At 42.5% G+C, this 144,179-nt stretch overlaps 3 protein-coding genes and 4 non-coding genes across 7 annotated transcripts; 5 read left to right on the top strand and 2 right to left on the bottom strand.

Moving 5' to 3' along the window:
• The first annotated feature begins 20,135 nt into the window (after positions 1-20,135).
• dkc1 (dyskeratosis congenita 1, dyskerin) lies at positions 20,136-40,512 on the top strand. The gene is made up of 16 exons (XM_073058328.1): positions 20,136-20,226; positions 22,423-22,475; positions 24,524-24,610; positions 25,048-25,139; positions 25,790-25,974; positions 26,285-26,349; positions 27,151-27,277; positions 30,573-30,703; positions 31,010-31,153; positions 31,546-31,666; positions 31,875-31,993; positions 32,759-32,862; positions 34,485-34,548; positions 36,838-36,978; positions 37,901-38,017; positions 39,413-40,512. Exons 1-16 carry the CDS (start codon positions 20,211-20,213, stop codon positions 39,473-39,475), a joined length of 1,629 nt encoding a protein of 542 aa, XP_072914429.1. The 5' UTR covers positions 20,136-20,210; the 3' UTR covers positions 39,476-40,512.
• On the top strand, positions 26,605-26,839 carry LOC140735053 (small nucleolar RNA SNORD17). The gene has a single exon (XR_012100673.1). It is a non-coding gene; the product is annotated as a small nucleolar RNA SNORD17 (small nucleolar RNA).
• On the top strand, positions 29,289-29,364 carry LOC140735048 (small nucleolar RNA SNORD83). The gene has a single exon (XR_012100668.1). It is a non-coding gene; the product is annotated as a small nucleolar RNA SNORD83 (small nucleolar RNA).
• On the top strand, positions 30,817-30,951 carry LOC140735052 (small nucleolar RNA SNORA36 family). Its single transcript, XR_012100672.1, has one exon. It is a non-coding gene; the product is annotated as a small nucleolar RNA SNORA36 family (small nucleolar RNA).
• Positions 32,035-32,109, top strand: LOC140735049 (small nucleolar RNA SNORD83). The gene has a single exon (XR_012100669.1). It is a non-coding gene; the product is annotated as a small nucleolar RNA SNORD83 (small nucleolar RNA).
• Positions 40,513-42,812: 2,300 nt separating the features above from the next.
• On the bottom strand, positions 42,813-93,714 carry mpp1 (MAGUK p55 scaffold protein 1). The gene is made up of 12 exons (XM_073058329.1): positions 93,331-93,714; positions 72,463-72,621; positions 69,995-70,073; positions 68,396-68,481; positions 67,408-67,476; positions 61,003-61,196; positions 54,860-54,969; positions 47,968-48,048; positions 47,556-47,636; positions 46,254-46,459; positions 45,200-45,283; positions 42,813-43,736 (listed from the first exon to the last, which is right to left on the bottom strand). The coding sequence occupies exons 1-12, from the start codon at positions 93,457-93,459 to the stop codon at positions 43,560-43,562; spliced, it is 1,455 nt and encodes a 484-aa protein (XP_072914430.1). The 5' UTR covers positions 93,460-93,714; the 3' UTR covers positions 42,813-43,559.
• Positions 93,715-130,845: 37,131 nt separating this feature from the next.
• Positions 130,846-138,037, bottom strand: LOC140734070 (lectin-like). Its single transcript, XM_073057648.1, has 5 exons — positions 137,929-138,037; positions 136,595-136,767; positions 134,333-134,470; positions 133,993-134,110; positions 130,846-131,665 (listed from the first exon to the last, which is right to left on the bottom strand). Exons 1-5 carry the CDS (start codon positions 138,002-138,004, stop codon positions 131,589-131,591), a joined length of 582 nt encoding a protein of 193 aa, XP_072913749.1. The 5' UTR covers positions 138,005-138,037; the 3' UTR covers positions 130,846-131,588.
• Positions 138,038-144,179: the final 6,142 nt, after the last annotated feature.

A 144,179-nucleotide genomic window follows, 5' to 3' on the forward strand; every position in this document is an offset into this window, starting at 1 on the left:
ATCAGTTTTATACTTTCCTTTCCTTTTTACCTCTAACAAATGCCAGTCTACGTCAGGCCATACCAGCTTCCATGGAGCTACAACCAGATAAACTACTCCACATGATCTAGCAATATCATTCCCTACCCGACTAAAGTTTTCCCTCTGAAACCTCCCATTTTCCCAGGACTCCTGCAACACTCCTTTAGCAGGGTGAGAATCATTGTGTCCCTGCAAATTAACCCAGTAGTTTGCCATCAATTGCATCCTTCTTAATTCCAAAGGCATTATTCCCATTTCTACCTGCAGGGCTGATACTGGTGATGTTTTAAAAGCCCCACTGCACACTCTCAGAACCTGAGCCTGAATCACATCCAGTTTCCTTATAAGAGACCTAGCTGTTGATCCATATGCTACACTTCCATAATCCAACACAGATCTTACTAAAGCCACATACATTCTCTTTAATGCTGAACAACTTGCTCCCCATTCCCTACCAGTCAAACATGTCATCACATTTATTGCTTTTTTACATTTCTCCTCAACTTTCCTGATATGGTCTGCCCATGTTAATCGTGAATCAAATATAACTCCCAGAAATTTAAATGATCCAACCCTTTCTAATTCAATCCCATACATCCTTAACTTCTTCCCTACTTCAATTCTTTTCCTAGTGAAAAATACAGTTTGAGTTTTTTCCACTGAAAATCTACATCCCCAATCATAACCCCACTCTACCACTTCATCAATTGCTCCTTGTAGTTTCCTGCTTATATGCTCCGTGTTCCTGCCTCTTTTCTACAAGGCCCCATCATAATCCAATAGCAGTGGGGCCAAATCATCGGGAACATTTGAAGCAGAGGTTGATAGGTTCTTAAATAGTAAGGGTATCTAAGGTTATGGGGAGAAGGCAAGAAAATGGGGTTGAGAAGGATATTCAGCTATGATGGAATGGCAGAGCAGACTCGATGGACTGAACAGCCTCATTGTGCCACTATGTATTATGTTGAATTGATTATTCACTTACTTGCTTGCTTAGACCCCATGTATAAACCAGCTATTGTTTGTTCATAATGCACTCATCAGTATGTTTCAAAGCATAGCACCCAAAATGCTGGAGAAACTCAGCGAGTCAGGCAGCATCTATGTTGGAGAATAAAGAGTCAACTTTTTGGGCTGAGACCCTTCATCAGTACTTGAAAAGAAGCCAAAGGATCTTTGATTAAAAGCCTTCGAAGCACTTGCATATCCAAGTTGTGGAAGGCTACCCAGATCAAATGCTGATAACTGGGGCTAGTATAGATATTCAACTTTTAGATTATGGGCTGAATGGTCTGTATCTATGCTGCCTGTCTCTACGACACTTGATGGCTTGGCAGATCATTTGATTACATGCAGCCTTCCACGAGCATGAATTATTTAACCGCCCCTTGACACCAGTACAGCACAAGAGAGTAGCAGTTAGTGCAACACTCTTTAGCGCTAGAGATCACCGATCGATTTCCAATTCCACCGCTCTCTATAAGGAGTTTCTTCGTTCTTCCGCATCCGCATCCTATTACTGCAATTTTCGGTTTACCAATGGTGGATAATAGTTGTTTATCCCCCTCAGCTCGGCGGATGATTGCATTTGTTACATGAATGGCTAGAAGATCTATCCTATTGAACTGGAAAGAAATTAATCCTCCAACTATATTTCAGTGGTTTTCTCAAACTATTTCTTGTTTGAGTTTAGAAAAAATTAGAAGTGTTGTCTTTGACCCTTCAGTTAAATTTGAAGAAACTTGGAGACCATTTATTCAACATTTTCATATGAGCTAAACTGACTTTTCCTAAACCTTACTTTTATTATCCTTAATTATTTGGATGGAGGTACGGAGTTATTGACGCTACTGTGTATATTTGACATAATGCAATGGCCCATGTTGGTTAGGTTTTTTTTTCTTTTTTGGGGTTTTTTTTTTCTTATTTACTCCATTTTTCGTAATTACTATGAGTTTGGGAGGTTATTATATATGGATTATCATCTATTTGTATTTATAATTTAACCTATTAATTATGTACTCTCAAACTCTCTATTCATGTTTCATTTATGTTTGTTTAAAATTAATAAAAAGATTTAAAAAGAAAAAGATTGATTAAGCATTCTTTATCATTTAAATAATTAATTATGAGTTATATGTATAAATATATGAATTGCATATATCATCACTACCATGTGATATGTGCACACCTCTGTTGCTTAAAGTAAACTCGAAGTTAGACCTGCATTTCGGACTCCTGTGATTTTCTTTGAGTTAGTTGAATGTTTTGAAGTTACAAAACCTAACACCATCTGCCACACTTCAACCCATTTTTGTAGTACTTTCATGCCGAGCCATGGTGCATCTAGATAGGATGTTGCATCAATAAAATTCTTTAGCCTGCTGGGGAAGTAAAGGGGTTGGTGGTCGCATCTATGTGGTTGGACCAAGACAGGCTATTAATTGCTAGGCAATGACCATCTCCAAGAAATATCACTTCTGATATTTAAATGCATGATTAGCTGAATCGTCCAAGATGGACAACTTGTTGCTCACTATTGTTTAGAAAATAAGCTAGATGATGCACCATCAATAACTCTAGGAGACTGGAAGTGAACAATAGGCTTTTATTAAAAGCGAAAAGGGAGCACGACATGTTGAAGACTGAGGGAGGAGCAGTGCCCCAATCACCTTTATACAGGGGTCTGTGGGAGGACCCACAGGAGCAGTCAGCAGAGGGGCGTGTCCAGACAGGTATACATAGTTTACCACACTAGAGGAACTAGATTAGTAATGCTGTGGTATGAGCATGTCAAATCCTGGATATCCTATGTTGTATGTTTCATCATTTGATACCCCAGTGTTTTTCTGACATCCAGGGGGCTTGAGACAGGAGCATGGTGGAAAATTTACATTTGCACGATCCAAGATGGCGGCGTGACGCAGCTTGCAGCGGCCACTCCGGAGCTGATTATCTGTTATTTGTGAAGTGGGGTGACGTGCGCAATCATTATCGATTGAAAACGGACGTGGGAGCACGGAGGAACATCTGGAAATCTCCAGGAAGACCTTCTTCGTTGCTGCTGCTGCTGTGAGGTCCGGGACTCTGCTGGAAAGAACAGGCCCCCAGTCCTCAGGGTCGTGTTGCCGATGGCCGTTGGCGGGGCTGTCTTAATACGCTCGGCAGAGGATGGTGCTCGGAGAAGCTGTGCCGGAGGGGATGGTTGTCGGCTCGGAGGTTCGACGGACTCGGAGTCCGCTGCGGTCAAGTTGCTTTCGGTGTGTGCTGCGTCTGTGAGGTTGGGTTCGACAGAGCTTTCATTGTCTGCTGCGTCTGCAAGGCTGAGTCGGGTGGCGCCGTGGAAGTCCATTGCGGGGGTATTCCCTTCTGCCGCCGGTGTGGGATGGCGAATCTGTCGGGACCCTGGGGACTTGTGGAAACTGTGTGGTGATTTCTTTTGAACTTATAGTCCTTTAACATCTTTGGACTATTTTTACTGTGCCCATGGTCTGTTTTTTTATCAATTATGCTATTGTTTGCACTGTTGTAACTATGTGGTTTTGTGCAGGTCTTGTAGCTTTAGTATTTGGTCTTGTTTGTCTGGTGGATTTGGAGCTCCTTTCTGGGGAACACACTAAGACGGTAGCGTGATATTAATACGCAGCAGCCTCTCTAGACTCTGGATTGGGGATTGCCAAACGTTATGTGGATTTTCTAGTGTAGTCTGTTTTGTCATATGCTTTTGTGATACCATTCTGGAGGAACGTTGTCTCATTTTTTAACTGCTTTGCATTTGTGGTTTCTAAATGACAATAAACTGAATCTGAATGACTGCATCCAACGTTATCAGGCACTCTATGTTCTTAAACATTCACTCTGTTCACCGCCATGACAACAGTGTGTGCCATTGCACTTAGTGCTTAGGCTACTCACTCTGACAGCACTGCTCAAACCTCTACAACCAAGAAAGGAAAGGGCAGTGGATATGTAGGACAACACCATCTACAGTTCCACTCCAAGAACTAGATGAGTCTGACTTAAAGTTACATTGCTTTTCTTCTCTGTTGTTGCTGGGTTTAAATCTTGGAACTCTCAAATCAATAACATTGTAGTTCACAGTCATCTCAAGAATAGTTATGCTTGGGCAATAAATGCTGACCTTTCTATCAAGGCTGGAATTTAGAACAAATGAATAAATTTAGAAGCAACAGCTGGCTTTGACTCTCATATTGACATGGCCCACCTTTCAATATTAACGTAATTTCATAATTTCAATATTATCAATACGGGGAAACCTGGCTGTGCCGTCTTGCATTGAGCAGGTGATTGATTACTTTAGCAGCTTCTAGCAGAACAAAATATGCAACTCAGGGTTGTACTTCTGATGGAAAAATTTCCTTGATGCACCATCAATAACTCTCGGAGACGTGAGACGAGAGATAGGCTTTTATTAGCTGGAAGAGAGCACTATCAGCAGCAAGAGACCATCACACAACATCCTGGAGACTGAGGGGGGAGCAGTGCCTCCAATCACCTTTATACAGGTGTCTGTGGGAGGAGCCACAGGAGCAGTCAGCGGGGGTGGGGGGGGGGGGCGTGTCCAGACAGGTATATGTAGTTCACCACATTCCTAAAGGCCTCGTTTGTGATATCTTGTGTTTATGACCCCCCCTAATGTGGCATCACCCTCACGTAGAAACACATGCTCTACAGAAACTCTATCAAAGCTTTTTATAATCTTTAACATCTTGGTCAGGTCACTCTTCAGCTGTGGAAAGTCAAGGTAGCTCAAATACATATCATCTTATACTCTCTTTTTCCCTAATCTGGTGCTCTTATGAGGTGTCTGCAGCACGTGAGTCAGAGTCTGCTGATTGTCTACAAAGATAGGAAAAGACTAGTGAAGCTCTGGCTTAAAAAGTCTTAGTTACAGGCATCTGTATTACTGGAATTCTCTGGCATCCACTCAGATGGGGAGCTGGCATGTGGCCAATGTGATAAAGGACAAAGACTACCTCTCCCGATTAATTGAGGCTACCCTCATGGGGGACACCTCCTCGCATCCTCTGCCCTGCATTGAAACAGTGCCATTTGTTATTTGTGCTTTGAAAGCCAGCTGTGCTGGTCCGCAGAAGTGTCAAGAGTCTGAGTTTATACTGAAACTGTCACCAGATGCTTGCAACTTGGACCACAACTCAAACTCTCCTTAGCAATCTCATACTCAGCAAAAATACTCTTCACACCAGCTGGACCTGAATTCTGTACTCTCCACCACTTTGCACAGTCCTTTGTTGGTCTGCCATCTGTAGTGGAATCCCACCATCACTCATTTCTTTCCATCACCCTATCCCCATCCTTCTGCTTTCAAAAAGAGCTCGATGAGAGTTGTAGCACATGTTCCTTCAGCTCCTCCCCCGCCACCATCCAGAGGCCTAATGGGCCCTCCTAGGTGAGACAGAGAGAGGACTGTCCTCATATTCTTTGGGTGTTCTAGATCTGAAGGATCTGGGAAAGCAGGAGAGGGACAAGGGTTAAATGCTAATGGTGTGAACCACCATGGACAAGTAAGTGGCAGCTTAAAGCAGAATCATGTTATCATGGAACACATGCAAAATGCTGGAGGAACTCAGCAGGCTAGGCAGCTTCTTTGGAAAAGAGTGAACAGTCAAATTTTCAGGCCGAGAAAAAAAGATGAGGAGTCAGAGTAAGAAGGTGGGGGAGGGGAGGAAGAAGCACTACGTAGCAGGTGATAGGTGAAACCAGGAGAGGGGGAGGAGTGAGGTAAAGAGCTGGGAAGTGGATTGATAAATAAGATAAAGGGCTGGAGAAGGGGAAATCGCGTAGGAGAGGGGAGAAAGCCATGGAAGAAAGGGAAAGGGGGGAGCATCAGAGGGAGGCGATGAGCAGGTAAGGAGGAAAGATGGGAGAGAGAAATGGGAATGGGGAATGGTGAAGGAGAGGTGGGGGGCATTACCTGAAGTTTGAGAAATCGATGTCCATGCCATCAGGTTGGAGGCTACCCGGATGAAACATAAGGTATTGCTCCTCCAACCTGAGTGTGGCCTCAGAGGAGGTTGTGGGCTGACATCAGTATGGCAATGATAAGTGGAATTAAAATGGGTGGCCGCCAAGAAATCCTGCCTTTTCCGGTGGACGGAGCACAGGTGCTCGGCAAAGCAGTTTCCCAATCTATGTTGGGTCTCACGGACATATAAGAGGCCATATCGGGAGTACTGGATACAGTAGATGATGCTAACGGACTCACAGACGAAGTGTTGCCTCACCTGGAAGGACAGTTTGGAGCCCTGGATGGTAGTGAGGGAGGAGGTGTAGGGGCACATGAGGCACTTGTTACATTTGCAAGGATAAATACCAGGAGGGAGGTATGGACAAGGGAGTTGCTTAGGGAGCAGTCCCTGCAGAAAGCAGAAAGTTGGGGGGAGGGAAAGATGTGCTGTGTTGAGAGATCCCAATGGGGAATTATGTGCTGAACTCAGAGGCCGGTGAGATGGTAAAAGAGGACAAGAGATGGGGTGGTGGGTGGATGGGGTGAGGACATCTCATTAGTTCTGGAATGAAAAGCCTCACCTTGAGTGCAGATGTGGCAGAGAGGGAGGAATTGAATGAAGGGGGTGACAGGGTGGGAAGAGATATAGTCCAGGTAGCTGTGGGAATCAATGGGTTTATAAAAGATATCAGTAGATAAGCTGCCTCCAGTGATAGAGACAGAGAGATCGAGAAAAGGGAGAGATGTTGGAAATGAACTGGGTAAGTTTGAGGGTAGGGTTGAAGTTGGAGGCAAAGTTGATGAAGTCAATGACTGAATTGATGTTGCTTCCTACACTCATCATGAGCCTGTTGACTCCATCAACTTCGCCTCCCTTTCTTAATCTCTCTGTCTCTATTTCGGAGACAGCTTATTTACTGATATCTTTTATCTCTCAATTCCTCTGTTTCCACTACACCTGCTCTCCAGATGAGGCTTTTCATTCCAGAACTAATGAGATATCCTCCTTCTTCAAAGAAAAAGGCTTTCCTTCCTCCACCATCAACACAGCCCTTACCCCATCTACCCATCACCCCACCATAAGATACTTCTCGTCCTCATCTTCCACCCCACCAGCCTCCATATCCAGTACATAATTCCCCATAACTTCCATAATCTCCTACAGGATCCCACCAGCAAGCACATCTTTCCCACCCTGCCACCACTTTCCGCTTTCCTTACGTGACTTACATGATCGCTCCTTATGTGACTCCCTTGTCCATTCATCCCTCCCCACTGATCTCCCTCCTGGTACTTATCCTTGCCAAACCTGCCCCTTACTACCATTCAGGGATGCAAACAGTCCTTCCAGAGGACGTGACACTTCACCTGTGAGTCTGTTGGGGTAATTTACTATATCTGGTGCTCCTGGTGTGACCTCCTGTATATTGGTGAGACCTGACATAGATAGGGTCAGCTTTGCTGACCATCTATACTCCAGCCACCAGATAAAGTGGAATCTCCCAGTGGCCACCCATTTTAATTCTATTTCCTATTCTGTCGTGTCAGTCCATGGCTTCCTCTACTGCTATGATGAGGCCACATTCAGGTTGGAGGAACAACACCTTCTATTCCATCTGGATAGCTTCCAGCCTAATGGCATGGACATCAATTTCTCAAACTTCCGATAATTGCCCCCCACCTCTCCTTCACCATTCACTATTCCCATTTCTCTCACTCGTCTTACCTCCTCACCTGCCCATTGCCTCCCTCTGGTGCTCCTCCCCCTTCCCTTTCTTCCATGGCTTTCTCCCCTCTCCTATAAGATTCCCCCTTCTCCAGCCCTTTATCTCGCTCACCACTAGACTTCCCAGCTCTTTATGTCACTCCCTCCCCTCTCCCAGTTTCACCTAGCACCTTGTGTTTCTTCCTCCCCTTCCCCCACCTTCTTATCTTTTCTCCCCAGTCCTGATGAAGGGTCCTGGCCCGAAAAGTCGACAGTTTACTCTGTTCCATAGATGCTGCCTGGCCTGCAGAGTTCCTTCAGCTTTCTGTGTGTGTTGCTTGGATTTCCAGCGTCTGCAGATTTTCTCATGTTATCATACCACTTGTGTGAGAGAAATTTCTGTGAAAAGTGAAAATCTGTTAAAGTAGCCCTATAGTAATGGAAAGATTGTCCTCTAGTAGTGTTGATAGTTTAATTCCATCATCTTTCTTCTCTCACAGTTTTCCTTTTTTTATCTCTCAGAATTGAAAATGCCTACTGGTGCTACTAATTTATTCATTCACAAACCCAACACCCACCATTTCCAGTGAACTGCATAAAGAAGGGGAAATCATTACTGTGTGGTCTGTTGAAAGGCTGTGAAGATGTCATGGTAAGGTTTGAATAGTTGTAGAAGTGAGAATGATGGCCTAGGCATGCTAAGGAGAATGTGTAATTGAGAGTGCCACAGGTAGAGTAGGCAAGAAGTAGAAACTTTGGACAAGTGTAATTGGGCATTTACCCAAAGCTGAAGAGAATGTTGGAATTCCAGGACTAAGACAGGAATGAGTTGTGTCCCTTACAATAGTAGTCCTGCCAGGTTTATTATTCTTAATCTAGCACTAGACATAGATCTAGGGTAAAATTCTGCATAATTGTTGACTGTTTGCCTATCCACGCTGACTGAAGTGGGGAAGCTTCTTCGACATCTCTCTGTCTCCTTTGAAATTGAAGCCTCCATCATCTTTCTTGACCCTTCAGACAGAAACCTACAGCAGCAACTGAAAATCAGTGGCAGTGACTTACTGCATCTAGGCTAGCTGCCTTCTGTACTGTAAAGCATGTATGTTATTGAGACAAAGTACAACTCACCTTAAAAGTTCATCTATTTTTAACTGGTGTCACTCATGTCTGATTTCCTGAATCATAATGAAGAGTTGCACTCAAGCTCCAAGAAACTATGCAGACGAAATATAACTGAACATCTACTTTATTGCTTTCACCAATGTCTTTAAACCATTTTCCTTGTGTTTGTGGTGTGTTAAACTTTCTCCCCAGTAAGTTTTATAAAGTTATGTCTACCCTTGTCAAGTTCCATTTTATTGCAGTTCTGACAAGAATGCTCAATTGCAATTGTCAAACTAATTTAAATTCTATTAGTTAATGTAGTATAAGAATTTTTTCAAACATAACCATATTCTTTTCCAGCAACACACATAAAATGCTGGAGAAACTCAACAGGTCAGGCAGCAAATATGGAGGGGAATAAACAATCAATGTTTTAGGCTGAGACCCTTTGTCAGGACTGGAAAGGAAGGAGAGAGAAGCCAGAATAGAAGGTGCTGGGGGTGAGGTGGGGGGGGGGGGGAAAGGAGTACAAGCTGGCAGCTGGTAGGTATCCAGGTGAGGGAGAAAGTGGGTGGGCAGGGAAGGGTGATGGTAAGAGGCTGGAGATGAAAGGTGAAAGGCATAAAGCCCTGAAGGAAGAATTTATGGACCATGAAAGAAAGAAAAAGGAGAAGAGGTGAGGGGGAATCAGAATGGGGAATGGAAAATCATACTTCACTTGCTGAATTCTTTCAGAATTTTGCGTGTGTTCCTCAAGATTTTTAGCATCTCAGAATCTTTTGTGTTTATAATATTCTTGTTAGCAATAGAGCTAGAGACTCAGGCTGACCACCAGGCTATAAGTTGATGGTGAGAATTCGTTTGTTGCCTAACCTTACTACTTGGTCTTGAGCTTTGTGTCTGTGGACCATCTGCCTAGCTTATTGAAGAATCTTGTTCTACTGAATAGCTAGGGACTTGTTCTAGAGTTCAGAGTCCACTTTATGCAACTGCTTTCCTGGTTGATTTGGAGAATGTTTCAGAGGCAAGAGTACTGCTTTGTTACTGATAAGGTGTGTACTGAGCTACTGCCACCAGTTACTTCTGATCTGTCCTTTACAGGCAGATTTAATATCCTTCAAAGAGTTAAGCAGATTTGCAAATAATGGTTGCATATTACTGAAAGCAAAATAATGGCGTGAAACGTCATTTGTGCCAATTTTAAGAATTCGGCGATGTGATTTCCAAAAATTATTTCAGAAGACTGCACAATAACAAATACACAAGGACTTTATATTGATTTGCCAGTTAATCATATCCCTGAACAATCCATTAAGGGAAAATGTCCACAAATTAGTATTTCAGATTACCAATCTTCCCAATAATTTCCATCACTTGAGCATGATAATTATGCACTCCTGTTTTTCTCTTGCTGCATTTTAAGGTAATAGTGATCATATAGTGAACAAGTCATATTGTGATATTACCACATGGACATCAAAGGATTATTAGCATGACAAAAGGGATTGAGTTTGATGCCTACAAGTAAAAACTAAATTATTTCTGTTTAATTTTTGCCTTGCAAAGATTGGGGCTGATATTTTCTATAGCAAAGATTCAAATATTCAAAGTACATTTATGATGAAAGCATGTATAAATTATAGACCCTTGAGATTTGTTTGCTTACAGGTAGCCACAAAGCAAGAAACCCAAAAGAACCCAATTAAAGAAAAACAATACCTGATGAGTCAGAGAAAGAGGAAAAACAAATCATGCAAACAATTGAAGTGAAGAATAACATACTGAATCCAATTGAGGCCTCATATCTGAATCCTTTAACAGCCCAGAGTAGGCCCGAAGACTCACTATTTAGTTCATCATATTATCGGGCACGGAGCACAGTGTCAGCGCCACGGAGAGAGGAGTGAACGTCACGGAGATCAAGTGAAACTGGCTTTTATTGTTTGAGAGTTTATTGTATGAGGAGTGTTTTTATGGCTCTAGGCCTGTACTCGCTGGAACCTCGATGAATGACGGGAGGGGAATCATTGAAACCTATTGAATATTGAAAGGGCTAGATAGAGTGGACATGGGATGTTTCCAATAGTCATGGAGCCTAGGATCAGAGGACACAGACTCAGAATAGGTTGTCCCTTTAAAGCAGAGTTGAAGAGGAATTTCTTTAGCCAGAGGGTGGTGAATCTGTGAAGCTCAATTCCACATATGGCTGTGAAGGTCAAGTCATTGGGTATATTGGAGGTTGATAAGTTCTTCATTAGTAAGAGTGTCAAAAGTTGCTGAATGTCAAAGCTGACATGATGTGCTGAGGGGCCTAATTCTGCTCTTACAGTATCACATCTGCATGCCCATAAAATTCCTGCATGAGCAATTGCTGCTCTGCCTATGACCAGGTTAACAAATGTATTCTAACATAGAGATATGAAATTTCTTTGTCTGCAGCCTTCAGACCTTCCTACATTACTTTACATTCTCCATTTGTACTAAATTGAAAGCGACACTATTCTCTCTGTCTAGTTGCAGTGATAATGACAAGATTGTCTATATTAAGGTTTTTGGTTGAATGTGATTTTTTACTGTTTATATATTTGAAAAACAGCCAAACACCAGGTTTTGCTCATACTGCTTTTTTAAATGTATCACAATAAATGAGAAACATACTCAATTAAGTACCTTCAAAATAGTTTATTGAATTTATCATCTACAATCAATTTAAATATGACAGTAATGTTTGTGACAACATTTTTAAAGTTCAAAATCCACATGGCTGTTTCCATGATTTTGAATCAATTGAAATTTTTTGTTGTTAATGTAGTTAACAAGATTACATTATCGAGAAATCATCAAGAACATTTTTGGTTTAACTTGTTCTTTTCTTTGTACATTGCAAGGCCTCTTTCACCTCAGGGTAATGTTTCCAATGTTGCCCAAGGTGTAAGAGTAAATGCTGTTTATAATGGGTAGTTTCTCCACAGAATCACCAATAATTTTCTTTATTGTACAATAACTTTGATAATCTAGTATGCTGACTTGGGTTAATGTTTCCCTTGTTTTACTCTTTTCTTCCCTGCCACAAAAAATGGGCACTTTTAATGCGGCACCATTCTCATTACTTAGCGTTGGCAACATTCATATATAATTAAATATTTTTTCAAAAAACTGCTCAGTTCTTTTTTTCCAGCTCTGTACCAGTACAGACTTTATTTGCAAATATGTTCTGTTCACTTTTCACCTGTACGTCTCGCTACGTTAACTGTAAAACCCGGGCAGCCTGACCCACACAATCATTAATCCTTGTAAATGGTAGAATACAAGTGCTAATGAACAGATTTAGGAAACAAAGGATGGATTTCCAAGAAAATACAAACCAGAAAATTACACCTTAAGAGGCCATTTCTAGTAAATAAAGATCAAAAAATATAAAACAAACCAGCGTTTAAAATATAATGCTAGTGTTAAAATGTTAAGTTAATGAGGAAAATACATGATACAGAAACATACTAACATACAAATTCACAGTTAAATGCCAAATATATTTCTTAGAATCACATAAAAAAAAACTATACAACCTGAAAATAAAAAAATATTTCATCTAGTGAGTGCTATTTTTTAATCTCATTTAGAAAAGAATTGAATGTTCAGTTTTTGAAAATTATCAGATATCTTTATGTAAAATAGGCATACTCTGAAACCAAAGGGTTATACTATCTGTAGAATTATTACAAAAAATCATTTTTGCACTGTGCATTAGCCTGATTATGAATATGTACTACAACTTATTGACTACTTCAAATAAAATAAAACAAAATATCAGTCCCTGCAATAAAGTTAATAGTTTGGAATGAGCTGGAGTTCTGCAATTTTTGTTGGCTTCTGACTAGTAAAAGCATCAACTAAACTGAACCATGGTAAGGTGTATTTCACAGTTCAAAAATGTTCAATTTGCAACAAAAAGATGAAGAAATATCAAAAGACAGGATTGCTGGTTTCCAGTAAAGCTTAGCAAAATGCAGGAAATAAGCAAGCATCTATTGTGGGACTACAACATTGCAGTAAAAAAGATTTCTTTTTAAAAAGAGTTCAGATCTTTTGTACTAGTAATTTTTAATGACATTAATGTGATTTCTTTTGAAAGATTGCTACCTGATATCCTTGGTAGGAGCAGTGTCTTCTAACCACCATTGCACTTATTACTCCGTCAGAAAGGAATTCCTGAAGGCACACACTCTCTGATTTAGGAACAGCTTCCTCCCCTCTGTCATTTGATTTCTAAATGGACAGTGAACCCATGAACACTACCTCACTACTTTATATTTGTAACCCCTGGGTCGCCTCAGGCATCGCTCAAACTCGTTCTAGTCTAGGGGGAGCAGCCTTCGGCCCCGCCAAACTGGGTAATCAGCTGGTGTGGATGCTGTGTGATGTCCCCGCCTCGCCCAAAAAACACATACAGTACACCTTATGCGATTAAATGAGTACAATTTATAAAGATTACTATAACTAAGCGATTACTAACGATACAGTATATATGTATAAGAGAAAAAAAGAAAAGGCGCCAAACTTATCAAAGTCCAAACCACTTCGTGCACAATCGTTGGAGCTCAATTACTGAAGTCTCATGGCCACCATTCGATCCCCTCCGACTTCCTCGACCCGCCTCCTGGGACCCCCACGGTGGTCAACCAGATGCTCCACACTCCTCTGTCTCCATCTCCTCTCATCCCCGAAACCCTTGGGCCGGGGACCGTCGCCCAGCTTCCAGCATCCCGTCCTCTCTCTCTCACTCCATTGCCCCGACTCCCCAAAATCCCCGCCAACAATCAGTTTACAGTCCCAAACAAGCTTCCAGCACTTATCATAACAAAGACGCTAGCATTCCTACTATTAACACAGGCGCCAGCATTCCTACTTTTAACAAAACAAAGACGCCATTTTGATTACATACACAGTAACAAAGAAAAAGAAAAAAAAACCCCGTTACACTCTCCCCCCACCAAATAAAAGTCATGTCCTCATGACTATTAGATAACTCGTCACCTTTCCTGCCAACACACCGTAACCCAAGCACAAGCAGTGACATCTCCTCCCCACAGTAAACCTCACGCCCTGTTCCTTAGGCGCTATATAGGCCAACTATCTGGGCGTTCCCTAACCCTTCTGAGACCTCCGTACCCCCCTCACCTAAATCCTTAGGCTAGGACACAGCTGGGGATACCTTGGGTCCACTACCAACTCCTCTTTCAACCTCTCACTCATGCCCCACACTGCACACAGCTAACCCTCCCCACTACACCTGACTCAGTGGAAGAAGGGCCAAAGGTCTCTTCCTCAATCGAGGGAAAGTCAGCAAAAGGCAGCATGTACCACACATCCAGCACATCAGCCTTTGAATCCGTATTCTTCCTCATTTCTTTGATCGGTAGCTGCTGTTTGATCTTCTCCAAACGGAAACATGTGACCTGCACTGCTCCTGCAGACTCTTCAGCCTTCTTTTTTTCTCCTCATGACTTCTTCCAGATCAACCTTTAGGTTTTGCACTTCATTTGAACTGTCGATGGTCATCTTCAGGTTCTCTTCAAGCTACCGCTTCCCCCTTCCAAGATTTGTCCGCAATTTCTTCACCTCCGCAAGCTCCCTTCTCCAGGCTCTCAGTTTGCTGTGGCCCACAGTCAAACAACTTTCTTCATTCTCTCCAACTTGTAAGTCTTTCAAATGGTTCCAGATCACTCTCTCCGGTCTCTCAGTCTTCATTTCAAACTTGATTCCGTAGAGACAGTCACTCACGAGCTGCGACCTTCGCCAGCCCTGGCACGTGTCCAGAAAACACTTTAACTCTGTAGTTCTCAGCCGCTCCTGCAACGACCTCACTTCATATTCTCCTGAGGCAAATCCAAATACCAGGAGATCATCCACATACGTCAAAATTCCAAACGCCTCCACACCCCCATGGTCTTCCACATGCCCTGCAGGAAGGTTGCAAGGGCTCCAGAGATACCCTGTGGTATCTTTTCGGACCGGAAATACTCCTAGGAAACTTTTAACCGCCGTCTTCTCCTTGGCGGCCTCACTCATCGGGATCTGACAACATCCACTCCTCAGATCCAGCACCTTAAACCTCTTCGCACCACTCAGATAGGCCATCGCCTCTACGGCCCAATATAATCCACACACACGCTGCCTACGTCTGCCACGCTGTAGGGGCCAGTCGCCGCAACCTCTGCCTCACCGAGGTGTCTTCAGCAGTCAACTCCCCTCCCTGGTGGTATTTCGCAGCATCCACTAAGAGGGTCTCACCCTCAGATACTCCTCCAGGCCATACCACCACCGGCTATTGTTTAAATTCGGTATCGGCCCAATGCTGCTACACACGTCCGCACAAGCAGCTCGAAACTCTGGGTGCATCGATAATGCCTCCAAACAGCTCTCACCCGCCTCCTCCGGGCAGGCCCCCAAGTGCACCAGCAGGATATTGGTTCTCTCCAGAACCGAAACGCTACCCGTCTCAACAGTGTCCAGACGCATCAGCATTAACGATTCACGAACCTCAGTCACCTCCACATTTGCCTCTAAGAACTCCATTTTCACTGACCAACAACCGCCGTCTTTATAATCACCGGCACTGGTACCCCAAATCTCCAGTGCCGTCAATGTCGTCAAGGGTAAAGGCTTCCAAAAACGGTTATAAAACAAACTATACAGCAACTTAACCGGCGCCTCGGTGCCGAGGATGGCTTTAACTTGACCTCTATCCATCCGTAACAACACCTGAGTGCGTGGTCCCTCTAAGTCTTCAGGAATAGGGTCTGTTCCTTGCGGGAGTTCCTTGGTATATTGCTGGGAACGTGCTCCCCCAGAGACCCCAAGCCGATCCCCCACTGGGCCTCCTCTAAGTTTCCCGACACCTCTCGGATCAACGGAACAACTGATCCCCTTGACAAATCCCCCTGTCTCCGCAAGCAATTTATCTGCCCTCCTAACCAAAAGGGATACCCTAAAAACTTCCCACCAATCTCCTGCCACGGATATGATAAGCCCCCCAGCTGCGGTATTTGACTTCCAGTCGAACCCCACGCATTTTCCCACACTTTCCCAGAACTGGCAGCTGTCACTTCGAGATAATTGCGCCCAACAGTTCTAACAACGCTACCAGCCCGCCTACTCAAACTTTTAACCAATCCCTGTCGCTTTCCCTCAGCCAAGCACTGCTACTCACCCAACAACTGAGAGGTCCGCTCCGCCCACGTCTCCGACCCTTTAGGGCTGGACATTATTCCAACAACCGGGCGGAGCCCACCACTGCTGAAACATTCCAACCAGACCTTCCTCGCACTCTTAACAGCGTGGACAGCCCATGGCCCCACCACCTTTTCGTCAGCGCTAGTCGGAACTCGAACAATGACCCCCGGGCTACCAACAGCAGCCACCCCACCCAACACACATGCAAAGACAACCAGCAATCACACACCCACAAAGGCACACCAGCTCTTCGCCGCAGACACAATTCAAAGAGGGCGATCACACAGCTTCCACAGAAATCAATCCCGGACGAGCCCCCACAATGTAACCCCTGGGTCGCCTCAGGCATCGCTCAAACTCGTTCTAGTCTAGGGGGAGCAGCCTTCGGCCCCGCCAAACTGGGTAATCAGCTGGTGTGGATGCTGTGTGATGTCCCCGCCTCACCCAAAAAGCACATACAGTACACCTTATGCGATTAAATGAGTACAATTTATAAAGATTACTATAACTAAGCGATTACTAACGATACAGTATATATGTATAAGAGAAAAAAAGAAAAGGCGCCAAACTTATCAAAGTCCAAACCACTTCGTGCACAATCGTTGGAGCTCAATTACTGAAGTCTCATGGCCACCATTCGATCCCCTCCGACTTCCTCGACCCGCCTCCTGGGACCCCCACGGTGGTCGACCAGATGCTCCACACTCCTCTGTCTCCGTCTCCTCTCATCACCGAAAACCTTGGGCCGGGGACCGTCGCCCAGCTTCCAGCATCCCGTCCTCTCTCTCTCACTCCATCGCCCCGACTCCCCAAAATCCCCGCCAACAATCAGTTTACAGTCCCAAACAAGCTTCCAGCACTTATCATAACAAAGACGCTAGCATTCCTACTATTAACACAGGCGCCAGCATTCCTACTTTTAACAAAACAAAGACGCCATTTTGATTACATACACAGTAACAAAGAAAAAGAAAAAAAACCCCGTTACATATTAAAAAAAATTTCTGTTTTTGCACTACTTACTTTCAGTGGAACTGTTTTTTATATATGTACAGTAATTTAGGGTTTTTATATATGTATCATGTATTGCATTATACTTTTGTTGCAAAATTAACAAATTTCATGACATATGGTTCAAAGATTCAACTACATTTATTATCAAAGAATGTATGAATTATACAAGCTTGAAATTTGCTTGCTCACAGGTAGTCACAAAGCAAGAAGCCTGAAAGAACCCAATTAAAGTAAAAAAAGAATTAAAATAAAAATAAAAGACCATCACTCAATGCACAAGAGAAAAAAAATACAATTCATGCAAACAATTGAAGTGAACAACAACATTCCAAACCAAAATTGAGTTCTCAGATTCAAACCCTGGTACAGCCCAGAGTAGGCCCAAAGCCTCGCTTATCAGTTCATCATATTAGCGGGTATGGAGCACAGCAGCCAGGGCAATCCTCATAGCTTCAGTGCCATGGAGACAGAAGATGACATCATGGAAAATGAGCAAATTCAGCTCTCGTCCCAAATCCTGACACCATGTCTTTACAGTCTCTCTGGGCTGGCATTTAAATTAACCAAACAACGGAGCAGAAATAGACTTCAATCTCTTAGAGAGAGGAGTTAAGGGTGTGGAGAATTAGTGAATTTGGCTCTTGTCTCTGGTCTGGGTTATGTTTAAATTGTCAAAACAGCGAATCGTACCTCAGACTAGGAACAGGCCCAGATTTTGTCACCAAGCCTGAAGCTTCTCTCAAGCTCTGTAAATCAGCTCGGTGCCCACAGTAATCCAACCACACATCCAGGCCAGTTACACAGGAACCTAATCTCTTTTACCTGGGCCCCAACTTCTCCCTTTGGCACTCAAAGTGATCGAACCTCGCTCCTGGGCCAGCTGTACAGACATTGGAACTCCATCTGCAACGATTCTGCAACACATCATCTTGGCTCATCCCCCAAACTCGCCTTGCCATCACTCACCCTTCACTGTTGGCGGCAGTAATTTAACACAATTTACCACAGAAAAGGTAATTTTAGTGATGTTTTTAGTTGGATTTCTTAGACTTTTGATGACCAGAAAGCTGTCACACATGTTCAGTTGTGTCACCTTAATTAAACCTGATTCTGATTCTGATTCTGACAAAACTTTTATTTTGGTATTCTTATTTGTTTCATTTTGTCACTCATTTGCTCGCAGAAGAAGCAATGGCAGTGATTTGAATATTCCCATTCCTTTTTTGTTACATTTTTATTTAATCAGAATAACAAATTCTCAATGAACAATGAGGTTAAAAGAAAAACTAACTTTCTTTTCAACTTGCTGCCACACTACACAAAACAATGTCTGCTTCATAGGAAATATTTCCTTGGCATCTACAAAAGCAGTGATGTAACTACACAAAGATTACAGACACAAGTAAATAATCATTATGTTCCTTAAAGCTTCACAAAAAAATTGAAAAGGATCCTATTCACAAAAAAATCTTTAAATTTACTTTATTTTCTTTCTTCTATAAGACTAAAGCAAACCTCCTTCAGAGATGAAGGCAAGCATCAAGGAAGGTGTCAAGGTTGGAAGGGGAAGGTGGGAAAGGAAGGAACGTGACAGAAAAGCATAGACCAGTAACTTGACTCAATCTACCCCGCAGGAATGATCAAAAGAACATTAAAATTAAGGGCTTTCTGTTCGACAATGCAAAAGCTAATGCACTCAAAGGTTTTCAATCTACCATACTGTTTAGGTGCTGCCCAAAGCAACAAAATACTCAACACCATAATGTTCACATCTATCATAAATACAGAAAGATTTTTTTTAACCTCATTGTTTTCTCAGTTACAAGTCCTTGATACTCCTGTGTTTTGGTGTCAATGGGAGTGATCCCTCATACGGTACAGCAGAAGAACTATACTTTGTAAATCGTCAGTTAAGATGTGTTTCTGATTTTAACTCTTTGAATACTTCCTGCCAATTTAGAAAAGTATCTTCTGTTTTGGTTAATTCTTTGGTGGATTTGTGTGGGGAAGCAGTTAGTTGTGGGGTGGAGACTTGGCTTGATTTAGGCTGCTGTTCCTGCAGCTGCTATTGCTTGAGGGCATCTAGCAGACTTTACTGATATTGTTGCAACTAAGAACTGGGTGACAGCTTTAGAGCTTGGAACAAAACTGGGTTGTAAGGAAACAGAGCCTCCATCCCATACATCAATTGTAGGTATCTTTCTTGAAGGGCTTCAGGAATTTGTGGCCATAATTTTGAGAATCAGGTGGCATGATGGAGATACATTTCTACTAAAGGAGTTGTAAGGTGCTCCTTCCCTCTGCTAGAATGCAGGTCACCCTTGGGCAAGGTTCCCCCCCCCCCCCCCATCCCATCAGCATCACAGAAGCAGATGGTCCTATGAGCAGTTTGTGCACTTCACAAGTCCTGGTTATGCAACCACTGACCCCAGGCAGACAATTCCTGAAGAGGATTGATAATGGCTGGGGTCACCAGTCTTGTAAAGACACTGCACAGAAGAAGGAAATGGCAAACCACTTCTATAGAAAGGCAACATGAGTGAATCTGCAGATGCTGGAAATAAATAAAAACACAAATTGCTGGCAGAACTCAGCAGGCCAGACAGCATCTATGGGAGGAGGTAGTGACGACGTTCTTCATCAGGAGTTTCGGCCCAAAACATCGTCACTACCTCCTCCCATAGATGCTGTCTGGCCTGCTGAGTTCTGCCAGCATTTTGTGTTTTTATTCACTTCTATACAAAAATTGTCAATTAAAATTATGATCATGGAATAACTGGCTGGTGAGCAAGGCAGTCTGGAGAGTCTGAAAATGAGTTGGGTCTAAATAACTGTCTGTTATTTAGTGATAACAGGCAGCTCGTAAATGTTGGAAGCTGAAGCAAGCAACAAATGTCTGGAGGAACGTAGCACCACCTTGCGATTGATTGACAGGAGCAGGGGATGAGCCCGCCTCGGGATTGATTGACAGGTACAAGGTAAATGAGCCCGCCTCGGGATTGGTTGACAGGCGAGGGGAAAGTGCCCGCCTCCGCTTGGAGTGATTGGCAAGCAGTTGCAGGAGCATTGTGGGACAGTGCTCTGGAAGAGACATGCGCAGACTGAGTCATTTCTCGTTCATTTGTCCAGAGGAGCAGGAAGATGGCGGATGGTGATGGTGAGTAGGCTCACGAGTCGGGAGAGTAAAAATGTCGTACTCAATATTTGCAGCAAAGCAAGAATACTGCGCGTAGAGTTTGTGTAGCCGCTATAAATGGCGGTGTGAGCAGCTGCAGCCTGATAATCTCAAAGGGGTACGATTGGTGGATACGAGCTGGCGGCTGCAAGTCACCGTGCTGGGGCTCATCGAGGGCTCTGCAGCATTTATGTAGTCCTCATTTCGGTTGCATACCGGGTCCTGGCCGTCTCTTGTAGTTGGAAGGAGTTTCGGTGCATCTTTAGGCTTCCTGTGCTCTGTGAGCCAGGCGGAGATGTTGAGCACGTGGCGGGCACCTCGTGGCCGCGGCTCGAATCACCAGGCCTGACTTTATCTCCACCCCCTCTCCCACACATCCACTTTAAAATGTGCAGCTTACTCTCAGTTTAGGAAGTTATTCTGTCATTCCTTTCCCCCCGATTGTAGGCAGTTACTCTTTGTTAATTGATGTTGGGGCTGTAGAGTAGGGTAGGTATTAGGTAGATCATGACCATAGATACAGGGCATGATTTAGCCATTTCGCCCATCGAGCCTGCTTTGCTATTTCATCGTGGCTAATGCATTTCCCTCTTAGTCGCAATCTGCTGCCTTCTCCCTGTAACCCTTCGTTCCCTGACTGATCAATAACTTACCAGCCTCTGCCTTAAAATGTCACAGATTATCCACTCCCTGGCTGAAGAAAGTCCTCCCAACCTCCGTTCTGAATGGTCATCTCTCTATTCTGAGGCTGTGCCCTCTGGTTTTTGACTCCACAGGAAACTCCCTCTCCCCATACACTCTCGATGCCTTTCAACATTCGATGGTTTCAATGATATCCCCTTCATTCTTCTGAGTACGAGGTATGCAGGCCCAGAGCCATCAATCGATCCTCGTGTGGTAAGCCTTCCATTCCTGAAATACTTCCATTAAACCCTCTTCAATGTCAGCACACCCTTACTTTGATAAGGCGCCCAAAACTGCTCACAATACTCCAAGTAAGGCTTTACCAGAGGCTTATAAAGCCTCAACATTACATGCAAGAGAAACTCTGCAGATGCTGCAAATTTACATTATATTACATCTTGCTTTTATATATTCTCTCAAAATGAAAGCTAACATTGCATTTGCCTCCCTCACCACTGACTCAAACTGTAGGGAATCTGCACGAGGACTCCGTTTGTACCTTGGAGTTTTGAATTTTTCTCTCCATTTTGAAAATAGTTTGCACCTTTATTTCTTCTTTCAAAGTGCATGACTATACACTTTCTGACACTTCCATCTGTCACTTCTTTGCTCATTCTTCTAATCTGTTTAAACTCTGCAGCATGCCTGTATCCTCAACACTTCTTCGAACCGTGCTATCCAGCAACCCCCGATTTAACTCCAGCCCAATCAAGTGACAATTTACATTGGACAATTCACCTACTAACTGGTATTCCTTTGACTGTAGGAGGAAATAGCATCTGGAGAAAACCCACTGATTCCGCAGGGAGGGTGTACAGTGGATGGGTGGATTGAACTCGGGCAGTCTGATCTGGAATAGTATTGTGCTAACTGCTACGCACACTGCTTTGCACCCATAACCTCGTTCAGATGAATTGAGATGGGACAGTTGTCTTTTAACTCAACCCATTACAGGCTTCTGAGTTCAGTCTTGAAATAGAGTGCTTAATGTAGTCAGCCATTCCAGCCTATTTCTGACATTTTATTTGCCAAAATCAGATTTCATTAATTTCCAATTTGTATCACTCGGGTAAGCCCCTGATTATTTACTAGTGTTGCCACTGGTACGTAAAGCTTGGAGAAATAGAGGGCTAGGCAGTTTCTAGGGTAGGTTACAACATTCTGGGCCGAAGGGCCTCTGCTGTGGATTTCTATGTTCTGTGTCACTAGTTGTCAATTTTCTTTGGTCTCTTCGGCTACCCTTCCTCCCAACACTTCTGCTTCCACCCCTCATTTTTCTCCAGTGAAAGTGGAAGTTGGCCTGCAGTTGACTCCTCCTGTCTCTGCAGGTGCATCTGTTCTGTTGTGTATTTGCAGTATTTAATGTTTTTGTTGCTAGCACATTTTCTCTAGTTGGCATTGTAACTCCATTAGATTTTACTGAAATACTCTGAAAGACATTCACGGTAAAGAATGTATAACATGTTTCCTAAATAATTTTTTTTCTTCTTGCAGCATCTGTTAAGAAACAAAAGAAACACAAAAAGAAATCTGAACAAAGTATTGGGGTACGTTTCCATGTTAATTTTTTGGTCTTTCCACACGAGTTGAAAGTCAATATTTCACTGCAGTTTTATATAGAAAATTGCAGTTTACAATAATACTGTAATCCTGGCTCGGCATAAATTTCTTCTTGTGCTATATCGCTAAGAGTAGCTGCAGCAGTCTAATCTCAAAATCCTGTGAAGGCAAGTTGACTCATAATTGGGGTATTGCCGGAAATGAAGTGATTTAGTTTCAATGTCAAATGGTCTCTACTGCTTGCTGTCAGCTGCTGTAGTGGTTACCACGGCTTTGACCTTGTACTTGGCTCAGTTTGACACCTTCATCTTCAGGCATTCTTTTTTCTCATATGGCTGAAGGCTTGTTGGTACACTGATTTCATTGTCAAATTCCAAGATATTAAAAGTGGTCTGTGCACTTAATCCGTATCTTGCTATGGAACTTCATTGACGGGGGTGGTGGTGTAGATTAGAAGTGTAAATCTGTTTGCCCTTTTAAATATAATCGCATCTGTGTTCCCTGATGAATGATGGTAATTTTGAGCTCAGCCTTCAAATGTGTACCTTCTCAAGTGCCATTGCATATTGCAATCACCTGTCTGATGTTGAAGTATCCTTGGTTTGAGATGGAGTGAATCAAGCTTGAATGAGTTCTATTGGACATGAGATATAGCAAGGAAGAGAAATACCGTAGATTCCGGACTACAGAGCGCACCTGATTAAAAGCCGCTGGCTCTAATTTTAGAAATAAAATCAATTTTTTAATTATACAGGCCGCATCGGATTTTAGGCCGCACCGAATTTCCGGCGGACCGGATTTTCGGCGCACTGGATTTCCGGCGGACCGGATTTTCGGCCGCTTGTAATATGAGATATTTACACAGAAAGATATTACACGTGTTGGGCTTCAAATTCTGCCCTGTGTTCGTTTTGGAAGAGAGACAACCAACACCGGATTACAGTGCAGCGTGGCTTTATTGCAGAACGCGTTTTGCCTTCCCCTTACATTCTGCTCTTATTTATACTCCTTTTTCCCCCAAACCAAACCCTCGCTACACATATTTGGTAAGGCTAAACTTTGTTATACCTACCGGTATTTGGTAACATCGGACACTTGTGTCCTTATTGGCCCAATACCATTCACACACGAGTTTTACTGTTTTTTTGTTTACTGAATCGCTAGCAGTTTCGGTGCAGCGGAATCCTCAGTTTCGCTCCCTCCCTCCCTTGTACTGCTGTCTAATATCAAGTGAGCCATTCCTGACCTGAAGCGGCAGTCCCAAATTAAATCTCCACCGTCTCACCATCGATTCATGTATGCCAAGATTACGCGCAGCAGCTCGATTTCCTTGTTCAACCGCCAGATTGATTGCCTTTAACTTAAAAGCTGCATCATATGCTTTTCTTCGAGTGTTTTCCATGTTGATGAGGGTGAGTACAAATGGCTGATTTACAATAATTTGTGAAGTGCGCTTGATTTATCGTACAATTTCATTGGACCTCTGTGAACTACTCATCAATTTTATTGGTCTACTGTTACGAGGCAAAATGTTTTGGCGGCATGGGAAAAAACCTTCTATTAGCCGCACCTTATTATAAGCCGCTATGTTCAATGCTGTTCAAAGCATGGGAAAAAAGTAGCGGCTTATAATCCGACATCTACGGTATGTTGTGGTGATGATGTAGCCTGCTCTACGATTGTCTTGTAGAATTGAAGTTCACAACCTGCTGTAGTGAAGCAGATTTAAGATGGACATTTCTGCGGGCAGTCAAACACCGGAAGAATGTGCCACAGTTTTTCTCAGTTGACATAAGTGTAATGATTTTGTGAGTTGAAGGCAACGGCTGGTTCGTGCTGCTTCCTTCACTTCTTAATGTTGACCTGTGGCAAAATTCTCTTTATGGATGGAATCCACACTGTAGATTGAAGAGAAGTTGCGACTAAGAGGAGGGCTGATGTAGTTTTGGATGTAGTCTTTGTAATGTCCCAATGCATAGTATGACGGTGTCTTATTGTCTGCTACAAAATTAATTCAAAGTTCTTATATTTGCAGGACATCCAGCAGGAGACTGATTTTCTGATCGCACCAGAATCAAAGGTGGTGAAGTTAGATACGTCTCATTGGCCTTTGTTGCTGAAGGTAATCTCATCTGCATATGAGGGTAATATGCAACAAAAGAATTGTTAATACTTTTAAAAATCAGCTTGCTTAATATTAATTCACAATAAAGTTGCCATCTGGTCTTGAGCAAATGGAGATCCTGATTCCACTCAGATACAGGTCTTGGGATGTAAGCTAGTGTCAGTCTCAGTGAGGAGCAGTCCGCGATGTGATCAAAGTAATGAAGCAGATGGGCACGTGGGACTGCAGACAATTAAAACACACTCTATGACAATGAAATGTTTCTGATGGCCTGGTTAAATCTCAAGGTACATCATTGGAGCATTACCTAGTGAAATACTAAACTCCAGTTAGTGTGTAAATTGGGTGCTCCGTTCACTTGTGTGTTTATTGCTTCTGAAGGGATTTGGTAAACCCTGAGGGCAGTTTTCTTCAATATACTCATTGTTTTGCAGAATTTTGACAAGCTTAATGTAAGGACAGCTCACTACACGCCTATTCCAAGTGGCGCTTCGCCTCTCAAGAGGGAAATCACTGAATATATACGGTAAGTTTGTACATTCGAGCAAGCCATCCAATACGTGAGGTGCTTGATGTTAGTCCGTGAGGGCCAGGAAACACCTCATTTCTTTCCATCTTCAGAGCTACATTTCACCACTTGAATCAAGTTTCTGCTGTTGTATTTCAACTCTGACCTAAGTAACTAATATTCAGTTCCATTTTTTATTCAGCAGTAATTTCTTTTATCATTCATTTGACATTCCTGCAGAATTTGAAACCATTCGATCCATAATTCTTTAATAGGATCTATCCACTTCCACCCGTGCGTGTGCACTTGCTTCTGACTGGGCAAGTCATGCAGTGCAAACATTCTCTACCATAACCTCCAACTCATTCATTAGAATCTATAGGTCTACTGCTATTCCTCATCCACAACATTGTTTCAAAGTCCCGTGTTTTTTGCCCTGAGTTTTCATTTTCTTACACTGATTCTCATTTACTTCTCATCTTAATTGTTTAAAAGCCAATTTTCTTCTCAAAACAAACTGTCCCCTAAAACTGAACCATGTTATTTATAAATAGAGCATTGTATTTAGCCTTCCTGACCTTCAAACCTTATTGTTATATTGAAGGTATTGTATAAATGGGAGTTAATCGTTCTATGAAAACATGTCAATATCAGAGATGTCTTTGTAGGTCTGGATTCATTAACCTCGATAAGCCAGCAAACCCATCCTCACATGAAGTGGTGGCATGGATACGCAGGATTCTGCGGGTGGAAAAGACCGGTCACAGTGGAACGCTGGATCCTAAAGTTACGGGCTGTCTAATTGTGTGCATAGAACGAGCAACTCGACTAGTTAAATCCCAACAGAGTGCTGGTGAGTGGATTCCTTTGCTGGTCTGTATAATGTTGTATTAGCATTTGAGATGGGTGCTTATAATTTTTCATTTACTTTAGTAACGTGAAAACCTGATACACACAAACTGAAGTTTCAGCCTTTTGATAAAGATTTGGACGTTTGTTTCAATGGGTTTTAATGTCTGGGTTATTTTTGCCTTTAGTCATCCCTCTCTTGGCTTGGAATGTGTAAGGGATCTTACAAGTAATCTTGAGCTTCTCAAACTCTTAATTTGAGATACAGTACCTGACGTGGCCTTTCCTGACAACTCTTTTGCTGTCAATTGTAGGCAAAGAGTATGTGGGAATAGTTCGGCTGCACAATGCTATTGAAAGTGAACTCCAGCTTAGTCGGGTGAGTAGGAATGTATTGTTGATCGGAAATGTTAAGATGTGTACTGTAAGTGTCCAGGTATATAATGTGTGCTATAGGTGCTGTGCTCATAACTGATTCCATAAATTTCCCAAAACTCAGCTAATTTTGGAAGTAAATGCAAAATATGCTGCAGTGTCAAAATAGAAATCCCTAAGTCAATTTCTGTGCTAAAGGTTTAAGTTGGCACACATATCCTAATGTTACGTAATTGTTCAGTAGTCTGATATTATGTACGTGAAATGATGAACAAGTTTATCCATTCTCTGAGAAATGCAAACCACTTGTTTCACTGCATGCTGATTCCTGTTCTAGGTTCAGTGTGTATTTCATCTATCTTGTGCCATATCTTCTCAGTGTTTTGCTGACAAGTTATTGGTACCTGCTTAGGTGTATGTGATGCAAGATGGTTTGTCAGGGTTGGGACTATTTTGTACTCCTGCCCATAAAGATGAGTGATGCATCTGATCACGTACATGAGTGATTCTAATTTTAATTTGACTAGCCAGAGAGGTTTCTGATTGAAATTCCACTGCTATGATTCTATGAAGTTAATTAGTTTGTAAATGATCACAGGCGTTTGTTACCTTGCTCCCAGCCTGTCTGAGAAATTTCTGCCATGCCTGTCAAATGCTCCAGCTTTATTCTTGGATCTATGAAGTTGAAGCTTCCAAGTCTTAGCTATACTGCGAAACTTGGTTAAAGTGTAGGATTACAAAACATCCCAAGAACAAGTAGTAATGTTCTGCTTAATACTAAATGAGTTTTCCTTTTTGCATTAAGGGCTTGGAGATGCTGACAGGAGCTTTATTCCAACGTCCTCCCTTGATTGCTGCTGTTAAAAGACAGTTAAGAGTCCGGACCATCTATGACAGCAAATTAATCGAGTATGATCCAGAGAGGCGGCTGGGTGAGTATTAACTGTTCCAATTTGCTGATCAGTAATCTGTAAAAGACTTGTATGCATTTCCAGGATACATTTTAGGATCTTAATCCTGATTTTAGGAATTGTTATTGGCTATATAGAAGCTTGTTTGTAGCAGTGCATAGAATTAGTAATGTATGTTTTGTAACACATGGTGCTGCAACTGTGAAGTGTTAATTTTCATGGCATTTATACTCTGGGTATGTGTGCCCATGATAACTGGAATTTGAGAAATTGCACTCAAATATGTGCTTGGCTTTGGTTCTAGATTACACTTTTGCTGCTATCTAGTTCCCAGTGTCCTGGAGCACTGGTATAAATCTATGAAGTTCATTAGTTTGCAAATGAGCACAGGCGTTTGTTGCCTTGCTCCCAAGTCTGTCCTAGCAATTTGCTTTTTCTAACAGTTCGTGCCATGATTTATGAATGTCCAGTGATTACAGATGTGAACACGTTTGCAGATACAGTAGTGGAGGTGGGATGTGTGAACGCTTTTTCATCCACAACACTCTGATTGAGCTCGGGTTGTTGGAGCTGCGAGGCAGTCATTCTAGTTGATCCACTGAGTCACTTTGAGAAGAGATGGTAAGAGGCGGGAACACGGTTGAAAAGAATGTCAATCTGTGGAGCCAAATGGGAACCATGATTCAGGTGGTGGGGGTTTCGGTAATCATTTGCCAAAGGTGTGTATGTTTCCTTTAGGCAAAGTGCAATTGATTCACTTGGTGACTTGTTAGAATACATGCACTGTAGTTTGGGGTGAGTTTCAGAATCGGGTTTATTAGCACTGACGTCATGAAATCCGTTTTGTGATAATACACAAAATTACTTTAAGTTGAAATGAGAAATATTTTTAAAAAGATAAGTAAAAGAGCAGAAGAGGTAGTGTTTGTTTATGGACAATTCAGGAATCTGCTGCTAAAGTGTGTCCCCTCAGAGGGCATGTCCTGGGTAGTTGGGGTGGAGTGGTTTTGGGGCATTGCCCTCTGAAGACATCTTTGATGTGAAGGCTAGTGCCAGTGATGGAGCTAGCTAAATTTACAATCCTCTGCAACTTTTTCTGATCCTGTCCAGTGCCTTCCTTATACCTGATGGTTTTGCAGCTAGTTAGAATGCTCTCCACGGTAAATCAGTAGAAATTTGCTAGTGACGTACCAATTCTCCTCAACCCCTTAATGCTGTATAGTTGCTGCCATGCCCTCACAGTTTCATTATTATGTTGTGTCCAGGATAAATCCACAGACATGTTGACACCCAGGAATTTGAAAGAGCTCACCTTTTCCACTGCTGACCTCTTGCGGACTAGTGCGTGTGGCCTTGACTTTCCTCTTTCTGAAATACGTGATCAAATCCTTTAGTGACATTAACTGGTGGTTGTTGCAATGCCACTCTTATCAGCCGTCTGATCTTTCTGACTCCTTTATACCATCTGAGATTCTGTCTTCGGTGAATTTGTAGGTGGCACTTGTTCTGCGCTGAGCCACATAATCATAGGTGTAGAGCGTAAAGCAAGCATCCTTGTGGTGTGCCTCTCGATTCTGAACACTGACAGGTCTCCCGATGAGGAAGTCAGGGATCCAGTTGCAGAGGAAAGCACAGAAGCCCAGGTTTTGAGGCTTATGGTGTTGAATGCTGATTTGTAATAAAATGAAGCAGCCAGGTGTAGATATTGCTGTATTGTTCATGTGTTCCAAGGCCAAGTGGGGAGCCGGTGAAATTGTGTTTCCTGTAGTCCTATTGTGGCAGGCGAGTTGTAGTGGATCCAGGCCCTTTTTTAGGCAGGAGTTAGTTAATTCTGGCCGATATCGTGGATGGCAGCCGGTGCACTGGTGATGAATAAGGTGTACCTGCGTCTAGAAGTAACAGGTGAATATTTTTTAGGTGGTGTTGATGATGGTAAAGGGGTTTAAGCGACTGAAGATATTTACATGGCCCAGTGGAAGTCTGACAAAGGTGAATTGTTAGAATTGACATAAACGATATGAGCTGCTTTCTGGCCACGTGATGTTAACTGGATGGATTGAGCACATTGTGCCAAGATGACTCTTATCTATCACCCTTGACTGATGGCTGTAACCTCGTTTACTTCATTGTGAACGTTTAAACGTGGACATATTAAGCAGCTGCAAAATAACAGGTTTTTGATTATTAGCACTCCCGTCTCATTTCATTTGGGAGGTGCTATGGGAGCAAATTGTAACCGTATTGTACTGAGATTTTGGCCTGCATATCAATGTTCTATGAAATGCCAGTTTATCCTTCATGATGCTCTTATTCAAAGTAGTGTTGTCTAATGTTCCGTATCAATGTGGGATAAGTGTATCCATCCATACTTCAGGATCTTGTGCTGTTGCATCAAAGCTTACTCTTTATCCACCTTACTAATGTATGCCTTTCTTGCCATATCTACATATTTATCTTGTGTCAAAGTATTCGAGTATCCCACTGTGTGCAACCATTCTGCAGCTTCAGTAGGTGATTAACTTGTACTTTTCCCCATTGTAATTCTTTGCATTCCCACTCACAGCTTTTCTCAGCAAATTAGAATTCAAAGTTATAGTGAATTTATCAAAACAGGTACATGGTACCATATGCCACCTTGCGATTCTTTTTCTTGCAGGCATTTACAGACGAAAATACAGTAGTTTTACAAAACTGCGCATGGGCAGACTGACAAGCGGTCACTGCAAAAGCAGACAAAGTGTACAATTAAAATAATACTGAGACATCAGTTGTAAAGAGTCCTTAAGTGAGTTTGTAGGTCATTGAGTCAGTAAAGAGTAGTGGTGAATGAAGTTAGCCATGCTGATTCAGGAGTCTGGTGCTGTAGTTTAAAAGGTCTGCATGACATTGTATGACCCAAGGCCTGCTCTTCACTGCGCTGCTGTGTTTGTTTTATGGTGACACTGTGCTGGTCCCAAGCTGAGATGCTGACCCTCTGCACCTCCATTCCCCTCATGAGTTTTTGGCTCATGGTCTTCTGGCATCTTCCTCTCGTAGTCGATAATCAGCTTTTTAGTTTTTGTTGGCACTGAGTGAGAGGTCATTTTTGAGGCCCCACTCAACAGAATTTTCATATGAAAGGACAGGGTCATAAATAGCTCATACTCTTAAACATTTGCCAATTGAAAATGACAGTTTCTCTTTTTTGCCCTTTGACTAATAACTTTAAAGATAATATACAGGCTTCATGTGGCACCTAATGAAATGCTTTTTATTTTCATGATGCATTTGAGAAAATGTTTTTGTACTGTCTAACCAGTAACATTTCTGTATTTAGGAGTCTTCTGGGTGAGCTGTGAAGCAGGAACGTATATCCGAACATTGTGTGTACATATTGGACTGTTACTTGGTGTTGGTGGTCAGATGCAGGAGCTGCGACGGGTACGATCAGGAGTAAATGGAGAGAAGGTAGGAATAACTCTTTAAATCTTGTTAATTTAAGAGATTTAAATGAGTTTTGAGAGCCAGCCGATACCCGGAGGAGCAGATATTTCTAATGTTTACTTTTATGTTCTGATTTGGCCCAAAGTGTTGAGTTCAGTGCAGGTTACTTTCTCCTGTTCTGGTAATTAAACTTTGGGAAAGTGAAAGGCAAGGGGTCTCTGACATGGTGGCCATTGTGTGTGTGTCCATCAGGAGACTCCGGGCTGACAGTTGTATTTGGGAAATTTCATAGTTTTTGTGTTGGTAATTATTGTTCTTTATAAATGACAGGATAACATGGTAACAATGCATGACGTGTTGGATGCCCAGTGGCAATATGACCACAACAAGGACGAGACCTATTTACGTCGAGTCATCATGCCCCTTGAAAAGTTGATGGTGACCCACAAGCGTTTAGTTATGAAGGATAGTGCGGTAAGTAGAGAAGAAAAATGTATTACTCGCCCCAAGTCAAAATTTGAGTTACAGATGCATATTGGGCCCATTGGTAAAGTCAGGCTTTTAACAATGAGCTGCAGTTTAAAATGGCAATTAGTGTGGCATTTTCTTAGTGGTCCCTATGTTTGAGCGAGTCATGATTATTTGAGAGTGATGTTAGCACAATGAACACATCTTTGTTTCGAAGAGTTAAAGAAAGTTAATAGTGAAGTATTTTTACTTGGTGTGAAGTTGTTTTTAGTATTTTTGTGTATATATTTCGGATCCAAGTAAATGAGATGAGGTTTTGAGAATGGCTTGAAGTCTGAATCTTGTCGAATACTTTTATAGTCTTGGGTGGTCAAATGTTATTTTTCTTGCCCTCTCAGGTAAATGCTATCTGTTACGGTGCTAAGATCATGCTCCCTGGTCTGCTAAGGTATGAAGATGGGATTGAGGTGAACCAGGAAATCGTTGTTATTACGACAAAGGGAGAAGCAATTTGCATGGGTAATAAGTTAAGGTTTTTTTTTAAGGCATAATTGGGTGTAATTTAACATTGTATAATTTATGCATTTAGGAAATTAATTCAGTTGCTTTAGACTTTGACCTTACTGTTACTCAAATACTTGGAGCATTAGTCTGCATGTGTAATTATGAACAGAACACATTTTTAGTTTCTTAATGCTTAAACCTCTGATGTCTGTTTGGGTGGCAGCTATTGCTTTAATGACAACGGCGGTGATATCTACATGTGACCATGGTGTGGTGGCAAAGATAAAGCGTGTTATCATGGAGCGGGACACGTACCCACGTAAGTGGGGCCTGGGGCCGAAGGTAAGCCAAGTTTGGACAGCGGATAGGAACCATTTGGTCTAGCCACATGATGATATTGATGAGCATTAGCACATTGTGCAAAGATGACTTTCATCTATCACCCATAACTGATGGCTAGTACTTGGATAATATATTTTATGTTCGACTTTCAGCTTTACATTTTTTATGTTGCTGGCTAGTGAATATTCTTGATTCCTTTTAGAATATGGTGGGAGGTGTCCTCGGCAAAGTAGTAGGCCAAAGCTAGCAAAAGAGAAGCTTACCAATTTTAGCAGTTTAAATGTACTAAATTTGCTTCCCATTTAATAGCGGGAGCTACAGGATTGCTCTATTGAATTACATACAACGGAAGTTCAAATTCTTTGTATTTCCTTTGACAGTGGGAGTCCTTACTGAAGATATTTCCAAACTTGGATGTTCTATGATATACAGACAAGTTTATAAATTAATGTTTTAATTGTACAGTGAAACTGTTAAAAGGGGTGTGGGAACAGGGGCCTTGATCAGTTTAAAGACTGGGAAATTGAGCCTCAGGAAGTGAGAACTAGGCATCCAACGACTGGAATGTAAAAAGGAAAAATGGGATCTGTGGTCCCAACTATTAGAGAATAGCAAATATTACATAGTGAACCACATGCTGAACTGTTGGAACTGAATGATCGGATGAGAGTTTTACTTGGATGTTTCAGAATGTGAGAAAGTCAGAGATTTGGAGATTCGGATCAGCATCTAAAACTTCTAATGTAATTTTATTTTTATTAAAAGGCATGTGAAAAGAAAATGATGATCAAACAGGGTTTGCTAGATAAGCACGGCAAGCCAAATGGAAGTACTCCTGAGTTGTGGAAGAAGAGCTATGTAGATTACATGTAAGAATTTTACCTTACTTATCTATAGTTAATTGTAAGTTCTGCCACTTGGTGGCGCACTGGTATCATTGCTGCATAATGAACAATATTGCATTGAGCCACTGTGTGGTGCACATTAGTCACATGCAGTGCTATACAATAGATTCTGGTTAATCGGGGCAGCTGCTTATTTGGGGCATCTCTTACAGAACAAACACTAATTAAGAAAACAGCCTGGGTTTTCTTTGTTTAATTGGGACAGGAGACTGTTCCCAAACGGTTTCTAACCAGTGTCGGTCAGATGCACTTGTGGCCATTATAGCGAACAGTTTTTAAATGGCACCAGTTGCATGTGTGTCTGTTCAAAAAGCAGTGTTTTTTGTTGCTGATGTTTGGCAAGGAATAAGCAATAAGACAATTCAGAACTGTTTCGCTAACTACGTTTCCAAGCATTCGGGCCATTATTTCAGCAAGCATTGCCAGTCATTTTGAATGTTACAATGAAAATGAACGTTTCAAGGATGCAGGCAGCAAAAGCATTGTTTAAAGGCAGTACGTTGTCTGCACTGGGTGTCCGCTAATTTTGTTCATTTATTCAGCTTACATTTCAGTTCCTCCATAGATAACCATTGGGAACTAATGTTGTTTCATCGTAGTGTAGTAGCATTGGTAGTGTTCTAATTTGTTCTGTGTTTCATTTAAGTACATGATTAGTTACTCGGTTAAATGGTAGTTCATGTTTTTTAAAAATTTATTTATTGAAATACCGTATGGAATAGGCTGTTGGAGCTGCATTGTCCAGCTGCCCCTGGTTTAACCCTAATCATGGATGGATTTACAATGATCATTTAAACAGTATGTCTTTGGACTGTAGGAGGATACTCCCGGAGCACCCAAAGAAAACCCATGCAGTCACAGAGAATGTACAAATACCTTACAGACAGCAGCTGGTTCTTCACATGATTTTAACTATTTGTATGAAAGTTCAGCTAATTGGGACAGCTGGTCAATTAGGGTAAAATATACTGGTCCTGCTGATGGGTCTCATCCTGAAACGACAGTATTTTTTCTCATAGATGCTGTCTGGCCTGCTGAGGTCCTCCAGCATTTTGTGTGTTAACCAGAATCCACTGTATTTTGTGCTTTTGCTTGTTCATTGGTACTGCATTGGGTGCACTGTTTGTATCCCCTAATGTTGAATTTTCTCTAGTGCAGGGGTTCCCAACCTTTTTTATGCCATGGACCAATAGCATTAAGCAAAGGGTCTGTGCACCTCAGGTAAGGAACCCCTGCTGTATGGTAAAGTGGATTGATGAATCACTTCAATTTCTATATGGGGGGGGGGGGGGGGGAAAATCCTAAATCTGATTACTAGCAGATTGTTATCCCTTTCCAGTCTGGTGTGGCTTCAGAGGGAGTTAGTCTGCAAGAGAAAATGGAATTGCGAGACAGCTGCAGTTCATTGTGAGATTGTTGGATTCCGCATTTCCTAACATGTTAACATTAATACTTTATTTTCGTATGACTGTAAAATGGAGATAGAGATAAGGCACACAAAAGCAGTCTGTTAGTATCTATTTGAAGGTGACACCTTCTTGCACACACCTCTTTTAATGTGTGTTTTTATCATATTATTTTTCTAGTACTGGAAATCAAGCACCTAGCAGTGTAGAAGCTAGCAATGTGACACAAAGTCAGGCAGTGAAGGTAAGTATTATATTTGGGGCTTGGGTTAATTTAAGCTTAATGGAATATTTTGATTACTGAAGCTAATTTAGTTCAATTTCACTTGAATTGAATTGACTTTATATCTTACATCCTGCACATACATGAGTAAAAATCTTAACGTTAAGTCTCTGTCTAAATATGTAATGTATAATAAATTGAACAGTCACCCAGATCAGTGTGAGTTAATCAGTCTGATGGCCTGGTGGAAGAAGCTGTCCCAGAGTCTGTAGGTCCTGGCTTTTATGTTGTGGTACTCTTTCCCACATGGTAGCAGCTGGAATAGACTGTGGTTGGGGTGGCTCAGGTCCCCAATGATTCTTTGGGCCCTTTTTTTCACACCTGTCTGTGTAAATGTCCTGGATCACAGGACGTTCACAACTGCAGATGCACTGGGCTGTCTGCACCACTCTCTGCAGAGACCTGCGATTAAGGGAGGTACAGTTCCCATACCAGGCAGTGATGCAGCCAGTCCGGATTCTCTCAATTGTGCCCCTGTAGAAAGTTCTTGGGATTTGGGGACCATACAGCTAGTATGTACAGCCCACATGAGGTCCTCGGTGATGTTTATGTCGAGGAACTTAAAGCTGTTTACTCTCTCAACCCCAGATGCACTGATGTGAATAGGGGTTAGCCCATCTCCATTCCTCCTGTAATCCACAACCAGCTCCTTTGTTTTTGTGACATTGAGGGAGAGGTTGTTTTCTTGACACCACTGTGTCAGAGAGATGACTTCTTCCCTGTAGGCCACCTCGTTATTGTTTGAGATTAGGCCAATCAATGTAGTGTTGTTGGCAAATTTAATTAGCAAATTAAAGCTGTGGGTGGCGAGGGGCTCCTGTGTTGAGAGTCAGAAGGGTGGATGTGTGGGAGCTCTTAGCTCCTGCCGGTGATCTGACAGGAAGTCCAGGATCCAGCTGCACAAGGCAGGATGAAGGCCGAGGTCTCGGAGCTTCTTGTCGAGCCTGGAGGGAATTATGGTGTTGAATGCTGAATTTAGTCCAAGAACAGTATTCTCACATAAGCATCTTTATTATGCAGAAGTTGTTTTATTTGTGTGTCCTTATGATTGTCGATTTGCTCATTCAAGAACCTGAGCAGGAGAAAGATGGACATTGACTAGTTGGCCCTCCTTATCTACGAGTTCCGCATGCGCAGATTCAACCAACTGTGGATCGGGAAAACCGGGAAGTTGAGCATTGTTCGCCCCGTGTCTTGTTCGTTTGCTACTTGTGAGTTAGGGGAAGGAGTTTAAGGCTAGTAAGGGACGGCTGGCTAGCTATGCAAAGCGCTACAGCCTCAAGAACTTAAAGATCACGGGAGAATCGGGATTGGCTGGTGCCGAGGCAGCATCAGCGTTCCCAGAAGAGCTACGATGGTTGCGTCTGTACTGAATATGTACGGACTTTTTTCTTGTCATTATTTCCTAAACAATATAACAACTATTTACATTGTATTAGGCATTAGAAGTAATCTAGAGATGATTTAAAGTACACGGGAGGATGTGCGTAGGTTATACGCAAATACTACACCATTTTATATAAGGGACTTGAGCATCTGCGTTTTTTGGTATCCGCGGGAGGTCCCGGAGCCAATCCCTCGTGGATAAGGAGGGCCGACTATATAATTGAATGCAGGACTAAGGGGCTAAAAAGCACATTAGGCAATGCATGGAACAGAAAATAACTTCATTATCTGATCTGAACAGTTACTGCCTCAGCAATCTTTGATTACTTCTGCATTCTGTCTTGGTCTTATATACCCGAACATTCAAATCGGATGATTCATTTGAGGTGGTGGAAGGGCACTTAGATGCTGTACAATGATAGAGCATTTGTAACTGTAGTAAACTTTTGGCATACATATGAGGCCACTTGTTACAGTGGTCCAGTGTGAAAACAGGCCACGTCAAGCCCTTATTTATGTTATCCCTTTTTATTTCCACGTTCCCATCAATTCATCAGATTCTGACAATCTACTAACCAGACAATTTAGTGTCCAGTTAACTTACTAGTGCTTATCTTTGGGATGCGGGAAGAAAGCAGAGTATCTGGGGGAACCAATCCATTCACAGAGGAAACATGCAAATACCACACCTAGCACCCAAGGGGTGAAATTGAAATTGACAGCAGATCTATTTGCTGTGCTGTTGTGTTGCAAACGTGTGTAAGATCTTTCTCTCCTGATTCTGAAAATTAAGTTGGGTATTTGTTGTGAGGAGCTCTGCTTTAATGTTGAGTCTTCATTGTTCACTTTGCATGTATTCTGCAGCGAAAGAGAGAGAGTGAAAGTGAGAGTGATGAATCAGTGCCGTCTACCCCTGCGAAGCCAAAATCCCCAACAGAGCTAAGTAAGAAAGAAAAAAAGAAAAAGAAGAAAGAGAAGAAGCAAAAGTTACTTGAGGAAGCAGAGGTAAGTGTGTGTACTATGTTGCAAAATGAACATGTTCCCTTTGAGACTTGGTGCGGTTGCTGGAACAGTGATGTGAGCTGGGGAACTTCTAGATGTCTCCGGATAACAAGCTTGGTTGAGTTTGTAGTTCACAATTTGTGCAGCACTGCCTCTGCTTGAGTTAATAAATACATGTATTTTTTAAAAAGTAGAGTTTAAGCTGCCCTAAAATGGAGAGGTGGGTGTTCAAATAGAATTGGAAAAGTGAGTATTGTGGTCAGGTTGGAGTGATGGGCATGGAGTCTGGTACACAAGATATTTCTCAAACTATAGTTGTAAAATCTTTTTAGATTTTGATGGAATTTTTTTAGATAGAATTTGGGGGGGTGGTGAAGAGTGAGGTTGGTGCAAAATGTGGTCAGAGAAGCTGCCAGATAAGTATAACATGGGAGAAGTGAGGATTCACACAAGTGTTGATGCACAGAAGTCCGCTGTGTATTCCTGATGGGGGAAAGTAAACACGTAGCATGAAATTCAGTCCGGCATGTGTGTCAAAGCAAGGTAGTGTTGCTGAAAACGCATAGGTTTTCAGTGAAACCACATTGGAAGCACTGTAGGCAGTTTTACTTTAAATGTCCAAGGGTGGGTCCTTTGGAACATTAAATTACAAGGTGTCCGTGTTTAAAGTGCATTTTCTTTGAAGAAATAAAGGATGAAGCAATTTAATTAAGGAACTCCTGCAAACCAAAGGAATTAATTTTCAACGAGCTAAGTGGGTTTTCACCAGTGCAGTGATGGGGGAATGCCTGGTGGCTGTTAGAAAGGCAAGCCAGTTATGGAATAGCCCTACTATCACTGCATTATGAGGGTGCACTTTTAATAAGAATATTGCTGAGAGTAAATTTTATATTCAATATTCTCAGTGAATCTTTCCTTTGTATAGATAAAAACTGAAAAAATTGATCCAGTACCTACATCAGAGGCACAAGAGTTCATTCCAGAGGTCAAGAAAGAAAAGAAAAAGAAGAAAGAAATGGAAATTGGAGAGCCTGTCACTGAAGTAAGTGCCATTTAAAGCCACTAATAATTAGTTTATTGATGCTGAATAACAATAGCTTTTTCCTGTCAGGTAACAAGATACTTGATCGTTATAAAGAATCAACTGTAGTAATTAAAATGCCAAGATGTGATTGTATTACAAATGGGGTTGCTTTTTGAGAAAATTACGGGGCTAGGATATTATTGAGGTGAGAGTTAATATCCAAAATATTTTTGAAGACAAATAAAAACTTGTCCTGTAGAGGGCTCAAGTACCAGAGGGAAAACGCCTGGGATGTTTGACAGGAGTGAGCATTGGTTTGAAAGGGAGAATGGATAACAGTAAATTTATTTTAAACTGCTGGGGTTCTGTGGCTGTATGTGGAAAAATGGACTGTGATAGGTCTGAGAAGTAGTACTGTGGTGCTTTAAGACAGCAGAATTGGGCTGTTCAGTCCATCAAGTCTCTACTACTCTTCTATCTATTAAGAGCCTTTCAACCTCCGCTTTAAATGTATTCAATTACTTGGCCTCCACGGCTGTCTAGCAATGAATTCAACAGATTCACCACCCTCTGGCTAAAGAAATTCCTCCACCTCCAACCTAAATGGACATCCATTTATTCTAAAGGCTCTGCCCTGTGGTCCTAGACTTGCCTACTATTAGGAAGCATCCTCTTCACGCCCACTCTATCTAGGCCTTTCAATGAGATCTCCCCCTGCTCCTTGTTCTTCTGAATTCCCAGCAAGTACAGGCTCCACCCATCTTCATATGATCTGCAGACTTTGCCACAAAGTCATCAATTCCAGCATCCAAATCATTGATGTGTAACATAAAAAGCAGCCCCAGTACTGGCTAGAGTCTGGCAGCCAACCAGAAAAGGTCTTCCTTCTGCCAATCAGCCAATCTTCTGTCCATTCTGGTATCTTTCCTGTTAGTACCATGGGCTCTCATCTTGTTTAATGGCCTGATGTGTGGCACCTTGTAAAAGACATTCTGAAAATCCAAGTAAACAATATCCACTAGCTGTTATTTCCTCAAAGAATTCCAGCACATCTGTCAGACAAGATTTCTCCTTAAACTATGCTGATTTCAGCATATTCTACTATGTGCTTCCAAGTACCCTGAAACCTCATCCAATGTATTTAAGTGGATTATTTGCTGTTTTCATGGAATTATCAGCTGGTATGGTTCGTTTTACTGAACAGAGTAAAATGTAAAGGTATATTGTCTTTAAATTGTTGCTGTTATTACAGTAGTTATGTCTATAACTGGCTGCAAGAATATTATTGCTGACTTCTGAGGTTTTTGTGACTAATTTAGGATATGAGGTAAATAACTAGTTGTGACGCAGCAGTTAATTTGTTAAGTAGTGCGGCCATTTTGTCCATTTACCAATTTGATTAATTGTCCACAGGAGACTGAAAGCTCCAAAAAGAAGAAAAAGAAAAAAGAAAAAGCTGCAACATGCGATTACTGACAAAGTTTGGACTCACTTAGCAGGGAAGGAGGTGGCCTTTGCAGGGCCAGTCTGACAAGTATTGCATTACTTTCCTTCTCAACCATTAGAGGTCTTCAGTTCATACTGTTTAAATGGCCTTCATGCTTAAACTTTGCAGTTCTGTGACTAGGATTTGTTGCCTCATTCAATACACTATCCTGTTTTAAGGATAATCAAAGTTCATTGATGCACTTTTGTGCAATATGTTAATGGATAATGCTGTAAGAATGGCATTGTACTTTGTGGAAAGAGTATCTGGGCAATCTTTCAGTGACTGCGTAGCAGTGAATGTTTCCTCTTGGGAATATTTTGTATGTACCATCCCCTTTGCAAAGGGGGGGGGGGTGCTTTTCTGCAGTGAGAGTACCTGGGCAGTCTTGATTTTCAGTGACTGCAGAGCGGTGAAATTTCCTACTGGGAATTTTTTGTATTTCCTTTGCAAAGGGGATTTTTTTTAAATTTCTAAAGCAGCAGTGGGCACAACATGGAACCTGACTTCTGCAGAACACTTGCAAACCAGCTTAAGATTTTGGTGAAGTTTGGGGAAAGTCACGGTTGGTGTTATTTGGCTTATAACACCAAATAAGGAGGAAGTGAATCTGTTGCTTGGGTATATTTGCTTTGATGCCAGATGCTTTCCTATTTGTGTTCATTTGGTTTTTGTGAAGTTCAAATCCTTTAAAGATTGTAAGGGGCTGCTATCTCTGCATATGCTCAGGGCACGTTCACCAAATAATAGAAACTACAACATGATGCTTCAGGAATGTGTTGCCTAGAGTGGAATGAATTTGCAAAGTACTACCAATGTGAATATTTCAATTATTTTTATATTGGAAATCTAGGTTCCTGTATTAGTTATGTACATTGTAATAAATCTAAATACATCTTTGGGGGCATCCAGTAAACTTGTCTTGATTTCCATGTTTATGGGGTTTGCCCTCGTTTAACTGTACATATTTGTTTGATTATTGTAACAAGCCTGGTCATTTTTAAAATAAATGACTCCTTTCTACTTACTGGGCTCATTTCTGTCAGTGATACCTCTGTGAAACGACTTTATTTATGCATTTGGGATTTAGGGTTCATGCATATTTTAAATAAGAGTATTTTTAAAGTGTCCACATTTTTCTATGAAAGGGCATGTAAGATGCTAGAATGGCCACCTACATGCTAGAACAAATTTGGGAATTCTGTTGAAATGAACATGAAAAATATTTGAATTGTGGAAATCTGAAGTAAAAATTCTGCAAAAAAATGCTGAAATTGCAATGGTTTCCATTGAACTAAATATCCATAATATGTAATAGAGCCTGTAGACCTATTTAAGTCTTCTAGTTATGTTACAGGAAAAAGGTGTTTAATAAGATGCAGAAGGAATTCACCAGGTTTTTGTCTAGAATCGGGAATGGGATTCAGTATTTTTCTCTGGAGATAGATTTCCGGAGTACAGATGGGGTATGGGGTAGACTGCAGGAAATGTGAAGTATAATACAGATAAAATAGAGATTCTGGTGGTTAAGATGTATGTGCCTTTGGAAAGAAAAGTTGATAATGAATTGTCAGCATGACTGGGAGATCATGCCTCAAATTTTTTTTCAGAGTAATGAAGAATGGGGATAAGTTTTATTATGAACCACTAAGGCATATGATTTCACATGTTAGACTGCTACGGGAAGTTACTTGTGAGATCCAGGAAGAGTAGGATAATGGAAGTTTGTTTATTGGATTGGAAGCCTGTGACTAGTGGTGTGCCTGAGCAGTCAGTGCTAGGCCTGTTGCTATCTATATTAATCTGGATGACAATACAGTTAACTCACGCTATCTGAAGGTAGAGTGTTCTTGTGAAACCGTTTGTGAGCCGAAATGTCGTAAAACAAAAAAGCAATTACCATTAATTTATATGGGAACAATTTTTGAGCGTTCCCAGACCTAAAGAATAACCTACCAAATCATACCAAATAACACATAAAACCTAAAATAATACATATAGTAAAAGCAAGAATTATATGATAAATATACAGCATATATAAAGTAGAAATATTGTATGTATGGTGTAGTTTCACTTATCAAAATCGAGAAGACAGCCAAAATTGATTTGGGGAAAAATAATTGGCATGTACGTACACGCATGCGCACACAACTGCCTGCACAAGGCTTCAAGGTCATGGTAATCTTTCTCGGGGTAAACACACGTATAAAGCAGGTGTCTTTTTTTCGTAAAAGCCAAAATCCTCTGGCGAAATCAGGTATTAATGTAGGTCTTTCGTAACAGTGAGCTGTCGTAAAGCATGTTGAAAAAATGGGGGCCACCTGTATACAAGTCTTGGGAAGTTAGATGACTTTTGGTGGTGTTAATATTGGGAATTGAAGGGATCTTAGTCACAGTGTTGCAGGTAAGCTCAATGGTGAATAATGCCTTTAGCATGCTGACCTTCAGACGGCACTGAGTATAGAAGTTAGAATTATGTTTTTTTGTGTTGCAGTTGTACATGATCTAAGGCAGCATTTGGATTGATGTTTTCAGTTTTTGGCACCTTGCTAAAGGAATGATGTAATTAAACTGGAAAATTGGGGAGATCTGTGAGAATGTTGCTAGGATCTTTGAGCAAGTAGAGACTATTCATTGGAGACTAGGTGAATGAAGGGTGATCTTAGAGGTGTAAAAAAAAAACAAGGACATGGGTAAAGTGAATGCAGTTTGTTTTTTGCTCGGGGTGGGGGGAGAATTGAAATTTAATAGGAAAATGGGGACAACCTTCTCACTCAGTATCTTGTATATCAAATGAGCTGAGGACAAGTGGTTTGAGGCAAGTATGTTAACATTTAAAAGGATGGCTACGAGGACAAGAAAAAGTTAAGGGATTTTGGCCAAATGCAGGCAAATGACTAGGTTGATGTCTTGGTCAATATGAGCTGTTCTGGCCCAGGGACCTGTTTCCATGTTGCCAGACTCCAGAGGGTGAAGATCTGGAGGGATTTTGAGGAAATGTTTCACCCAGAGAGGCAAGTACTTGGAATACACTGCTTGAGAATGGTGGAAACAGTATTCAAATGTCTAGAAAGCACTTGGAATCACCTAGACTTGAGAGGTATTGGGACAACTGCTAGAAGATCAGCTTAATCAGGATGGTTGCTTGCTCACAAATTGATGTAGAAATGATGGGGCTGAATAGCCTGTTATCATACTGTTTGACTCCAAACCTGTAGGCAAAACTGATGTATTAATCCCAAACTGATCCTGTAAGTGTTTAAATATGGCAGTGATACAAACTACTGTCTCCAGTTGTCAGTCAAAAAAACCTAATTATTCCAGCAATTCACTGAGGTAAATGCCTTTATTTAAATAAGCATTTCCATTTAGATGAGAAAATTACATAACTCAGCATTGTATGGTGTACTTTTGCAATTAATGTTTAGCACCTAATATCTTGCATAATTTCAAGTTGACTAGAGGATTTTAGAACACTTAATACTTATACTTTAGATGCGTACCTTGGCTGTAGTCTGGTGAAATGGTAGACATGCTATATGCCTGAATATATTTTGCACCATTCCCCACTGCATTTCAAGTGTGGACTGATACCATAATTCTAAATTTTATAGTTTTCAATAGCCTAATGACCTGCATGATCCATTCTTGGACCTGCTGGTGAAATAGTGATGCATCATTGTTCTCTGTCTTGTGCAAATGCTGCAATATGAAACACAGAATGAGCTGTAACAAGATAGTCATTCACTACAGTGGTGTTGTGGAGGAGTTTAAATGCTGGGCCAGGTACATTAAAGGATTACATACAATAGGCTCTAGGAAAGTTATTTAAAGCGAATGTAAGTCAGCCAACATTGTGAGTAATACAATCTCCCGTTACTTAACAGTCACTGCTTTTAAAGTATATAAAACTTGATGACTTTGGAGAATGGTGTATCAATTTAATGGAATCTTCTAAAATGCTAATAGATGTTTTTAGTTATAAATGACAAGGATCCAAACTGCATCTCATTTTGGATTAAATGAATTCTAAAAAGTACATTTTATTTGTTGTACCCCTTCTGCAACAGTCCACTAATAGACCCATGACACAGGTACCCATTGTGCTGTAGTGCATGCATTTTCAATTGCCTCCACCAGATTTTGCACTGTATCTTCTAGTTCATTGTTAACCAGTGTCAGATCAAACCAATGTCCGTAAGTTTGCTGGAGGATTTCTGACTCCTTTTGAATCTTCTTGAGAGATTCAACCTGGAAAAAAAACCACATTGATTTGCATTGAAATTATGTTCACTCACTTGACCAGAAAGATTGCTGATTGGATATTGCAGTTGTTAACAGTTTTCTCCTAAACTTAAGAACTTTTTATGTCAAAAGCCATATCCTGTGATTGTGAGCTATAGATAGGTGTGAAGGATGGTTCCATATTAAATATCTAAAAAATTAAGGGCTTTTTAGTGGCTTTGATATGTATGTTGTTCCCTATTTTAATTTTACCTATAACTGATAGTGTTTGAAAGCAACTTTCGCACATTTGACCTGGGGATCCATTTCTTGTGCCTGCTTTATTATTGGCTATTCTTAAGTATTTAACCCTTCCTCTCATTCACTATGTCTTGCTTGTCTGTGCCCTGTCTCCCTATTGATATCCTGGTACTTAATGACATACCATTTAAAATGAGGTGGTATACATTTAAATGAAATTAATTGCTTGATCTTGACAGCTTTTGCCTTTTGCTTTTCTGGGCTTGATCAGCTGTTCAATTAAGCTGCCTTCCACACCATTGACAATGGGCATTATTACTTCAATTTTGCCATGCATTAGTGGTGGTAAATCCCTCAGCAATGGGGTTTATTATTTACTCTTTGTAAAAAGTATATTTTCCTCACAAAAATGAAAAAGAATGGAAGGTGTGAGATCCTGGCACTGGTCATGAACAAAAATAAAATTGTAGTAGAAAGGTTTTGGGGTAAACATTACTGAACTACACACCTCTTGATTATTAATACCAAATGAAGATCGACATGGATACAAATCCAGTTCTGAAAATGTCAAAAATAAATCTTAGAAGAACGAAGCATGTGGGTTATCCCCTAATTTGCCACATTTATTTCAACTTTAACATGATGAGACTGCAGTTGCATTGACTGTAGGGTGAAAGAGGACATTCCTACAGCAGTACTATTGAAAACCCTCTTTTAGTTTGTGTTTAAGTGACTGCTATGTTTTAATTTCCAGAATGTACGACTTTAAAACAGCCTTTTGGACAAAGTTTAGTCAGCATTCCATCTCCTAGACCTGTTTCACCTGAGAGATGCACATACAAGGCGAAAAGAGCATTTTGAAATATTTTATGGTGCTGCTCTTCAGCAGGTTCTCATGGGAGATTTGATACCTGTGTACTTCTCAGACTGGATACACTTAACTCATTTTCTCAGATGAAGGTGTCTGTGCCCACATTATCACTGAGCAGTGTGCCAGTGACTGCAAAACCTTTACTATGTGGGGTTATAACATTTGTATTTTCATTTGGGGAAAACACCTCAGGATGAAATGACCACCACAGTTTCTTCCTTCAATTAGGTCTTGTAAATCCCAATCATTTTTCTACTACATTCCTTGATGTTCACACTCATCTTTTCTAAACTGCAACAAGTACCTATCTGTACCTCTGTTTCAGAATTACTTTAGTTCAGTAAAAAAAATGCCATACCTGATTGCCTAGCTGAATACCAGAGGGAGCAGCAATGAAAACCACCAGTGGTGCAAACTCTGCTGTTCTGAGAACCTTTAGAGCCTGGTAATAGAGGGAATACATGCAGTGTTAGGATTGCCGTCTGGGGGAATATGCCTGATTTTAAAAGAGGAAGTAACATTTTCTTAATCTCCAGTGAGCTTGTCGTAGAAAAACAAAGCTTAGACAGCTTTTGGCCTACTGAATTACTACAATTACTTTATAGAAAGGCTAAGTTGAGTTGTATGTTCTATTTGGCATCCAAAATCCAGCACTGTCGAGTTGTGGGTAAATTCTGCTATAACACATGTTTATATCAAGAACAAATATCTACACCAAAGTTATTGGGTCTTACACCTGCCTTGGAATCAGAAAGTTAAGGTTTCAATCTCCAATCCAAAGATTTAGGAATCAAATCTAGGTTTGTGCATCAGAGACCATTGAAGTGTTGTCTTTCAAAAGAGATATTGAACTGAAGCATTAACTGGAGTCTGATGGACGTGCAAGATCCAGGAGGATCATTCAAAACATAGACAAATTCTCTGCTCCAGTTTATCCTTCAAAGCCATTTGAAAAATTCATGCTATAGTGTACTTTATTTTGAATGACAAGAATATGGTGAGAGGGGAAAGTGCATGGATTGACATGTTCTGTTATATTTCACATAAGTTGCTGCCCTTCCCATGATGCCTGAATGATTCATGTCCCAGTCATGTAGCACGCATTTAAGATGCATTGAAAGGAGATTCAAATACCTTGCTCTTTTGGTTCCAAGTACAAGATTGACATGAGTAAGTGCCTTGCACCATGTAAACAACTATCCTTAACTTCCAGTGTAATTCTCCATGCACATAGCACTGGCAAATTAGTAAACTGAGTTGACCCCATTGCACTCTGCAGTAATCTTTTTCCAATATCCTAAGTGTGTTATCACCTCTATGATGTCTAAGCAATCCATGTCCTCCACTGTATTCAACAGAACGGCTGGTGTCAGTGAGTAAGTTCTGGAATGACCGTTGTTATTATGCCATACCTGGGGCTCTATATCCACCACTGCAATTTTGCCCTGTCCTTCATTGATCTTGCGGATTGTCTCTAGCTTTGTTCCAAACATGGCCCCTTGGAAGCTTCCATATTCCAGGAATTCATTACAGGTGATGTTCTTCACCATGTCCTCATTGGAAATGAAGTAATAGTTCTTTCCATCTTCTTCATTTTTTTTTGGTAACCTCGAGGTGTCTAGTAAAGGAAACCACAATAGGTTCATTTTTTGGGGAGAGGGTTGAGTGCAGATGGAGAGATGGCAATGCAGGGTTTTCTGTTGCATCTGGTATTCAGAATATAATTATATCTACTAACTCAAAGTATTTTATTGCTACATGGGGAACCAGCCAACAATCTTGCATTTTATATCAGTATAAAAGCTCTGGACTCCTTATATTGTGTTCCTATTGTTGGTTTCAATGGTTGTGCAAACATAGGAGAAAAGCCATTACTCCCATAATGAAATCTCAAGTCACAGAGTGTGAATTAGAGGTTATTCTGGTCAACTAATGGATTTAAAGTAATATGGGATTATGTCAATTTGAAAAGAGGCATTGCATAGGCATGTTTCCAAAGCAGCATAAATGGACTCCCTCACAGGTTTGATAGATAGATAATCACGGCTAGTCTTGCTTATCCCTCTTTGGAAGTTGCATTTATCCCTAGTAATTTATTGTTTCTGAGTTCTTTAAGTCTGCAAAGGAATTTAAATTGAAAGTTTCATAAATTAGATAGTAAAAGTATGCTGATGGACATTAAGAAGTTTCACAATAAGTGAATAAAACATGTTTTTAAATTCTTCGGGAAAAGATATACTCATGAATGTTTAAGCAATGGTTAATTTTCTACAAGGTGTCCTTGGTGAAGCAGATTTAACAACTATCACATTCTCTGGTGGGGCTCCCTACAGATCTTACAGTACCTTTGACAGTACACCGTTGATGTTCTCAGGACAGGATATGGTTCATTTCTAATTGTGAGCAGTCTAAGTACAAGCAAAATCATTTTTGGGACAAAGACAAGGCATTGGGGGGGGGAAATTAGTGCTCCAAATTGAAGGAATTTTAAGTGCAAATATTTATTGGTCAAGTGATTGTCATAAATGAGTCTCAGAAACTCCCTCCAAAAGAACACCAAAGAAGTTTGAGTGACAGCAATCCAATATGTTTGAATGGAGCTGATTATTCAGGAAGAGGAACTTTGTCAAAAACAGTACTCTCTATCAATAAACAATGGAAGTAAGCTTTACTTACTCCAACAGCAATGATAGTTTTTCCTGCACGGCACTTACGTGGAATTGGATATGCAAATTTGTCTGAGTGTTTGGTAATCAGAGCATTTTTAATGTGACTTCTCCCAACTCCGTTGGCTCCTGCAAATAAAAAGCAAAGCATTTTGGTACACGAGTAAGCATCAGGACATATGACACTTAATAGCAGGGTTTTGATTTGTGTTGAGACTGCGATTCCGTTTCCTTGCACCTATTCTGAGGATAGGATACATCATCGGTAGGATGCACACATTAAAAAGACTGCACATCTCTTCCACTCACTGAATGAGGGGAATCTGGTACGTTTTCGAGATTTCTCATTAAGTGTTCCCATCCAATAAAGCTGTATTTTGCTTTTCAAAGGAGTTTTGTAATCGGGCATCAATAAGATATGATATTAAGGAGTCAGATGTTGTTAGCTTTCTATGCTCACCAAGAAGCACCAAGGTCTTTCTGTTGAACGCAGGGAGCTGTACGACTTCTTCATATGAGACTAGATCCAGGCGATCAAAGACTGGAAAAACAACAGCAATTAGCTGTAAGTTTGAATGAAATAAATGACTGCTGCCACTCTGTTGTGTACAGTAACAGTAGCTAAAGTACTGGAGTGTTATGACAGCAGTTCAGAGTACACAATAGTACAATCTTAGTGCTCACAGTAGGTCAATTTCTCAGTTACTATGGCAATAAAATAGCTCAGAAAACACTGCCTTTGTTGACGACTATAATGTGCCTTTGATTTACTACGATGAAACATGAAATGTAACAATAGAGTCAACTTCTTTTTCACAATTTATGATTTTTTTTGCACACCAGTTCCCAAGGAGACATTGTATTGCACATAATTAGGCACTTGGCAAGATCCAATAAAAAGTAGTTAGGTTTAAGCAGACCAACTACTGTGTGAGTGGGCCTGTGTTAGAATGGGGAGTTGAGTCTTTGGCTTATCAAGGCTTCAGTGAGAAGGGTCATAGGCCAGAAGCTGATTTTTTTCATTATTTATTCTTTCTTATTCCACATTTAGAGTAGTGGGGAAGGCAGGGAGACCTCCAGTGACCCTGACGACTACACCTACATCCATCTGCAGCTTCAAACACTCCACGTTAAGGAGTTGGGTCTGGAGTGGGATGAACTACGCACCATTCAGGAGGCTGAGGGTTTGATAGACAGGGCATATAGGGAGGAGATTACACTCAAGGTGCAGGATGCAGGTAACTGGGTGACTGTCAGGAGGGGGAAAGGGAATAAACAGCCAGTGCAGAGTACCCATGGCCATTCCCCTCAATAACAGGTATACCACTTTGGATACTGTAGTGGGGGTGGGGGGTGGAAAATGACCCAGGAGAGGAAAGCCACAGCAGTCAGGTCTCTGGCTGTGGGAGAAGTCGAGAGCTGTAGTGACAGGGGATTCATTAGTTAGGGGATCAGAAAGGAGGTTCTGTGGATGAGAATGAGGTATCTGGGTGGTATGTGGACTCCCAGGTGCCAGGGTCAGGGACTTTGTGGATCGAGTCCACACTAGTCAAGTGGGAGGATATGGTTGTTGTCCACATTGGTACCAATGACATGGGTAGGAGAGGTGACGAGGTCCTGCAAAGCAAGTTCAAGGAGTTAGGTGGTGGGTTAGAGGACAGGGCTTCCAGTGTTGTGATCTGAGGATTGCTATCTGTTCCATGTGCTTGTGAGGCCAGAAAGATCATACAGTTTAACACACGGCTAAGGAGTTGGTGCCGGAGGAAAGGAGTCAGGTTTTTGGATCACTGGGCTCTCTTCCAGGGAAGATGGGACCTCTACAGAAGAGTTGGTTTGCACCTGAACTGGAGGGGGACTAACACCCAAGCAGGAAGGTTTGTTAATGCTACATGGGGGTTGGGGAGGGGTTAAACTAGAGTTGCAGGGGAATGGGAACCAGAATGCCAGAATAGATAATGGAGTCAGTTGTGGAGAAAGACATACTTACATACAAAGTCAGTAACCAAAAACTTGAGCATGGTGGGACTAATATTCTGAACTGCAAATATATCAATGCCAGGAGTATTCTAGGAAAGGCAGATGAGTTTAGGGTGTGGATCAGCACATGGAATTATGACATTGTGACCATTAATGAGACTTGGTTGCAGGAAGGGCAGGACTGATACTCAATATTCCAGGGTTCTGTTGTTTTAGATGTGATAGAGTGGGAGGGATTAAAGGGGGAGGGTGTCATTACTGGTCAGGGAAAATGTCATGGCAGTGCAGTTGACCATGTTAATGGGATTACATTCTAGACCACACAACAGTCCGTGGGATTCAGAGGAGCAAATTTGAGAGAAATCGCAAACCATTCCAAGAAACATAAGGTTATGATAGTAGGTGATTTTAACTTTCCACACATTGACTGAAAACTACATTTGCAATGACTCACACCCAATGAGACTTGCAGTTTGCAAATTTAGTCTTGGTGAGAGAGTCATTGAAGTAGTGAGTGAGAGATTGACACCTTACCGGATGGGAGTGATTTGAAACCTACAAGTCTCGTCAGAAGTGAGTCTTATTTGAGTCAATAAAAAGAAAGGAGTTGCAAGCAGGTCAGCCATCGTTGGAGTGGGGCATTATTCGAGTGATCTGGCTTTGGCTCAACGGGCGTGGGTGAGCAAAGGCAGAGGTTCTAAGTAAGTTTCTAGTAAGTTTTTTTGTGTTCCAGTACATAGCTAGAGGGCTGAGAATGGGCCCATAGTTAGTGGCATGTTCCTTGTGTGAGATATAGGAACTTTGGGAGATCTCCAGTCTCCCTGATAACTACATCTGCACACAGTGCACAGTACCCGCGTGGCCATTCCTCTCAACAGTATACCATTTGGATACTGTTGAGGGGAGTGAGAGTGGAAATGTCCTACCAGAAAGAAACCACAGTGAGCACATCTCTGGCTCTGTGGCTCAGAGGGGAAGAGTGGAGAAGAGGAGTGCAGTAGTGACAGGGGGTTCCATAGATAGGGGAGCAGTCAGGAGAATCTGTGGACATGAAAAAGACACCCAGATGGTAGCTTGCTTCCCAGGAACCAGGATCGGGGATGTCTTTGATTGGTTTCACAACATCCTAAATGGGGAGGGTGAACAGCCCAAAGCTGTGTTACATAGTTGTATAACTATATGCTGTAGGTAAAGGCAAGGTGGTCCTGAAGAGAGATCTCTGGATTGTTGTCTGTGCCATGCGCCACTGAGTGTAAGAATACGATGATTTAGCAGATAAATGTGTGACTGAGGAGTTGGTGACAGGGGCAGGGTTTCAGATTTCTGGATCATTTGGACTTTCTGGGAAGGTATGACCTGTACAAAAAAGATTGGTTACATCTGAACCCAAGGGGGACCAATATTTTTGTGGGCAGATTTGCTAGAGTTGTAGGAGAGGGTTTAAACAAATTTGTCAGGGGGACAGGAACCAACATGATAGGGCTGAGGATGGGGCACTTGGTATTCAAGGGCGTAGTGAGACTGTCAGGAAGGACAGACAAGATTGCAGTCAGTGGGATGAGTTGAAGTGCAACATAGAGGCAAAATAAGTAAGAGTGATGAATACAGGACTGAAGTTGATATATTTGAATGCGCGCAGTATATAGAATAAGCTAGATGATCTTGTAGCTCAATTAGCAGATATGTTCTGGGCTTCACTGAGTTATGGCTGAAAGAGTTAGGAGTTGAGAGCTTAACACTGTGTGTCAAAAGGACAGGCAGGTAGGCAGAGGGGGCTGGTAAAAAAATGAAATCAAGTCTTTAGAATGAGGTGACTTAGGATCAGAAGATGTCGTGTCCTTGTGAGAGTTCAGAAACTGCAAGGGTAAAAAGACCCTGATGTGAGTTGTATACAGGCCTCCAAATAGTAGCCAGAATGTGGGATATGAATTAATGGGAGGTAGGAAAGGCATGTAATAAGAGCAATGCTATGATAGTCATGGGGGATTTCAATATGCAGATAGATTGGGAAAATCAACTTGATGCAGGATCCTGAGAGGGGGAAGTTTGTAGAATACTTACGAGATGGTTTTTTGGAGCACCTTGAGTTTGAGGCTAATAGGGGAAAGGCAATTCTGGATTGGGTGATGTGTAACCCAAGGGAGCTTAAGGTAAAAGAACCCTTAGGAAGCAGTGATCATAATATGATAGAACTCACCCTGCAGTTTGAAAGGTTGAAGATAAAGTCAAATATATCACCAGGTTTGCAGACACTATGATGGTTAAGTAGAGGGACAAGTAGCATTGAGGAAGCAGGGAGTCTACAGAAGGCCATAAGCAGATCGGGAAAATGGGTAAAGAAGTGGTAGATGGAACACAGTGTCGGAAAATGTATGATCATGCGCTTTGGTAGAAGGCATAGACTACTTTCTAAGTGGAAAGAAAATACAAAAATCAAATGTGCGAAGTCCTTGTGCAGGATTCCCTAAAGGTTAACTTGCAGGTTGAGTTGGTGGTAAGGAAGGCAATTTCAATGTCAGCATTCATGTCAGGAGGACTAACTTATAAGAGAAAGGATGTAATGCTGAAGCTTTATAAGGCATTGGACAGACTGCATTTTGGAGTACTGTGAATAGTTCTGGGTCCCTCGTCTACAAAAAGATGTGCTGACATCGGACAAGATCCAGAGGAGGTTCACAAGAATGGTTCTGGGAATTAAAGGCTTAACGTTTGAAGTACTTTTGATGGCTTTGAGCTTGTAATTGTTGGAATTTAGAAGAATGAGGTGGGGATCTCATTGAAACCTATCAAATATTGAAAAAGAGGATGTCAAGTGGATGTTTCCTATAGTGGGTGTTTATAGTTTCAGAGGGCACAGCCTCAGACTTGAGAGAATGAGGTGGAGTTCAGAACAGAGATGAGGAGGATTTTAGCTAAAGGCTAGTGAATCTGTGGAATTCATTGCCACAGGCAACTGTGGAGGCCAAGTCATTGAGTACGTTTAAAGCTGAGGTTGATATGTACATGATTGGTCAATGCATCAAAGATTATGGGAATACGGCAGGAGAAGGGGGTTGAGAGGGATAATAAGCTATGATGGGATGAAGAAGCAGACTCAATGGGCCAAATTATTTAATTCTGCTTCTATGTCTTACGACTGGGATTCCCATACCATAAAAAGGCTAGATGGGAAAGAGTTTGTCAAATGTCTTTAGGAAAATTTCCTTAATCAGTACCTAGAGGTCCCAACTAGAGAGTGTGTGATACTTATCTCCTATTAGGAAATGAGACAGGACAGGTGACAAAAGTTTGAGTAGGGGAACACTATGCACCTAGTGATCACAATGCCAATAGTTTTGAGGTAGTTATGGATAAAGATAGCTCTGGTCCTCGGGTCGAGATTCTAAATTGAAGAAAGGCCGATTTTGATGGTATCAGAATGGATCAGGCAAGTGAGCATTGGGACAGGTTGTTTTCTGACGAAGGTGTACTTGATAAGTGAGAGGCCTTCAAAAATGAAATTTTGACAGTACAGAGTTTGCATGTCTTTGTCAGGCAAGGATATCAGGTTTAGGGAACCTTGGATTTTGAGAGATATCGAGGCCCTGGTTAAGGAAAAGAAGGAGGTGCACAGTAGGTAAAAGCAGGAAGGAGCAAGTTAGGTGCTCGAGGGGTAAGAGAAATGAACAAGAACACTTACGAAGGAAATCAGCAGGGCTAAAAGAAAGCATGAGTTTGCTCTAGCAGACAAGGTGAAGGAGAATCCTAAGGGCTTCTACAGATATATTAAGAGCAAAAGGATAGTAAGGGACAAAATTGGTGCTCTAGAAGATCAAAGTAGTAATCTATGCATGGAGCTGAAAGAGATGGGGGAGGTCTTAAATGCATATTTTATATCTGTATTTACTTGGGAGATGGACACAGAGTCTATAAATGTGAGGCAAAGCATGGTTCTGAGGTCATGCACATATACAGATTAGAGAGGAGGAGGTGTTTGCTGCCCTGTGCTGCAGTCTGGATGTTATGTTGGAATTGTACAAGATGGTAGTAAGGCCTAATTTAGAGCATTGTGAGCAGTTTTGGTCACTTACCTACAAGAAAGATGTAAATAAGTTTGAAAAGAGTGCAGAGGAAGTTTACAAGTGTCGTGCCAGGACTTGAGGACCAGAGTTACAGGGAAAGGTTGAATAGGTTAGGATTTTATTACCTAGAGCAGGGAAGATTGAGAGGAGATTTGATGAGGTATACAAAATTATAAGGGTTATAAATAGGGTAAATGTAAGCAGGCTTTTTCCTCTGAGACTGGGTGAGACTACAACCAGAAGTCATAGGTTAAGAGTGAAAGGTGGACTGTTTAAGGGGACATTAGGGGGCACATCTTCACTTATAGAGTGGTGAAAGTGTGGAATGAGCGGCCAGCACATGTGGTGGATGCAAGTTCGATTTCAACTTTTAAGAGAAATTTGGATAAGCACTTGGATGGGAGGATATGGAGGACTATAGTCCGGGTGCAGGTCGATGGGACTAGGCAGATCAATGGTTTGGCATTGACTAGATGGGCTAAAAGTCCTGTTTCTGTGCTGTACTTTTCTGTGATTCTATGTAACAAAATATGATATCAAGAACTGAGAAATATTAGGGCAAGTAACCAAAATCTTGGTGCAGGAAGTAAATATTCAGCCGAAGAGCAAGGTAGAAAGATGAAGAGGTTTATGGAAATAAGTTCTTAGTTTCAGCAGCTGAAGGCTCAGTCAGTAATAATGGAGTAAAGGAAATCAGGGATGCAAATAGGCCAGGATTAGAGAGATGCAGCTATCTTGGAGGCTTCCAGGGCTGGGGTAAGTTTCAAAGATAGATGAAGGCACGAAAGGATTTGAAAATTATTTTTAAATTGAGAAATCACGGAACAAAGTGATCTTAAGTTAATGGATAAGGGAAGGCCGTCCAATGTAGTGTTAGAATGACTAGAAATGAAGAAATCAAGAAGGAGGTTCTTAAATCAGCAGCTGTAATGAGCCTGGGGTGGAAATGTGCATTCTTCCAGAGAGTGTAGCAAGCAGCCTCTGAACAGGGGCTATTTGGAAAAGCTGAAACAGAACATCACAATTGCAATGATCTGCTTCATCAGACAATGGTCTAGCTTTGGCAATAATGTTAAATGAGCAGCAATTGATCAATTGGTTCAGTGTTCAATTATTTTAGGATACGGACGTGACCATGTGGCTTCAGCCATCATAGTAAATTGAGACTGTCTGGATACAGTCATATCCTTTGCATCCATTATCTTTAGATTCTACATGTCCATCCTTTGACCAACAGGGTAATCAAGCAAATGGCTAGTGTTTCCCCAAATATCCTAAACGTAAACGAGCAATGCCACGTAAAGAGTGACATACTTGCACTGTGCTTGGCCAGATACTTGTCTTTACACTGTTTTTTCTTCTTCCCAAATACGCCACATCCTGATGTCACATCCTGATTAGCTGTATTCCTATTGGCCACTCGCCTATAACAATACAGATTAGCAAAGAACATGAAAAATATGTACTTTAATATGAAGAAACTAACTGCTGGAGTCTGAGAGAAGAATAAAAAAACAAGCTGCTGGAGGAAATTGGCAGGTCAAGCAGCATCTGTAGAGAGAAATAGAGAGTTGGCATTTTAGATCATACTGGATTTGTACCTAAGTATATTATTTTGGAATCCATTATTGTATGTACTGTATGTGCACATCTGTGAGATTTGCCCTGTGATCTTCTGCTATGACAATTCTAATGTGTTATTATTCCAGCTGTGTCTACAAGTTAATTGATTAATTCTATCCCACCATTCACAACTGGTTGTGGTAGACCATGGAGCTTTGATCTGATCTGCTAATTGGAAAATGCCTTGCCTGCCCCAAGCATTTTTATTTTACTGATAGCAATCATGTAGTCCTGTGCTGCAGTTTTACTAGGCTGGTACTTTTTTAGATGCTGCTCTTGGCATGCCTTTCTGCACTCCTAAGCCAGATAAAAATGGTTGAGGTATGTACTGAGCCATTTCAGCTCCTGTGGCTGAGTCTCATGGACATCATTTTGGAGATGTCAGGCCTGTTCTGAGTTTAATGTACCTAGCACAAGTATAATGCCACCTAACATGATGGGGTGGGAGAACTTGATGTGATGATGTGATATTGGCTCCATAAGTACTGTTCAATAGTCACTTCCACCAATGCTATCAAGAAGAGATGCATCCATCACAGTTAGACTGGTAAAGGTGAGGTCAAATAGGTTCATCCCTCCTGTTCGGTCACTCACCACCACCCACACATTCATGCGACAGCTGTGTCTCTCAGGATTCAGCCAGCTCAGTTCATGATGGTGCTATGAAGCCACTCTTGCTGATGGACATTGAAGTCCCCTGCCAAGAGCACATTCCATGTGTTTGTAACTTTGTGGTTTCTCCCCCAAACGTTCAACATGGAGAAGCACTGATTTACTATCTGAGGGAAAATGACAGGTGGAAATCAGAAGGCAGTTTATTTGCTCATGTTTCTGGTGCCATGAGACTTCAGAGGGTTTGCCATCAATGTTGAGAACACCAGGGTTTGCTCTTTGCTGCCTCTGTACCACTGCTTCTGATGGGCCTGTCTTGCTGTTGAGACAGGATTATGATGGAGGACATATTGTCTATTACGTATGCTTCTGAATCATAATCAGGTTTATTATCACTGACATAAATCATGAAACTTGTAGTGTTGTGGTGTAATGCTTACAAATATAGATTACAATAAGAAACATAAAATTAAATAATTAGTGCAAAAATAGTGAAGGAATATTCATGGATTCATGGACAATTCAGAAATCTGATGGTGAAGGGGAAGAAGCTGTGGAATAGCTGATAATCTGGACATCTGATAATTTGTGAGGAGCAAGTTTGCTGTGTCCATCAGTGCATGGGTAGAGGTCAGACGTTCACCTAGTTTTGCCCTTTCTCTATTTCAACATAGATTGCTGGGCCACCTAAAAGTCAATCCACGCTCCATGAGCCAGACAAGGTAAGGAGTGCATCAGTAAACATTACAATAATACAGAGTTTTTGCAGTCATTACTATTGAGACAGATGCCATTTTCTCAAATTAGTAACAGAATTTCAATTCCACAGCTGCAATGGTTGGATTTGACGCTGGATCTCTGGATAGTTAGTCTGCTAATTTCTAACATTGCCCAACCACTGTGTGTGGTGGCATCTTTTAAAGTGTTTTAATTTAATCAGCCTTTACCTCAAACTCAAGGGAATGCAAGCTAAGTGCATTCAATTTGTAGTTGTTATTAGTTCTCTAAGATTCCCCACCTTCTTGTTTCCATCTGAACTGTTCTGCATCCTAGTCAACTATGGACTGATACAGTGTGTGACAGGGCTCACACACAGTAAGGGCCACACCCTTGACCTAGTCATTTCCAATGGTCTTTAACACTTCTGAGGTTGTGGTGACCAAAGCCACTCTTTCTGATCATTTCTGTTTTCACTGAAATTACTATGTCTCTATTCACTGGCGCTCAAACTGAGGTAATCACAAAATGGTATATTACTGAAAACACCCAGCTATTATTCACACAGGCCTTTTCTCCCACACTTGTCCTCTCCAGCTTCTGTCAATGATCTTGTAGACCATCTCAACTCTAAAATTACAGATATCATTGATGTAATCACCCCCACAAAAGTTAAAGTAGTTTCTGGGAAGAAAACAAAGCGCCGTGGGGAAACACCTCACTGGTTACCTTTAAAAAGAAGAGTTGAAAAGCTGAACGCAGCTGGTGGAAAACAAAACTCCAGGTCCATTGTGACATTTATAAAGAAACTCTTCGCATCTATAACTTAGAGTAAGATGTGTAAGGTAGTCCTTCTTCTCTGATATTATAAACAAAAACAGCAATAATGCACGTTCCTTATTTGCTAGGCTCACTCATCCTCTTCTATCAGTAGCTCCTGAACTTCTAACTACAAAGTCATATAATGACCTTGCATTCTTTTTTAGTGATAAAATTCCGAAGATTAGACAAGCCGTTAGTGTCTCTGCATCAGGTCAGAAGTCAGTGTTGTCCTCTCACTCACTTAGAACTAATTTAGTTAAGATGATACAATTCAAACCTATTGACTTTCAAACTCTAGAAGAAATTGTGCTACACCTGAAATCCTCCTCCTGTTCCCTTGACATTTTACCTACAGCCTTTTTAAAAAAATGTTTTTAGTTGCATGATGCCAGGCATTCTGCAAATAGTCAACACTTCACTTCTATCAGGCAGCTTCCCAAAGGCCCTGAAAACTGAAATTATTAAGCTTTTAAAAATGAACAACCTAGATGCCTCAGTAGTTAATAAATATAGGCCAGTATTAAACTTACCAAGTTTAAGTAAAATTATTAAAAGGGTTGTTTATCAGCAACTCGTTAGCTTTTTGGCACTAAGCAATTGTAAGGATGTTTTCCGGTCTGGATTTTGGGAACACCGTTGTACTGAGACTGCTCTGGTGGAGGATTTAAATGACAGCCGCTTCAACCGTGATGATGGTAAACTTTCAGGTTTGGTTTTACTGGATTATCGTGCTGCTTTTGACACAGTTAACCATGGCCATCACTGGACAGACTGGAAAGCTGGGTGGGACTTTCTGGTACAGTCCTAAAGTGGTTTAAATTATTTTGTATTGATTGGCAGCTACATATTTGACCAAACAAAAATGACATGCAACGCACACAGAATGTGCTCTCAAGCGTCCATACTAGGGCCTCTTCAGTTTAACATATACATGCTCCTTCTAGCTCAAATCATGGCAAGCAACAAAATATCTTCACTTAGTTATGCAGAGGACTCTCAGATTTATATAACAGCATCAAGTGACTATGGTCAGTAAAAAACTGTATTGACCAAACCACTGATTGGTTGAGCAAAAACTTCCTATAGTTAAACAAAGGGAAAACTGCAATAATTGTTTTTGGTGCCAAAAATAAACGATTAAAGGTCAATGCTTACTTAGAATCCCAGTCATTACAGACCACAAGCCAAGCCAGAAACCTTGATATTGTGATGGACTCTGACTTAAATTTTAACTGCCACATTAAGACAATTACAAAGTAGCCCACTGCCATCTTTAAAATAAAGCCCGAGTTAAAGGGCTTACGTCTCAGTAAGACATAGAAAAGCTTGTCCATGCATTTATTTTAGTAGGTTTGGCTACTGTCATGGAGTTTTCACAGGACTCTGTAAAAAATCCGTCAGACAGCTGCAGCTCATCCAGAACACTGCTGCCAGAGTCCTCACTGAGACCAGGAAAGTAGAACACATCACTCCATTTCTCAGATCACTACGCTGGCTTTCTGTCCATCAGATGATTGGGTTTAAAATATTACCACTGGTTTATAAAGCACTGAATGGTCTAGGGCCAAAATACATCTCCGATCTCTCGCTGGATTATGAACCTTCCCGAGCTCTCAGGTTGTCTGGGGCAGGTCTGCTTACCACCCCCAGGGTCAAAACCAAACATGGTGAAGCAGTTTTTAGTTACTATGCTCCACATATCTGGAATAACCTTCCAGAAGATTTAAAGTCTGCCCCAACTTCAAGGTCTTTTAAGTCAAGGCTTAAAACTTTTCTTTTCGCTGTAGCTTTTAAATAGAATCTCCTGCACTGTAACTCTTGTTTCTTTTTTAATCTATATATCATATCTATTTTTTCTGTGATTTTATTCTCTTTTATATTGTCTGAAATTTGATGTTTGATTTTTATATCTTGTTCTATGTAAAGCACTTTGAACTGCCTTGTGTTTGAAAAGTGCTATACAAATAAACTTGCCTTGCCTTGGCAAATATCTGTCGAGTTTCCAAGGCTGGCATTTCCTGCCAACCATATACTTCACAACTCACTTCACCTTATAATCAAGCATCTAAACTAAGCACCACCATTCCATTGGTTCTTTTAATTACTAGCTGAAGCATTCTCCTTTTGGTTAGAAATTCATCCTCAATTACATGCACCAAGTCACTGGGTACGGCAGCACCGCTTCTCCCTTAGAAGTCTGTGAGGATTTGGCATGATGTCTAAAACTCTTGACAAATTTCTATAGGTGTGTGGTGGAAAGGATATTGTCTGGTTGCATCATGGCGTGGTATGGAAACATAAATGACTTTGTACAGAAAAGCCTATAAACAGCACTGGATACGGCCCAGTCCCTCCCCATCACTGAGGACTTCTATATGGAGCCCTGTCACAGGCAAGCAGCATCCATCATCAAGGATGCTCACCATCCAGGCCATGCTTTCCTCTCGCTGCTGCCATCAGCAAGAAGGTACAGGAGCCTCAGGACTCACATCACTGTGTTCAGCAAATTATTACTCCTCAACCATCAGACTCTTGAACCAAAGGGGATAACTTCACTCACTTCATTGTCCCATCATAGACATATTCCCAAAACCCATGGATTCACTTTCAAGGTCTCTTCCATGTTCTCAATATCAATTGCTTATTTAGTTACTATTATTATTATTTATTTTTTTTCCCTTTTTTTGGTATTTGCATAGTTTGCTGTCTTTTGCACACTGGTTGGCACTCTGCTGGTGAAGTCTTTCATTGATTCCATTTTGGTTGTTAGATTTATTCAGTATGCCTGCAAGAAAATGAATTTCAGGATTGTATATGATGACATATATGTACTTTGATAATAAATTTACTTTGAACCTTGAACAAGACACTGAGCAACTGAGGGTGAATTTCTCCTTCAAAGAGTCCAAACCTTACTGGTTCACCATGAAACAGAAAATGTTGCAGGACCTCACAAACCTAGACAAGGAGTTACATTGGATCTTCGATAAAACAATAATTGGGCAACCACTAGAATATTGTGCTGGATTCTGGCAATCGCACTCCAGGGAGATCATAAGGAGGATGATTCTGGGTAAGGGATTTCAGCCTTAAGGTTAGACTGGAAAAGCTGTGGTTGGTCTTGGAGCCGAGAACGTTGAGAGGAAAGATGACAGGTGTACAATACAGGATGACTTTGGATATGGATATGGAAAATGTTGCAGACCGCAAAGCACAGATTTGAAGTGAAGAGCAAAAACAGAGAAAGAGATCAGAATTTTTTTTAATGTAGAGTGGTGATTTGGATCTATGCTTCTAAGGATGATGGAAGAAAAGAAGGTTTTCTACAAAACATTAGATGGGCCTGGGGCCAAATAATTTACAAGGGCATTATGAAAGAGTGCAGAAAGTAGAATAGACTGCTTGATGGTGAACTGGTGTAGACATAGCAGACTCTACTGTAATAATTTAATGATAATATAGAGAAGAAGGTGGGAGACAAATGCAAGAGGCGAAAAAACACAGGAAAGAAACGGAAGTGCAGAAAGTGACAAAGAAGACAGAAAGAAAGAATTAAGCATGAAAGAAATATAATTTATAGAGCTGCTATTGCCCCCTTTGAGACTTCTCTTTTTCATTTCTATCACTATGTTCTCCCACCTACTTGTTCTTTGCCTTTATAGCTTAGTAGGAACAAAGCGTACCATTCCTGCAGTTCAGGTGAGGGAATTAGTCCAGTTATTTTGCTTGTACTTTCCAGACAGCCCTGCCACCAGTTGGGATCATCCTTACTGATGATCTTGATGATGTCACCGGTCTCAAAACTTAATCCAGCTTCCTTGCAGGGGATTAGATCATCCTTCTTTGGATCATAACCAAACTGAGCTCTCATGTACATCTGAAAAAAAAGATGTCATAAATAATTAGTCTTAGATTTTACAACCAGGAAGTGAGGAAAAACAGGAAGCGTATTTCACACTTAGAACACGCTCAAGAACTTACACGTTATGTAGAATACTGAGGTCTGAAGTTTTGGCTGGGGAGGCTTTGGTAAGCCAGCACAGATGAGTAGCAGGCAAGAACAAGTAAAGGTTTATTAAAATATATTAGTTAACTAAAAAGATACCAGTGAGATAAATTAAATAAAATAGAGATGTAAGATCCAGTGATATGTTGAGCTGTATGACGTGGAAGCAAGGCTGAGGACCAGAAATGCAGTGGTCAGCCATTGAAACTGAGTGCAGCACATGAGAGAACATCAGACTGACATCCCTTCTAAATCAGAAGAGGTCCAGCACTGCTGTCAGCTCTGAACTCACATAAACCACTGGGACCCAAGTGTCCCCTGTATAGTCTGGAGAAGTCTTGTCAGAAGACAAGTGGGCTTCATGGAAAAGTTCCTGCCAAAAAGACATTCCTCCAAAGTGGAAACAAAGCCAAGAGACTCATCTAGGTACAAAACACAAGGACTGGAGTGATGAACAATGGTAGCAAGTGCTCTGGACAGATGAGTCAAAATTTGAAAATTTTGGCTCAAACAGGAGGCAGTTTGTCCAGAGAAAAGCTGGAGAGAGCTATAATGGGCGGGTGTCTGCAGCCAACAGTAAAGCACAATGGAGGCTCCCTATAGGTTTGGGCTACATTTCTAGATTTGGAGTTGGTGATCCAGTCAGAATTAATGGAAATACAAGCAGATTCTCATCCATCTTACAATCCTACCAGGGTAGTGTCTGATTGGTCCCAAAGTCATTCTGAAGCAGCACAGTGACCACAAACACATGGTCAAGGTAATAAAGAACTATCCTTAGCGAAAAAAGAACAAAGAGTTCTGCAGTAGATGGTATGGTCTCCACAGAACCCTGATCTCAGCATCATTGAGGCTATCTGGGATTACCTGGAGACACAAAAGCAAGCAAGACAAAGTCTGCAGAATACTTGTGGCAAGTTCTCCAAGAAACTTGGAACAACTCATCAGCAGATTTTCTTATAAAACAGCAGTTTTGAAGACAAAGGGTGGTCACACCAAATATTGACTTGATTTAGTTTTTTACTGTTCAGTGCTTTTTATAATAATCTTTTTGATAAATGAAAATTTTAGTTTCATTATTTTTCAAAGCATCTTCACTTCAGAGAAATATTTTTATATGTGCCTAAGAAACAGCCTCTGACAACCAAGTCCAGCTCCTGGCCTTCTTGTGTGGCTTAGCCTCTAAGCCTGGCAGAACTGTTTCTATTGACAGGAGAAGGGGCGAAGGCGGGTCCTGGCGCCTTAAAACCAGTGCTTCAGGTAGATGGAGCTCGTCAGCCTGGGAAAGCAGTTGAAACTTCCGCTGTCTTGCAGCCATACCCACTCATCGGAAAGGCTTTGGGAGTAAACAAACCCCGAGGACAAATCCAGAGCTGGAGTCCCTAAGGCAGTCCGGCGTTGCCTTCAACCTCGCTCTGGCAACTCCTGCGATGACACCGGTGCCAAGCTGTATTGGCCCTTGCCCTTCCCTTGGATAACATCAGTGGCATGCAGAGGGGAGACTCGCTGCATGGGCAACTGCCGGTCTTCCATACAACCCTGCCCAGGCCTGCACCCTAAACCAGGCGCAGATCCATCATCTCGCGAGACTAACGGATGCCACACATGCCAGAAATTCTAAAGTGTCAGGGGGCGGAAGTGAGTGTAGTCACTATTACTAAGGAGATGGTGCTTGGGAAGCTGAAACATCTAAAGGTACATACATAGGCTACTTGGACTAGATGGACTGCACTCCCGGGTTCTGAACAGAGGGATTGTGCAGGCATTAGTAGTGATCTTTCAAGAATCATTAGATTCTGGAATGGTTCCAGAGGATTAGAAAATTGCAAATGTCACTCCACTTTTTAAAAAGGGTGATAAGCAAAAGACAGGAAATAATAGTTGCTTCAATAATTGGCAGGATGTTGGAGTTTATCACTAAGGATAGGGTTTTGGGGTACTTGGAGGCAGATGATAAACTAGGCCAGAGTCAGCATGATTTCCTTAAGGGAAAATCTTGCCTGACAGATCTATTGGAACTATTTGAGGGAATAACAGGCAGGATAGACAAAGGAAAATCAGGAGATGCTCTTTACTTGGATTTTCAGAAGGTCTCTGACAAGGTATCGCACATGAAGATGCTAAATAAGATAAGAGCCCATGGCATTACAGGAAAGATACAAGAATGGATAGAAGATTGGCTGACTGGCAGAGGGCAAAGAGTGGAAATAACAAGAGCCTCTTCTGGCTGGCTGCCGGTGACTACTGGCAGGGGTTGATGTTAGGTCCCCTACTTTCGTGCTAAACGTTAATGATCGGGATGGCTGAATTGATGACTTTGAGGCCACTTTTGTGGATCTTGCAGGATGAGTCATTAGTAAAGAAGGTGAATGCAATTTTAGCATTCCTTTTGAGAGGATTAGAATATTACAGCAAGGATTTAATGCTGAGAAATTATAAGGTATTGGGCAGACCACACGGTGTATTGTGAGCCATTTTGGGCCTCATACCCAAGAAAGGATGTTGTGGTGTTGGAGAAGGTCCATAGAAGGTTCATGAGAATGATGCCAGGAATGAAATGGTTAATGTATGAGGAGTGTTTGATGGTTCTGGGCCTGTACACACTGGAGTTTAGAAGAATGAGGGAACCTACTGAATACCGAGGGGCCTGGAGAGAGTGGATGTGGAGATGTTTCCAAGGTGAGAGAACCTTTGACCAGAGAGCACAGCTTTAAAATTCAAGGATGTTACTTTAGAACAGAGATGAGGAAGAATTTCTTTAGCTGACGGTCGTGAATCTGTGGAATTCATTGCAACAGATAGCTGTGGAGGCCAGGTCATTGAGTGTATTTGTAGCAGAAGTTTATAGGTTCTTGATTAGTAAAGGTACTAAAGATTACGGGGCGAAGGCAGGAAAATGAGGTTAAAAGGGAAAGAAATCAGCCATGATTAAATGGTGGGATAGACTCAATGAGCCGAATAGTCTATTTCTGTTCCTATGTCTTATGCTCTAAATTAAATAAGGATGAGGAAAATCAACTGGGCTTAAGGGAGAGGTATAAACCAAGGAGGAGATATAAAACCATATTTCCAACAATTTCTTTTGAGCAAACATATTTAGAAGTTAATTTTTCAAAACCAGCAGGTCTTCACTTACAATTATTGCCAATTAGATCACTAAAATCTCCCTTATTATCATTTTTTAAATGTGCAATTAATGGGTAATTACTCTATATTCAGTGTGATTTACAGGCTGTGTCAATGGGAATATCCCCAGCAGCCCACCATAAAACGGTGCAGGTTATCTCTGCTGACAACATTTTCTGGTTTCTGCTTTTGACTGTGCATGCACAGACATTGATTGCTGATTTATACTGATGCCCGTAATTAATGACTGCAAACTCTGAGCATTATTAACAAAATGTAGCACATTTAATTGTAAGCTGGTAAAAGGGTTATTCTAAACACTGAAAATGGATACTTAGCAGGGCTCGGTCAAGGCTTAAATCTACTTTAGTAGAACCCACAGCAATTTTTAAAGCAATATGTGATATACAGCTTCATTACTGAGGTCTGGAGTCCAATAGGATGAAATGGAGATAAAGTGAGAAAGGGATTTAAGACGATATTACTTAGAGGTGGCTCATTTAAGCAAACATCCTGTGAAGCAAAACTCCGTGAGAAAATTTCAGTTCAGGAATAAATTAACTACCTACATGTTGATTTCTTACATAGTAAAGTGGGGTTAGATGATGACTGTGTTACAAGATGTTATAATGAAACTTTATAGGTCAGGAAGATGTCAACACTTTTCTTGGTTTGTACGGTATTGCGCAAGGACAGTTATTGATATTGTGTACATAGCTTACAGCAAATGAATGAGCAAGCATGGTTCATTTTGAATCATTTATCAGATGATATGGCTTAGATGTATCTCAGATGAATCTACAAGCCGATTTACAGGTAGTCCCTGAGTTACGAACGTCCAACTTAAGGACAACTTGTACTACGAACCGAGGAAGGAGAGCATTTTAAGTCAGATCATGACGCCGTCCGCCATTTTAAGTTGTTGCCGTTGACACTGTGTTGAGTGTTTAACTTTGTATTTGGCTTAAATTTTTCTTAGTAAGATTCACCCTGATCCTGCCCCAACCACCTCCCCCCCCCCCCCCCCCCCCAACCGCCGTTCCGGTTGGCTGCTGGCGCTGTGAAATCAGCGCCAGGCTGGAAAATGGAGGTTTCTGAGTTCGATCCAGTGACAGACCGCTCCCGTGCCGGGTTGATGTCGATCCAGTGACTCCCGTACTATCTGTTCTGGGTTGATGTCAAGCTCGCAACTCGACCTCGTAAAAAAAAACTGCCACCTCCAGTTTAAATTCCCACGCGGAATATTGTGGAGGATCAAATACCCAAACCCAGCACAGCCCTCACTTGTCCCATTTAGCCTGTCTCAGTGCGGTGGTCCTTAGGACCCAGCGGACCTCGGGAGCCGGCAAAGCTCGGGAGCTGCCACCAGCAGTGTTTCTGTTCCATTGACAGGAAGCGATCGTGATTGAAAATAAAGTGGAAATAATAAGGTGTTTGGAAAGAGGTGAAACACCATCGGTCATTGGAAAATCGTTAGGCTACAGTCGGTCAACGAACGGAACAATTTTAAAGGATAAAGTGAGAATAATGGAGCATGTGAAAGGCCCTGGCCCGATGAAAGCTACAATTATTACTAAGCAATGCAGTGATTTAATTATTGGAATACGTATGTTTCTTAAGTGTTTTATATGCATAGAAAGGTAAAATATATACTATATACTAAGACAAACGTTTGACTAACTGACGCTAAATAATACCGGATCTACTTGTTCCGACTTACGTACAAATCTGACTTAAAGCTGGACTCAGGAACAGGACTCATACGTAACCTGGGGACTGCCTGTACTGTAATATTAGGCTCAGTTAGGATGCCCTACAATTGCAAACCATTCACTGACAGTCACTATTTATTTTAGGTGTGGAGAGTAACCTCCTGAATGACATATTGAAGGATGTAATGCTGAGCTTTTGTAAGGCATTGGTCAGAGAACACTTGGATTATTGTAAGCTGTTTTGAGACCCTTATCTGAGAGAAGGTGTGCTGGAATCGGGGAGGGTCAGGAGGATGTTCACAAGAATGATCCTGGGAATGAAAGGGTTAATACATGAGGAGCATTTGATGGCTCTGGGCATGTACTCATGGCAGTTTAGAAGAGTGAGGAGGGAATCTCATTGAAACCCGCCGAATACTGTGGGGCCTAGAGAGAGTGCGTGTGGAGAGGGTGTTTCCAAGAGTAGAAGAGTCTAGAACTGGGGGCACAGCCTCAGAATATAAGGACATCCCTTTAGAACATAGATGAGGAGAAATTTCTTTAGACTGAAGGTGGTGAATATGTGGAATTCATTTCCACAGATGGCTATGGAACCCAGTTACTGGATATATTTAAAGCAGAGTTTGATAGGTTCTTGATTAGTAAAGGCATTAAAGATTATGGGGAGAACACAGGAGAATGGGGTTGAGAGGGATAATAAATCAGCCATGATTGAAAGGCAGAGCAGACTCTACGGGCCAAATGGCCTAATTCTGCTCCTATATCTTATGGCTTATAAGTACTGCATAATAGCAATTTTATCTCTGCTTCCAATAAGTCTGAGGAATGATACAGACCAACAGAAGGTAACTGTCTACTTTGCTTACATAAATATGCCTAATGCTGGACAAAGAAGCAGTGGCCTAATTCTTTTTGAAAAATCTCTAGAGTTGGCTATTCTTGAAAGCATTGATTTACTTGGACAGCTCATTCTAACGGCTATTATTTATTTCTTCTTTGAGTTAGGCTAACAATGAATTGACGCTGTCAATAGAGAATAATGACATAAACCAGATCCTGTGGCACCTTTCCCATTCCTTTAAGACCAACTAATTCACCAAAAAGGAATAATCAAATCTGATGTTCACCAAAGGGACATCAACAGTTCCCAACTGATAATAAAATATTCGTAGATGGATCCATTTTGGTATGGTTAACTTGGGGATTATAGGTCAGGTTTTAAGTCTGACATATTACGAACTCACCTCAAAAGACAGAGGGTTGCAATGGTAGTTGGATTGAACCTGTAAGGTGACAGTTCCCATCATTTCCTTCTGTAATATAAACAGAAAAATGTCATCAAATGGTTGCTCCTCATAAAGCTGCTTTCCCCCCCGAATGCAGAATCGTCATGTTTGCATGATACGTCGACAATGCATTACCAAATGTTTCATGAATCCAGGCTGTGAAGATGGAACCATTTGCAAATCCCATGTTGTAATACAGGAGTTTTTATCCAGGTAGATTCCATTATTCAGGTCTCTATCGTCTGCACTGTCACAAACAGGCTGAATTCTGATGAAAATGGCTAAATTAGTGTTAATTTATTTTTGTTCTTTGCAGCAGTGTTGCATTTTTTTCTGCTGATGGCATACCAGAGTTCTGATGAGCCAGGATGTTCCAGCATTTAGACCCAGCAATGAAAAGAGCAGTGACGCTTGTCCATACTAGTACTGAGTATGACTTGTAAGGGAAGCTGAAGTTGATGGCAGTCCCATCCATCTATTATCCTTTTCCTTCTTGTGATGCAGTAACAGCGGTGCATTTTGTAAACAGCACACACTACAGACTCTGTGTACCAGAGGTGTAGGGAATGAACACTAGGGGTAAATGACGAGGTGCCATTTGAGTGGGTTACGTTGTCCTAAGTGATGTCATTAGGGTCAGAGAGGCTACGTTTTGCCACGTTGTGTCTTCTGCTGGTAAGATACCGAGAGTCCAGGTCCTCTAGAATATTAGTCGATATTGCCCAAATTCCTGATGAAGGGTCTCGACCCAAAACATCAACTATACTCTTTCCTATAGGTGTTTCCTGGCCTGCTAAGTTCCTCCAGCATTTTGTGTCTGTTGCCCAAATTCAACTCACCCCTAACTATTAGGCTAAAAAGATAAAAGAGAATTTCACATGTCTGTCCACATCATGGGAAGGTTCACTTGTGAGCTGGAGTGGGCTCTGTAGAGCTCAGTACTTACCAGCTGTGACTGCAGTTCTTCCACTGTTTGATTCAGTGCACTTTTGCCATTTATTTCAAGAATTTCATCACCAACGTGGAGTGTGCCTGTAAATCAAGAAACATGATTTGAATATCACCAGGCCATGGAAATATGAGATTAGAGCAAGCTGGTGATGCCTGGACTTTCCTGTCACTGCAGGAGGTAAGCAGATTCCAGTGTTCACTGAGATGTAAAGAGGGTGCTATCACTTGAAAAATGTAGAATTGAACACAATCTTCATTCAGGTTCTGCATCTTCCTGCTATTGGGATAGGGTTGGTGGTAAAACCAGACTTCTCTAAGATACTTTGCCTTAGGCTTCCTATCAACTTAAAAAGTGCTGAGTTATATTTAGCAAGATGCAAAAGGTAGCCCGTCTCTCTCACCGCAGTGGATGAGGATTGAATACAGATTTGAGAGAGATCTAAAACTAGTATTAAAGGATATTAAAGTGGCTGCTAGCATGGGACATGACAATCGCAGCATTATTTACCCAATATATCAAAACTTCAGAAAACGCATATTTTCATTTCTAAAATATCTGTAACCTGGGGTTTACAATCTGCATCTTCACAACATTCACTTTTCCTCTATCACAAAATTGTAATAATCGTAATTCTACACAAACCCAATCAGCATCTAAAGGCTATTGTACTTCTAGATCAATTGATTTAATCAATATTCCCCACTCTTTCCTCATAACCTTGCATAATCTCTCTGTTCACATACTTGTCCAATCACCTAATGGAAGTTAGTATTGAGTTTATTGGCAGAAACCTACCCAACAGTGGAGTCTTGATGCAGTTCACTGATGGAATTATTGTTAAGTGATTTAGCAAGTGTATTTAGTCAGCAAGTGAACTGTAATGATCCTAAAGACCATTTTAAAAATGAATGTGTTAAATTATTGCGTAAAAGCTTAGCTTCAGTAGTCTTTATCTGTAGGATGTAACATTTGGTCTTTCGCTTTCTCTGGATTGGGGAAAAATGTAACCAAAGATTTGCTGACTCACTTGTGGGGTAAGTATCAGATATACTCAGTGTCATGATCCACCATGAAGATGGAACACACAGAAAAGGGGAGCCTGGTTTAGGTCAGCTGCAGTTTAGATGAGTGGGGCATGACTAGATTGAATCATACAAGGCCCACATAATGCAGTAGCTCTAGACGTTGAAAGGATATTTTCTGTTGTGGAACAACATAGAATCAGGGGTCACTCTGCAACAATAAGGATCACCTATTTAAGACAAAGATGGAATGAAACTCATAGCTCTCAGAGAGTTGTGAGCCTTTCCTCAAAGAACAGCAGAAGTAGAATTAGCTCAGCATTTGATAAACAAAGATGAAAGACTTCTGTTGGTGGAAATGAAGCGTGGAGTGGATATTTAATCAGAACAGTTATTACCTTATTAAATGGTCCACCTGCTTGTCTTTCATATGCTCATACACTGTATGCTCATGGAATTAACAAAGAGAGTGGAAGAATGGTTGGAATTTTGAAAAACTTTAGTTTCAATTAAGTCTCTCTGATGTGGTGAGCGTATAACCAGGATGACAGAAACTTTGAGGATTTCACACCTTGTCTATGAATCATCCCTCCGTGAAGAATCCTTCCAACGACACAGCGCCCTTTGTTGTTCACTTTCAAGGTAATTCCCTGTAGATTAAAAAAATGGAATTAACTGTATCTCCATCCAGAAATCTGCAAACTCCCTTCAAACTGTAGATAAGAGATAATATTTTGTACCAAACTGAAGACTGGTTTTGCACGTGCATGTTTCAGTGTTGGTGCTTATGTGCAGATGACCAAGTATCTGCACATACTCACATATACGGCGTGCATTCTCTGTCCAAGTGCTTGTGAGTATTGTGCCTCTCTGCATCTGTACATTACCCTCCATGCCATGCTCCCGGAAGGGTTGTAATGGATACAGGGGCAGTGTGAAGAGTTCTGGGCTGGGCCATTATGTGGAGCCTAAGTGGTGTCAGCAGGAATCTACCTGGAGGGGGTGAAAATTGACCTCTTATTTGAAGCCAATGGGAGGAGACACTGTTGCTATTACCAGGATGGCCTTTGGTACTGTTGTAGCCAACCAAAGGGCTGAAACTCTTCCACCTGCAGCAGCACTGCACTGGAGGAATGAGACAGGCAAAAGTATGTTGTGGACAGGAACTACCGGTAAGTAAGTTCTTTCATAGCTGATAACCAGGCATTTGTAAAGTTTTTGTTTGTAACTTTTTTTTGGAAAAATAGATGATTGTATGCTCATTCCCAGTCTTCCTCTCTCACCACCCTTTCAATCTATACATGCTTTTTAGATCTACAAGCCCCAAACAACATAGGTCCATGCAGTATGCTTCCCCATTCTCCGCATCCTTTTCGATATCAGGTGCGAGTAATTGACTGCAATTGGGATAGCAATGAGGAAGATGTGCTGGCTCATGATTCCACCCTCACAGTCTTCAGCTCAAATAACGACCAAGCCTTGTGGAATGCAAATGATAAACCTCCTTCAGGAAGATAGAGTTCAAATTCTCACAACTCCCAAAGTCAGCCAGGTAAGGTGGTGCCTTCTGGACTCAGTGCTGCCAAGGCCCCGTCTCCAAGGTGACCCGCACTCCCCTGTACTGAAAGGCAGCTATCTTTCACCAGCCAAGCTATAAGCCATGGGATGAAACTGAACAGGAATGCTGAGACAAACAGATGGATATGGAAGTGGGAACTACAAAAATGCACAAGGCTGATTTGCTGATGCTTTTCAGCTTTTTAAGATGATTTATTTATACATTTGTTCTAGAGTTTGTGATGACTTATTTATGGTTTGAGGCCAAGCAAATGATTTTTAGTGAAGAAACCGGGGGAAGGGGCGGTGTGACTGTGTTTAAGGTTTATTAAGGTTGTATTACTGCTATTGCACTCAACTTCTTTAGTAATGTCTGACAAATTGTTTAACTTGCCTCCTCACTTCCTCTTCCATTATTGCTCCTCGGGAGGAGTTCTTTCCTGATGAACATTCAGGAGTGCAGAATTGAGGAAGACACTGATTGAAGAGATGAGCTGCTAGTTAACAGTAATGATGTCAGATCAATGTTACCTATGCTGATGACGTGATCTGCCTAATCATCATATTCTTTATACGTGCTCACTGAGTCTACTAACCTCAGTCTTTTATTGAACATCTTAACAACAATTCCATTTTTCACAGCACGATTGAATATCTTAAACTGAACCACAGTTGGAATGAGTAAGGAAGGGGCCATGGCAGGGAAGTACATTTTAGGAACATCTTGAAGTTGTAGTAAAATAAAGGAACTTAAAGGGGAAATTCCAAAGTATCTGCATAGGATTGTGAAAGTTTTGCCACTAACTGCAGAGCCAAGAGACGAGAGAACTGAATGAAAGCAGAGGTTAAATTGGGCTCTAGAGAAATTTATAAAGGTTATGATGCCATGGTCCATAGGAGGATTGAAGGGAAGGCAAGGATTTCAAATTGAGGAGCTGGGTAGTGGTAATCCATTGGAGGTTTCCAAGAAGAGGGACAGTGGGATAGAAAATGGGTGTCTTGTTCTGAATGAGTCAGAGTTCATAAAGAAGAATTCACTCACATAAAATACCTTTCACAATCTCAGAATTGTGATTTGCAAGAAGTAAGTATTTTGTGTGGAGGGAAGAATTTCAGCCAGCAAAGCAGCAGACATTTGGAGGCGATTGAAGAATAGATGTAATGTGTAGCAGCTGTGAAGAAGAGATAAAATCTGTAGAAAATCAAGCTGTCGTGCCAGAGATAAATAATCAGTTTAATACAGGAAGTAAATTGGGAAACTCAGCTCTTGGTCGAGCAGAACATTATGCATTCCATGATGAAGGGAAAAGAGCTGGAAACAGCTGCTGAGCAGGAATTCCTCCACAATGTCTCTAGACAAAATCTGAGAGCACAGTAACTATTAAAGAAGTGGGTTTTTTGTTCTGCATAGAAGAGTAGGTAAGATTTTGAAGTATTTTTTCAAGAGCAGCATAAATAGTTTTTTTAAGAAAGCTGACATACCATAGGTTCGTTTGTACTTTTCTGGAATGTGATCATTTGGATTTTCTTCATGTTCTGAGCCTCGTGTTCTTTACTGTTACCATTCATGTAAGGGGAAGAGTTGGCGCTGCCATTGCTGTAGACTTCCTGGGCAGCACCAGGGCATGTCAGCATATATCCCTAAGAACAAGACATAAATTAGTTAGACAAAAGTAGCAATGGAACTAGACTCTCATGTGGCAGAGGTACCTTTTTTTTCTCCCAAAGAAGAAAGTTATGAAGTCAAACTCAGTAGCCTAAAATATGTAGTTTATTCTTCCTGAAGAAATGCAAATGAAACACAAGATATTTCTTTCTCATTTGTACAGTTCCTCTCGCTGGGTGTATTTTGGACAGTTACCGTATATATTTTTAGCTCAAGTTGTTACCTGAATGCATAAATTTCTTTCACTTATTTATACATTTGAATGGAGTATTAGCAGACACATGTATAGGATGAAAGTTTATTAACAGATAAGACATAGCTGTTTCTTATCAAAATGGAACCAATGCAAGAAACATCAAACTTCAGAATAAATGTTGAGGATATCAGTAGAGAAATTGTGTATATTCATGTGACATTAATTATACAGCAATGTTAATAAATTAATTTTACTTAGGCATTCGCTTCCACTGATATAATAGATAACTGAATATCAGTAAAGTGAAGCTTTTGTTTCTAATATCAGGCACATGTCAAAACATCCCAAGATTGTATTTAGTATGTTGTATAAAATACTGCAAGTAGCATGTAATAAAGCAGTAAAGTTGCATATTACAGCCAAAATTTCACATGTAGCTTCATATATAGGGCATCACTGTATCTTCAGGAAGTAGTCACCTCCGATTACACATCAGACCAGCACAATGCGGATTTTGGCAAAATTTATTCCAGGAGTAAATTTCCTTGTATTCTGTTAGATTTTTAAAGTGTCACACAATGAAGATTTAACAAATGTCCTGTTAAGGTGACCTAAAGTGTCAAGGACACTATTACAACTCCCAATACTCTCCCAGGTCATCAGTCCATCACCTAGGGCAGTCATCAAAATTAGAGCTTCATGCAGATTATCATGATCTTGTTAATTACAGGGTGGCTTGTTATTCCGACCAGTACTGTATGACATTCAGTGAACAACTGCAATGAGTTCTGGGTTTAAGTTGTATAGTCTGATGAAGGGATGTTATAGCTTCTTTCTACAGATACCAGATGACTAATTTTTACAAAACCCTCTTTTTCTTTCTCCTTTTTAATTTCTTGATGCTTGATGGGATTATTTTGTGAATGTTAATGTAGCTATGTTTCCTGTGTTTTCAGCAGGTTACTACATCTGGGAAGAGTTGACAAGACTGAAGGTAATCCCAGACTCCATCAGTATGTCTTAGGGTTCAATCAATAACTGATTCTACACTCCTTTTTACCTCCCAATCACAAACCATCCAATTACTTCCAATACCACCCAAGAGGCTCTGAGGCCAATTGAAGTATGGTAGCTGCCCCTAATCTGGGATGAACCAGCTTTGTCTGAATGGGGACCTGTCCAGTCTTAGAGATGAGTTATATACTAGGCTGTTCATTCCCCCAATAAACAAATGGGTATTTTAGAAGTTGTGAAAGATTTCATTTTCATTTGCTATTGCAAATAATTGAAATATTTCAATCAAAATATTGTATCTTTCAGAGTTTTGTGTTAGTCAGAGGGAAGAGCTTGCTTTTCTTGACCATCATGAGCTGTCATCCTTTTAAACAGGTCTGATTATCAAGCCACCACTGTAAAGTTTGATTTGAGTTTTTTCTCTGAATTTGTGTCTCAGTAACATCACAAGCTGATCACAGTTAAATTCCATTAGAGTGTAAGAATACTTTGATTTGGATTTGGTTTGTTGACTGTGGTTTACATGACAGTCTGACAGCCTGCATCAGTAAATGGCACCTTCACACCGTGTAGATGGGTTCTGCACCAATTCTCTTTAGATAGTAAGTCTCCCCAGGTTCCTGAGAAGAGACACAGAATGGTTTCAGCAGCTAAAGAACCATCTACTGTGTTGCAGTAAGGTCAGCATAAACCCCTTCCACATGAAGCCACCACATGTGATGCTCATTCATTCATCACCAGATGCATCTTTTCCTGAAAGCAGACTTCCCCTTTGATATCATTTGGGCTCAGACTGCCCCCCTCAACATCCCCCCAGCCAGCTTCATGCCTGTTCCCCTTGTGTAAGTCTGCACGGGATGTGCCAGTCGGCATTTCACTTCCGTGGGTGTCTTCAGCCGAGTCTATCCTTTCATCCAGTTTTGAGCGACAGTCACTGAGCAGAGACTGGAGCAGAAGCCGTGGCAGGAAGCTTGACCGAATCTGCTTCCTTGAAAGTTTTGGGAATTGGACCGGCCACCCACTTTACATGTTACTTGATTTTGCATTTCATTGAAATAGAATGGGACAAGGGGTAAACGTATAGCAAATGCAACCTCATCAGTCTTTCGGGTTGGGCTAAAATTAGCCCCTGTCCTTGGATCAATTCCCCCTCATTAAACTGAGTGTACTAAATTCAGTTTTCATGTCCCACCTGCTACCTCTCTCTGCAATCAACTATTTCCCAGGAGCGTGTGAAACCCCAAACTTAAGAAACTGTGCAGACTAAACGATCAAAAATACCAGGTACTGTCAGGTAAACCACTCATGATTTGTGATTATAAAGTCTTCAGTGAAATGAAGAAACCTCTTTATTGTGTATTCCATTACTCAGAATGTGACTGATGTTTGAGGCCATTGTAATGTTGATCTTCTCAAACCACTGAAAAGAACCAAAAAGATGTCATTCATTAAAATAACATCATTTTGCTGGTTTTCACACACAGGTCAAGTGCCTCACACTGACATTTCAACAGCTGCTCCTCTTCCTCTGATATTGTTGGACATAAGCTTTGGTAGCCATCCATTGATGAATCAAAATGTACAATGGGGCACCTTGCAGCAATGAATTCCAAGCATCTTCATGTACAGCTTAGTCTGACCTTACTACTGCAGCTTAGTGGGTGGAGAACAGTACAAGAGGTAAAGCCTTCAACTACTAACGTACTTAACACAGAAGAGTTTTCTTTAAAATTAAATGGTTAAAAATCCAACTCCCCGCGTTGTGAATTAAAGCTCTATGTACATTGTTATTTCGATTCATGGTTAGAAAGATGACAGCGTACATGCAATGGTTTTAAAACAGTCCCTTGTACGGTAGTTTGCTGTATGCACCAGTCTGTGGTTTCCTCACCGACTATGACCGTCGGTGCCCAGCTATGGTGTTAAGCTGACATATTAAACTTCTGCCTTGAATGCAATTTGTGTTGTCCAGTGACTTGTAAAAGAAAGTGGATTTTGTTGATTGCAGGTTTTGGACATAAATTCCTCTAGAGGTGGAGTTTGTACCAAGGTACTACAATCTTCGAATATGTAACTTAGAGATTTACAATATTGGGATTTGGAACTATCTCTGTCAAAAGTCAATTGAAAATTTCAAGACTCAGCTCATCAGATTTGTATCAGGCTGAGCACTGGGGGCCGGTATTAAAGTCTGATAAAGGGAGCTGGGGTACAGAAAACAGAATATTTGTTTGGAGATTGCTTATTCCTGCATTTTAGTACCTTTAGGAAAGAAGAATAAGACTTGATGGGATAGGCCTGGAAAATCAATTGCAATAGTCCTGCTCTATTGGCTTCTATAAAATAAACAACTCGGCAATTAGAAAACAAAGTTTAAAATCATGTAGGGAAGTTGACATGGGTAGTGCTATATTTGATAATAATTTTAAAAAGCTTACTAAGATGATTTACTGACTTCATCAGATGCTGCCCGACCTGCTGAGTTCATCCAGCTTTTGTACGTGTTACTAAGATGATATTGGTAGTAATAGCACAATTAGAAAATAATCATCTTAACATTTGTCAATATTATTTTCAACATTCCAATTTTGTAATTTCAGCGAAGAAACGTAAGTTAGAGGTTAATTTACTCCATAACATTGCTGATTCCAACTTTGTGGCTGTCATCCTACAAGGGTATAACAGCATTGCCAAATAACACTTGCTGAACCTTTCAATCTCGGCCCAAAACATCGACTGTTTATTCACTTCCATAATTGCTGCCTGACCTGCTGAGTTCCTCCAGCATTTTGTGCGTGTTGATCAAGGTTTACTGCAATATTAAATAGCAATCTACCATGTCAGCACTCTGCCAGCAGGAAGGAAGGGAAACTCTTCTTCAACGTGCAGAGTCCTGGGGCTTAATTGAAATTAATGGCATCACAGTCTATTAATGGAAATCATTAATAGTGTAAATAATCTTCATTTACTCCTGCTTCTCATACTCCTGGAACAGCTGGATGGATGAAAAGGCTCAGTATTAACAATGGTCACCTTAGCTGAATAAATGTTCCACCTGGCTTCCCTCTTCCCTCTCTTCCTACAAATTTGCACGAATAAGGGAATACTGGCTATTGTCTTGTACATCCTGGTTATTCTCACAACAGTCATTAGAATGAGAAATCAAAGGAGTATCAGTAACCGTTAGGAGAGTGGTTTCCGCCTGAAGCATCAACTGTACTCTTTTCCAAGATGCTGCCTGGCCTGCTGAGTCCCTCCAGCATTTTGTGTGTGTTGCTCGGATTTCCAGCATCTGCAGATTTTCTCTTGTTTGTGATTAGGAGAGCATAATGGCTTTAGGCAGTCCTTGGAACACAGATGGAGTTGTTGACTAAGTAACATGGATCCTAATATCTTAATTTCTGTTCATCCAAAGTGGCAAGTTGGACAAGCAGATGGATAATTTACAGACAATTAAGAAGTGGGCCTTGACCATGGCATTTAAATAGGTTTTAATTTTCATTAGCTGTTGAACACTAATGCATAGCAATGGAAAGGAATCCTACAAAAATGAAAATTAACAGGAGGCAGGCAACACAATACAGTTATGAAACTGAACAAAATCTGTCTCCTCCCTGAATGTGAAACAGATATTCTGCGGTGCTTTCTCTATTATACAATATTGATTGTTATGCTTAAACATGCAACAGGAGCTGCTAGGAACTGCAGACGTCCCCTGCCTTGAGTGTTACTGAGCTGAAACAGTGTTAAGTACACATCCAGTTGCTGACTCCACATCTAGGCCCTTATCTCACTGTTGTAAATACCTTAGTAGCTGCTGACTACAAAATTACTTTTGAGAAACTAACCAATGGTTAAGGAGGTCCATCTTAGCAGTACAAAGTTCATAGCACATAGCTGATTTAAATTATTGTAAGAATTCATGGGTCAGCGCATTTTAATTCTAAGTAGCAAAGTTCACATTAAACTTGATAATTTAGCTGCCTGATAAAAATGATAAGCATTTTAGTTAGGCTTACAAAAATGCAAGATGCAACTACAGCACCTTTGATATCTGAACTATGCACTAAATAAACTCCAAGTCAGCATTTTATTTTGGCAGAGATTGAGATCAAAGGAATTAAATTTACTCTAACTCAGAAGGTCCCATATCCTTCACCCCACCCCTTCTATAAAAGATCATAGGAATTCAACTGATGGTGGTCGACAGGCCTGAGCAACTCTCCAATGCTAGACTCTCCCCATCTTCAAGAATGCTTCTGGAGGACCAATATTGATGGGGAATTAAATATAGGAGCTGAGGACTGTGGCCAGGCAATACCATCTGAGATTCGTCCATCTTCACCCTTTGTCCACATACATGCTATTTTTAGAGCTGTTAACTAGGAACAACGAACAATTCTAGCAGAGGGCTCGTCCTAACACAAGAGCGCTGAGGATGACTTTTTCCTGCTTCACAGAAGAAGTTGATTGGGAAGAAAAACAGTGCTTTCACTAATCAGTACATTACATAACCCAATAACAAAGTTCGTCTCTGAGTTAATCTTGCCGCTTGATGCAGATGATTCAGCACTTATACTTGTTATGTTAAAAACAAAGACAGACCACAGCACAAACAGAAATCTGCAACATCGGAGCAAACTTAATTGAACTCTGTATACAAGTTGTGTTATCATCATTAGTACAGCTGAGTTTGAAACCATTCCAGGTTTTTCTCCAATGTGGATATTGGCTTACATTTTCAGTTGTTGTGATAGAGACTCTGCAAGATTATAGAAACTGATATTATAAGAAATATCTGCCTTGGGTAGCTTGGTGCTATAGTATTTTCAAGCTCCTATGCGTCTATCAGTGCTTTTTCTTGGCCCCCAATCCACATTCCAACTTACCCCTCAAACAAGTTGTCCATCTTGCTGGTGCTGTTTTTTCACACATCACCACCACGTTGGGGATGACAGCTGAAGCTGAGCAACTCATATGTAGTTTAACATTTAAGTGCAATTAGCAAGGACAGTCAAAAAAATCTAGTTCCCAATGACTTTTTGGTATTGGTACTCAATAATCATGTCAAAACACTAAAGTGCACATAGCAAGTTTGAAGTAACTTGGTTTCATATTTCCACCCTGTGATTAATGAAGGGAAAATATATTCCATGATAAGCAATATAGTAACCAGGAAGCCAATTACAAGTGCTGAGATCTGCAATGGCTTGGAAGGGGAGCACATAGAATAATAATCAGTGCGTAAATGGAAACTGAATGCATAATAGTCTATTGCAATTCTGATTTTTGACTCACTAATGAAGAGACACATTATGAAAAAATAATGCATAATTAGTTGAAGCTAGAGGAGCTTTAAGAGCTTAGAGTTTATAGAGAAGAGTAGAGGAAGACGAGGAGTCCAATGGTATTGAAGTACTGAGGAAGAATAAATTAGAGAGTGAAAAATGTAAAGAGGCTTTAGGTGAGATGCTGAGTAGAAGAAGATTATCCAGTGATCCAGCAGTTTGTGGTCTCAGTGAGGTAAAAAAAAATGAAGCTCAATTCAGTCTCTAAAAAAATTCCACAGCAACCATTTCAATCCTGCAGTCACCTTGGTACCAGAGGCCAATAAGTATTCTCATGTGCTACTTCAGAGCAAGGCCAGGAGCTTGGTGGGCAGAGAAGTCCTTGGCTGCACAAGACAAAAGGCTCACTGGGTGGCCTACTACCAAGATGGAGGTGAGGATGTGCAATTGTGGTATTTTCTGTCATGGGCCTCAGCCAATCAGGGTGGGATGAGGTCTTATGGTTCCAGTCCCAGTCTATTCTGTGAAGAGCTTTTCTTTTGGCCCAGAAGTGCTCAATAATGGCTACTCCTGGAATAACAACATTAAAGAAGAAACTAGGAAAGTTTCCCAAACTTAGTTAACAATGATTTAATTGAATCCTTCATGAGTTCTGAGTTGCTGAATTGCTTGTCAGACAGAGGAAAAGCAGAACTTTACCAATGGAAAAGAAATAAAAGGTACTTTTAGAAAGTTGAATAGATTTACTGCACATTCCTGTATCCACTATTGACTAAACAAAGCCTGGTTTATTTACATTTTGTTAAACAGATCTTTTTTAACCTAAGGCCCCACTGATTAACATACATTATGAATGAAAAAAGAACAATTGACTACTTTGTAACTAAATTAACATGGAAAAAAGAGGATTCCTTGCTTCAATTTTACTTCAACCAACAGATGATATATCATTTGCTGTGTCACAGCATGTCTCCAATTTATTTAATATAACAGCTTACCTATATGTGACATTACTAATGTAGTAAAATATCCCACACTAATTTAGAGAAGTGTAATCAGTTAAAAAGTTTATTCTGAGCCAAGTAAGGAATTTTAGGAATAATAGCAAAGCAGTGAGTATAAAGGAGAGAGGTGGGAAGACAGAGAGGTTTTAAGAATGGGCTAGATCACCAGATGAATGTTTGCCAAAGACTCCCCCGGGAGTTTGCAGCCTTACAAAAATATTAAAAATAGAAGTTTTATTGATTGGCTAAAATACTGCCATGTGGGCTGGCATTTTAAACAAACAATTACAGTAAGTTTAAATTTCCTTATGACATGAGATTATTTTGGCCCCTTGAGTCCAGGTCAGCACTAAATTTCCCAATTTAACCTGCTCTCCCCATGTTCTCACCCACTCTTCCCAGAATCTGCTCATCTACACAGTAAAAACAGTTTAAGACTATTAGTCAGCCTGTGTTTGGGATATGGGATGGAATTGGAGATGGATCCATAAGGTCACAGGAAGGACATGCAAACTCCAAATAGACAATGCAGGAGCGGTGTTTACCAAAGTCACTCCCCTACCACCCCAGGAATCCTAACCTGTGCCAGAGGCTTTGGGACAGGTGGAGGCATCGCCCAGTCGCAGGCTTCTCCATTAGTTACCTGGTTGCACCAAAGCATCTCACAGGAGCGACATCCTGAATGGTCAGGGCTGCTGTGCACACAGCAAGCAGGAGATTCCACCTGCAGCTTAGCGCAATGAGGGACAGATTTCAACAGGAGATTGGAGGGAGACCAGGTCAGTGATCTCCAAGTCACTCTACCAACAGGAGTGCTCCAGAAAGACTGAAGGTCAGTGTAATGTTCCTCTTGAGTACGGCTGAGATACTCTCAGCAGCAGTTAAATTGTTCCACCTGGTGAGCCAAAGTAAAATGAGTGTCCCACCTCCTGAAGGCACAACCCTCACATGAAATTGTATCCTAGAAACAGCAACAAGGAGTATGTGCAGAGTTGGGCCTCTCCTTTATTGGGTTTTTAAATCCCATGACACCCCTGCTGACCTGCTTCAACCTGCTGTGGCATATTTAAATCTAGGACAATCATTTGGGGTCAACTTTTATCAAGTGCTTTCTCTCTTCATGTTGTTGATCACTTGCTAGAAATTGTGAATCAGGTGTGAATATCTCTCCCGAGGTATTGTTCAGAATGCTTTTCCTGAAAGTGACATTAAAGGTAAAATGGGATTAAGCAGAGGATGCTAGGGATTTAAAAACAAAAGTGCAAATTAAGAGTGAAAAGATTTTCCTGGGATTAGGACATGCATAGAACAGTATAGCACAGTGCAGACCCTTCAGTCCATGATGTTATGCTGGCGCTTTAACCTACTCCAAGATCAATATTACCCTCCCTCCCAAATTTTTTACATTCATGTGCCTATCTAAGAGTGTCTTAAATGCCCCTAATGTATCTGTCTCTGCCACCATCCCTGGCAGCATGTTCCCTGCACTCACACTATGTAAAAAAACCTGCCTCTGACATTCTCCCTTATACTTTCCACCAAACATCTTAAAGTTCCTCCAGGTTCAAGCATCTGCAATCACTTGTGTCTCTAAGAATCAGCAAACTTTGTGTTGAGATCAGAAAACTGATGATGAGGAAGGTTATAAATGGGAATACTGCTTGAGTTAGAGAAGGGTCTGCAGCGTGGAGACGGTTGGGTGCTCTGTGGGCTAAGAGCCTAAAGATTAGAGAGGTCCCAGCCCAGAGCAGCCTTGTCATTGACCTAAAAATGAGTGTCAGTAGTCTGTCCTTAGAACAATGTGATCTAACTTCCCTAACATTCACATTTCTCCGGGATTGCTGGGAAAGAGTATTTCACGTCAAATACACAAGTGTGACTTGTGCTGAAAAATGACTGGTTGAGTTTCCATGGTGACACGGAATAACTTGGAATATGTCAGCATTGCATTTCACTTCAGGAAATGTTTGCTTGGTGCTAATATGAGCAGCTTTATAAATCTCCTTGAGTCATGGAGAGAAACAGCATGGATAAAGTCCTTCTGCCCACTGAGCTCGTGTCAAGTATCTACCATACTTTTCTTTATCTTCCCACATTCTTATCAACCTGCCCCAAATTCTACCCCTCACCTGCACACCAGGAGCAATTTGCAGTGGCCAACTAACCTATCAACCAGCACTCCTTTAGAAGATGTGAAAAAACTGGAGCATCCTGAGGAAACCCACGCGGTCACGGGGAGAATGAACAAATTCCGCAAAGGATGGGATGGGACCAGGTCTCTAGTCTGGTGACATAACAGTTCTCCTGGCAGCCCTACTGAACAATCACCGAATTTGAGGTAGGCGTACTTTGCAGCTTCTTCACAGGGAGTTCCATTTCAACAAGATGTCTTAAAACCTGAGATCTATATTTAGAGATGAGCTCCATCTCTACTTGATTCACTCTCACACATTCAATAATAGCTCTATGAAAAAAACATTTGCATTTAGTTGTGACTCCATTCAGACTACAGGGGCAGTTTAAAAGCTAGTTGTGTATCTCTCAGCCCAGATCAATATAATTAATGCAAAAATGATGCGAAATAACTTTTGAGATCCATGGGGAGAAGCAAAGTCACATTCAACAGACACGTTGTGTGAACTGTATGGTTATGTAATATACATGCTGTTATTGCTAAATGTAGCTGTGAGTTATTCAAATCTATCTTTTTGGCAGAATGTATGAGAATCAGAGTTCAAATGATTCAACTTCAAATTTATGCATTTGGAAATTCCGAGAAATAAATCAGGGTGGGAAAAAATCTGTAGATAACGTTAATTCAAAGGATTATTAATGTTGCTTAGGGCTTAAGTGCTCAGAACTGGAGTAGTGGAGTGCTGTTTTAAACAGCACATGATGTAGAATTAAATTTATCCAGCGTAGATCACGTTAGCTAACATTTCCAGGCCACATTGCACCAATCACACTACTGGATCATGCACTTATGTTTATGATATGTCAGTTGACAACAGGTATCAACATTATTTGTCCACATTTTTGCCTGTGTTGAAATTTCTAGAAAGTGATGTCATTGAACAGCTGCAGAAATCAAGAGGTATAATATGCTGCTATCTTCATTTACTTCCCATTTAAAAGGTGCAATGCTTCAAAACCCTGCTGAAAGTTGCAATATCCTTCCACAGTCTGTCCCCAAACTAACAATTAGTCTTCTTTGGAGAATGTAACTCTTAAGAATAATGTCATACTTAACAGCATCTGCAGTTTTAAAAAAAAGCAGGACACATCCAGTCCAGTCAAGCAGCATTGCTATTGAGTGGCACTTACTCATCAATAACCCACTTACTGCTACCCATTCTGCCAGCCTTGGTCAAATCATGGACCTCAGAGCTGGTTTGTGAGAGTGAATGCATCAAGGCAGCATTTACCAGATGAGGCATCAGGGAGCTATGGTAAAGTAAGAGTCAGTGGGTATCAAGTGGAAAAATTCCAGTTGTTGGAGTTTCAGTCTACAAAAGATAGATGGATGTCGTTGTTAAACTCAATCAAACCAACCCTATGAATTCAGTGTAGGAGTACCTCAGGGCACTATCCAGGTCTCAACTATCTTCAGCAAATTGATCAGTAACTTTCCCTCCATTCTTAGTTCAGAAGAGGGGAGGTTAATTAAGACTTGCTCAATTTTCAAACCCATTCACCATTGGACATGATCTCAACTAGGACAGCCACATAAATACCAGAAAGAAAAGTATCAGAAGCATGGTGGGTTATTCTCAACCTGCATAGATAGTAGATCTACAACCAGCAGAACACCAACCAGGAGGAAGCACTGGACTTCATCAGCAAACCAACCACCACCCCAGTAGTTTATTCCCCCCCCCCCCCAATCACCAGTACAAATTGGCTGGAGTGTATACCATCTACAAAATACACTGCAGACACCCAGCACACATACCGGTGGTAAATGTATGACTCCTGTCACCAAGGAGGACGAGGGCAGCAGACATTTAGGTGTACCACCATCTGTGGGTTTCCATCCAGGTTGCCACACTGATTGGAAGCAAATCACTGGTCATTTACCGTTCCTGGGCCTAAATTCTTGCAACAGCCTAACCAACAGTACTGTGGGAGTACCATCACCACATGGATTGAAGCAAGTCAAGGACCCTGCTCTTCACAGTTGCAGATATTCAATAAATGCTGGCTTTGCCAGCAGTGCCCAGATCCTAAAGAATGATAGGGAAATTTCAGTAGTTAAGCTAAGCTGGTTGTGGTAGGTGAATCCAGGAACCCTGGTGAGGGAGGCATAAAAATGCACAAGATAAGAGGCCCTTTTCTCCACGAGAACCTGCATGCTTCTGGTATTCAACTGTCATGGGGCATTGTACCCTTTTAGATGGACAATCCTTCCCAGCTGCTACACAATGTGCTGGTAGAAGGCTTGTTTCAGTTCCCGTCACAACTGCTCATCTCCTGATTCAACACATTTTGTGGTAGATACCACAACAGAGCAGCTGCACACATGACTTTAATTAGTTTCATAACATCGCAGTGAGTGATTTTCACAATGTTCTTGAATCTTTTGGGCCAACAGTTGTGTGTATTAACCAATGGTGGACAACACCTACGTTACATATTGTAACACCGGATCTGTAACCTCATTTGCAGCCTCAGCAATCAATACAGGAAGTTAAACTGCCATAGAACTTCGTCAGAACAATGTCAGGTTTGAGAAGTGAAGGGGAAACAATGAACCACAAGGTCTGTTTTTCTGCAGAAATCTCCACAGCCCTGTGTATGAACTGTGACTCAAACCTCAGACCAGAAAAATCTCCTCCGCATGGACAGACTCGCATTCTCATCTATTTGGTATCAGTGAATGCTGACCAGAAACTAAGCTCTTCTTACTAGCTAGAGGGATACCGAGCTTATTTCCAGTGCCTTCTGCATTGATTAGCTAAACATGAATGTGAGCCCTTTTAAGTGGATGTGACGCAGCTTTTTCCTGGGTAAAATCATTGAACCACTGTGCAAGTGAGAGCTGCAGCTCTTGTGGGTATTTGAGGAGGAGTGTTTGGGATGGCACTGAGAACCTTGAACAAATGTCAGAAGTACAGAGTATCTCAGCAAAACCTCAGAAATAATCTGCCCCATCAAAGAACCCCCTGTCCTATCTGTGGCTCTGACATTGGGTTCATCAGCTACTTCACAACCATAAAACCAATGTGGAAGCATTAAGGAGAAGAAAATGAAGTGAGCTGCCATTCTCTTTGCTTGCCTAGTGTGCGTAATGGATAATTAAATTCACAATTAAATAAGCTGCCTGCGCAGAGTTGCAGGCTACCGCATTCCACCAGCCTCCGGCACGTGAGTGAAAAGATGTTCTGAGAAGGATCTGCCTTTCTGCAAAATGATGAATTTGAGCGTTTCCAACAATCGTGATTGACTACCATTCCCATTTTTGTCTTTTGTCATCTAAGAAGAGCAGAAATCGGTCGGATCATTGAGAAAACAACATATGAATTGAAATTTGGGCTGCCATTCTAATCTAATTATTTTGGACAGATTTGAAGGTCTTTAGAGGATTGAAAACCAATATGAGATTTGATAGAGGTGTTTAAAATCATTTATAATCCAGATAGATGAATAAGCTAAAACTATTTTGTGAAGCTGTACGATCGATAGCTAGAGAGCACCGATTTATGATGTCTGTCAAAGGAAACAGATGCAACATAAAAAAATACCTTTTTTATGCCTTGGGTGGTTGGATTCTGAATGCACCTGATAGGGTGATGGATTGAGATGCAATCCCAGCTTTCAAATACATGAAGGAAGAAGATTTACAGGAATATGGGGAAGGAATTGTGGAGTGGAATTAGCTAGGTTGAGCTTCAAAGAATAACACACTTAATGAATGGGCTAAATTCTGTGCTGTGTTAATCTATGATTTTATGACTCCACACAGTAAGTTAATATGTTCCTCTAAGCCTTTCATGACACAAATTAAAAATGTATTAAAATCTTGAAACAAAGCCCAGGGTGTGTAGTGTGTACCATGGTTTAAAATCTTAGTTCAAGATTTTGTCAGAAATAATCTCAAATCACTGACCTCCAAGCCAAGTCCTGTTACATGAAAACATGACATTTTTGGGACATTTAATGACCCTCATCATCAAACCACATCCACTTCTTTCTCATCCTGTTCTAATCTGGCTTACATCAACATTGAAACAGAATCTAATTCAAAGAGGAGGTACCAGATAGATATTGGCCATCCACAATATGCATACTACATAATGAGATCTATTCTAGGCTTAACTCCATTCTAATCCCTGACGTGTGTTAATATTGATAAACGGGGATGGGTTTGATACAAACAATCACAGGATACATCAGCTACCAAGGTCTGAAATGTTCTTATCTTTGGGCTTTTAACAGAGAGTGAAGACTAATATTCATAAGTTGGCTGCCTATAATTTTACCTTGCTTATCCTGCCAACATAGTGCTCAGGAAAGGAAGCCAGTTTTAGCAACACATCTCATGGAGTTGGCTCAAACCCCAAACCTGCGAATGGTCAAGACTGACAATGATATATAGTTTTCCATTAGAGAGGGTGGAGGAGCAGAAAGATTTCTACATCGAATCCATATACATTAACGTTTGATTCCGCAGTTAACTTCTCTAGAGACAGTGGAGATCCAGCACTTTGCTTCCAACATCTGCACATGCCTGATACTAGGGCTTCTGGCTCTCAGGACCCAAAGATTTGGCAGAGCTGAATTATATTGTTTTGTGTCTCCAGGACAACATTGTCCCAACACAATGAAAACAATGAGTCATTTTGGGTGCTTCAAACATGACCAGAATCTTAGGATGGATTTTCTGTCATCAATACCTGTCATTAAATATTGCATGCCTGTGAGGAAATCCTATGGAGGGAGCCCTTCATAGTTGCAGAACATTATTGGCTTTTTTTCTCTTAATCAGGAGAAATACATTACTTTGTGGGTACTTATCTTCAGCCATGAGAGGCAGCTGATTCCAAAAATGAGAGGCAACTATAAAGAATTAAAGAAAAGTTGTCATGAAATATGAGGAAAATCGCAGAACATGTAGCCACTTACATTTCACTGGCACCATATTGATGTGCAACAATATATTGCAATACATGGTGGGGATCCGGCACTAACTTGTTCAGCAACACAAATTGGAAATAACAATCCAAGTTTTGGTTTAATAATATGATCCTGGTCATCTTGTAAGTGTCAAAAACGATTTAATGTTTTCAGTGTGTTGGGTTAATAGTAATCTGATCAGTATTCATGACTTTTGCAAAAATACTTGTGTTTTGACAATTTTAATGCAACAAAAAACCTCAAGGTACTTCACAGGGCATTATCCAACAAAACGATTGATGCTAAGCTATAGGGGTGAAATAGAATGGGTCACCAAAGACAAAGGATTTAACAGGCACAGCAGGAGGGGAGAAGTAGAGAAGAAGTGCAGAAGATTTGGGAGGGAATTCCAGACTTTAGGAGCTAAGGCAGCTGAAGGCAGAGTCGCCAGTGATGGGGTGTAAAGTCAGGGATGTGCCAAAGTTCAGATACAGAAGACTCCAAGAGAGCAGCTAATGCAGATTGCGAACAATAGCTTGTAGTGTGAAAGCAGTGAAGTAGTGGGGGCAATATGTATGATATCCATCAGCAACAAAGATCATAAAGTGTGAGGTCCAGAAGCTAATGTTTTGTTTGATGTAAGACCATAAGACATAGGAACAGAATTAGGCCATTTGGCCCATCAAGGCTGCTCCACAATTAATCATGGCTGATCCTTCATTCCTCTCCTCAGCCTCATTCCCCAGCCTTCTCCCCGTAACCTTTAATGCCGTGTCTAATCAAGAACCTATCAAGCTCTGCCTTAAATACACCCGATGACCTGGCCTCCACAGTTGCCTGTGGTAACAGATTCCACAAATTCACCACCCTCCTGCTGAAGAAATTTCTCTGCATCTCTGCTTTAAATGGATGCCCCTCTATCCTGAGTCTGTTCCCTCTTGTCCTAGTTTCCCCCACCATGGGAAACATCCTTTCCACATCTACCCTGTCTAGGCCTTTCTTCATTTGAAAGGTTTCAATGAGATACCCCCTCGTTCTTCTGAATTCCAGTGAGTTCAGACCCAGAGCTATCAAACGTTCCTCGTATGATAACCCTTTCATTTCCAGATTCATCTTTGTGAACATCCTCAGAACCCTCTCCAATGTCAGCACATCTTTTCTTAGATGAGGAGCTCAAATCTGTTCACAATACTCAAGATGAGGCCTCACCAGTGTCTTTTAAAGCCCACATCCCAGCTCTTGCATTCTAGACCTCTTGAAATGCAATTAACATTGCATTTGCCTTCTTCACCACAAACTACCTGCAAGTTAACCTTTAGGGTGTTCTGCACAAGGACTCCCAAGTCTCTGTGCATCTAAGATTTTTGGATTTTCTCCCTGTTTAGAAAATAATCTGCACATTTATTTCAACTAACAAAGTGCATGGCCATGCAAATTGGAGCAGAAATCAGCAAAAATCCTTGCTTAAGATTTCTATATAAAGACTTGTGCTGGAAGATGTGTATGTCAGGTGAGGAAACATCATTAGAAGTTGACGATTCCAGGGAAGAAAGTTCACTGGCACTCCCTAGATTCAACCTACTAGCAGAGAGAACTAGGATAAACTGAGCGGAATCCATGATGGTTTCCTGGTTAAACGTTGTAGGTTTAGAATTTCCATGGAGATTGCAGAGAAAAGTCAATGTAAGACTATGGATACATATTGATTCAGTTGGCTGACTCACTGTTTGTAAGTTTAAGTAATTCCAAACATAGTTTTTGTAAAGTGATATTTTCCAGGGATGATCAAATGTTATGTAAATCCTAGGACGGACTGAGACTAAAGGATATGCATCCAATGTGCAAGTTTACTGCTCGTGTCTTTGTAAAAGTGACTCCATTTATCTCTACCAATCACTGCCTAATAGTCAGCGACAAACTACCAACCAGTGTCTTTTATGAACCTACTGATTCCCACTGTTATCTTAACTATATCTCTTCCTGCCCTTTCTCCTATAAAAATGCTATTCCCTTTACTCAGTTCCTTCATCTCTCACATCTGTTCCCAGGAGGAGGACTTCTATTGCAGGGCCTCAGTGATGTCCTCCTTCTTCAAAGAACAAGGTTTCATTTCCTTTACCATTGATGCTGTCCTCAACTGCATCTCCTCCATTTCTCAAACATCTGCACTCACCCCATCTTCCCGCTTCCTTAACAGTGGTAGAGTTCCTCTTGTCCTCACATACCACTCAATGAGCCTTCACATCCGACACATCATTCTCCACAACTTCCACCATCTCCAAAGGGATCCTACCACCAAATACATCTTTAACTTCCCCCTCTCTCCACTTTCCACGGGGATGGCTGCATCTGTGATGCTCTTGTCCACTCACTTCCTCCCTCACCTCCATTCAGGGCCCAAACAGTCCTTCCCCTCACCCACCTTTTTATTTTGTAGTCTTCCCTCTTCCTTTCCAGTCCTGAAGAAGGGTCTCAGCCCAAAATGTCAACTATTTATTCACTTCCATAGATGCTACCTGACCTGCTGAGTTCCTCCAGCATTGTGTGTGTTGCTCTGGATTTCCGGCATCTGCAGACTTTCTCATGTTTATGACTCCCCCATTGACTTTTCTCCAGTCATCCTCTAATCATCCTGGTTGATTTGGATCCCTATTACATTTCTCTGCTTTATCAGTGTTAATTCCTGAAGCTCAAACATTGTGAATGGGGCCCACAGAACTGTCCTGTGCACTTCCTGTCACCACAATGAAACTGTCAGAGAGAACTTGCACTCCACCAGGACACCAGAAAGGTCTTAACTGCCTGTGAAATACCACAGAGGTGCAGTTACCGTTATGATGTTGGGGCACCACGACAGGGTAGTGGTTAGTACAATGCTATTACACCTCAGGGATTGGAGGTCAGAGTTCAATTCTGCCATCCTCTGTAAGCGAACTTGTACTTTTCTTCCTGTGTGCATATGGGTTTCCTCCGATTTCCACCCACAGTCTCAAGAAGTACTGGTTAATAGGTTAATTGGTCATTGTAAGTTGTCCCGTGATTAGGCTGGGGTTAAGTCAGTGGACTGCTGGGCAGCGTGGCTTGAAGGGCAGGAGAGGCCTGTCCCCTGCTGTATTTCTAAATAAACAGCTGATCTGTACACAGCAAGATCTCACAAACTATAAAAGTGTAAGCGTCCATTTAATTTTGTTTCTTTTTCCTTCACAGTGATGTTAATTGATATATGACTGGGAACCAGCAGAATTCATATTCTGTTTGAATAATGTCATTGGAACTTTTATGATAATCAAAGATAATTAGCTTAATGACCCATCCAAAAGATAACGTTCAGTCATACAATGAAGTTTCAAGTGCATATTTGGGCTGTTCGCTGGAGTGGATCTCAAACCCATAATCTCCTGTCAGAAATGTGAATGTTCTACTGCTGAGTATAGTCTAATACCATTCCTTCATTTCAGTGCAGGGTGCAGGAATTCTTCCTGATATCACACGGAGTGAAACAAATAGACTTAGACATTCTACATTGTATAGAAGTGTGTTCAAAAATGGTGCTGCTTAGACAGTTAACAGCGGTAGCTTACCTCTTTCTCCTATAGTCTACGCTCCTCTCCTATCAGATTCCTTCTTCTTCAGCCATTTTCCTTTTTCACTCATCACCTCCCAGCTTCTCACTTCATCCCACCTACCCTCCCCCTCACCAGTCTTCACCCATCACCTCCCAGCTTCTCACTTCATCCCACCTACCCTCCCCCTCACCAGTCTTCACCCATCACCTCCCAGCTTCTCACTTCATCCCACCTACCCTCCCCCTCACCAGTCTTCACCCATCACCTCCCAGCTTCTCACTTCATCCCACCTACCCTCCCCCTCACCAGTCTTCACCCATCACCTCCCAGCTTCTCACTTCATCCCACCTACCCTCCCCCTCACCAGTCTTCACCCATCACCTCCCAGCTTCTCACTTCATCCCACCTACCCTCCCCCTCACCAGTCTTCACCCATCACCTCCCAGCTTCTCACTTCATCCCACCTACCCTCCCCCTCACCAGTCTTCACCCATCACCTCCCAGCTTCTCACTTCATCCCACCTACCCTCCCCCTCACCAGTCTTCACCCATCACCTCCCAGCTTCTCACTTCATCCCACCTACCCTCCCCCTCACCAGTCTTCACCCATCACCTCCCAGCTTCTCACTTCATCCCACCTACCCTCCCCCTCACCAGTCTTCACCCATCACCTCCCAGCTTCTCACTTCATCCCACCCACCTTCACCCATCACCTCCCAGCTTCTCACTTCATCCCACCTACCCTCCCCCTCACCAGTCTTCACCCATCACCTCCCAGCTTCTCACTTCATCCCACCCACCTTCACCCATCACCTCCCAGCTTCTCACTTCATCCCACCCACCTTCACCCATCACCTCCCAGCATCTCACTTCATCCCACCCACCTTCACCCATCACCTCCCAGCTTCTCACTTCATCCCACCCACCTTCCCCCTCACCAGTCTTCTCCCATCACCTCCCAGCTTATACTTCCCCTCCACCTCCTTTTCCCCCCTTCCTTTCCCGTCCCTATGAAGGGTCTCGCCTTAAAGATCCTCTCCATAAATGCTGCCTGAGCTGCTGAGTTCCTCCAGCATTTTGTATGTGGTACCTTGCAGGAATGCAGGGCAGTGATTACCTAGAGCCAACGAGCTGCAAGAGGTTGTGTAGATGGTAAGGATTGCAAATCCTGCTCCTTGGGCATGGTGAAGCACAAGAAGATCCTTAGTTGCAAAGATCTGGTGAGAAGCTTAAGGTTAAAAGAGGGATCTCTTGCAATGGTGGAAGTTCTGTCTGCAGCAATTCTCAATGTTCCCATGGAGAAATATGACATAGAAACAGGTTCTTCAGCCAAATGAGCCCAGACTGTCATTCAAGCACCGATTAATCCATGGGATTTACATTACAGCCATTAACTTACATTAATCCAACACTTACTCATTTTACTCTGCCACCATTCCCATGCACAGCCCCCAAAATTTGAGCACTCATCCGTAGCAATTTATGGTGGCCATTTACCCAATCAGATCACATGCTGGTGGAAAAAGGGCACATGGAGGAAACACACAGTCACTGGGAGAACTCCAAAAACTGGATGTTCTCTGAGAGCCAGTGCTGGACCCCTACCAGTGGCTCAGCCCTTTAACTTACAATCAAGCTGACCCTAGTTACTGCCTGCTTTTCCTTTAAATTGAAGGTCCACACATTTACTTCAATATACTTGTACATTTCAACACCACAATGGCAACACTTTGTACCTTGCACACTTACTCTGACACTGGCACCTCACATGCACGGGGTGCTACTTTACAACTTCACGGTGTGTGCTTCATAGTTCACAATCAATTCCCGACTTCAGAACTATCTTCACCAAACTACCAACCATGCATTCGGTGAATTACTAGCCCATATGTTGTCCTGTCAGGGCTGGAGTGAGGAGGCCCTTGGATAATAAAATGCAAGTTGACCCTATGATTTTAAGTACAAATTCTGGCTGCTACCTTTTGGAAGGGAGACGGTGCTTGAAAGATTCCTTTGAAGTGAATAAACACCGTTCTCCAAACAGACGGCGATAATCACCATACTTGAGAGTGCTGGTAGCGGATGCCTCTCGACCATAACAGCACAAGCAGGATTTATTGTTGTTAGTCCAGATTAACGGGGGTATTGATTGATATTTCCTGCAGGACTCTTTCAGAATACAAATAGTTCTCTATCGAGTAGCTCATAGGCTCTAATACTACAGGGAACACTTTCACAATATTTTGATGGTGTAGTCTATTATTAGGCAGGAGAAGTTGAACAGCTGAGCAGCCAGCCTTCGGGAATGGTAAACCCAGTGCAGCAGTCATGGCCAGCTGAAAGCAGACCGTCTCTGGCGAGGCAGCGGGAGAGGAACGGGCTGGGAGAAGGCTTTCTGCATTCACTGTGGGGAACAATAGGCACCGACACAGCAATAGAGCGGGGTGGGTGGGGGGGAGAGAGGGATGAAAATCGGGGCTGCGGGAATGATTTTTACACCCACCTCAGGCTTGCTTTTGCTCTGCAATAACTGCTCCAGATACAAATCAGACAGTGGCGTCCGGCAACTATTGATACTCTCGAAGGCAGCGAAAGGTCCGAGTGGCTCGCTCTTGTTGGACTTCAGAGTCATGGTGATCAGGCTTCGTCCTTCTTTCACAGGAATCCCTGGAGCAGCTTTGGACCCTGTTGAGGCGTCAGGTTGGAGGGAGGAAAGAGGACCAGGCGTGTGGAGCTGGGAGATAAATCCCTTCCTGAAAACACAGGAGTCTAAAGTGCAGCTGAGATGATAGGCTGGAAGGAATGTGACAGGCACAATAAATCCTCAGTCACGCCTGATCCAGTCATGAGCATCTGTGAGTGATTTCCTCTTGGTCAATGCAGTGTGTGTGTGTGTGTGTGTGTGTGTGTGTGTGTGTGTGTGTGTGTGTGTGTGTGTGTGTGTGTGTGTGTGTGTGTGTGTGTGTGTGTGTGTGTGTGTGTGTGTGTGTGTGTGTGTGTGTACACGCATGCTGACAGCATTCTCTGGGTTGCGTCAACCCCCTGAATTGGAAGCGCTTTGTCGAAACAAGAACAGATTATGAGTGTATATGAACCGAATATCGATAAAGCGTTGGGGGGACTCTCAGCATCAGAACATTGAAAAAGCAAGGTAACTGACATCTTCGAGGTAGTCTGCCTTTATAAACCAACAGACCACCTGAAAGGGATTAAATTACAACTATCCCGGCAGGAGTACAAGTGTCTCACTAGATCTGTAATAATAAGGTTATTAGAAGGATTTAACCAGTAAGGAGAGAGAAATGCACAGATGAGGAACTGTGATTGTTTTTACAAAACCAGAGTTCATGTTGTTTTTACAAAGCTCCCAATGCTGCACAAGGACACTGACTTATGAGAGAGGTGGGCAATGGTGCTTCAAATCGAAAGCACATTGATATTCTGAGCAGGAACCCCAGTCAGGACAGTGAAGTGAACGGCACGGAAATTCCAGCAGGATGTACGATGGATGGATAATCAGCTACCACACATCTTGCCCCACAATGGTCCGTCAACTTTAGACAAAGGTGTTGTTAGAGAGAGCGGAGTCACCGTTCCGATATGTGGACAGTAGGGGTGTTTTATATCCGCAAACAGCAACTAGAAAGACAGAACAGCATTAAAAGGAACTGCTCACAATGCTTGAGTCCCGCTTTGGCACACTTGAAGTAATGACTTATTTTTGGGCTACTAAATGGCTAGCAGAATTTGTGATGTTGCACAAATCACTAATGTAACTTAGGTACTACCCAACCTAGATTGGCATTCTGGGAAATTGTAAGTTCTGCTATTTATATATTCATTCATTTATTGTGTGGAATAGGCCCTTCCAGCCCTTTGAGCCAGCTGCCCAGCAACCCCTGATTTAACCCTAGCCTTAGGGTTTACAATTTACAATGACCAATGGACCTACCAATTGGTACGTCTTTGGACAGTGGAAGGAAACCCACGTGGTCACAGGGAGAATGTATAAACTCCTTACAGGCAGTGGTGGGAATTGAACCTGGGTTGCCTGTACTGTAAAGCATTATGCTAATCACTATGCCCCATCTTAGGCATCTACCTCAGAGCCCTGGGTCTCTACTGCCCTCAGCGCTCTTGGCACACACGCAGTCCCTGGTTCCGTACACCTGTTCTTCAAGCAGAGAGCTATGGCACAAAGAAGGTGGAAGTAGGCAGCAAGTAGGATTGACAAGTGTGGTCCTGGGTCAGAGGTCAATGACTTAATATTTCAGTTAACATTTAAAATAATAACTTGTTAATATTTCAGGTTAAAGACCTTTCCGATGACTTGGAGCGTAAACTGTTTCTCTCTTTCCACAGACACTGCCTGGCCTAATGCGTGCCTTCAACATTTTGTGTTTTAATCAGTTAGTGGCCTAGTTCCCCAACAGGAATCTGGTACAAGGCAACTCACAGAGCTGGGAGTAGCAGGAAATCAATGTGATTTTGGACAGGAGCATGCCATTTGTTTTTGGAATATCCTCCTTCCCTTGGCCCCTGCAAGAAAGACTTGATGACATTCTGAAAATCCTTTCCCTGCTTAGTTTTACTGAATGAGCCCCCATCACGGTGGGTGGAGGGAGGTGGCGTAGGGGTTGTTTAGTAGTTCATTATGATGTGCCCAAGGCTCCTAACAATATTATAAGGTCAGATCTGTGCCTACCAGTGAAGACCCCGTCTGAGTCACCTCAAACATCTAAAGCAAGACCTTCATTACGAGGGCAGTCATTGGAAATGAAGTAGAAATGAGCAGTTAAGTCTCTTGTGTGGTGATTTTACTATTTGAGGGGGAAAATAGTGAACATTCATTTGTTAAGAGCAGAAAAATGGGAGTGTCGCAAGAGAAAGCAGCGACTGTTCCTTTGATAAGGCTAAACAGGTCAGCAGAAATGGAACTTTGCAAACTGCTAACCTCAACCAGATGAGTCACAGAACTATTTGGTGATGCAAGAACACCCAGATCTAAGTCCTTGTACTGACTTCCATAAACTCATTGTAACATTGTTTGAAACTCTAATGATACCAGAATGACAGCAATTTATAGTGAAAGCAACTTGCCTATTTTTTTCCAGAATTGCTTGGAAACGCACCTTATCTTTATGGGGAAGGTTATTTACCTGAGGTAAAATCACAGTTTGGGGTGTGTCGATATACTGGTGATTGAATGGCTAGAGTTGGAATCCATTGAGTGAAAAGGAGAATTTCAGTAAACAGTGCTTCTGCATGCACTTTGAAAACCAGCGTGATTCCAGGATCCATGATCTGACGCAATTTTGCAAAATTGAAGTGACCACTTCAGTGAAAGAGAACAAGAAGAAAAAATACATGCATTTTTAATAAACTTTACACAATCTGACGATGTCCCAATCTAGTTTAAGAAGCAGACGTCGAGCACTTTGCCCCTGTTTGCACCAATGGTGCTGAGGTGGAGATAGCTGAGAGCTTTAAGTTTCTAAATGTAAGTATCAACAATAGCTTGTCCTGGTGTGACCATACAGTCACATACCCATGAAAGTATACCAATGCCTCTACTCCCTTAGGAGTCTAAATAAGTTGTGCATTGATCCTCACCGGTTTTTATCGGTGCACCATAGAAAGCCTCTGATTTAGATGCATCTCGGCTTGGTAACATGACAACTCTGCCCAAGACCACAAGAAATTGTGGAGTTGTAGACACAGCTCAGCACATCACAAAAAAACAATTCTTGAAGCTGCAGTAAAGCAGCCAACATAATTAAAGACCCTAGACACCTCCCACCCCAGACGTTCTCTCCGCTCCCCACTTACATCAGGTAGAAATTACAAATGCTTAAAAGCATGCACCACCCAGAGTCAAGGACAGCATCTATCCCACTGTTATAAAACTATTGAATGGACCACTTGTATGCTAACATGTACTCCTGACCACAATCTACCTCATCATGGCCTTGCACCTTATTGTCTACATGCACTGCATGTTCTCTGAAACCGTAAAATTATATTCTGCAGTTAATTATTGCTTTTCACTTGCACTACTTCACACCCAAATGAAGTTGGACCAGGGCTATGTTCTGTCCACACTCTTGTATGGGTCAGAATACTGGCACATGACAGAGAAGGACCTTACCAAGCTGTCATCAGTCCACACCACGAGCCTTTGGAAGATCCTCTGTGTTTTCTGGCCAAGGAAGATCTCCAGCTAGGCCCTACGCCTTCACTGTTACCAAGAGGACATGGCCACAATCATCATGAGGAAACATTGGAGATGGATTGGGCACATGATGAGAAGAGAGGCCAACTCCATCATCATGACAGCACCTCATTGGACCCCAGAAGGGCGGAAGAAATGCAGGAGACCAAAGACATCTTTGCACCGTACTGTAGAGGCAGAAATGAGGACCCTGAACCACACCTGGGGCACAATGGTGAAGATGGAAGACTTACCTTGCTGCCCTAAACACCACCAGTATAATGGGCAATAAGTAAATACCCTGTACTACCTCAATGCGCTCATGATCTGTATGGATGGCATACTGAACAAAGTTTTCACTGTATCTCACTGTGTTACTATTGAAGACACTTTTGTAAAACATGGTTGAACACATCGTACAATATTGTCCCAGGAGAGTGTTGTGCTGCTCTTCTACAATAGGAATAAGGTGGACTGAGGGAATGTGGCACTCACTTTACATGTAACAGTCTGGCATACCCTTGGCATAATACTGTGGCTATATTGTGTAACTTTACTGTTTACAAAGCAGTAGCCTATCTGAAGTTGGGCCATCATGTGCAAATAAGTAACCACTAGCAATTCCTAAAAAAAATGGGAGGAACATATGTATCAGTTAAACTGTCCACAAGATCTGCCTGTAACAACAGAGAGAAATTGTATGTACATGCCTATTTTTGCTGCATTAAAACCAATGACCAAGAGGGAATTGGATGTACATTTGAAAAAAGAAGGGTATTAAGTGTTAAGACAGCATGGAAGCGTGGAATTACAAAAGGTAGGAAATCACTGGGACAAAATACGATGTTATGATTGATCTCATTCCAGCTTGGTCCCATAGAAACCCATTAACAGGGAAGAGCTTAATGTTGGTGAGACAGATGCCAGGAATGAAGGACTCCTGTGCAGCAAAGTAGTGTAACTCACTACGTTGTCACTGTCCAGATAAGCACCCAAAGAACACACACTGAAGCATTGTAATCATAACTCTACCGTTCACTCAAGAGGTTATTCCAGTATCGAGTTACTCATTTTCCTATTGTACAATAAGTTGCAGGTAATTAAAGACCAGTCAGTTTAATCTTCTTCCTTAATGCTTTTTAACTTCTGTGTGATGTGCATGTAAATGGTCCTTGAGCACCATCTCTGACTGATCACCGTTGGTTTTATGATTACACATTTCCTGTTCTGGCTCACTGAACCTGTGGATATAGTTCCAAGTATTTACATACAAGAGAAAATCTGCAGATGCTGGAAACCCAAGCAACACATACACAATGCTGGAGGAACTCAGCAGGCCAAGCAGCATCTATGGAAAAGAATACAGTCAATGTTTTGGGCCGAGGCCATTTTCCATAGATGCTGCCTAGCCTGCTGAGTTCCTCCAGCGTTTTGTGTGTGTTCCAAGTATTTATACATTTTTATGTGGTTCTTGAAAATGCAAAGCAATGATACAATTACAAAGTACATAGCGCAGGACTGGTGACATTTATGCAATGTACATTATGAAACCAGGCCTCCAATCTACAATTTAGCTCCAATTGAATGGAATATCACAGGAAGAAGGACCATAATCTAAGCCTTAGTCTTCCCAGAGACCCGATCAATAAGCAAAATGGTCTTCAATGATGACAGGAGACGAGAGAATATTGATGAGAATGAACAGGAAGGAGAATGCACCAGCAAAGGCAGAATGTATAGCCATTATCAAAACAGCATGGTGGCACAGCTGTTAACAGAGTTACAGACAACTGGCTCCATTTCTGATCCTGAGTACAGACTGTGTGGAGTTTGCATGCTCCCACATGTGACCATGTAATTTTACTCCCACATGCCAAATATGTGCTGAATGGTAGGTTAAATCATTACTGTAAAGTGTATGCAGTGGTGCTGATGGCAGGAAAGTATGGGAACAGTGGGAATGTGAGATGAAAAATGGGATTAGTGTAGGTGTGAGTTGATGTGTTACTGCCATCCAGTTAAACACCCACTGAATGTGTTGTATGATTCTGATTCTATCATTTAGTTCTGGCCACATATAGTCAATCATCTGCCAAGCACCCAAGTGATGCCATTATTTATTCAATAGAAACATTATACATCTCTGAAAACCCACAACCACATGAGAGAGGCGACTCAGCTCCCGGGATAAGGCGTTCTGTGCACCAGGAGGCAGTGTGTAGTGCATAATGGACAGGCAAGATTGCAAAGCTGTCATATGCTGAATAGGGTCTAAGGAGCCTTATTTCTCAGTGGTAATTTTGGAAAATTACAGGAAATGTACAGCTTTCACTGATGAAGTAAAGTAGAGGTCAGCACTTCTGCCATGTTTGTTCAGTCTTCAATCATCCTGCAGTGCAGCAGACCCATTTAGTTAATGATTACATTAATTTAATTAATCAAATGGCCACATCACACAGTAGAGTGATCGGAGAAGCAACAAACATACAGTAAAAGTGCTGATACTTCAACCACATGCTCACAACACAGGAAGGACAACAACCCCTAATGAGACCCGTCTGTTCTTCAATGCAAAGCCAAACCGCTTGGCTCACAACACTCTCAGTTATCTTCCACTCAGCAAGTACAGAGGCTGTGATGCATCCGAGAGCTAAGTAATAAACATTTTCATCACAGCTTATTCCCATTATTGAATTAATAAACAGGTCTTGTCACACTAAAATTAATGCAATTTTGGCATTTATCCAAGTGGGTGGGGAGTAGTAATGTGACTGAGAATGGGGCTCTGGTAGGCTATTTCATATTGTGAAGAGTGTGACCTTCAAGGACTTTCCTCGTCTTAAGGAATTAAAGATTCACCTGCAGGGGGCAAACTAGCAGAATCGTTCTGTGGATCAAAGAGAGGATATGTTTCATTATCACTGAACAATTCCAGTAACTGGGGCTAGAAAAGAAGTTTGTTTGACCTGAGCAGTAGGAGTTGCAATCTTCTTGGACAAATTCATTGTGTGTTTCAACCATAGACAGGGGCTGAAACTTGTTCCTAGAAATTCATTCCTGGTCAATAGTCAACTGACCCAGTTGTTGGAAGCAGAATAGAGTTTGTTTCTGCTGCTATTTGTTGTGTGTTTAATGCTACCACCAGGAACTGAATTACCAGGCAGCCTTCTTTAAGCCTAGCTTTCAAAATAAAAGCAGCCCTGTGGTTCTTCCTGGCTTTGAAACAGACATACTTAAATGCTCAACATTAGGGATTTTAAATAGAGATATTCTGGAGTGCTGTTTCAGGCCAAAGTGACGTATAATCCCCTATATTCGTATTGTGCCTGATCTTTGCTCTGACCTTTGGAAAGCACAAACGTGGACCCAAAGAACAAAACAGGAAGAGCAGTAAGAATGAAAGTTTTAGAGGTGGGGGGGAGACTGCTGAACTGATTGGATTCACTTTCAGATTTATTTGTTTATCTCATGTGTATCGAAACAGAGTGAAATGTGTCAACTAGGGAGATCATGGCAATACTTAGTGAGGATATGCTGGGGGGGGGGGAGGGTTTCCAGTGAGACTATACAGGTAGAATGTAGAAATAAGAAGTGGGTGCTTACTTTAATCAGAATATATTGTATGTCCTCACTGGTCAGTAAGATATAGAGAGGCAAGTATGTAGGGAAGTCCCAGATAGATGAGGTAGTTTGCAAAGTTAGTTGACTTTAACATCCCTAATATAGATTTGGACCACCAGACTTTAGGGGATTAATTGTTGTCTTGGGAATAAAAGGCAAGGCAACCCTGGCAATGAGGAATATTGAGGTTCTGGTCAGGAAAGTGAAGGGGGCATATATCAGATACAGGCAACTGGGATCAAGTGAGTCCTTTGAGGAGTGTAAGGGATGTAGGAGTACTATTAGGAAGGACATTGGGAGGGCAAAAAGAGGACATGAGATTTCCTTGGCAGATAAGGGAAGTCTTTGATCATTTTCATGTGGAGAAGGCTTCAATGAAGCAGTTATTGTGGATAAGGACACAGAAACTAATAAGTTCAGGGAAGAGATAGTGTTATTCTGAAGCATGTCAACATTTTTAATTAAGTGGAGTTGGTGGTCTTGAGGTACATAAAGGTGGGTAAGTCCCCAGGCTCTGTATGACATTTTGGGAAGCAAGGTAAGAAATTGCTGTGGCACTGGTAGGATAGCTGAAGCTGAGTATCAGAAGACTGAAAGATGGCTAACGTTTTGTCTTTATTTAAGAAAACTGCAAAGACAAGACAGGGAACCACAGGTTGGCGAGCTTTACATCTCTGATGGAAAAGTCACTGGAAAGGGCTCTGAGATAGGGGATATATTTGCATTTGGAACAGCAAGTTCCAAAAGGACTGACTGACAATATTCAGCATGGCTTTGAGTGTGGGAAATCATGCCTTATGATCCTGATTGAGGTTTTGGAAGAGATGACCAAATGATTGACAAGGGAAGGGTGGTTGATGCTGCCTACGTGAGCTTTAGCAAAGTCTTTGACAAGGTCCTGCATGGTAGGCTGGCCTGGAAAGTTAGAACACATAAGAACTAGGGTGAGCTAGCCAGCTGGTTACAGCAATGGCTTGGTGGAAGGAGGCAGTGTTGGGGCATTGCATTTCAGATTGGACTGCTGCAGGGATTAGTGATCTGTGCCCTGCTTTGTGTCATATACATATATTAATGATTTTGATAAGATCGTTGCTAATATGATCAGTAAGATCACGGGTGATAAAAATTATTGGTCTCATGGAATTGTGAACTTGAAGAAGATTGTTTAAGGTTACAACAGAAAGTGTGAAATGATGCGTTTTGGGCAGTTAAATCAAGACAGGATGCACAGGACAGAAAATGGAAAGGCCCTTGGGAGTGTTTTTGAAAAGAGAAACTTAGGGGTACAAGTGGAGACATAGATCGGCAGGGTAGTGAAAAAGGCATATAGCATGCTTTCCTTCAGCAGCCGTGGCACTGAGAACAAAAATTGGGACATCATGTTACAGTTGTACCAAATGTTGAGCAGACCACACTTGGAGACATGATTACAGTTCTTGCCAGCACACTATAGGATGAATTAAACTAGAGAGAGTCCAGAAATAATTCACAAAAATGTTGCCTGGATCAGACGGCAAGAGTTATAAGAATTATAAGGAGGCTGGGCTGGTTTTTGTGTAGCGCAGGAGGTCGAGAGGTGACATTGCACATTCATGATGAGGATAGATTGGATAGATAGTGGAAGACTTTTTCCCATGGTAATGGAGTTTAAAACTAGAGGGCATTGCTTTAAGAGAGTGGAGAGATTTTGAAGGCTTTTCACACAGTGATGGGTGTAGTGCCAGAGGAAGTGGTAGAGGTAAATATAGTTACATTTAAAAGTTGTATGCACAGGTCCATGGATAGGAAATGGTTAGAAGGATATAGGCCAAACACATGCAAATAGGAGTATCACAGTTGAATGCAAGTGGTTATGCTTCTGGGAGATGCATAAAGACACCAGGTTTTTAACCAACATGTTGGGAATCGCTGGCTGCTAATTTTGGATTATTCAGATTACCCCTAGACTGGCATTGCAGTTTGTAGCTTTCCAGCTTAATCTCACTTTCCTTCAGGACGGCGAAATCTGCTGTTCCATGTACAACACGGACTCTGCAGCAGCACAGCGCTCCCAAACAACACTTCGGGAGCAGTTTTCTCCGAGAGGTAACAATTGCAATAGCATAAATCTGGTAAGTTTAAATGAGGAGTTCACTTTCACAATGTCTCCACCATCAGTGATGACAGCATCTTGCATTATTTGGCTTTAAGCTAATTTTTAAGATTGGTAACCAAAAATGCCCAATAGGATTTATAAGGAACAACTAAGTGGACAAAGAGGTGAAGTGGCAGAGGGTATAAGGTTGGAATTTCAGAGCGTAGGACCTCGGCAGCCCAAGGCATGGCTCCCAGCGCTGGATAATTAAAACTGAAGATGCACTACGGGTCAGGACTGGAGGACCACAAGTAATTCAGAGGGTTGTAGGGCTGGCAGAGACTGCCATGCTTGGGAGAAGTGAGGCTACAGAAAGCAGGGTTGAGAATTTTAAAATTAATATATTGTCGGATTGAGGGGAAGGTCAGCCAGCTTAGAGGTGAGTGCTTATAGGGGAGAAAATCTACAAACAAGGAAAGCAGCATTACTGACAGAGTAAAAGATAGTTACTTACATGAAACATATTAATTTGGATAACTGTGAACAAAATGTAGCCCACAGCCGCTCTGTAACCAGCAGCTTAGAAACTACACAGCATCTCCTTTAAGAAGGCTAATGATCCTGCTTGTTCCCTCCCCAGAGTGCTCAGAATGCGGCATCCCAGTCCACTGAACACTCTGCAAGGGGAAACAGGACAGGACAGGGAGGGGGCGGGGGTGGGGGGTCAGATAAATTATTCACGCTAACAAAAAAAAGACTGAAAATTGAGACACAGCAAGCAAGCAGCTCGCTGCTCCCTGTGATCATAAACAAGTTTCCTTCCTGGGAGCAGCTGAGTCAGCTCCACACATGATCAGGCAGCACAGCATTGCACCAAGGCTGGGCTTCTGTCAATACAGAGGTTCTGAAGTGAAGACTGCTATCGGGCAGAAACCAATAACCAACAGATTGACAAACACTGATGCAGATTCAACCCTTTTATTGAGAGGGCCTGCAAGGTATAGTCTGATAGTCAATATCTTACCATAATGTTAATTATAGCTTATTATAGTCATGCTTGTTGTGTTAGTAGAAATTTGGCACAGCCAGTGGCTCTGGGCTAACCAGCAAAGACCAGCCCGGCCCCTGAGTGCAGAGTATTCTGTTTTGAGGACAGTGAGGGACAGGCATTCAGATACTCGCTTTGCCAGTGCCGTACATGTCCTATGGTCCGATTTAATGCTACACTTCTAATTTTATATAAAAATAAAACCCATAGAAATTTAAAAAACATGAAGAAACCAGCAACAACACACACAAAATGCTGGTGGAACACAGCAGGCCAGGCAGCATCTATAGGGAGAAGCGCTGTCGACGTTTCGGGCCGAGAACCTTCGTCAAGAAACCAGCAATGCCTTTTTCATTCTTACATTCATGGTTTAAGCAGTGTTCTACTGCATTCTTAAAACCAAAGAGTTGTCACTCATGTGGACTCCTGAGGTGATACACTACCACAAGAATGAGGGGCTTCCTCACCTAACCTGGCCCCTCCCTGTCCAGTAGTCGAGAAAGCATACTCTGTCCTGCTGCCCTTCCCCATGTGGCTGCACCAAAAGCCTCAGCATGTACTCCTGTAGCCTGGAATGTGCCAGTCGGCAGCATTCCTCTGTGGACTAGGATCTTGATTTTAAAAGTAAAATAACAAGGGGACAGTTGAATTTTCAACAGACTCACTGGCACAAGAGTAACCTTGGCCGGCACTTTCCCTGCTCCAAACCTTCATACTGCATTTTACAGAGACATTATGAACCACAGACCCGGTGTAGAGAGACATTACCCCCCTCCCCCTTTCAGAAAAGCAAGCTCTTCACCTCCATCGCTTCTCTTTGCACGCCAATTCACTTTGACGCTCTGTTGCCCTCCAACCTGCAGAACTGGGCTTTCCTCCAATCCTGAGCACCTGCTGAGAATCTTTACTTGCCCAGCTGCTTCTCAGCATCTCACCTTCAACAGCGCATTGTGACCGCCTCTCTAAATTTATTTCAGTTAATTAAGGTAACTTCTTCCTCTCCTTGGCTTCTCTCCTCAACCTCTGTTGGTTAACAATAATTTACCACTTTGTGCTATTGCACCTTATTTTTCTTTACTTTTAATTTTCCTTCTTACTCTTCTTTCCTCCAGTCCATTTTAACTCCCATTCTTCCTGCCCTTCCCCCTTTCTCCGCTCACATCTCCTTTCACTTCACCTTTGTCGTGCAAACACTCTTTTCATTTTTCATGCAGTCCCTCACTCCTATTCTAAACTTAGACACCATCCCAACCCCGTTCTTCTGTCTATTTCAGTTTTCTGAATCCTGATCCTCCTTTCTCCCCTCACCACAGCCTCATGTCACATCTGTGAGTAGAACACTTCAGTGGTGAAGTTAGTTACCGGTAATCAGCAACCCAATCATTTTGAGTTCAACGTCCACAGGATATCTTTTCAATTGAATCAAAAATCTTCCGTGGAGTATCAACATAAAAAAGACGACGTTAATTAATGAATACATGCTGGTTTCCCTATCAGATCTGTGTGTGATCTGGCTGATATTAAATGTCTGCCTCATGATGTGACTCATCACTGGAGTTTGCAGAAAGTATAGACTCTTTTCGAGAAACAATAACATTTGAGATGTTTAGACTACGTGTCCAAAAATTCTAGACATTATATACAAGCATTGAAATGACCTCTCCAAACCAGTTGCCGATTATATGACTGCACTGCCCCATTTACTACCATCACTTCTGGCAAGACCAGATAATGTTTCCATTGGGTATCATGACTTTTCACTTACAAAAGAAACTCCGTCTTGGCATTCAGCAACGGTTAATATCCTACTGTTCACAGATGGTCAATTATACACCATGAAAAATGATAGATTTAAATAAAGTAACTGCATCCCTCATCCTGCATAACAGACAAGTGACCTGAATGAACCAAGCAGTCTCAGCTATGAATTTCAGCTTCTAATTAAATGACAATAATAAGGCTGATTAGATGGTTTACTCCAATAACCTCAATGTTAACAGAAGAGAGATGGGTAAAAAATTAAATTAAAGATCAATTTTGTTCCTGATCATTGGTCTCTGCTTAAGGGATTGCACAGTCAGTGAAGCTTGTTTGCTGGTTGAAATCTTGACCTGCAGTGTTGTCTGCATGGAATTTTCACTTTCTACCTGTAACTGCGCAGGTTTCTGCACAGTGCTTAGGTTTTCTCTCGCATCCTAAAAAATATGGGAAGGTAAAACCATATAACCATATAACAATTACAGCATGGAAACAGGCCATCTCAGCCCTCCTAGTCCGTGCCGACGCTTACACTCACCTAGTCCCACTAACCCGCACTCAGCCCATAACCCTCCATTCCTTTCCTGTCCATATACCTATCCAATTTTACTTCAAATGACAATACCGAACCTGCCTCTACCACTTCTACTGGAAGCTCGTTCCACACAGCTACCACTCTCTGAGTAAAGAAATTCCCCCTCGTGTTACCCTTAAATGTTGCCCCCTAACTCTCAACTCATGTCCTCTTGTTTGAATCTCCCCTATTCTCAATGGAAAAAGCCTATCCACGTCAACTCTATCTATCCCCCTCATAATTTTAAATACCTCTATCAAGTCCCCCCTCAACCTTCTACGCTCCAAAGAATAAAGACCTAACTTGTTCAATCTTTCCCTGTAACTTAGGTGCTGAAACCCAGGTAACATTTTAGTAAATCTTCTCTGTACTCTCTCCATTTTTTTGACAACTTTCCTATAATTCGGTGACCGGAACTGTACACAATACTCCAAGTTCGGACTTACCAATGCCTTGTACAATTTTAACATTACATCCCAATTCCTGTACTCAATGCTCTGATTTATAAAGGCCAACATACCAAAAGCTTTCTTCACCACTGTATCCACATGAGATTCCACCTTCATGGAACTATGCACCATTATTCCTAGATCACTCTGTTCTACTGCATTCTTCAATGCCCTACCATTTACCATGTATGTCCTATTTGGATTATTCCTACCAAAATGTAGCACCTCACACTTGTCAGCATTAAACTCCATCTGCCATCGTTCAGCCCACTCTTCTAACTAAATCTCTCTGCAAACTTTGAAAACCTACTTCATTATCCACAACGCCACCTACCTTACTATCATCTGCATAATTACTAATTCAATTTACCACCCCATCATCCAGATCATTAACATATATGACAAACAACATTGGACCCAGTACAGATCCCTGAGGCACACCACTAGTCACCGGCCTCCAACCTGACAAACAGTTATCCACCACTGCTCTCTGGCATCTCCCATCCAGCCACTGTTGAATCCATTTTACTACTTCAATATTAATACCTAACGATTGAACCTTCCTAACTAACCTTCCGTGCGGAACCTTGTCAAAGACCTTACTGAAGTCCATATAGACACCATTCACTGCTTTATCCTTGTCAACTTTCCTCGTTACCTCTTCAAAAAGTTCAATAAGATTCAATCTAAGGTAGATTAATTAGCAACTGTAACCTGCCCAGGGTGTGGAGGTGAGAGGTAGAATGTGGGGAGGCATTGATAGGACTGTGGGAGGAATAAAATGGATTAGTATAAGATTACAGTGAAGTAGATGGCCGATGGTCAGCACAGACTCAGAGACCCAAAGGACTTGTCTCTGTGACTCTACAAAACTTAAGTTCTTGTAGATGACAGGTAAGATTCCCATCACTTTCATTTGTCACTTCTGCTCTAGTTTAATAATCTTCGGGCATTGTTTAGAGTCATGTTCATTCCAGATTCCAGCCCCTGGAGGGTTATAACGCAAAACGGTCAGCATCATCAGAAGAGAAAAGAAAGTAACAGTAGTTTACAGAACATGGCAGAAACCCACGGGAAATAGACTCCTGATTGGACAGGCTCTCAAAGCAGATGGAGAGAAGATCAGACTAACATCAGAGCAGGCCACAGGAGCAAAGTGATGGATAATTACGTTTGGCCTCAGCAGCTTGGTTGCCTATTCCATTAATTTATATTAAGTTGTGAAGTGGAAGCAATAATTTCCTGTTGGACTTCTATCAGAATTTATATCATTTTATTGTAGTGCTAATGAAGAGGCTGGCACTGACTGAGTTAGGATGGATCAATGTGCATTTTTGGATGTTTTCAATACTTAAATGTAAATTGCAAATGTATGTTTGTTCATTTTAGGATTTCCCTACAATACAAGCATGAAATTTAATTTAGCAAGGAATAATATCCTATTGTGTCTGAAGCCCAAACCTAACCTATTGCCATATCCAGCACGTTATTTTCCATAACTTCAGCCATCTCCAGTGGGATCCTACCGTGAAGTACATCATTCCCTAACCCTCTCTGCTTCTGGTAGGGATCATTCTCTATGTTCCACGTTCACAGCTCAGTATCCAACACCATCACTGCCTTTGTAGCAGTAAACAAGCTTCAAAACCGAGGCCTCTGTACCTCCCTCTGCAACTGGATTCTTGACTTCCTCGTTGGGAGACCACAGTCAGTGCGGATCAGAAATAACATCTCCTCACTGATAATCAACGCTGGCACAGTGCAAGGAATTGTGCCTGGTCCACTGCTCTACTCTCTCTTCACCCATGACTGTGTGACAAAACACAGCTCAAGAGCCATCTATAAATTTAGAGAAGAGGTTCAGGAGCCTGACGACACACACTCAATGTTTTAGGAGTCCGCATCAGATTTCTGAACAGATAATGAACCAGCCCATGAGGATTGGGAAGTTTTTAAAAACCCGCAGAAGGAAACTAAGAAGGGCATTAGGAAGGAAAAGATGAATTATGAAAGGAAGCTGGCGACTAATATCAAAGAAGATACTAAAAGCTTTTTTAAGTATATAAAGGGTAAAAGAGAGTTGAGGATAAATATAGGACCAATAGAAAATGATGTTGGAGATATTGTAATGAGAGACACAGAGATGGCAGAGGAACTGAATGCATATTTTGCATCAGTCTTCACAGTGGAAGATGTGTAGTATACCGGACATTCAGGAGTGTCAGGGAAGTGAAGCATGTGCAGTGAAAATTATGACTGAGAAGGTGCTCAGGAAGCTTAATGGTCTGAGGGTGGATAAATCTCCTGGACCTGATGGAATGCACCCTTGAGTTCTGAAGGAAATAGCTGGAGAGATTGCAGAGGCATTAATGATGATCTTTCAAGAATCGATAGATTCTTGCATTGTACCGGATGATTGGAAAATTGCAAATGTGACTCTGTAGCGGTGTGCTACACGCAGCGCTGAAATAACTACATGTAGTCGATGAGCTGCAGTTGCAAAAGAGGTTTATTCAAACTTTGCGGCCTCACTTTAAAGCCTTCCTGATCCCGCCCTCCCCGGGTGGGAATACTGTAGGGGGCACGTATTCGCAGTCCCGTCCCACGCGCGGGCTTTTCCCCTTGCTGGTGAAGCAGACTTGGCGCCCTCTTTGGGACCGGCCTCAATGCCGGTGCGTGCCGCTTTGTGAGCCGGTTCGAGTGCGCTGGGAAGTGGGTCGCCACATAACCCCCCCCCCCCCAGAACCGGCGATACATCCCCCAATGTCCACAGTCTGGGTCGGACTATGTTTGGGAGGTCTGCCTCTGCGCCGCGGTGACGGAAACTCGACCGGCTGCGCCACGTCCACATGGGCCGGTTTGAGTCGGTCCACCGTGAAAACCTCCTCTCTCCCCCCAACGTCCAGCACGAATGTGGACCCGTTGTTTCTGATCACCGTAAACGGCCCCTCGTAGGGCCGTTGTAGCGGTGTCCGCCCCGTCGTACAAAAACGAACTTACAGTTTTGCAGGTCTTTGGGTACACAGGTCGGGTTCTGCCCATGCTGCGAAGTGGGTATGGGGGCCAGGTTACCGAGCTTCTCGCGTAGTCTGCCCAGGACTGCTGCGGGTTCTTCCTCTTGCCCCCTTGGGGCTGGTATGAACTCCCCTGGGACGACCAGGGGTGCGCCGTACACCAACTCGGCCGATGAGGTGTGCAGATCTTCTTTGGGCGCTGTGCGGATTCCGAGCAGGACCCAGGGAAGCTCGTCCGCCCAGTTAGGCCCTTTGAGGTGGGCCATGAGAGCCGACTTCAGGTGACGGTGGAAACGCTCCACTAGTCCGTTCGACTGTGGGTGGTAGGCAGTTGTGTGGTGCAGCTGTGTCCCCAAAAGGCTGGCCATAGCTGACCACAGGCTGGAGGTGAACTGGGCACCTCTGTCGGAGGTAATGTGGGCCAGTACACCAAAGCGAGATACCCAGGTGGCGATCAGTGGCGCAAGATTCGGAGGTGGTGTCGGTGAGGGGGACTGCCTCTGGCCATCTTGTGAACCGGTCCACGATAGTGAGGAGGTGCCGCGCTCCTCGCGACACTGGCAGGGGGCCCACGATATCCACATGAATATGGTCGAAATGCTGGTGGGTGGGGTGGAACTGCTGCGGCAGAGCTTTGGTGTGCCGCTGCACCTTGGCTGTTTGGCAGTGCATACACGTTCTGGCCCATTCACTGACCTGCTTGTGGAGTCCGTGCCAAACGAACCTGTTGGCTACCATCTGGACGGTTGTCCTGATGGAGGGGTGCGCTAAGTTGTGAATGGAGTTGAAAATGTGCCGCCGCCAGGCTGCCGGGACGACGGGACGGGGTTGGCCGGTGGTGACATCACAGAGTAGGGTCCTCTCACTTGGGCCTACGGGGAGGTCCTGGAGCTGCAAACCGGAGACTGCAGTCCTGTAACTAGGGATCTCCTCGTCTGCCTGCTGCGCCTCCGCCAGTGCTTCATAGTCTACCCCCTGGAACAGGGCTTGGATGTTAAGTCTGGATAGAGCGTCTGCCACGACATTGTCCTTTCCCGAGACATGCCGGACATCCGTCGTGTATTCGGAGATGTAGGACAGATGTCGCTGCTGGCGGGATGACCAGGGGTCGGACACCTTTGTGAATGCGAAGGTAAGCGGTTTGTGGTCTGTGAACGCGGTGAAGGGCCTACCTTCCAAGAAGTACCTGAAATGCTGGATTGCCAGGTATAGCGCCAACAGTTCCTTGTCGAAAGCACTGTATTTGAGCTCGGGTGGTCGCAGGTGTTTGCTGAAAAATGCCAGGGGTTGCCAGCGACCCTCGATGAGTTGTATCAGCACCCCACTGACTGCCGTGTTGGATGCGTCCACTGTGAGGGCGGTAGGGACGTCCATTCTGGGGTGCACTAGCATCGCGGCGTTTGCCAAGGCTTCTTTGGTTTTAATGAAAGCGGCTGCGGACTCCTCGTCCCAGGTAATGTCCTTGACCTGACCCGACATCAGGGCGAACAGGGGGCGCATGATTTGGGCTGCTGAGGGGAGGGAGCGGTGGTAGAAATTCACCATACCCACGAATTCCTGAAGGCCTTTGAATGTGTTGGGTCGGGGGAAATGGCGGACTGCGTCTACCTTAGCGGGCAGAGGGGTTGCTCCGTCTTTAGTAATCCTGTGGCCCAGGAAGTCAATGGTGTTGAGCCCGAACTGGCATTTAGCCGGGTTGATTGTCAGGCCGTATTCACTCAGTCGGGCGTAGAGTTGACGGAGGTGGGACAGATGCTCCTGACGACTGCTGCTGGCTATGAGGATGTCATCCAAATAGATGAAAGCGAAGTCAGGTCACGTCCCATCGCGTCCATTAACCGCTGGAATGTCTGTGCGGCATTCTTTAGGCCGAACGGCATGCAGAGGAACTCGAAAGGGCCGAACGGGGTGATGAGTGCAGTTTTGGGGATGTCGTCCGGATGCATCGGGATTTGATGGTATCCCCGGACGAGGTCTACCTTGGAGAAGATCCGTGCGCCGTGCAGGTTTGCTGCAAAGTCCTGAATGTGCGGCACAGGGTAGCGGTCCGGTGTTGTAGCCTCGTTCAGCCTGGGGTAGTCGCCGCATGGTCTCCAGCCCCCTGTTGCTTTGGGCACCATGTGCAGAGGGGAGGCCCATGGGCTGTTGGACCGCCGTATGATCCCCAATTCCTCCATCCTCTTGAACTCCTCCTTCGCCAGTCGGAGCTTGTCCGGGGGAAGCCTTCGAGCACGGGCGTGGAGGGGTGGTCCCTGGGTCGGGATGTGGTGCTGTACGCCGTGTCTGGGCACGGCTGCCGTGAACTGCGGTGCTAGAACCGATGGGAAATCCGCCAGGACTCTGGTGAAATCGTTGTCGGACCGCGTGGTGGAGTCTAGGTGTGGGGCCGGCAACTGGGCTTCACCCAGGGAGAACATTTGAAAGGTCTTGGCGTGGACCAGCCTCTGCCTCGGCAGGTCGACCAGTAGGCTGTGAGCCCGCAAAAAATCAGTTCCCAGGAGCGGTTGGGCTACGGCGGCCAGTGTGAAGTCCCACGTGAACCGGCTGGAGCCGAACTGTAGCTGCACCGTACGGGTGCCGTAGGTCCTTACTGTGCTGCCGTTCGCGGCCTTCAGGGTGGGACCCGGTGCCCTGTTGTGGGTGTCGTAACTCGTCGGAGGTTAGACACTGATCTCGGCACCGGTGTCGACCAAAAAACGGCGTCCCGACCGCTTGTCCCACACATACAGGAGGCTATCCCGATGGCCAGCTGCCGTAGCCATCAGCGACGGCTGGCCTTGGCGTTTCCCGGGAACTTGCAGGGCGGGCGACAACGGTGGGCTTCTGCTCCCCACCACTGGTGGTAGAAACACCATTGTTCATTGGTCTCCTCACTCCTGCCTCTGGGGTTAGCGGGCTCTGCGGCCGGGCCTGGTCTGGTTTGCTGCTGGGAGCGTGGCCTGGTGATCTGTGCAACGGAAACCCCACTCTCCTTCTTGGCTTTACACAGCAGGTCTGCCCGGGCCGCCTCCTTCCAGGGGTCGCTGAAATCCATGTCGGACAGCAGCAGGCGTATGTCCTCGGGCAGCTGCTCCAGGAATGCCTGCTCAAACATGAGGCAGGGCTTGTGTCCTCTGGCCAGAGACAGCATCTCGTTCATCAAAGCTGACAGTGGCCTGTCTCCCAAACCATCCAGGTGCAGTAAGCAGGCAGCTCGCTCGCGCCGTGAGAGTCCGAAAGTCCTTATGAGCAAGGCTTTGAATTCTGTGTATTTGCCGTCCTCCGGGGGCGACTGTATGAACTCCTCAACCTGGGCGGCTGTCTCCTGGTCGAGGGAGCTCACCACGTAGTAGTAACGTGTGTCCTCCGAGGTTATCTGTCGAATGTGGAATTGGGCTTCTGCTTGCTGGAACCATAGGTGAGGTCGCAGCGTCCAGAAGCTTGGCAGTTTTAACGAAACCGCATGAACAGATGCGGCGTCGTTAATCTTCGGCCCAAATATTGTTTGGGCCGTCGGGGTCACCGATTGTAGCGGTGTGCTACACGCAGCGCTGAAATAACGACACGTAGTCGACGAGCTGCAGTTGCAAAAGAGGTTTATTCAAACTTTGCGGCCTCGCTTTAAAGCCTTCCTGATCCTGCCCTCCCCGGGCGGGAATACTCCCCGGGCGTATTCACAGTCCCGTCCCACGCGCGGGCTTTTCCCCTTGCTGGTGAAGCAGACTTGGCGCCCTCTTTGGGACCGGCCTCAATGCCGGCGCGCGCCACTTTGTGAGCCGGTTCGAGTTTGCTGGGAAGTGGGTTGCCACAACTCCGCTATTTAAGAAGGGTGGGAGGCAGCAGAAAGGAAACTATAGACCTGTTAGCCTGACATCAGTGGTTGGGAAGCTGTAGGAATCGATTGTTAGGAATGAGATTATGGGTACCTGGAGGCACATGACAAGATAGGCCAAAGCCAGCATGGTTTCCTGAAAGGAAAATCCTGCCTGACTAACCTACTGCAATTTTTTGAGGAAATTTCAAGCAGGGTAGACAAAGGAGATGCAATAGATGTGGTGTACTTGGATTTTCAGAAGGCCGTTGACAAGGTGCCGCACATGAGGCTGCTTAGCAAGATAAGAGCCCATGGAATTACAGGGAAGTTACTAGCATGGGTGGAGCATTGGCTTGTCGGCAGAAAACAGAAAGTGGAGAAAGGGATCCTATTTATCCTGGCTGCCGGTTACCAGTGGAGTTCCACAGGGGTCGGTGTTGGGACCGCTGCTTTTTACGATGTATGTCAATGATTTGGACTATGGGATGAATGGATTTGTGGCTAAGTTTGCCGATGATACAAAGACAGGTGGAGGAGCGGGTGGTGTTGAGGAAACAGAGAGCCTGCAGAGAGACTTAAATAGTTTAGGGGAATGGCCAAAGAAGTGGCAAATGAAATACAATGTTGGAAAGTGTATGGTCACGCATTTTGGTAGAAGAAATAAATAGGCAGACTATTATTTAGATGGGGAGAGAATTCAAAATGCAGAGATGCAAAGGGACTTGGGAGTCCTTGTGCAGGATACCCTAAAGGTTAACCTCCAGGTTGAGTTGGTGGTGAAGAAGACGAATGCAATGTTGGCATTCATTTCTAGAGGTATAGAGTATAAGAGCAGGGATGTGATGTTGAGGCTCTATAAGGCACTCGTGAGACCACACTTGGAGCATTGTGTGCAGTTTTGGGCTCCTTATTTTAAAAAGGATATACTGATTTTGGAAAGGATTCAGAGAAGATGCACGATAATGATTCCAGGAATAAAAGGGTTACTGTATGAGGAACATCTGGCAGCTCGTGGGCTGTATTCCCTGGAGTTCAGGAGAATGAGGGGGGATCTCATAGAGACATACCGAATGTTAAAAGGCCTGAGCAGATTAGATATGGCAAAGTTATTTCCCATGGTAGGGGAGTCTAGGACAAGAGGGCACAACTTCAGGATTGAAGGACATCCATTTAGAACAGAGATGCGGAGAAATTACTTTAGTCAGAGGGTGGTAAATCTGTGGAATTTTTTGCCACGAGTGGCTGTGGAGGCCAAGTTATTGGGTGTGTTTAAGGCAGAGATAGATAGGTTCTTAATTAGCCAGGGCATCAAAGGGTTTGAGGAAAAGGCAGGGGAGTGGGGATGACTGGAAGAATTGGATCAGCCCATGATTGGATGGCAGAGCAGACTCGATGGGCTGAATGGCCTACTTCTGCTCCCATATCTTATGGTCTTACAAACACTACTTTATTTCTGTTTTGGGGTACTCAACAACAGGCCTGACTGGCTCCCCACTCCCCCTGCTTCATCTGGTGGAACTGGCTTCTCTTTCGGCCCCCCCCCCCACTTTTTCCAAACCAAGGGGGCAGCCCTGGCCACCCACATGGCCCCAGCCTGCCTTTCTGTTGGCTATGTGGAACAGTCCATGTTCCCAAACTTCCCTGGCCCCAGCTTTCTGCGATACATTGCTGACTGCATCGGTGCTGCATCGTGCAGCCATGTTGAGCTGGTCAATTTCATCAACTTGGCATCCAACTTCCACCCTGCCCTTAAGTTCACTCGGTCCATTTCTGGCACCACTTTTCCCATTTTCAATCTCACTGTCTCCATTTCTGGAGACAGATTATCTACCGATCACTTTTATAAATATTCCTATTCCCATGGCTATCTTGACTATACCTCCTCCCACCTCGTCTCCTGTAAAACTGTTATCTGCTTTTCTCAGTTCATTCATCTCCACTGTATCTGTTCCCAGACTGCAGCTTTCAATTCCAGGACATCAGGCATGTCTCTCTCTTCAAAGAATGGGTTTTCTGTTCTTTCACCTTTGATGCTTTAATTTCTGTTCTTTCACTTCTCCATTTCCTGTACATCCATGCTCACCCCATCTTTCCACCACCTTCACCGGAATAGAGTTCCACTCGTCCTCACCTACCACCCCATCAGCCTCCACATGCAACACATCATTCTCTGCAACTTCTGCCAGCTTCAATGTGATTCTAACACCGAACACACCTTTCCCTTCCCCGCACTCTCCGCTTTCCGCAGAGATCGCTCCCTTTGTGATTCTTTTGTCCATTCGTTCACCCCCACACTAATCTTTCTCTTGGCACAAATCTCACTAAGTGACAGAAATGCTACACCTGCCACCTACCTCCTCCCTCACCTCCATTCAGGCCCCAAGCAGTCCTCCCAGTTGAGGCAACGCTTCACCTGCAGATCTGCTGAGGTTGTCTACTCTATTAGGTGCTCCCAATGTAGCTTCCTTTACATTGGCGAGACCCAATGTAAATTGGGACCTGCTTTGTCAAGCACCTCTACTTCATCTGCAAAAAGTAGGATTTCCCACTGGCCAACCATTTTAACTCCTATTCCCGTTCTGACATGGCATTCCACGGCGTACCCTTCTGCCACAATGGGGCACTCTCAGGGTGGCGGAGCAACACCTCATACTTTCTCTACGTAGCTTCCAACCTGATGGCATGAATATTGATTTCTCTTTCCTGTAATTCTTTTCCTCTCATTCTGTGAGTGTTACTCACTATTCTTCTCTCTTTTTCCACTAATCATTTAATTTCCTTTTTTCTGTACAGTACGTACTTCTTATTGTAATTTATAGTTTTCTTATGTATTGCACTGTACTTCTACTACAAAACAACAAATTTCACAAAATATTGTATGTCAGTGAAATTAAACCTGACTCTGACTCTGATGCGCGACTCCTTTCTCCCCACTGATCCCCCTCCAGGCACTTAACCCAGCAAGTATGACAGTTGTTACCCCTGCCCCTACTCCTTCTCCTTCACCATCATTCAGGGTCACAAACAGTCCTTCCAGGTAAGGCTACACTTCACCTTTGGGTCTGTCAGGGTCACCTATTGTACCTGGTGCTCCCGGTGAGGTACGACGTGGTTAGGGAGACCACTTCGTTGGGCACTCACACTCCACCTGCGACAAAAGCCCATCTGTCTCCCAGGGTCCATCCATTTCAATTTGACTTTCCATTCACATTCTGACATGTCTGATCATGGCCTCCATGATGAGGACAAACTCAGGTTGCCGAGCAAAACCTCAGATTCTGTCTGGGTAGCCTCCAACCTGATGGCATGAACATCAATTTCTCGAACTTCCAGTAATGCCTCCCCCATTTCTCCTCTCTTTTTCTATTCTGTATTCTGGTTACCTTCTAATCCATTCTGTTTTCTTCGGTTGTCCATCACAAACTCTGGTCTTCCTCCTCATTCCCTTTCTTCCATGGTGCACTTCTTCTTCACCCTTTTATATCTTCTACCTCTCCTCTCCATGCCTCAGCCCCCCTCCTACTCACCCACCTTCCCCTGATCTCACTGCTTCAACCACCCTACCCCACCCCCCCACCACCTTCTGATTTTTGCCCCTTTCCCTCCAGGCCTGACGAATAACCTTGGCCCTCCGGAGACACTGCCTGACCTGCTGAGTTCCTCCAGCATTTTCTGTGTGTAACCTAGTGCCTTTGTGTGTCAAATCATTTTCTTTTCAGGGTCGTAGAGGTGTTGCTATCCTCAATCAGCGAGACATCTACACTTGGACAAGTTCCAGTATGCACTCAGATGAAACTATTCTGCCATGGGATGTGGGTGTCACTGTCTAGACCTGTATTATTACCCGTCACTAATTGCTATTTTAAAGCAAGTGAAACAGCAGATCTGCCAGACTAGGTTAGATTGGTGTTCCTGGAGCCACACAACACAGAAACAGGCCTTTGGGTCCGTTATATCCTGGCATGTACCCATCTATACTCATCCCATTTACTAGCATTTGGTCCATAAGCTACTTCTCCTTGGCAATTCAAGTGCTGATCCAGATACTTAATACATGTTATGCGAGTGCCTCCCACCTCCACCTCCCTCTGGCAGTGTGTCCCAGATTACAACAACACTCTGAGTGAAATAATCCTTCCACAGATACCCTTTAACTCTCTCACATCAAATCTATGCTCTTTGGTTTTAGAGATCTCCATTATGGTGAAATCTTTCTCACTATCCAACCTACCTACATCCCTCATAATTTTGTATACACCCTAGGCCTCCTAGGGTGCTGTTCGAATGCTGTTCATAGACTTCAGTTCAGCATTCAACACAATCATCCCTCAGCACCTGATTGGAAAGCTGAGCCTACTGGGCCTGAACACCTCCCTCTGCAACTGGATCCTAGACTTCCTGACTGGGAGACCTCAGTCAGTCCGGATCGGGAGCAGCATCTCCAACACCATCACACTGAGCACGGGGGCTCCCCAGGGCTGTGTGCTCAGTCCACTGCTGTTCACTCTGCTGACCCACGACCATGTTGCAATACACAGCTTGAACCCCATCATCAAGTTCACCAATGACAGGACTGTGGTGGGTCTCATCAGCAAGAATGACGAGTCAGCTTACAGAGAGGAGGTGCAGCGGCTAACGGACTGGTGCAGAGCCAACAACCTGTCTTTGAATGTGAACGAAACAAAAGAGATGGTTGTTGACTTCAGGAGGGTACGGAGTGATCACTCCCCGCTGAACATCGACGGCTCCTCGGTAGAGATCGTAAAGAGCACCAAATTTCTTGGTGTTCACCTGACGGAGAATCTCACCTGGTCGCTCAACATCAGCTGCATAGCAAAGAAAGCCCAGCAGCGTCTCTACTTTCTGCGAAGGCTGAGGAAAGTCCATCTCCCACCCCCCATCCTCATCACATTCTACAGGGGTTGTATTGAGAGCATCCTGAGCAGCTGCATCACTGCCTGGTTCAGAAACTGCACCATCTCGGATCGCAAGACCCTGTAGTGGATAGAGAGGTCAGCTGAGAAGATCATCGGGGTCTCTCTTCCCGCCATTACAGACATTTACACCACACGCTGCATCCGCAAAGCAAACAGCATTGTGAAGGACCCCATGCACCCCTCATACAATCTCTTATCCCTCCTGCCATCTAGGAAAAGGCTCCGAAGCATTCGGGCCCTCACGACCAGACTATGTAACAGTTTCTTCCCCCAGGCTATCAGACTCCTTAATACCCAGAGCCTGGACTGACACCTTGCCCTACTGTCCTGTTTATTATTTATTGTAATGCCTGCACTGTTTTGTGCACTTTATGCAGTCCTGGGTAGGTCTGTAGTCTAGTGTAGTTTTTTGTGTTGTTTTTACGTAGTTCAGTGTAGTTTTTGTATTGTTTCATGTAGCACCATGGTCCTGAAAAATGTTGTCTCGTTTTTACTATGTACTGTACCAGCAGTTATGGTCGAAATGACAATACAAAGTGACTTGACTTGAGTTTCTCCAAAGAGAACGAAGCCACCCTATCCAGCCTCTCTTCATAACTGAAATGTTCCGTCCCAGGCCACGTTCTGCTAAATCTCTTTCCAGTGCCTTTAAATTTATTTATTGAGATATGGAACAGAACAGGCCCTTCTGGCCTCTGAGGTATGTTGTGCAGCAACCCCCGATTTAACCCCTGCCAAAGACCAATTAACCTACCAACTGATACGTCTTTGGACTGTGGGAGGAAACTGGAGCACCCGAGGGAAACCCTCGTGGTCACGGGGAGAACGTACAAACTCATTACAGACAGCTGTGGGCTCCCTACAATGGCCAGATCTGCACACACCACTCCAGCTCTGGCCAGACCAAAGTGCAGGAGTCACTTCCCCTGTGCGGAGGTGTTGAGAGGACTCCAAGGACAGGGATAACAAAGAGGTGGTATTAGTTTGCAGTGGGGCTGCCTGCATCAGTCCATCAGCCCACAGCTGATGGGATGAAAAATATCAACATTTCTATCACTCGTTACCATCAAATCTGAACACAAACTTGATGAGACTTCTTAACAATGGTTTTGCCTCTAACCCCTAACCTTCTGTACTTCCCCTAATTTGTAAGTGCTGCTTGAAAGCAGACAGGCAACAAATGCTTCTAAGAATGATCTTTCTTAAAATGTCCTGGCGCCTTGGTTAACCGAAGACACGAGATTATGGGAAATCACCTTAACTGCATGTGACAAAGGTCAGTGTGAGGGAGGCTTACACACGTTTTTGTCATGTATAGATAAGGTAGCCAAATCCCCCCATGTGAGCGGCCCTTTAACTCATGCAGCTATGTGACTGAAGCTCTGCGGAAACGTACTTCCTGTGAGCGGCTAGTGGTTTAACTGAAGGCAAGAAAGATCATTCTGTTTCACCTGACAAGCAACGCATGGCAAATGATGTCACATGTGAATTCCAAACGTCAGATGTTGATCTGTCATTATGTTTCCTGACAGGATGTCCCAGAACCAAATCACTGAACTTTTTCCCCTCACAAGACTTCAACAGAAAAAAAATCAATTCAATCTCTAGGCAAGAATCTCGGTGATATTCTTGAGGGATAAGTGTTGGCCAAACAGCAGGGATAATTCCCCAGTCTTCTTTAAAGAAACAGAATTGGATTTTTTCCCTTTGCCTAGTAGAGTTGATGGAATTTCATTTTAACAGAAAAAATTGACCCACTTTTTTCTTGTCACTGCCTAGGAAGAATAGCCTAGATTTTTGAGTTTGTCTCCCGACTGGGAGTTGAACTCACATAATTGCTTCTGTAAGTTACTCCAAGCAAAACAAGGCAGACATCATTCTTGTAGTTGATTCTATTCCACAAAACTTCTCGAGCTCCAAAAACCTGAGCCTCTGTATCTCTCTTTGCAACTGGTTACTTGACTTCCTCATCGTGAAACCCACAGTCTGTGCAGGTCAGAAATAACATCTCCTCCTCGCTGGCAATCAACACTGGTGCACCTCAAAGATGCGTGCAAAGCTTGCTGCTCTACTCTCTCTTCAGCCATAACAACAGCTCAGCTGGTATCTGTATATTAGCCGATGCCACAACCGTTGTTGGCAGAATCACAGATGATGATGAGGAGGCGTACAGGAGTGAGATAGATCAGCTGGTTGAGTGGTATCACAGCAACAGCCTTGCATTCAACATCAAGAAATTGATTGTGGTTTAAGGATGGGGAAGTCGAGGGAACGCACACCAGCCCTCAGTAAGCGATCTGCAGTGGAAAGGGTGAGCAGCTTCAGGTTCCTGGGTGTCAACATCTCTGACCTAGCCTGGTCCCATGCTAACATGGAGAAGGCATGTCAGTGGCTATATTTCATTCAGAGTTTGAGGGGATTTGCTATGTCACTGAAGACTCCAGCAAACCTCTACAGATGTACCGTGGAGAGCATTCTAACTGGTTGCGTCACCATGTGGTATGGATGGGCCACGGTATAGGATTAGAAAAAAAGCTGCAGAGGAGTTGCAAACTCATCAGCTTCATCATGGCACTATCCTCCCCTGCACTGCGGATACCTTCAAAAGGCGGCTCCCATCATTAAGAACCACCGTCACCCAGGATATGCCCTTTTCTAATTACGACCTTCAGAAGGAATTACAGGAGTCTGAAGATGCACACTCATTGGTTTCGGAACAATTTCTTCCCCTTGGCCACAGGTTTCTGAATGGACAATGAATGAACTCATGAACAGTACCTCACTTTGCTTTCTTAATTTAATCTTTTCAATATATATTTCTCATTGTAATTTATAGATTTTTTTTGTGTAATGTCATGTCAGGATGGCTGATCGGTCTAAGACGCAGCATTCATGTTGCGATCTCTACTGGTGGCGTAGGTTCCAATCCCACTCCTGGCAGTTGGGCACAAGGGAGCAGCACAGTGGAATAGTGATTAGCGTAACTCTTCACAGCACCACTGACCAAGGTTCATTCCCCACTCCTCCAGGTGCTCTCGTTTCATCCCACCTTTCAAAAGCATATGGATTTGTAGGTTAATTGGTCACATGGGTATAATACAAATATCTATGTCAGGAACACACACAAAATGCCGGAGGAACTCAGCAGGCCAGGCAGGCATCTATGGAAAAGAATACAGTCAACGTTTCAGGCCGAGAGCCTTTGGCAGGACCGGAGAAAAACAGCTGAGGAGTAGATTTAAAAGATGGGAGGAGAAGAGAGTGAAACACAAGGTGATAGGTGAAACCTGAAGGGGGAGGGATGAAGTAAAGAGGTTGATTGGTGAAAGAGACAGAAGGCCATGGAAGAAAGAAAAGGCGGGAGGAGCACCAGAGGGAGGCAAGGAGTTAAGGTGAGAGAGGGAAATGGTGAAGGAGGGTTGGGGTCATTACTGGAAGTTTGAGAAATTGATGTTCATGCCATCAGGTTGGAGGTTACTCAAACAGAATGTAAGATGTTGTTCCTCCAACCTAAGTGTGGCCTCACCATGACAGTGGAAGAGGCCATGGATGGGCATATCGGAATGGGAATGGGAAATGGAATTAAAATAGGTGACCACTGAGAGATCCCACTTTTTCTGGTGGATGGAGCATAGGGTTTAGCGAAGCGGTCTCCCAATCGATGTCGGGTCTCGCAGATATACAGGAAGCCACACCAAGATGCTGTTCGTTGACTATAGCACAGTGTTTAACACCATCATTCCTACAGCCATGATTGAAAAGCTCCAGAGCTGGGCCTCTGTACCACCCTCTGCAACTGGATCCTCAATTTCCTCATCGGAAGACCACGATCAGTGGAGATCGGTAATAATGTCTCCACCTCGCAGACAATTAACACTGGCGCTCCACAGGGATGTAAGCTTAGCTCACTGCTCTACTCTCTCTACCCCCATGACAGTATGGCTCAGCACAACTCAAATACCATCTATAAATTTGCTGATCACACAACCATTGTTGGCAGAATCTCAGACGGCGATGAAAGGGCGTACAGGAGCGAGATATACCAGCTAGTTGAGTGGTGTCGCAGCAACAACCTTGCACTCAACATCAGCAAGACCGAAGAGCAGACCCTGGATTTCAGAAAGGGTAAGACGTGGGAACACACACCAGTCCTCAGAGGAATCAGAAGTGGAGAGATTTCAAGTTCTTGGGTGTTAATATTTCTAAGGATCTGACATGGTCCCAACATATCAATGCAGCTATAAAGATGGCAAGACAACAGCTGTATTTCATTAGGAGTTTGAGTAGATTTGTTTCATCATCTAAAACACTCGAAAACTTCTACAGACATACCACGGAGAGCATTCTGAGTGACTGCGTCACTGTCTGGTTTTGGGGGTGGGGGAGAGGCTACTGCAGAGGATCGAAGTATCTGCAGAGAATTGCAAAATCAGTCAGCTCCATCATGGTTACTAGCCTCAGCAGCATCCAAGACATCTTCAAGGAGTGGTGCCTCAGAAAGATTATCATTAAAGACCCTCATCACCCCCAGGCCACGTCCTCCTCTCAAACAAGAGAAAATCAGCAGATGCCAGAAATCTGAGCAACAAACACAGAATGCTGGAGGAAGTCAGCAGGCCAGGCAGCATCTATGGGAAAAATTATCCATGAAAACTACACTTTTAAAATTTCTGTTTTTGCACTACTTATTTTAACTATTTAATGTACATTTATATACTTACTGTAATTCAGTTTTTCCTATATTTATCATGTATTGCATCGTACTGCTGCTGCAAAGTTAACAGATTTCATGCCAGATGCTGGTGATTTTAAACCTGACTGACTGGGTGGCCTAGGCTTGTTGGGCTGGAAGGGCCAGTTACCGTGCTGTATCTTAAAATAACATAAAAATATTGCACTCTACTGCTGCCGGAAAACAACACATTTTACAGCATATGTCAGTGATAGGTAAACCCGATCTTGATTTGGATTCTGAAATACCGTCATTGTGTGGTGTAATGATTTTATGATTTACACACTCAGTGGCCGCTGTATTAGGTACACCTATACACCTGCTCGTTAATGCAAATATAACCATATAACAATCACAGCACGGAAACAGGCCATTCCGGCCCTCCTAGTCCGTGCCGAACTCTTAATCTCAAATATCTAATCAGCCAATCATGTGCCACCAACTCGATGCATAAAAGCATGCAGACATGGTCAGGAGGTTCAGCTGTTGTTCAGACCAAACATCATAATGGGGAAGAATTGTAATCTAAGTGACTTTGACCGTGGAATGATTGCTGGTGCCAGACGGCGTGGCTTGAGTATCTCAGAAACTGCTGATCTCCTGGGATTTCACGCATGACAGTCTCTAGTGTTTACAGAGAATAGTGTGAAAGTTAAAAAAAACTACTGTGAGTGAAAGTTCTGTGGGCAAAATTGCCCTTTTAATGAGCGAGGTCAGAGGAGAATGGCCAGACTGGTTCAAGCTGACAAGAAGGTGCAAGGATACCAGGATTGACTGTACCTAATAATGTGGCCACTGAGTGTATATCTGCTTTTAATGATTGTAAACTTGCTGGATAATTTCTAGGTTCAGATATGATCCATATAATGATGTGTGAAAGCTGCACATTTTAAATGACAAAGGATGGGGGTTCTGCAGAAGGTATGTGAGAAACCAGGACTCCAAAGAGCAACTGCATTATATTCTTGGCTGCGATCCAGTCCTTGCCTCACTGATTTCTGATTTCAAGCCTTTCCATTTACTGTTAGACCTTGCCACTGTCAGTGACATTGTGTTAATGCTAATATGTTCAAAAAAGAGCGAAAAAGCTGCAGAAGAAAACACGTATGAATTTCTTTAAAGCAGGCAGCCATTTAAATGGTTGCTGTTTTAACTATCATCATTGTTACCAAAAGAATCACTAAAATTACATCAGGCACATAACGGTATTGATGCAAGGTGTGTAAAAGCAACCAAACAATTGAATTCCAGCATGATATTGATTGGCAAATAAAGATCATTGAAATTTTAAAAAAAGAGAAGCAGCATAGCTTTCAACAATTCTGTATCTATTATGAATCTTACTCAAATAGTCTGATAATGGCACCCCCACATGGAAAATTGCTGAGGGGAATGCATTGAGACTGCTCAGTGGATGCTATGAAAAAGGAGCAGCTTTGCAAAAAGAAGACTGAATCCTATTAGTTCTCTCCCAATGCCATGGCACTGTATGTCTGCATTGCAGTGAAGACTGAGAAATACAGAAGTAATGCATGGTCTATTTAAACAGCGCATTTACTAACGGAACATATTAATAAACATGCAAATAAGTCATAATTCCTGTGACTGAAAGAATAAAGTGATATTTTGTAAATGTAGGTCTGCGTGTCACATGATCACAATCTATATCTTACATTGCAAAGGAAGGACTTGGAAAGTTCTGGAAGAGTGGCACTAAAACGATTGGCTCCGTCGTTGTAGCCTTCGGTCAATGTTGGTGCATCGAGGAATTGGGCTCAAATTCCCATTTCATTCCAGCACCTCTTCACCATTTCCGATCCTTGTTCACTTGCAGTCTCAACCAGATGTTGCTTTCCTGACATAAACTGCAATTCTGAACCAAAAGAAGAAGCCTGAGAAAGCTGGAAATTGATCAAGCGGTCAAGCAGAAGGATAAAAAATAGCAAGTGGTGACTTTCTAGGATTCAAAACAACAAAAGCACTTGACTGTGATCCTATGAAATCTGTACTTTCCTCTTCAATGTAAGAAACAGAGGAACATAGAAAGTTATGCTTCCTAATATGTGAAGCCCCATTTTACCAGGTGCCTATAGAAACACAGCTCGTTAGCCCCTCACTAACAACCACTGGATTCGGCAGTGAGACGACTACCTTTCTTCAGCTCCGTATATCCAGAGCTGGAATGGCTTGGGTCCCACCAAAACCGGGAAGTTGGGACATTTCACCCACCTGCATCCTGATCGGAGCACATACTATGTAAATACTGCCCACTTGCAATTATCTGCCATCAACAGATTGTACACTGCATACGGTTATATAGAAGGTTCATTTATGAATGTCAACTTAATCAGTTATTAAAGAGAAAGATAAAGAAAGAAAAGGCCCACCAAAATTAAACCGTCCAATGTTCACAGGTTGAAACTTAGATTTTCCAAAAGCTAGATGTGTCCTTTTACTCACGGTGCCAACTTCTATTCACTGAACACCAGCAGAACTTCTCGTCTTGGACTCCACCGAATCCAGTTGGATCGAATCCTACAGCCAGTTCTCTCAATCTTCTTCTTTCTCCATCTCCGGCCAAAGAGACCTCAACCCACCCTAGTGTCCATCACAAAACCTCTTTGCACAGCTTTCTCTGGAACCTTCTCCCAATTCCACCATTCTAACTGGCTGACCTGACATTCCTAAGCTAAACATCACAACCCCTTATCTTTAATGTTAACTCAAACACTCCCAGCAGCACATACTGCTTCTACAGGAAACCATTAAATGAACCACCCTACAACATTAGCTGTAAAATCTTCACCAGAGTGTTACATATGCAGAGGCAGTTTTGACTCACTATGTCTGCACGGATTACAATGCCAAACTAACAAATCCCAACAGCCAACATATGATCCATATCTCTGTATTCCCTGCCTGTTCATACGTCTCTCTAAACATCTCTTAAATATTGCCATTCTATCCACTTCTAGCAACCTCTCTGGCAGTGTGATCCAGGCGCCTGCCACTCCCTGTGCAAAAGAATTTTCATTAAAATTTCCCAACGACAATAAACCTATGCCTTCTAGTATTTGGTATTTCTACCCTGGGATAAAGCCCACCCAGTCTATGCATCTCATCATTTCATGTAATTCTATTGGGTGTAAGTCGAAGTTGAGTTTGTTATCATCTACACCAGTACCTGTATGCACAGGTGTAATGAAAAACATCTTTGCAGCAACATTACAGATACATAGCATCATATAAGCAACATTGGCATGACAAATATAAATCAAACACAAAATATACAGAAACTTAACAAGAAAGAACACAATTAGAACGAAAAGAGTGCATTTTAGTGCAACATCATCTATGTCGTCATACTGTTGCTGAACTGTAGTGTTTAGGGTTTTACCAATTGTTTCAACAACTGAGGAGCTAATGGGAAGCAGCTGTGAGAGTTCAGGCTTCTGTATCTCCTGCACGGTGAAAGCTGCAAAAGGATGGCATAGACTCAGTTGTGGGAATCTTTGACAACAGATATTGCCTCCTTGAGGCAGCACCACCTCCCAATACTACCAATGGTGCTGAGGGATGTGCCTGTAACGTATTGGACAGAGTCTATAACTTTCTGCAGCTTCTTACATTCTTGTGCATTTGAACTGATGCAACCAGTCAACCCTAACTCTAACCTTCTAAGAAAGTGTAATAAAACCTGCTACTCCCGGTGATGCCGGGGCAAAACAAAAATAAAATTTGATTTCCTTAAAACCTTAACCGAAGGTAATTTTCACCAGAATCCCCGAAATTCATGTTTTTAAGATGAAATTCAGTTTGTCCCACAATTAATGCAAGAGGACACGTTAATTAATGCTTTGAGGTCGTCAAGGCAGTTACCATTGAAATTGCTGGTTAACTTTGATTAAGGAGGTGTCACCTCAATTTGATTGTTAATCTTTGACCATGGCATTTGGAGTAAACAAATATTTGGTGATGATTCTGACCACTGAAACATATATCAAGATTTCCTGTGCTTATGTTGGAGGTTTCAAGAACACTTTTGAAATGCTTCAAAGTAATTTTCTCAAGAGTTCTCACAGTCCATTTATGCTTATTCCGGAAATTTTCTGAAGAAGTGTGATTGTTTCGTTATTATATCTTACAAGTGTCACCAAAACAAAGAGTGCTTTTGATTTTGGGCACCTTGCTTGGAATTGACCTTGATCTTCTGGTGTAAAGGCAGAAAGAAGCAAGGGCAATATATATTAATCAATTATTACTGAATACTAGCCACCCCACTCCACACATTCACCAGATATAGTATTCACAAAAATTGCTTATGTTCTTTGCATTCTGCTAATCATGTATTTAAATCATCTACTAGTGGAGTCTGATTCTGATTTTAAAAAAAGGAAGGTGCTGAATCTATTCTGAGTTTTGATGAAAGGCCACCATCTGGCTATTTGCTTGTCTGCAGATGATGCCTGATGTGCACAGTACTTCTATCATTTAATTTTTTATTTCAAAGTTCCAGCAACTAATTTTTCATTCGAATTTCATGCACTTCATTTGGAGTTCACTTACAAACTTAGTGTGTTGCACATAAAAGAATACTATAAGTTGCAATAAGAAATATATAAAAAATAAACGCGCAATGCTAAAAGAAGTGTGGTAGTATTCAGGGGCTCACAGTCTGTACAGGAATCTGATGGTGGAAGGGACGATGCTGTTGAACACTGAGCTGTATCGCACTGCACTGCAACAAATTCACAACCTGATTCTGTTTCTGAAAAAGTTCACAGGTTGGTAAGGAGGCAACCCATCACTGCAGGCATTATGGCATGATTATTGGGAGTTTCTTAGTTATACTACAGCTGTGACAGCTTTTCATTTTGTATATAGGTGGAGGCATGTGACAGAATAAGCACGAATAGTAAAGCGAATCAAAACATTACTACCTGTAGCAGTGTTATGCTTTGTAACTTCAAAACATTAAATTAATTCAAGTGAAGACACAGGAATCTGAAATGTGGGTCTAACTTTGAGTTTACTTTAAGAGTTTACCATATATCACATGGTAGTGTGATGACGTATATATTTCATGTATTTTTACATACAAGATATAGGAGCAGCATTAGGCCATTTGGCACATGGAGTCTGTTCTGTCACTTCTTCATGGCTGATCCAATTTTCCTCTCAGCCCCAATCTCCTGCCTTCTCCCTGTAACCCTTCATCCCCAATCCATCAAGAATCTATCAACCTCTTCCTTAAATACACATAAAGATGGTCTCCATAGCTGCATGTGGCAAAGAATTCCACAGATTCATCATTCTCTGGCTAAAGAAATTCCTCCTCATCTCTGTTGTCAAAGGACACCCCTCTATTCTGAGGCTGTGTTCTCCGGCCTTAGACTCTCCCACCGTAGGAAACATCCTCTCCACATCCACTCTATGTGGTGAACTACATATACCTGTCTGGACACACCCTTCTGCTGACTGCTCCTGTGGCTCCTCCCACAGACCCCGGTATAAAGGCGGTTGGAGGCACTGCTCCTCCCTCAGTCTCCAGGATGTTGTATGGTGGTCTCTTGCTACTGATCGTGGTCTCTTGCAGCTAATAAAAGCCTATCGTTCGCCTCCCGTCTCCGAGAGTTATTGATGGTGCATCACTCTATTAAGGCCTTTCACCATTCTATAGGTTTCAATGAGGTCATTCTTCTGAATTCTAGTGAATACAGGCCCTGTGTCATCAAATGCTCATCATATGATAAGTTGTTTAATCATGGAATAATTTTTGTGAACCTCCTTTGAACGTTTTCAAGTTTTGGTGCATCCTTTCTAAGATAAGGGGCCTAAACTTGCTCTCAATACTCCAAATGAAGCCTTACCAGGGCTTTATAAAGTTTGAACATTATATCCTTTGCTTTTATATTCTAGTCCTCTTGAAATGAGTGCTAACATTGCATTTGCTTTCCTCGCCACAGACTCAACCTGCAAATTAACCTTCAGGGAATCCTGCACAAGGACTCCCTAGTCCCTTTGCTCCTCAGTTTTTTGTATTTTCTCTCCATTTAGTCAACCCTTTCATTTCTTCTACCAAAGTGCATGACCATACACTTCCCGACACTATATTCCACCTGCCATTTCTTTGCTCATTCTCCTAATCTGTCTAAGTCCTTCCATAGCCTCTCTACTTCCTCAAAACTACCTGACCCTCCACCTATCTTCAGATCATCTGCAAACTTGGCCACAAAGCTATTAACTCCATCATCTGAATCATTGTTATATAATGTAAAAAGAATCCGCCCCAACACAGACCCCTGTGGAACACCACTTGTAGCCAGCCAGAAAAGGCTCTGTTTATTCCCACCCTTTGCCTCCTGCCAATTAGCCACTGCTTTATCCATGCCAAAATCTTTCCTGGAATACCATGGACTTGCAGTTTGGTAAACAGCCTATGTGCGGCACCTTCTCAAAGGCCTTCAGAAAATCGAAGTACACAACATCAACCGATTCTCCTTTGTCTATCCCGCAATGAATTATTTAAACAATCAAGAGTGCTTAATTGAACAATATATATAGAAGTTTACTCAAATATTTTTGAAATATTAAATACACTCCAAGCAGCCTACATCCAAATGTGAGTTTTGTACCAGATGATGAAAATGATGGTGGAAAAAGGGGCAGGAATCTGGCATTAACAAACACATCGATTCCAATCATAATCCATTTAACTCATGCCAGAAAGGGTTACCAGCCAATAGTAAAATCCATTCAACACACACAAAATGCTGGTGGAAGTCAGTGAAAGTCAGTTAGTCCTGACGAAGGGTCTCGGCCCGAAATGTCGACAGTGCTTCTCCCTATAGATGCTGCCTGGCCTGCAGTGTTCCACCAGCATTTTGTGTCTGTTGTTTGAATTTCCAGCATCTGCAGATTTCCTCATGTTTGCTCTAGTAAAATCCATTACTGTCTTCCGCAATTAGTGACATTGCATGACATAAACTGGTACTGATAAACAAAATAGCTTGAGACAGTTTGTTCTACGCTATCAAATCCAGTCTTGCCTTCCAATAAAATTGCCCATGCAGTAAATTTCCCAACACAAAGTGCACTGCAGATACTGTGGTCAAATCAAGACGTACAAAAAAGCTGGATGAACTCAGCAGGTCGATTGAAAGAAGCAGTCAACATTTCTGGTCGAGACCCTTTGTCAGGACCCTTTCCCAACCTTGTTTCCAGTAGGGCCACATAGTCTTTTCAATTTCAGTCTCATCATCCCCATCCTCCACTACAGTGCCCTCATCATAAATGTAGTGGAATCTCAGCTGTCTCGCACTGTATGTGAGGCTTTGTTGAGGATCCATCATGCAGATAGAAATTATCCCCAACCGATTTACAGCACTTTGTTTTCAATTGAGCCTGTTATCACACCATGTTTGAGGTATTTTTTGAGATATTCATTCAAGGAATTGGATTTTGCTGGCTGAACCAGCTTTTAACCACCCACCCTGTAGCTGCCCTTGAGAAGGTGGTGATGAGCAACCTTCCTGAAGTGTTCATCTTGAGGTGTGGTTATAGCCATGGTGCTGCTAGGGAGAGAGTTCCATTGTTTAGATAAAGCAACAGAGATACACAATCTCATATCTAGAGGAATTTCAGATAATATCTGGATTTATAATATTGCCAAAATATTGTTGATTTAGAAATTTTAATGTAAATTGAATCCCAGAAGGAACTTGAAAATTGGATGTGATTGTCAAGAATCATTTTTATTAATACAGAGTAATTAACATATATTTGAAATACATAGAAAAGTGGAGGATATTGTGAAACTAATGCTTCGTCTTACCCCAAACACCAGGCAGTACCTGGTTATGTCAGATACCCACATCCCACAAACCCCAGGCCATGTCCGTCAGTAACAATCCTTTCTTTCTCATGCACTTGTAACTCAGTGACAACACTTATGAACATGGGATCGGTTTTCAAACTATGCTGAAGCCAAACATTTCTCAGAAATCCTTGTTTCTCAACTTACAATGTGCTATTCAGTGGTTCATTGTCTGTGGTCAAAGTTCCCTTCAAATAATAATCGCCTTGTCATTAACGTATCCAGACCTGTTACTGAAATAAAACGGATTGAGATGTGGCTTTTTCGGGTAACGTCTGGCTTGTGTAAAGAGTTTTGACACAACCTCTTGATGCGAGTAGTCTTTTCCTTCATTATGACTTGAGTTATTTCACCCAACTAAATTCAGATTAGGATTCAAATCTGGAATATTCTCAGATGGTTGATTTGGATGTTTTAGACATTTAGCACACTAGGCAGTACCAGCCTTGGAGCGTACAATTCCCGCATTGGCCTTGTTTAAAGTACATAGCAGGAATCATCCTTGCCTTAGTCGCAGTGCACTTTGTTGCCTGTCATCCAACTTTGTTCAGATAGCACAGTCCTTCAAACAGTTCTGATTCTTGCAAGAGATGGAAATGTAAGCTAAAAAGCCTGGATTTCAATATGAAATTTGACTAGTCAGCAGGGATTTGATTTGTAGTAAGAGAGATAGACTAATCTAACTCTGCTTTGTACTGACAAACAGCCGGATAGCCCAGTGTACAATCCGCACTTTTCATTTTGTAGATATCTAAGGAATGGAAAGGGTACAAGAGATATAACATTACTTTGTTTGTGTATTTGGCACACACAGAAAGAGCAGGCATATTTGTGTCGGCATATGTGAATAAAATGGTACAGACACACACACGCACACACTCGTGCACACGATATGCACACATGCAAATACACTTTCAGCCACACTCACATATTCACAGATGTTGCTGGCACAAATATGTAATATCTGCATCCATTTTTATAACTCACTTTGCATAAAATCTTCTCAATCTACTCCGCTTTCAAAAACAGACGGCAAATTAAAATAGATAAGGGGAAAGTTTCCAGCTGACAGAAGGCAAGTTCAGGAGAGCTGACCAAAAACATAATTGAAAAGACGGACTTTTCGAAGGATTGTGAAGATAACGGTAGATGAAGTTAAAGCTTAGAGGATTTAGACTGACTTCAGACATAAAGAACTTCAAAGATGTATGCACAAAAGGTCAGTCAGAGGCCATCAGGTTACAGGAATTCCCACTGGAAGAACCAAAGATGAATGAAAAAATCAATTTGGCCATGAGAAGCTTTGGTATATTATATTTGAAGGATAAAGTCATGCAGAAGTAGGGATATGAAAGGAATCTGGGGCAATGATGCTGCAAAATAAAGCCCTCCCATTCCTCTGTATAATTCTATATAATTCTGACAGAAATTCCCTTTACTGAAGCCAATACCAACTTGTTTAGAAATGTTGATGCTGAACTTGGGTTGGGGTAATGTATCGCAACGTGTGTAATACTAGCTTGAGCAGCTTTAGAATTGTCGTTGTGAACTTGTGTTTAAACTTCTAGCTTTAGGGAAAGTCTACAACATGAGACAATGTTAACACTAGAAACGTGTGCCATAGCACGGAAAGCATGAGATAAGAGACGAAACATCTGTTGTAATTCCTGTCAAAGGAAACATGTAAGATCCACCTGAATCAAGCCACAAATCTCGAGATGGTGCAATCGGCAAGACGTGCACTGCCCTGATACAGCAGGACTATGCTTTGCTTCGACAGGCAACACGTGGCTCAGCAAGTAGAACACTGGCTCACAGATTCCACGTTCAGTCCCGACCTCAGATCGTGTACGTGCGGAGTTTGCACGTTTTCTCCCTACGACTATGTGGGTTAATCTCAGGTTCTGTTTTCCTCCCACTACCCAAAGGGGCATAGGTTGGTAAGTTAGTTGGCAGCCATAAAGTGCCCCTAGTGTGCAGGAATGTTCTGGAATATGGCAAGATTTGATGAGAATGTGGGGAGAATGTAAATAAGGAATTATTGTAGGAGTAGTGTAAATGGGCAGATGATAGCTATAGTCAATGAGGAGGCATCGGACTGAAGGACATGTTTCTCGTAATTCTACGAGACTTGTGAATCTGTTTGGAATATGCACTCTGATGTTAAAGAAACCAAAGGCTCAAAAGAATTATGCTGTTGATTTTGTATAAGCAGAGCAGAAAGATATCAGACCTACACTTGGAAGCAGTGCAGCTCAACAGATGGGACAGGTAAAGCTACACTACATCATATGAAGACTGTTCAAATCAGCTTTCTAATCAGTCGGCTCAATAAAGAACAGGGAAAAAAGGTTGCAGAATGACAACTGGAGGACAGGCATATTACTACCATGAAGGTGCAAAGGATGTACAACAAGTTGGGTCAGAGACCCAGTCAAGATGAAGTTTGAATTAGGCAATATCAGGCAATGCAGATGGGTAATAGTTTCCATTTCAGTGTCAGAGTGGGAAGTGAGATCAAAAGCACTATCATTGTATTGCAGAAACAGATTAGGGTGGGACCATAGTAGATCAGAAATAGAGAGTGATCTACATTTCTCACAGTGGGTTCCCACAGCAATATCCCACGACAAAGGAGAAGTTGCTCAACTGGGTGGTGGGAGGGGTCCTGAGCTTCTGATCAAGGAAGAAATGTAGCCCCCTCAATCCTTGAGTAGAGAGCTTGGACAGAAAATGTGCTGGATTGAAAATAAGCCCAAAGAAGTGTTGAAAAAGAGTAAAGACAGAGGCTCATGGGTTCATAGAGAGAGGAAACTTTATAGAAGTTAAGATGAGTCTGCAGGTGCATCGAAACTCAGTGGTGGAGTTAGAGGGAAGCTGCAGTGTAAAGTGAATGGGCAGAGTACAACATGAAAAAGTATAACTGTCTGAAGCATTATTATTCTGCTACATCTTTGTGTAAGAACAGTACTTCCTATTATTGGTGGAAAATGCCAATTACACTGTTGGCAAACAGCAGTCACAACTTAGCCCAAACCTCGACATTCTAGTTCCCATATCTCAAAGATGAAAACTTGCCTAGTCCTGTACAGATGAGTAGAACACAGTTATAGTTTATTAATCCAGCACTGGGACTACCACTTTGCCAGTCGAAATAATCCCATTGAGATCCATCTGTCCAGAGAAAGGTACCTGGCTAAATTAGAATGAACATTAATAAAGAGAAAAATGTTAAATGTTACGTCGTGTATGCAAAATAAGAAACAAACAATTGAGCTGCCTAAGACACACAGTAAAAAACACAAAATGCTGGCAGAACTCAGCAGGCCAGACATCATCTATGGGAGGAGGTAGTGACAACGTTTTGTGTTTTTTATTCACTCGTGTTGCTTTTAAGACACACAGTAATTCGATTTACCTTGTATTTCTCGGAGACACCGACCCACATAAACTGAGAACTTATTGTACTCCACGATAGATCTGCAATAAACTCACTGGTCTCCAAACTGTGGAGTGAGGCAAGGTGGCCACCAGGTACCAGGCTCTGACAATATATCTGAAAAGGTAAGTTATCAGTTTACGTGTCACTGGATCTGCCCAACAGCAACAATCTGACAAAGTGTCCAGGGCTATCCAGAGGCATCTCCCAGCTATTCTGCGAGTTCTGTCAGACTCAATTCTGTTGGAGCTTACAGATCAGAAAAATATTGACCAGCAAGTAAATAACTTCTGAACCCTCCCCACACTGATTCTTGTGAGTAATTGAATGCACTTTTGCTTAAATCTTCAGCCTATTAAGAATCCTCACATAGTCGAGTGGCAATAAGGATTTTCCCCTCGCATAGCTAGTAAAAACACCTGCCAGATCTTAGCAGGCATGGGCTGTCTGTACAGAGCATAGAAGTGTCACTCTTCCACCGTCTGGAGCAGATCAAGACAACAACAATCAGCAAGCAACTGCTTTAACATATCATACTCGCAATGCTTTAAACTTCAAGTGCATCTTTTGTGAAACAGGGAAACACCTGTAAGTCATAGAATAACAACCTCCATAATTCTCGTACATCCCTCCATGGTTGATCCCACCCCGGGGGGAGAAAATTCCTTGGACGTGGAATTCCACTTCCCACTCCCGAATGCTTTGCCCACACTTGCTGGGGCCTGAAGAACGAAGGGGGTAACAGCCTGATGCTGTTGATATAACTGAGCTTTCACAAGAAGTAATAAATAAAGACTGAAAATAGGCTTGAGGTTGCAGATACTCGAAATCCAAAGCAACGCACACAGAATGCTGGGGGAGCTCAGGAGGCCAGGAAAAGTGTCAGCATCTGTGGAAAAGAGCAAACAGTCGACACTCGGACCAAGACCCTTCTTCATGACTGAGAAGGGAGAAGACCCCAGAATAAAAAATGTAGGGGGCGGGGGAAGGAGGGGAAAGAAGATAGCTGGAAGGTGATAGGTGAAGCCAGGTGGGTGAGAAAGGTCAAGGGCTGGAGAAGAAAGGAGCTGATAGAATAGGAGAGTGGACAATTGGAGAAAGGAAAGGAGGTGGGGGCCCAGTGGGAAGTAATAGAGAAGAAATGAAAGGTCAGAGTGGGGAATAAAGGGCAGATGGGGTAACTTGTTACCAGAAGGAAAATGCCATCAGGTTGGAGGCAACCTAGTTGGAATATAAGGTGTTGCTTCTCCACTTCATCTTGGCATAAGAGGAGGCCACGGATCAACATATGGAATGGGAATGGGAGTCAGAATTACAACGCTTGGCCACTGGGAAGTCCCACTTGTGGCGGATGGTGCAGAGGCGCTCGATGAAGTGGTCCTCCAATTTATGATGGGTCTCACCAATGTAGAGGAGGCAACATCAGGAGCACTACACCCAGTAGACAACCCCAGTAGATTTGCTCCTGGAAGGACTGTTTGGGGCCCTGAATGGAGGAGAGGGAGGAGGTGTATGGGCAGGTGTAGCACTTCGGCCGCTTGCAGGATTAAGTGCCGGGAGGGAGAAGTGGACAAGGGCATTGCTGAGGGAGTGGGCCCTGCATAAAGTGGGGTGGGGGGGGGGAGGAGGGAGGTAAAGATATGTTTAGTGGTAGGACTCCTTTGGTGATGGTGGAAGTTGTGGAGGATAGTGTATTGGATGCAGAGTCTCATAGGGGTGGTAGGTAAGGACAACAGGAACACTATCAATATTAAGGTGGTGGGAAGGTGAGGTGAGTGCAGGTTAGTGGGAAATGGAGGAGATGTGGGTGAGGGCAGCATCGATGGTGGAAGGTGGGAAAGCCTTTTCTTTAAAGAAGGAGGCCATCTCTGATGTTCTGAAATGGAGAGCTGTGTCATGGGAACAGATGTGGCAGAGGTGAAGAAACTGAGAAAAGGGAATAGCATTCTTACAGGAGACAGAGTGGGAAGAGGTATAGTCCAGGTAACCCTGCGAATCAGTAGATTTATGAAAGATGTCGGTTGACAGTTTGTCTCCGGAGATGGAGACAGAGAGATCAAGAAAGGGGAGGGAGGTGTCAGAGATGGACTGATCGAATTTAAGGGCAGGGTGGAAGTTAGAGGCAGTACTAAAACCACAGTTTGGTATGAATTTTGTCTTGATTTTGCTTCCATCCCATGCACCCTCCCCACTACATTTTCTTGGACAGGAACACAGATGTGATTCAGTAGCGCACCCTACCTCAGACTCCACCCAGGTGCGAAACCCCTTTAAAACTCGGTAACAAGTGTCATTGTGTAGATCCCAGTTTGGAAGACACCACACGTCACAGAATTTTTCTCGTTTTAGGCGTCTATGCTCTTTCTGCTCTGTGATCATCTTAGGCACGTGTACTTCAGGTTCTGGGTCAGCTGCTGTTCAAATAAAAAAGAACATGTCTTCGAAGTTTCTTGCCAATGTAACTGATCATAGCTGAATAATTGCATGTAATATTTTTAAATTAGCTTTGACCTGTTTTAATTCACTAGACTTAATGTTTTAATGTTTGATGAGAGATCAGTGTTTCCTAGAAGTTAGAAAAATGAAAGGAGATCTCATGAAGCTTCAAAATTCTTAATACATCCCAATGGATTCAGGAAAAATTAGTGTTTATACTACAGCTTAGAGCATCACTTCACAAAATGTCATTTTCTGTGTTTTAGGAAATGCAGTTGAATATTTGCAAAATCTTGATCATTTTAGAGCACACTACTTGCAGCAGGTCATCAGGGTCATTTTTTCAAATGAAGAATGAAGGATGAAGGATGAAGGATGAAGTCAAGGCTATAATGGATGAAGTGAGTACTTTCTCATTGGACGGTAAGAAACAGGTGCAGCAGCTGGCCATTTGGTCCTTCAGATCTGCTCCTTTCTTCATCGTCATGACCTTAGTGCTACTCTCCTCCACTTATCCCTTGATTCCTTGAAACTCCAGAAAGCCATCAATTTCTGTTTTGAATAAACTCAATGACTGATCTTTGACAGCTGTCCAGTTATGAGATACAAAGATTTACTTCCTTGTCTATGAATAAACTTTTTCTTATCTCAGTTCAAAATGGTCCATCTCTTGACCCTGATCTAAACTTCTTCCAGCATCCTTTCAGCTACATTTAGTATTTTGAAAATTTCAATGAGATCACCTTTCATTTTTCTGACCTCTAGAAAATACATATCTTTCATCAAACATTAAAACATTAAATCTAGTGAATTTTCACTTCAGTCTCTTTATGGCAAATACGTTTCATTTTAGATGTTTTGGTGTTTTAAGAAATTGGTTGATTTTGCATAATAAACCCCCTGGCAGGTTTCCCTGCTGTAAAACAATATAATTTACAATATACCACCTCCAGGTAAAGAGAAATACTCAAAATGTTGCTCCCTTTCAAACTCTTTTTGAGAGGTGGAAGTAAAGGAGACAAGGAAAGAAGGAAAAATATAAAGAAAAAAATGAGGGATTAAAGAACAAGAGAGAAAGAAAAACAGGAGAAGGTGAATGTGAGAAGTTGTTCTGTTTTGAAGTGCGATGATCTGCCTACCTTGTAGATCCCAGCAATGGATGATGGCAATAAGCAACAACAGTCTTGTTTCCGAGCTCAGAGCAGAAGAAAACATGCTGTCACAGGGTGGCAGTCACTGGGCTTGTTGCCTCCAGGATGTTCGAGGCAACTGCACGCTGACAGCATTTATACCCAGTGGCCAAACACCACTTTCTGAAAAGCTGGGCAGGGGTGAATAGAACTGTTATTTATTCAGGGGATTAGTGAAGGAAAATATAAGATAGAAGTAATAAGAGAAAATGCAATTAGTGTGCAGCTGCTTATTGTGTCAACAGGTGTCATCTTCATTCATTTGCTTCTTCTTTATACTTCCAGCCTTGAATGCAGTTCCATTGTGTTAAAATCAAAACAGGTGACCGTGCAGTCCATCCCTCTAACTCATCATAGTATGTCCCATTCACGATTCCTGATGATTTACGCTATTGAAGTATTGTTGAAGGTTTGCAGTGTGTTGGAGGAAATTCTGATGAAAATCTAGGGAAGAATCCCAGCATGAAGTAACAGACCCTTCAGGTATCTTATTAAGCGCAGATCCTGGGTGCTTTTTCATCATGATCCAACGCTGCTAACTAGAAGTAAAAAGCATTTTACAATTGTATATGTTCCAGTTGATTCCTGTTTATTGTTGACCATCTAGGAAAATCTTGGTTATATTCTTTCAGATTTCTTCATTATAACTGCTGGGATAATTGCTGACAATGTCTAGAAGAACCTGCAATTTCACATGACTAAAAGAGCAAAACTCTGATAATCCAGCACACCCAAACTTTGATGGTGCCAGACTGGAAGATTTTCCAGGCTACTGGATGTTATTCTTATTAATAGCCCAAAATACATTTTATTTGTTTTTTAGATGTTACACAATATTATAATAAGTTTTCCACTGAACTCAGTAAGTTTAAAGGCAGCATGAGAAGGTGCTCTAGTCGAGTTAAAAAGAACCCAGGTGAGCAGAAAGGGGTACATGGAACAGGGCCCCAGTGAGCCCAGAGGGAGCATGACAAGCATCACATGGTACAACACAAGCTGAGTCATCAGGACTTCCAAATAGTAAATTAGCTGATTAAGAGGGTTTTATTGCACTTTGTGGCTTTTATGGGAGAATCAAGCATCGTTTCTTTATTATGGTCACATGACAAGTGTGACAGACAATCCTTTCAATGTAATATACTTCATTGCACACCTGTGCAGGTAAAATAATGCAAATCCATGTTTACTTTATGAATAAACACACGATGTACTCTGTAATTGATATCAAGCATGAAATTGCATATTGCCAACTCCTGTTCTTTGGATTTAATCAACAGTTTTTGTTTTCTTTCTGTGTCAATGACACTTATTTAACCAAACCACATTGCACAGGAAACTGGGGAAGTGTGAAGTACAAATGTTAGCCTCATTGATTGCATCAGTTTATTCAGAGAAGAAAGGATGAGGTTGATTTTAATTCTGGTTTCCCTTACAATTGTGTTTAAAACAATAAAAATAATGCCAGTTTTTTTCTGGCATATCTGATACATGCATTCCACCTGAGAAAGGGTTTTTACACCTGAAATGTTGACTCAATTTCTCTGTGCACGGAGCATTTCAGCATGCTCTGGTTTTAATTAACCCCTTCTGCATAGCATCCTCAGACTGAGCCCTCTCATTCATTCTAGACTGCTTTAAGGCATTGAGTCTGGATAGGAAGGGGGCAGAAGTCAGAAAAAAAAATGATTTAGGGAGGTGAGGAGTACTAGCTGGCATATGATAGGTAAGGTTAGGTGAGGGAAAGGGTGAATGGGTGAAAGAGGGAGATGATGTGAGAAGCTGGGAGGTGATAGGTGGAACCTCCCTCCAGTTCCCCTCATCCTTCCCATTACCCTATTGTCCTCTCCTATAAAATTCCTTCTTTCTCAGACCTTTACCTCTTCCTTGTACTGTATCACCTGCTACCTTGTACTCCTCTCCCTCCACCCCACCCTTCTTATTCTGGCTTCCTTTCAAGCCCCGATGAAGGGTTTCAGCCCAAAATATTGAGGGTTGATTCCTTTCCATAGATGCTGCCAGCTTTGATGAGTTCCTCCAGCATTTTGTGGGTGTGTAGTTCAAGATTTCCAGTATCTGCAGAATCTCATGACTATAGTTCTAATGCCTATCTGTAATTTATTTTATGTATTTTTGATTCTAAAATGATCATGTTTGACCTTTCAAGTTTAGTTCTGACTATCTGACTATCAGGCCATCCTATTCCACCATTTTCCCCCTCAAATCTCTCAAATCTCTCAAATCTCCATCAACTCCGCCTGATTGACCTTTGACCCACCTGACAACAGCCAGATGTGCAAGGAAACCGCAGCACTCAGGGTAAATAAACCCATATGGTTGGAAGGAGAATGTGCAAATGCCACACAGGCAGCACTGGGAGTCAGAATCAAACCCAGTGCTCAGGAACTAACTGAGGCAGCAGCACTATGTGGAACATCACTGTGCTTTTGAGAAACGAGCTCACATGTTACTGCACACCGAAAGGCCCAGGGAGGAAATGTATAATGGAAGTAGGATGATGACTGTTTAAATTTGAATGGCAAAGATACAAACCAAACCTTGTGAATAGAAAATTATGAAGTTCCTCAAAGCTTATTTCTGTAAGATTGGCAGCCAAGTCAGAAAAGGTGGTGTGGTCACTGTGGAATGAGTTAGCCATTGTGTATCTCAGCATAAATTCCCACATGTAGGAAGACAAATGTTTACCCAAGTGAAAGGTTTGTAAAGGAAGTGGAAGTCTCAGACATCCGGATAGATTTGATGCTAAGTACTCACAACCAATCAACAAAGCCTTTACAATCTTGGTTAAATGCCAGTGGAGAGCGCCCTCTTCTTTGTGGTGGCGTGTTGGGGAGGCAGCATTAAGAAGAGGGATGCCTCACGTCTTAATAAGCTGGTAAGGAAGGCGGGCTCTGTCGTGGGCACAGAACTGGAGAGTATGACATCGGTAGCAGAGCGAAGGGCGCTGAGTAGGCTACGGTCAATCATGGAAAACCCTGAACATCCTCTACATAGCACCATCCAGAGACAGAGAAGCAGCTTCAGCGGCAGGTTGCTATCGATGCAATGCTCCTCAGACAGGATGAAGAGATCATTACTCCCCAATGCCATTCGGCTTTACAATTCAACCGCCAGGAGTAAGATGTGTTAAAGTGCCGGGGTTAGGACTGAGCTTAAGTTACCATTCAATGTATTTTAGTAAACTATTTAAGAACTTTTAAAAAGCTATTTATTAATGCTTTTTGAGAGGGTGATTTTAGATGCATATCATATTTATACTGAGTTAAGTATTGTATGTAATTAGTTTTGCTGCAATAAGTGTATGGGATATTGGAAAAATGTTGAATTTCCCCATGGGGATGAATAAAATATCTATCTATCTATCTATCTATCTATGGACTTCAATCTCTCCAGCATTTACTGATCATGGAAGACCCCAAGCAAGACTTGTTCTTCTAAATTTCCTGAAGGTTTTCAGATGGACAGAAAGCTGCCACATCCTGAAATGAAATGATTTCGACAGACTCTGGTTCAAAATCTCATTTTGTTTTCCAAGAAGCAAGATTCAATCGCAGAAGTGAATACGAAGAGCCACGATGACAGGAGGACAACTTGAAGACGTACAATATAATTTAAAAATTTGATTAGTTCAATATATTTACAGTATTATCTTTGAAATATAAGTGATGTTCTGAATAAACAAAAAGTACTTAGCTTTATTTAGGCCTGTCTTGGGTCAGTACAGGTCATCACTCTTTGCCATAGAGCATATATGTCAAACTCAAGGCCCGTGGGCCAAATCCGGCCCGCGGTGGAATTATCTTTGGCCCGCGAGATAATATCTAATTACTATTAAAGTTGGCCTCAGTAATCGAAGCGCCTATGGCGTATGATATGGCTAATGCTGAGTTTATTCAGGTACCAGGTTTTCAGGGTTTTTAGTGTTTATTCGGCAGTCTTCTTCATAAGAAACGGAATTTGTAAAGTGAAACACTTTGTAGTTATAGCAGAGACTGAGACACATGAGAGCAGGCTGAAAAAACGGAGGCAACGAAAGCTGCGTTCGCACGCGTCCGACTGATCCGGCCCGCATGAAGCTGCATTTTGCTCAATCCGGCCCGTGACCTAAAATGAGTTTGACACCCCTGCCATAGAGCAAGTATTTCTGTGGAAGCATCAGTAACAAAAATCCTGCTGCTTAAACACTGATTTCAATTTGCCAGATTGCAGCAGATCAGTTTTCAATAATAGCAAATAACACACACATTCCAGTTTTACATGTGAAAAATTGTAATAAAAATCTAAACAGGAGGTCTTTGTCAATTGAATCTTAGGCTGCAGATTACAGACTGAATAATGTTTGCTTTAGTTATATATTGAAGATGAAAGATTCTTCTTTAAGATCTGATTAGCTTTGAACTACTGTCTCACAGAGGTGATAATATCTTCCATTTAAGCATTACACCATGATGTTCTGCATCACTGAATAGACTTCAAATGGACCCCAAGGTCAACTAAACCCTGTTTAACAAGAGCAAATAAAACCAGATTGAGTCAGATTCATCAAACTAACCCAAACCAAACAACACACAAAAATTAACTGCACTCAAACACATCAAGTGCATTTCCTGCAGGCACCAGCAGCGTGAATGCACAAAACACCAAGATGTGCTCTAGGCAACGGTATGATTGGAAGGGTGAAACTGGGTGATTTTACAGTGAAGAGCGTGGCAACCAGTTAACAGCCTAACAGAACACTGTAAAACAGAGAGCAAGCCCTAGGAATAACTAGAGACAGAATATCTTCAATCTCTCACTGCGGCAGTCTGAGATTTCCACCTGCTTCAAAAGGCATCACTCACACTGTTACTCAAGAGGAGGAGGGTGAGCTGCCTCAATTACTATTGACCAGTTGCACTCCTCACACCTAATGCAATGAAATGCTTTGAGAAGTTGATCATGGCTAGAATTAATCCCTGTCCTATTAATTATAGGAAATAAATGGCACTCCAGCTACGTACCCCTTCTTAGGACTACAAGCTGCTAGTGTTTGGCTGAAGTCAGATTCATGGTCCCACCAGTGGGTCCACGGAGCAAGGAATTAAATAATGATTGAAATCGTGGACCAGATTAAATCCTGTGGCAATCAGTGAGTGGCGAAGGGGGTAGGCTTGTAGCTGGACCAGCCACTACAGCCACCTGAAGACCCACCAATACACAACTATTTAGGAGAACATCATACATGACTTGAGGGATCACCCTACTACCTACTTCCACGTTGCTGTTGACAAAACTACTTCTTTTACTTGTTCTTTCAAATACGATTCCACTACTAAGCTGTGTGTGATTGAAACCTGTGATTTACAGTTTGACGGTATGTTTTTGGGCCGAATGAGCGATCTGGTGCTTTGCTGTCTCCCAGGGAGCTCGGTGAAGTCTGATGTGGAGTGTGTGAAGTGGAGGCCTGGAAGCTTGGAGGTGGAGCACGAGCCCATGATCAACTCCATTGCTCCTCTCTGATTGAGAGGTTGAGGGTGTGAGCCCATGATCAACTTCATTGCTTCCCTCCGATTGAGAGGTCGAGGGTGTGAGCCCGTGATCGACTCCATTGCTTCCCTCCGATTGAGAGGTTGAGGGTGCGAGCCCATGATCAACTCCATTGCTCCTCTCTGATTGAGGCATCGAGGGTGAGAACCCATGATCGACTCCACTGTTTCCCTCCGACTGAGAGGTCAAGGGTGAGAGCCCATGATGGACTCCATTGCTTCCCTCCGATTGAGAGGTCAAGGGTGCGAGCCCATGATCAACTCCATTGCTTCCCTCCGATTGAGAGGTTGAGGGTGTGAGCCCATGATCAACTCCATTGCTTCCCTCCGACTGAGAGGTCAAGGGTGCAAGCCCATGATCAACTCCATTGCTCCTCTCTGATTGAGGCATCGAGGGTGTGAGCCCATGATCAACTCCATTGCTCCTCTCTGATTGAGAGGTTGAGGGTGTGAGCCCATGATCAACTCCATTGCTTCCCTCCGATTGAGAGGTTGAGAGTGCGAGCCCATGATCAACTCTATTGCTTCCCTCCGATTGAGAGGTTGAGGGTGCGAGCCCATGATCAACTCCATTGTTTCCCTCCGACTGAGAGGTTGAGGGTGCGAGCCCATGATCAACTCCATTGCTCCTCTCTGATTGAGAGGTTGAGGGTGCGA

The sequence above is a fragment of the Hemitrygon akajei genome, chromosome 10 (assembly GCF_048418815.1).
Source record: "Hemitrygon akajei chromosome 10, sHemAka1.3, whole genome shotgun sequence".
Lineage (NCBI taxonomy): Eukaryota > Metazoa > Chordata > Chondrichthyes > Myliobatiformes > Dasyatidae > Hemitrygon > Hemitrygon akajei.

Bases quoted from the DNA above. Each gene is read 5' to 3' on its own strand.
- dkc1 (XM_073058328.1), top strand. The intron at 22,476-24,523 runs GTACGTTTCCAT...TTATATTTGCAG, and splicing joins AATCTGAACAAAGTATTGGG to GACATCCAGCAGGAGACTGA. The intron at 27,278-30,572 runs GTGAGTATTAAC...TTCTGTATTTAG, and splicing joins TGATCCAGAGAGGCGGCTGG to GAGTCTTCTGGGTGAGCTGT.
- mpp1 (XM_073058329.1), bottom strand. From the start codon at position 93,459: ATGACTCTGAAGTCCAACAAGAGCGAGCCACTCGGACCTTTCGCTGCC. The intron at 68,482-69,994 runs GTGTGAAATCCT...CTTGATTTACAG, and splicing joins AGGGATGATTCATAGACAAG to GCACACTCCACGTTGGTGAT. The intron at 43,737-45,199 runs GTATGGCATTTT...TTTTTTTTCCAG, and splicing joins GTATTCAGCTAGGCAATCAG to GTTGAATCTCTCAAGAAGAT.
- LOC140734070 (XM_073057648.1), bottom strand. From the start codon at position 138,004: ATGTTTTCTTCTGCTCTGAGCTCGGAAACAAGACTGTTGTTGCTTATT. The intron at 134,471-136,594 runs GTAGGGTGCGCT...TTACCTTTTCAG, and splicing joins GCACCTGGGTGGAGTCTGAG to ATATATTGTCAGAGCCTGGT. The intron at 131,666-133,992 runs GCAAGTTTTCAT...TCCATTCCTTAG, and splicing joins ACTCATCTGTACAGGACTAG to ATATCTACAAAATGAAAAGT.